General features: G+C 41.9%; 1 protein-coding gene across 1 annotated transcript; it reads left to right on the forward strand.

Annotated features, from left to right (window-relative positions):
• The first annotated feature begins 19,081 nt into the window (after positions 1–19,081).
• On the forward strand, positions 19,082–97,182 carry LOC126199716 (protein rogdi). Its single transcript, XM_049936647.1, has 7 exons — positions 19,082–19,130; positions 19,214–19,285; positions 19,481–19,609; positions 59,797–59,954; positions 74,927–75,047; positions 75,927–76,136; positions 94,768–97,182. Exons 1-7 carry the CDS (start codon positions 19,095–19,097, stop codon positions 94,831–94,833), a joined length of 792 nt encoding a protein of 263 aa, XP_049792604.1. The 5' UTR covers positions 19,082–19,094; the 3' UTR covers positions 94,834–97,182.
• The last annotated feature ends 46,997 nt before the right edge of the window (positions 97,183–144,179 follow it).

Genomic DNA, 144,179 nt, shown 5'->3' on the forward strand with positions numbered 1-144,179 from the left:
TCCATCTTTAATGCTGGAATCCAATATGCTGTTGGCCCACCCTTAGTCTTGATGAAAGTTTCCAATCTCGCAGGCATACGTTCAGTCAGGTGCTGGAAAGTTTCTTGAGGAATTGCAGCTCATTCTTCACGGAATGCTGCACTGAGGAGAGGTATCGATGTCAGTCGTTGATGCCTGGCACCAAGTCGACTCTCCAAAACATCCCAAAGGTGTCCTATAGGATTCAGGTCAGGACTCTGTGCAGGCCAGTCCATTACAGGGATGTTATTGTCGTGTAACCATTCCGCCACAGGCCGTACATTATGAACAGGTTCTCGATCGAGTTAAAAGATGCAATCGCCATCCCCGAATCGCTCTTCAACAGTGGGAAGCAAGAAGGTGCTTAAAACATCAATGTAGGTCTATGCTGTGACAGTGCCACGCAAAACAACAAGGGGCTCAAGCCCCCTCCATTAAAAACACGACCACACCATACACCATCGCCTCCGAATTTTACTGTTGGCACTACGCATGCTGGCAGATGACGTTAACTAGGTATTCGCCATACCCACATCCTGCCATCGGATCTCCACATTGTGCACCATGATTCGTGACACAACACGTTTTTCCACTGTTCAATCGTCCAATGTTTACTCTCCTTACACCAAGCGAGGCGTCGTTTGGCATTTACTGGCATGATGTGTGGCTTATGAGCAGCCGCTCGACCATGAAATCCAAGTTTTCTCACCTCCCGCCTAACTATCATAGTACTTGCAGTGGATCCTAATACAGTTTGTAATTCCTGTGTGTTGGTCTGGATAGATGTCTGTCTCTTCAACTGTCGGTGGTCTCTGTCACTCAACAGACGAAGTCGGCCTGTACGCTTTTGTGCTATACGCGTCCCTTCACGTTTCCACTTCACTATCACATCGGAAACAGTGGTCCTAGAGATGTTTAGGAATGTGGAAATCTCGTGTACAGACGTATGACACAAGTGGCACCCAATCACCTGACCACATTCGAAGTCCGTGAGTTCCGCAGGACGCCCCATTCTGCTCTCCCACAATGTCTAGTGACTACTGAGGTCGCTGATATGGAGTACCTGGCACTAGGAGGCAGCCCAATGCACCTAATATGAAAAACACATGTTTTTGAGGCTTGTCCGGATACTTTCGATCATATAATGTATTTTGGCAAAATGGTTGTCAGTGTGTAATTGCAGTTTGTCTGTAAGTTGTTTATCCATAGTGTTAACTTTGCCTTCAATTACAGTAATGCGTGTTTTTATTGAGTCATGAACTGAAGGATACGGTTTCACTTGAATGGCTACAGCTTCGCATGAAGCGTTTAAATTTTTGACTTCAGTTTGAATACCTTTTACGTCTTTTGCGGTTTTTTCCTGCTGTAAGTTCAATTCGGAAAATTTTGAGTCAAGTTTGGACACTTGGCTGCTCAGTCTCGTGTTAATCTCGTCTACTCTTTCACACAAAATATCATTACAACTTTTTAGTGTACATAATTCAGCCTTAATCTAGTCATGTAGCGCTTTTAAAATTCTCGTGTTCGTCAATATCTTGTTTGTTTTCGGTCATCTGATTACGTATTGATAACATATGCGCGTCGGTGTCTTCCTTGTTTTTAGTCATTTGCTTGATAATAGCGTCAAACATACTGGCAATATTTGCCAACTGAAACTGCTCTGCCCCCGCCACGTCGTTTGGCACGACGTCACGGCCAAGAATGGGCTCTGAGCTGGATTTAGCTATTTGACTAATGGTCGGCCTATTTATGAAATTTCCGTCACTACGCATGTTAACTGCTGATTGATCATTGCTACTGTAGTCAGCTCTAGAGTCATTGTCACTGGTTTGTTCAGTGTCCAAGTTGGATTCGGTTTGTGTCTGTTGTCTGTCGTGATCCATTTTTTCTATTGTTTACGTGTTACCACCAAGCTTCCCGTAATATATATTGCAAGAAAATTTTTAAACACGTTTGAGAATGAATTCATGAACTTGTCATTTTGCGTTGCACGTGACACAATTCGGCCATTTTCCGGAATGGTATGACAGTATTGCAGTAAGAAACTGTATGATAAAAATAATTTGGAATACGTGATCTGGCACAAAAATGACTGCTACGGTTATGGAAAACTTTGACAAAGCTAGAAAGCAAGCTACAATTACTGAAAGTACTTGAACTAGCGTGCTAATGTAAAAATGCGATGTCTTACCTTGGATCCAAGTATTCAGTGTGGATTCCAGCTTTCATCAACAATTTCAATGGTTCGTCTTTTTGTTTGGTCTTTACAAATATTCAGTGGCAATGGGTCGTCAGATATGATCCCATTATCAATGCAACAAAGAAAAACAATGTAGCAAATACAATAAAAGGTCCAGACACGAAGTCGCCAGTTTGATTTTTCGTGGCTTTTTCTGTCTGGTTTAAGTATATCAAAGAACAAACAAAAGTATGTGATCAGTTTATACAAACTTTGCGAGCTTGACAATGGCTTTTTGCATAAGGTCCGTTCATTGTAAATTGGACTGTGAGTGATTTTTCTTTATCAAATGTCTGTGTTTGAATAATTCCAAAGCTTTGGTTCGTACTGGACCTTTGATATAATTTTCAACATGGAACCTTTAGCCTTGCCAAGACGCCGTTTAAATGGAACAATAGCTTGCAACATAAATAAACACAGGATCAAATAATATCACTGAATTTACAAAATATTATTCTAAATTAAATAACATAGACACTTACATTAATTCTGTTGCTATATATACACTCCTGGAAATTGAAATAAGAACACCGTGAATTCATTGTCCCAGGAAGGGGAAACTTTATTGACACATTCCTGGGGTCAGATACATCACATGATCACACTGACAGAACCACAGGCACATAGACACAGGCAACAGAGCATGCACAATGTCAGCACTAGTACAGTGTATATTCACCTTTCGCAGCAATGCAGGCTGCTATTCTCCCATGGAGACGATCGTAGAGATGCTGGATGTAGTCCTGTGGAACGGCTTGCCATGCCATTTCCACCTGGCGCCTCAGTTGGACCAGCGTTCGTGCTGGACGTGCAGACCGCGTGAGACGACGCTTCATCCAGTCCCAAACATGCTCAATGGGGGACAGATCCGGAGATCTTGCTGGCCAGGGTAGTTGACTTATACCTTCTAGAGCACGTTGGGTGGCACGGGATACATGCGGACGTGCATTGTCCTGTTGGAACAGCAAGTTCCCTTGCCGGTCTAGGAATGGTAAAACGATGGGTTCGATGACGATTTGGATGTACCGTGCACTATTCAGTGTCCCCTCGACGATCACCAGTGGTGTACGGCCAGTGTAGGAGATCGCTCCCCACACCATGATGCCGGGTGTTGGCCCTGTGTGCCTCGGTCGTATGCAGTCCTGATTGTGGCGCTCACCTGCACGGCGCCAAACACGCATACGACCATCATTGGCACCAAGGCAGAAGCGACTCTCATCGCTGAAGACGACACGTCTCCATTCGTCCCTCCATTCACGCCTGTCGCGACACCACTGGAGGCGGGCTGCACGATGTTGGGGCGTGAGCGGAAGACGGCCTAACGGTGTGCGGGACCGTAGCCCAGCTTCATGGAGACGGTTGCGAATGGTCCTCGCCGATACCCCAGGAGCAACAGTGTCCCTAATTTACTGGGAAGTGGCGGTGCGGTCCCCTACGGCACTGCGTAGGATCCTACGGTCTTGGCGTGCATCCGTGCGTCGCTGCGGTCCGGTCCCAGGTCGACGGGCACGTGCACCTTCCGCCGACCACTGGCGACAACATCGATGTACTGTGGAGACCTCACGCCCCACGTGTTGAGCAATTCGGCGGTACGTCCACTCGGCCTCCCGCATGCCCACTATACGCCCTCGTTCAAAGTCCGTCAACTGCACATACGGTTCACGTCCACGCTGTCGCGGCATGCTACCAGTCTTAAAGACTGCGATGGAGCTCCGTATGCCACGGCAAACTGGCTGACACTGACGGCGGCGGTGCACAAATGCTGCGCAGCTAGCGCCATTCGACGGCCAACACCGCGGTTCCTGGTGTGTCCGCTGTGCCGTGCGTGTGATCATTGCTTGTACAGCCCTCTCGCAGTGTCCGGAGCAAGTATGGTGGGTCTGACACACCGGTGTCAATGTGTTCTTTTTTCCATTTCCAGGAGTATATATATATATATATATATATATATATATATATATATATATATATATATATATATAATGGGGGTGTGGCAAATAATTATCTGCAGCGATGGTTGATATCTGTCCTATCAGGACAGCTTCCAGACGAAAGAAGGTGCTGTCTTCTCGGCAAGACAACTAAACTGCATAGTTATTCTAATGATTCAGCAGTTCCATGCTACAATCGATGTAACCACTTATACTAATTAATATCTTATGTAATTCTTAATTTAGATTCTGAACTTATATCTACGTAACTGTCTTTTGCTAGAGGTAAGAAATTTAATAAGACTGGTTTTTGTCAGTGCAGGGAGGCAACCTACACCAACACATGAATACTTGATTTTGAAAACAATGGAGCAACCTACACAGACACACAACTAGAATCTTACAATTACACTCAGTTCAAAGTGTGTCTTAGTAAAACTACAATTCCCTTTCACCTGCAGACTATAACAGGCATCCTTATACCTCTCCATCTTACAATATCTTTCTTCCCATTCCAATAGCCTTACAGCTAACATTCTCAATCCCATCTTCTCAATCAGGTTATTTTATATAATATCAATGATTCTAAACTAGGTCAACCATGTGGTCACAATTCTATTTCCAACATGTCTTTCAAAAGCAATTCTATCCATTTTTATGCTGACATCTCTGCTGTCTAGTACATGTCGCTCACATCTGAAGGTACCGTCTTCTTGGCAAGACTGCTAAACTACATAATTATTCCAATGTTTCAGCAGTTGATGTGAGGCATCATCATCTGCTATCATACATATCTGTCATAAACCACATAAAAACCACTGCCGCCCTCTTTGCAAATCAGGAAAAAATCGTGATCATACTGACATCTATGAATGAAGTGTTATGTTTCTCACTTTCAAAACATATTAATGCTATATCATCAGTTATTAAATTATTCAGCTGATAGGAATTTCTAGTACCACTACTACTCCACCCTAAGGAGAAGTGTCATAGCAGACTGTCTCAGTCCAGGAGAGATGAAAACCATCCATAACTTGGCCACTGAACACATTTATGTGAGCTTTTCTGAAAAAAATTACATAAATGGTTCTGCATTTGATATAACGATTGTTTAATGTAAACCACTGAAAAATTCTTTAAATTGAATTTTATGTATGCTGGGCCTGTATATAATATCAGGAACAGACATTTCCTTTATTTGCCTTCTTCAAGACTCACCCTGCTCTCTGATAGCTACAGGTATCTAAGTATATAATTTTTGAAGAAGTTGCAAATCTAGATCATTGACTGCTATTAAATAAATATAAGAGAGAATTAGAAATCTAACTTGAATGCAAAAAATTCTATTCAACTGAAGAATTATTTGACACTGATAATTTTAAAATATGTCTTAGAAAAGTGATAAAATTCCTATTTATTTGTTATGCAAGAATGTTTCTTTTAGTGTTTATCTATATAGTTACTGCATATATTTAAGTGTTATTGAATGAAATATTACTACACTGAATAGTTTGATGTAGGTCTGTTGTGTGGAAAATACTGAAATGTCAATAAATATCACAGGCCAGTGGTGTGGTAAGCATTGAAAGGTCGATAAATATTTTATTGTAATACACCCCTTGCTAACCTCTCCAGCAGCTTGTCAGCTTATTTGTCATGTATGTGAATATTGTTACCATCTGAAGCAGAAAGTAACTGGTGACCTAAATTTTCTAGGCAGTGTATGCTGCACATTTAGTTTTCTACATATATATTGTAAAACTCGAATTTTAAGTTTTTCCTGCATGCTGATAATAGCTCAGTAATTTATAAGCATACAACGCTCTATACCAAAATGTCTACAAGTCGCTGCACTTGCTCCACTGTTTAAAATTGTAGCATCCTTCATTTGACACAATATGTTAGATTTTTTCATGTTTCATTTTGAAAATAACCATAATCCCATCTGAAATCCATGGTGCACCTTTTTATTGGAACCATGATCAATTCCTTAAAGCTGTTTCCCTTATATATAGGTGTCTCAATACATTTTACTCTTACTGTGTACAAAAGGTGTTCCATTAACAACAAAACTTTTGAGTGCACAAAACACACAAATTTAGTGATGAAATTAAATAATTTTTGTATTACTACAGTGTAGGCTGCCTGTGTTGTGTATAAAATATGATATTATTCGATATCATCCATCTCCACATCTTTGCAGACATACTCTTATTCTTTTGATGAAATTTTCCATTGCTTCTCGGCATACTTATATCTTTAGCTGAGGAAATTACATGCTGAACCTCTGCCTTGAGGTCTAAAAGAGATTGGGTTTTATTGGCGTACAGAGCAGATTTCAAATTCCACACAGGAAGATATCACATCGTATGAAATCACAAAATCTGGGTGGCCAAAACGCAAAATCTGGATAGCCAGTTCTCATCACCATTGTGAGAAATCTCCTGGCCAGAGAACATCTCTTGTTACAAGTCCTTTGTTCAATCTTTTGTGACAGGTTGGGCCATCTTGTTGAAACTAGACCTCTCCAGCGTTCACACGATCCAGGTGACAGATACTCTATTAACATTTTGTGGCAGCTTTCGCCATTCACATTCAATGCATTTCCAGCGCCATCTTTGAAGGAACAAAGCCCAATCACAGTCTAACATAACAGTCGCGACACTCACTGCTGTAAAAGTTGTTACCGTTTGACAGATGGAGCGACACTTGCTCTCCAAGCGGCGAGTAAGATGAACGTCAGACGTGTCGTAACCATGTTTGTTTTGCATCCATTTCCTACGTAATTTACGAAATATTTGAGTTATTTTCTTTCCTCTACGGGTTTGTGTAATATCAGAAGGCATATATGTTTCTAAAAATGATTCTAAAATAAGTGTAAGTATGGACAATAACCGTGAATCGAGTGGCAAGTTACAACACATTCGTGAAGAAACTCTTGTGGCATTGGATAGAACTGCAGTTTACCACGTTGATACCAACAGAAAATAAACACACAGATCCACGCGTAAGAAGCACAGACATGTACTTCTACATGCAAAAGCGATCGACAGCTCATCTATCGTTCTGTAGGCCTACTGTGTTTGTCATTGTTGTCGCCTGTTGCCACAAGTACGACCTTCATCTTTATATTATTCTAAGTGGGACAAGCAACTGCCAAATAGTGGGAGAAATATGTTGAAAACATTATAATGAGCTGATTACATTACATTTCACGCAAAACCTAATATTTGAATAATTTTGAAACAATCTGTCAGTGAACAAGGTGCTAACAAAATAATGTCATTACACGAAGGAAGCAAGGAAAATTAAGTGACTAACAACAGAAGTGAATGAAATACATACGAAACGCTTTTGTAAGACACGAATACCTCCACTTAATCTAACCACTTCATCGTCAAAGCATGTCTGTGTTGACGATTCACACGAATTTAGCACTGACTCCTTCTGTGTCATAGGACTGTTTTACAGCTTTAGATTGACTGTCGAATCTTTGTGGCAGTTTCTTCTTCATCGTCAGTTGAGGTGACTTATTTGGGTTGTCAAACAGTGTGGGTACTGCATTCTACACGAGTTTATTTTTGTCTGCGTTCATGAACTGGTTTTGTTCGAAATGTAGCGAACAAAACCTAATATTATTCAGGTAAACTGGGTCTTTTTTCATAAGGTCTTCTCGTCTGCTACTAACTAACCATTTTCTGCTCCTAAAACGAAACATTAATCATTAATACACATGTAGTTTGCAAGTGAATCCTGACGATATAGTTTAGTAACATGATGGTATATACCTCTCAGGATCCTTAGGAAACGTAAAAAAAGACAGCTGTGGTGTCGTCTTCCTGTTGTTGCTGCAATTTATTGCGCTATAAACGCTCCAGCTTGTAAAAACCATTGTAGAAATCAAAATAAACTATTCGCTTTCACGATCGCACTAAACTCACAGTTTTAAGTTACTGGCCGCTTGGGGCGCTGCTGGTGCGGTAGGCAACAAAATCGAGGCGAAGTGTCGTGACTGTTATGTTAGACTGTGGCCCAATCACGCCCTCAGCCCACACATCACACCACACAGACACTCGTGTATGTGATAGCTTCTCCATAGTTACTTCTGGGTTTCTGTGCCTCAAATCCTGCAATTTTATTTCTTCACGAAGCCCTTCAAGGAAAAGTATGCAACCATCAGTGGACATTATTTTCTTGATGGAACTGTTGTCCCCTCATTTTCTTTTGGGTTTCATAGGCCCTAGCGTGCAGATCTTTCAGGAACGTTGTTTGCTTGTTCTGGGAATATTCAGTTATTGTTATTGTGAATGAGCTTACAGTAATATTATGACCCAGGATGGTGATGTCTCCCACAGAACAACAACACCTAATAAGAATATGCCCTGAGTGTTATCGAACCAGTTTTCTAGAATATATCAGTCAGCCTCATCACAGTCGGCTAATGCAGTGCATTATGTTAAGCAGTCATTCTACAGAATTTGTGAACAGCCCATGCACAACATTCATCACATTTGTGATAAATTAATTTGGAGTATAACAACATGCGATTCTGTCGCAAAACACTCTCATTACTATAAAAAAAAGAGGGAGAGAGAGAGAGAGATATGGTACAACGTTCAATGCTCACAAACGTACCAAAACAGAAAAGAAGAAATGACAGGCATTTCAAAAGATGTGTCCTTTATCAAACACACTTTAGGGCCAATTCACACTGGCCATCATGGCATCATCTCATCTGATTGTATTCATACTGTCCATTATGTCACGCCAATTCCTTTAGCAGATGACCAAATGGTGAAAGTGAGGTTATGAAGAACCATACATGTGCAGTACAAAAACAGTTCAAATGGCTCTGAGCACTATGGGAATTAACATCTGAGGTCATCAGTCCCCTAGAACTTAGAACTACTTAAACCTAACTAACCTAAGAACATCACACACATCCATGCCTGAGGCATGATTCGAACCTGAGATCGTAGCTGTCGCGCGGTTCCAGACTGAAGCGTCTAGAACCGCTCGGCCACAACGGCCGGCGCAGTACAAAACGTTGGAGTATAGTACTGAAGCTGGGAACTGACAATGATAAGATTATTAATGGCCAAAGTAAACATAACATATATTCTTGATCAGTTTTGTGTGGTAAAATGCTGAGAAGTGAAAGAACATTTAAAAGAATCGACATTTATTTGCTAGCGAAAATACGTACAACAAACGCACTAAATAATATTTATAAAGGAATGAATTGGGACTGTTTACCTTATGCATGAGGTATGTGTTTCTTACATAACTAATAAGGTCATAAACAACTGTTTTTTTCTTCTTCATAAAAAGTGATTTTGTCACTTAAATTTTATGTAATGAAATTTGTTTCGTGAACTTGTGTTCTTATTTACATATAATGCATGTGTCCACTCTGTTCTGTTATTGTAGAACCTAAATATTTTTCGCTTTCAGATAGCTGACATCGCTTTTGGAATAACACACAATGCAAAAAATGTCCAAGTTGTCATGGGGCATTTGCAAACTGCCTGAAAATAAAGCATAATAAGAAAATAAATATTAAGAAGACACAAAATCACAAAATCGACTACTATAACGCTGATGAGGGTGATGAATGTAGGCTAACTTCCGATGTTAGCAGAGGATAACATCGTCAGACATGCTTCCCAAGAAACCTTGACGTCACGTGACGGTCCATTGAAGGCTTGTGTGGCCACCACCTAAAGAGAAGACCATGGCGCTTTCAGTGTGACAGAGCAGGCCAAGCTCGGTGAGTCTCTGCACTGACAGACTCGAAGCACAAGCCCTGCAATCTTTCTCACGCAATTCTACAGAATCAAGTCGTTAAAAAAAGTATTTCTACGTTACTTGTAGCTTCATATGTCAGCTTCATGGTGAAGTGCTCATTATTTCATTAATGGTCGTAATTATTATAACATTTCACAAATAAGTAAAACATTCGAAAACTTTGTGATGAGAAATAGGAGTAGCTATGAATTTGCTGTTTATGAAATTTAGCTAAGATTTTGAATTTTTTGTAACTTGGGTGGGGATCAATATCTACCAATTGTCTTGAGAAAATGGATTTTGTGTAGTACGTTGACATCTGATCGCATGCACGCAGGAATAAAATATTCGCAACATCCCTCATATCTCGTAAACCGTTAAAAATATCGAACCGTGAGTTTGGTAAATGACAGCAGCAAAGTGAAGAGTATTTTGCCATATGGTTAAGATACGGAACTTTATCGATGGCGATGTAACAGAAGCCATAGTTTTTTATTTATTTTTTTCAAGCCAGTAACGTATTTTATAAGCATCATCGGCAGCTAGTGGAAAGAGAATTTTCTAGTATGAAAAACACGAAATTTATTCCCTTGTGTTATTGTAAAAGTGGATTCACACTTGGTAGAACGTCACTGTCACGTCCATCACATCAAAAGGTTCTGCTGTGTACTTCAGATGGTGGGATTCACACTGCTATCAACAGAACATCATCACATGTCAATTCATATCAGTGTCACATCAAAGTTTCTTGGGTAGAATGTTTCGATGGGCCATTGACAGAGTCATGTTATATTTCCTCATTGTTGCTGGCAAGTAGCACCTCCATATTTGTTTTGTTTAGTTCAGCAAAATGGCCCATGTAGACAAACCTTAGGTAATCCATCAGCATCTGCCGTTAGGATACTGGACGCCTAAATCTTGAATTTCTCTTCGTAATTTTTATTTTTTCTTGCTTAACAGGTAAAAAAAATGTTTTTTAGAAATTCTCAGATATTTAGAGTATGATGACTCCTCCTCTTCCAGCTTCTTGTAAAGAGTGTGGAACTCTCCTTCACAGTCTGGGTTTTTCAACATTTCTTTTCCAACATAGATGCTTTCTGTTCGCTGTTCCTATTGCTCATCGTCAGATACAACAGCAATCATTGCAAGCTGCTTTAAACTAAATTTCGGAATTTTATGATGATCTATCATGAACTATGAAATAGCACTTCTAGTGGGTATTTTATAAACCAGCTATAACATCACGACGTTCTTTCGGTGTCGACGTACCGTGTAGTGTAAATGCTCAGGAATTCCTCTGACTGTCGACGCTCAAAACGGTGACGGTTACGTGATTGGGGCGTTCAGACATGTGTGAATCCAGCTTAAATCGACACAATGTAACATACCAGAGGAGTTTTTTTCTACTTTTCAGTCGTATTTGATCTGTGAAAAACTACAGCAAAAAGCTTACTATCTTTCCATTCCTACCCCTGTACAGAGCGAGGGAGTGAATCTTGTTACTACAAATATCTCTTAATTCGTCAGTGAAAGTGACTTTGACGAACAGTTAGCAAGGTTCTGCAAGTCGTGAGTTTGATCATAGCTTCAGAGTTACGAAAGAATTTCATTGGGTCAGTTCTAGTCTGCACCAAAAATGCAGAATTGTTCTATTAGAATTAGCAAATTTGATCCCTGTTTATCTGTGGCTGACAAGGTTGCGAAAACATAATAGTCATTAATTTATTAGCTGCTTGAGAAAATTCATTATGGTAAAAACATTATAAATATATATAATTTATCTTTAATACATCAAAAGATAATGAAGAAGGATATGCTCACCACTTCACCCTAAATGGGTTAGGGGCGAAAAGATAGTACACTGCTGCAAATTAATTTCACATATGTCAGATGAAGAACAGGAAGAAAATCTTTTGGAAGTTTCAGTCCCAACTGTTCACTGTAAATATGATGGCTTACACATTTCCGCCAAAAATACAACAGAGTTGGCGATTTACTTTTGTCTGGAATATTAACCTGTTCTCATTTGAAGAAGCATCGTCAGTCATAGAAAGAGTTACATTTCTTGTGCTGACAGGTTTAATTTCCCTTCTTTTGCGAAAATACAATATAATTTGAACAAACTCACCTTGCAGTAGATATTGAGACAGAATTCTGGGACAGAATGTGTTATTAAACATGCAGTTAGTGACTCAAGAGTCAATAGCTTACAGAAAATCTCATTCTGTAATTTTACAGTGAAACAAGATAAGAAATCTCGTGTTTTTCATACTAGCAAATTCTCTTTCCACTAGCTGTCGATGATCTTAAAAAATGAACTGTTTATATATATATATATATATATATATATATATATATATATATATATATATATATATATATATATATATATATCTGTACATATGTCCCATCTACTGCTTCAAGGCAGTGAGCGAAATTCCAGCGATCACTTGACAGTTGTGCCACACACTTCCATTCAGTGACAGTTGTAGGCATGTGAAAAGAAAAGTTACAACAAGCATTTTTCAGTGTTGCTGGGTAATAATGAGTATTTATGGGGTAAATTGATAAGATTTTGAAGTTTACTCTGATGTTATATATATATATAAGATTTTGAAGTTTACTCTGATGTTATATATATATAACATCAGAGTAAACTTCAAAATCTTATCAATTTACCCCATAAATACTCATTATTACCCAGCAACACTGAAAAATGCTTGTTGTAACTTTTCTTTTCACATGCCTACAACTGTCACTGAATGGAAGTGTGTGGCACAACTGTCAAGTGATCGCTGGAATTTCGCTCACTGCCTTGAAGCAGTAGATGGGACATATGTACAGATTGTGAAAGCAGCTCATTCTGGATCACATTATTACAACTACAAAGACATTTCCAGTATAATGTTGCTGGCAGCTGTAAATAATAATTATGAATTCATTATGGTCGATATTTGGATAAATCGCCATATATCTGATAGAGGAATACTAGGATTTGAACAGCTGCTGGCTGAAAACTGAATGAACATTCCAAAAGAAGAAGCAGTCTCCAACTATACAACTAAACTGTCTTATGTTTTTGTTTGGAATAATACATTTACTATACCCAAGAATCTAATGAAGCCTTAGTCTCGAAAGTACCTGAACAGTTGTCAGTGAGTATTCAATTATCGTTGCAGCAGAGTATAATGCATTTCAGAAAATGCATTTGGGATTTTGGCCTCAAGTTATAGTGTTTTTCAAAAACCTTTCTTCATTTCCTCAAATAAATGCAAGAAAATTGTCCTGGCTTGAGGAGTTCAAAAACATAATATGGATACATGGCAAGATGATCAGTGAACATGGAGCTTGGAGAGACAGGTGACAACTTGCAGGGTCATGGAGAAACGAATGTTCTGCGTTTCTTGCCTTACAAAACACAAGCAGAAATTATACACAACAAGCGAAACAAGTCTGACAAGCTTTCTGTGAATATTTCAATGGGCTAGGGGCTCTTTCATGGCAGCCCTGATTAGTGAAACATAACAATAACTAATTAAAAATTAAATATGAGAACTGTATATTTTATTGTGTATATGCACTGTTTTTATGTATGTTTTACCGCAACTACTGTTACAAAGTAAATAAGACAATTACGCTTATATCACCTTATGTTTGTACAGTGAAAACTATTGCAAGAGAAATAAATATGTGATGACTGGACATTACTGTATCTATTCTTGCAAACTAAATAAAATAATTATGCTTACATGGCCTTATGTGAGTGCAGTGACAACCAGAGGCAGCACATTCTTAAAGGCCAGAGTGGCCCAGCAGCTCCACCTGAAATGTTGTCATATAATATTACTCAGTGTATTTTTTCAGTATATCAGACAGTTTGCATATGGCACGATTTTGGTCTAGATCAACTACTATTAGGTAATTATCCCAATTTCCATTAGTTTATTAGAGAGACATGGTGTTTTCTGAGATGCCAGTAGCTGGACCAGGCTGTGCCACTGTCCCAGTTGTACCCCTCCTCTAAGTCTATCCATCCTCAGTGACGAAACTGTATATCTTTCCCTACCTCACACACCCAATGTGGAACGCCAGTGTCAGGTGGCCTGTACTCCCTTCACACACCCAGATCCAGAAACTGCGACCACAGTGATGGGACAAAGCTGTTTTGGATTCTCCACCTTGTCCCTTGCCATAGCGTGGCTTGGGGCCACTACGGGAAGAACCAGTGGACGAACCAACTCATGCATACCTCCCCTTTCCTCACACCCCAGCCAAACCTGCTGTCTCTCTCTTCTCCTTGCACATCTGCACAATGTTTGAGGCCAGCTGGCTTGGGCCCATAGCTGGCGCCATGCTGAGGTGATTCTGCATCCCTGGCAGAAATGACAAAGCTGACCCCCCTCCCCTTGGGAAAACTACCTTTCTGCAATTTTTCTACACAGATAAAGGAAATTTTGTACTTCGTGAGACATATTAAATAAAAACGAAGCATTCTTGAAAAATTACTTAAATGAGCTATATAGACTAAAAATATTGCTCACAACAAATTAAATGTGTCATTGTAGTAAATAATTACAAAAAATAAAAATAAAGCAAACTCTACATCTTATTATGTTTGGCAGCTATTGTACATTGGGTTTATCATGATATATGACAAATAACAGATTTTACTTGCTCCTATTAAATCATCAACAGCGTTTGATTCACCAATAAGAAATAAAAGAAAAAGTGCTGTAATTAAGTTTTGAGAACACATTTCTTGACAAGAATGGTGTCCTTCTCATAATTTTATTATCCATTTCGTTGCTTTCAGGCAGTAAACTCATTGATAATGTCACTTAAGTCAAATTTAGCAGCTATGTCGTATTCTGTCGGCAAGATAGCTGAATTTGACAATCTGCTTCATGTATATTCGCCCTTGAGCTGTTTTTTATCTTTAATTTGCTGAAACTGTGTTGGAATTGTCAAAAATATCCTCAGATCTATTTTTGTGTTTCAATAATTATCTTGTAAGCCATACTAAAAAAAAAAGGTGTCCAAATGGGAATCTGTGTCAGTGCTCTTCACCAGCTTTTCTTCTGGAATTTGAAAGCTTTGCTGTATCGATATTCCTGTTATATTTGGCACCAAAATCTGTTTCATATTTTTCAAAATAATACACACAGCTCAAATTTAATGCTTTCCTGACAGGAAATTAAGTGATATGAAAAGGCGTTTTTTGTGTTAAACCTGTTTCCCATTTGACTTATAGATATATCAAATATTTTGATGCAGTTTGAGTTAAATAGTTCTCAGTTGCCAGAAATCGGCAAAAATGCGAAGTCTTTGTTTAAATAGCATATTATTTGCTTCAAGACCCTGGACAACCTTTGAGATTCCACAATACTGTAGCAAAGTAGCAGCAAAGCCTCCATTACTGGACGTCAGCTAGCTGTGCAGAGTCAGAAACTGTATGAACGCAGCGAATCCAGTGCACTATTGACACGTAATCCAAGTGTCGCATGTTCAGTAGCAGTCGTTTCTTAATGACGCTACTTGCACGAAATGAAATTTTGACAACAGCATGCCTTTTCATTCTTATGTCTTCTTGCAGGTAGAAGATAGGAATACTTGGGGCAGGAGAACTCATATGCCTCTTCCAGTCAATTCTTAAATCGTCTTTCTCGTTTTTTTTTATGCAGTGTCTTTTTTCCACTGTGTACAAACTCTAGGGATTGGTGGATGAGAGGATATGGAACAAAAAAATGACAAACGAACTTATGTCCTGAAACGCGCAGTTTCCATGCTAGAGACTGTTTACTCAACCATACTTTGTTACAGAGGTTGCAGTCTAATACGCACTTTACCATGCACCCACAGTTACAATAAGCATGATTTTCTCCTAGAGTGTGGTACTGTTCCTCATCCATCATGCTCTAGCGGCCTTTCCTGCCATAATAATTGGTATGCTGTGTCCAATTCACTTCTCTTGCCGACTCACCTTGTAGTGGATGTGATACAGGGTTGTACACAATGGTTTCATATTCGAGCTTGCCAACATGGTGTTTACTTATGGAAAGCCAAATGGCAACGAGAAGCGGGCAGCAAGCTTTTACCAGGAGACCCATCCCCGCCAACAACAACCACAGCATTCAGTGTTTGCAATAGTGTTTCACCGTTTGTCTGAGACAGGGTCGTTTCAGGAAGCAGGCTATTCTGAAGGACGTACCCGAAATATCGAGACACCACACTTGGAGGAAAATGTGATTAACACTGTGGGATGCGACTGCCATGTCAGTAACCAGGCAGTTGGCCTGCCAGTATAGGGTAAGCCAGACGGCTGTATGGCAAATTCTCCATGGCAATTGTTACTACCTTTATCACTTAAAACGTGCGCAAGACTTACTAGCAACACACTTTCCACATCCAGAGCTGTTTTGTCACTGGTTTCTTCACCAGACAGCCACGATTCAGGGATTTATGTCATCCATCCTATTCACAGATGAGACCACCTTTATGTCGAGTGGTATCTTCAACTCTCATAACAGTGATCTGTGACACAGTACGCAGACCCCCCACAGTATGATGACAGTGAATCATCAGCATTGGTGCAACTGGAATGTGAGGGCCAGGATAATTGGTGACCGTATTTTGGGACCAGTCTTCCTTCCACGTCACCTAACAGACCGGAACTATTGGCGTTTCTTGCAGGTGACTTTGCCTCCTCTGTTGGAAGAAGTACCATCATTGATGATTCGAAGGGTTATGTAGCTGCTTCATGATGGTGGTCCAGCTCATTTCGCCATTAACATCCGGACGCATCTGAATGATGTCTTCCTGGTTGATGGATCGGACGAGGGGGTCCAGTTGCATGGCCTATTGTTCACCAGATCTCAACCCATGCAATTTCCCCTCATGAGGGCATCCCAAAAGAATCGTGTATGCAGACCTCATCCAGATGTGGAGACACTGGAGCAGTGTATTCATGCTGCCTTTGATATTGTTTGGATACAGTCTGGCCGATATGAGTATGTGTGACAGAACATGCCACACACATGCATTGAGCCACATGGAAACCATTTTCAACATGTACTGTAACAGTGGCTACATGGTACAGTGCGTGTTATACTGCAGTCTCTGTAACAGTGTAAGACTGAATAAATGGTCTCTGGCATGGAAATCGTGCATTTCCAGACGGAAGTTTATTAGACCTTTGTTGTTCTGTATCGTCTCATCGATCAATCCCAACAGTTTGTATGCAATGGAAAAAATCACCTTCTACATATTTTTGACCTGATCAGTTTTTGCGACATTGGCAGGTGCCAGTCTCGCCATGCCCCCTGCCTGTAGCCCAAATTTTTACTCGCATCGTCTTACGAAACTGCCTATAGTCACTGTACGTGTCTTACTGCGTTTCTCGCCTCCCCCTCTTTCAATCCTTTTGCCATTCGTTAATGCAAAACGTCGTGAACAGTGAGCCACCTCTCACTATAGTGAATTTAAAATGAATGAAGCAGATTGTTTGTTGGAAACGCCCTTTAATTTATTAAATATCGAAGAGAAGCTAGAAATCAAGCGGTTAGGTGCACATCAACCAACTATAATACTGCACACACAAAAAATTGTTGAGTTTACTTCTGTATGTACTTTATTACTAGCTACAGTTTTTCGTGGATTAGGCCTACATCTGTAAATGTATAACCATCACACTTACTGTTTTTCTAGCGTCTTTAAGCATTGTAGTATAAATGATTATATAACAACTGGGAAAAATGCCACTGTAAAGTATATTGGCGTTTTTGTGTGGACCGCACCAACAAAAATTGAGCACCAAGCGCCACTGATGACAGCTGTTACAAGAAAAATAAACATATACTGGAAGAAAAATAAACATGTCCTGTATGTCACCTGGGCATACCACTTTATCTCATTTGTCAATTCTGAGAACTGATACAAGAGAAATAAACATTTCTGCTTGTCGTCAAGATGCGAAGTTCTTCACTTTCCTCTGCAACTGTTGACAACAAGGAAGCAGGCGTTTCCGGATCTATAAGAAACTTCGTTTCTTAGAAGTACCATATAGTGCTTTTGTACTATGTAGAGTTCGTATACATTGTCAAGTCCACTCCCTGATTTTCTTTCTTTGATTTCTTTCCGTTCTTTCCTATAATTTGTACATAGCGGATTAAATATTTTTTCATATCTTCTTTCGTCGCCGAAAGGTATCTTCCTTGATACACTTTCACGAGAGAATTGAAGTGATCTATAAATCTGAAAAGACTAAAATATGTTATTGTAGAGAAGAGGTAGGTAGATAGATAGTGCTATTATGCATTTCTGCAACAAATAAGTCAAGGTTCTGAAACGAACAGACGAGCAAAAAAAAAAAAAAAAAAAAAAAGCACTATGGAACTTAAAATCTGAGGTCATCAGTCCCCTAGACTTAGAACTACGTAAATCTAACTAACCTAAGGACATCACACATATCCATGCCCGAGGCAGGATTCGAACCTGCGACCGTAGCAGCAGCGTGGTTCCGGACTGAAGCGCCTAGAACCGCTCGGCTACATAGGCCGGCCAAGTGAGCAGTTGCAGTGCTATTTCTCTGCGTTAAACACTTTTGTCGAATGTTTCTGCAGCTAAAATTGATTAAGTACTACATGTGTAATGAAATTACTCACCCGAATGCTCTTCTACACATGACTCCTTTCAGATGTCTTTCCTGTAGTATTCATGCTATTTTTCGTCGCTGCATCACCATTTATCACGCCCGCAAAACACGAAATCTCAATTGGAACTGCCGTGTACCACCCTTACATGGTACAATATATTGCGTAATGTATTGATCAACCGTGATTATTTTCGTAGCTCGGCAGCTTCTTTCAGTATATTGCGGTAACCATCAATAGTGCTCTAAGACGTTCAATATTATTGGTATTGCGCAATAAATACTGAGTGTCTGTAGGACACTTTAGGAAAAGTTTTGCTTTGTTTAAGACAGTAATGTTGGCGAAAACGGGTAAAGAACATATGTATGCAATACATAACACAATGAGAGAAGTTACCCTAAATTTGAAATTACCGCTTCGTCTGTGTAAACTTTGCAGAGATGTTAGTGTCAATATACCTTACTGCTAAAAATGGCAGATTGCGAAAAGGAAGAAGCGCAGAATTTGGTGTGTTTCTGATTAATTCACGTTTCATGTTTATGGCAGAGGAGCAGAGAGGAAAAACATTACAATTTTATTATTCTTTTCAGCAACTGGAGTTCGAATGGGTTCTCCGAAAAGAAGTACATGCTGTTGTCAGTCAGCTACATGCAATCCTCGTCGTAAGTTCGGTTTTAATAAGTCACAAAATATTATTTGTTTACAACAGTCACACAATAGTGGTATCAGTAAAAGTCTTGATTAGGCTGTCTACCAGGCTGAGATCGACGAAATATGAATCGTCTTTGTTCTGTTGTGGCTGTCAAATCGTGCAACTATTGCAGGGGCATGAAGGATGAAGGAAAACTTTCTTTCAGGAGTGTGGTCGGAGATTTCCTGCCTGTAGCAATGATGCATCACACAGACAAGAAAAATTTATGCTGTCAGCACTGCCAGAGCAGCCAAAATGCGTCATCACATTGGCAGGGGATAGCATCACTCATGCGGTTAGTGTATGACCTAGATCATTAGAACAAAGAAAAAAATATATGTGTTACCATGTTTTGAAGAACTTTACGTAACTTTTAGCACCGTCCTATATGTGTTGTTTTCTCTGTGGTAATCACTGCTTCTGCATTGATGGAATATCTAATGTGTTCCCCAAAATATTCCCCAATGTGCCTCCTTGCCTCAGTTTTGAATTCAGGCACAGATCAAGTTGTGGCAGTATTGTAATGCTCTCATACATAACTTTAGCTGATACTTTTTGCTCATAATTTTCTGTTCACATTTCTTGTTACATTTGGTTTCTTTAATGTGTTTGTCTTGCAGTAATCTTTTACAATAGACTAATTTCTTATGTTGTCATGGAGTTAGCAACACAAAAGCCTCTGCTGAACTCATAGTTACTCCCAGTGAAATTAAATCTGTTGTGTTATTTGACTTATTTCATTTTACTACAGTTAGTAAATTGTCTGAGTATGAAAACTATAACTGTTTGAAGCTTATGTTTAATTTCCAGCAGTAGCTTCATTTATTTTGAATTCATGTAATATAAAGCAGATTACCCTTCCAAAGAAAGAGCTTTTATTTATTTATTTATTTATCCATCCATTTACAGTGATATAGGACTTATCATCACAATACAGTGAAAATAAACAGCACCAATATACATACACTCAGGATATATAAGTTTGTTTATGATGATAGGACAGGCGGTTGGCCATGGCATTTGCCTGAATGATTCCTGAAAAACTAAATCAGGATGGCTGAAAAGAGCATATTCCATCCTCTAGTTAGTGTAGTAACAGCTGCATTGCCTCCTTCGGTTGGTTCCACTGTACACTGTTCTGTTGATCATACACAGTTTGCCCAATGGTGTTTTCAGGAACACAAATCTGCAAGTGTCTTTGTCCCTCCTTCATTTTGTCTGGAAAACTGAGTCATTATCCCATACCCCCACCCCTCTCCCACCGATCAATGAGATGATGTGCTCAGGACAATGATGAGACATTACTATCATGCGCTATAGATCGTTGCACATTTGCTTATAAAAGCATTATGTTGTCATTATGTATTTTGTAATGTGACATGGTATTGTAGTTGTCCTGTTTCATTATCATCATGTACTGAGGCCTCTAAGTAATCTTTATTTGAGTAATATGCATTTATTTTAATAAGCCTTTTGATTTACGTAAACAATTTATTGTGCAGTTTTATTCCCTGAAGAAGATTCTGCTTCAAATTTTTTTGTTAGTTCTCCCCTTGGTAAATGCAAGGCCAAACTTGCTTTTATTCCACAATTATATGTATTCTTATTTGTGAAATACTTAGTAATCTTTTCCCTGATAGGCACAATAGATCGATAGATGTACTTAATTGGTTCAGTAAGGATATCCAGTTTTTATACAGTTCTTTGCAGCGAGCCTGACTACTGCTTCTTGTTATTATAATGCCCCGTTTCCGAAGTTTAAAAACTGTGTCCATGTTGTTGTTGTTGTCGTCTTCGTCTTCTGTTGAGAGACTGGTTTGATGCAGGTCTCCATGCTGCTCTATCCTGTGCAAGCTTCTTCATCTCCAAGTACATACTGCAACATTCATCCTTCTGAATCTGTTTAGTGTATTCATCTCTTGGTCTCCCTCTATGATTTTTATCCTCCATGTTGCTCTCCAATACTAAACTGGTGATCCCTTGATGCCTCAGAACATGTCCTACCAACCGAACCCTTCTTCTAGTCAAGTTGTGGCAAAAAATATCTCCCCCCCCCCCCCCCCCCCCAATTCTATTCAGTACCTCCGCATTACTTATGTGATCTGCCCATCTAATTTTCAGCATTCTTCTGTAGCACCACATTTCGAAACCTTCTATTCTCTTCTTGTCTAAACTATTTATCGTCCATGTTTCACATCCATACATGGCTACACTCCATACAAATACTATCAGAAACGACTTTCTGATGCTTAAATCTATACTCTGTGTTAACAAATTTCTCTTCTTCAGAAATGCTTTCCTTGCTATTGCAGTCTACATTTTGTATCCTCTCTACTTTGACCATCAGCAGTTATTTTGCTCCTCGAACAGCAAAACTTATCTACTACTATAAGTATCTCATTTCCCAATCTAATCCCCTCAGCATCACCCGATTCAATTCGACTCCATTCCACCATCCTCGTTTTGCTATTGTGGATGTTCATCTTATATCCTCCTTTCAAGACAATGTCCATCCTGTTCAACTGCTCTTCCAGGTCCTTTGCTGTCTCTGACAGAATTACATTGTCATCGGCAAATCTCAAAGTTTTTATTTCTTCTCCATGGATTTTAATACCTACTCCGAATTTTTCTATTGTTTCCTTTACTGCTTGCTCAATATACAGATTGAATAACATTGGGATAGGCTACAGCCCTGTCTCACTCCCTTCCCAACCACTGCTCTGTACAAATTGTAAATAGCATTTCCCTCTCTGTATTTGACCCCTGCTACCTTCAGAATTTGAGAGTATTCCAGTCAATATTGTCAAAAGCTTTCTCTAAGTCTACAGATGCTAGAAATGTAGCTTTGCCTTTCCTTCATCTATCTTCTAAGATACGCCGAAGGGTCAGTATTGCCTCAGGTGTTCCAACATTTCTATGGAATCCAAACTGATCTTTCCCAAGGTCAGCTTCTACCAGTTTTTCCAAGCGTCTGTAAAGAATTTGTGTTAGTATTTTGCAGCCATGACTTATTAAACTGATAGTTTGGTAATTTTCACATCTGTCAACACCTGCTTTCTTAGGGATTGGAGCCCCCCTGCGGGTTCGGGGGTTAGAATAGGCCCGCGGTATTCCTGCCTGTCGCAAGAGGCGACTAAAAGGAGTCTCAAATGTTTTGGCCTTATGTGATGGTCCCCTCTTGGGTTTGACCTCCATCTTTCTAAATTATTCCGAAGAGTGAGCCAATTGGGGAAGGACGCCTTACATGGTGCACTGTATCCGTCGTGCATTGAGACCTTTAGCCGGCTTTTTCGTCGTTGCAATGGTGTCCCGCTCGTTTTCCATCTCTTGGGCGAGGATACGTCCCTGGGTGCGATTACCACGCTGCACTCTGCAGTGTTGCTTTTAACTGCGACGACAACCTTGGACATTTTTGCACCTAAGATCCAGCACGGTAGCCAGTCCGTTGTGGTGGGGCCGCCATGTACCCTGTTGGTTGTAGCCCCCTGACAACACAGGGATCGCTCTACTGATGCCTGCGCCGTTAACTCCCCACGTATGCCAAGGAGTAGATGCCCATCTCCCTGGGGCATCAGGACTCCCGGCAATGGCCATCCTGCCAGGTGGCTATTGCTGTGGCTGAGTGGCGCCCGTGGGGAGGGCCCTTGGTTGGAGTAGGTGGCATCAGGGCGGATGACCCGCAATGAAGCGTGGTACATCATCTCTCGCTGGCGGCCAGCCGCCAGTAGTCTCTAAGCGTTCTCGGGCTCACTTTAACGCTCAGAAGTACGATCCGAAAACGTTCCCCTCCCTGGCCTCACCGTGGGAGGAACGTAAGTCTCAGGATGGCAGTAGCAGTTATTCGCCCCGATTCTTAGTTTGTAAGAGAGCTGATGGGGAGTATTTTCTCTCCACAAAGCCTCAGTTCTTCGTCGAGCATTTAGAGGACAAGTTTGGGGAGGTGGAGGGCTTGTCCAAAATGCGCTCTGGATCAGTCCTGATACAAACGGCATCCTCTGCCCAGTCACGACGGTTACTTGCTTGTGACAAGTTGGGGGATGTTGCTGTTACGATCACACCGCATAAGAGTTTAAATATTGTCCAGGGAGTTATTTACCATAAGGACCTTCTTTTGCAGTTTGATGACGAGCTGCGTGCCAACTTAGAGCGCAGAGGTGTACATTTCGTCCGGCGTGTTCATCGGGGTCCGAAGGAAAATCAGATAGCTACCGGTGCCTTCATCTTGGCCTTCGAAGGTGATACATTACCAGAGAAGGTTAAGGTGATGGTCTACCGATGTGACGTCAAACCCTATATCCCTCCCCCCGATGCGGTGCTTTAAGTGCTGGAAGTTCGGTCACATGTCTTCTCGCTGTACTTCTAGCCTCACATGTCGAGATTGTGGACGCCCATCTCATCTCGATACTCCATGTGCTCCGCCTCCCGTCTGTGTCAACTGTGGAGAGCCTCATTCCCCTTGCTCGCCGGACTGCAGTATCTTACAGAAAGAACGCAAAATCATGGAATATAAGACCCTGGACCGACTGACCTACACTGAGGCTAAGCGGAAATTTGAACGGCTACATCCCGTGCGCATGATGTCATCTTATGCCTCCACTGTCACTCCTGCTCCAGCTCCTTCAGCTGCAAGACATACAGTCAGCTCTCAGAGTCAGAGGACCTCACCTGCCCCCTTGACGATGGGGGCCCCTTCTCTCGCTGTTGCTCCCACACCATCTACCTCGGGAGCAGCACCCACTAAACCACTGGGGACACCAGTCCCCACTTCTAAGCTGGAGAAGCGTATGTCTTCTTCGGCTTCTCTCGCTCGGAAGGGATCCCTTGGGTCTCTCGCTTCCCAGTTTCCTAGCAGTGGCACAGCAGACACCAACCAGTGGCTGAAGAAGCCACAGGTCGCTGGTCGACGGGCTTCGCGATCCTCTTCGGTCCCAGAGACTGACTCCAATAAGCCCTCTCAACAACGGCAACCAAAGGAACAGCGAGAGAAAAAGACTTTGAAGACCCGTAAGACAAAGACACCTGCGGTGGCACCTACTCCACTGCTCCCTAAAAGCTCTGCGTCTGAGGTTGAGGTGGAGATCCTTGCGTCCGCTGCGTACCTTGATCTCGCCGGTCCCTCAGACGCAATGGATAGCACTTGCACAGGTGCTCCATCGGAGGCAGCAGGTGACCCAGCGGCGTAACCTGCCTTCCCAGTCCCGTCACACCTTTCTCCGCCATGGACAATACCATCCTCCAGTGGAACTGCAGCGGTTTCTTCCACCATCTAGCTGAGCTCCGACAACTTATCAGCCTTCACCCTTTCTTCTGCATTGCTCTTCAGGAAACTTGGTTTCCAGCAATGCGAACCCCCGCCCTCCGTGGCTATCGGGGTTATTATAAGAACCGAGCAGCTTATGAAAGGGTGTCTGGTGGCGTCTGCCTCTATGTCCTTCACGCTCTGCACAGCGAGTCTGTCCCTCTCCAAACACCTTTAGAGGCTGTCGCTGTTTGGGTGTGGACGCCACAGGCTGTTACCGTCTGCAGTCTTTACCTTCCAACGGATGGTGCTGTCGGGCAGTATGTCCTGGCTGCTCTGATAGCCCAATTGCCGCCACCTTTCTTGCTACTGGGCGACTTCAATGCCCATAACCCTCTGTGGGGTGGGTCAGTGGCGACAGGTCGAGGTGCCACCATTGAGCATTTATTAGCACAGCTCGATCTTTCGCTTTTAAATGATGGTTCCTCCACACACTTTAGCGTGGCGCATGGCACGTACTCCGCCATTGACCTTTCCATCTGCAGCCCTAGCCTCTTACCGTCTGTCCAATGGCGAGTGCATGACGACCTGTGTGGTAGTGACCACTTTCCGATCTTTCTGTCACTGCCACAGCGTCAGTCTTCTCTGCGCCCTTGCAGGTGGGCTATGAATAAGGCTGACTGGGACTTGTTTTCCTCCACTGTCGCTATCGAGCGTCTCTCTAGTGATGACATTGATGCGGTGGTTCAATCGGTCACCACGGGCATCGTTATTGCCGCTGACTCTGCCATTCCTCGTTATTCTGGGTCCCCTCGGTGGCGTACTGTGCCTTGGTGGTCGCCTGAGATCGCTGCAGCGATTGAAGATCGCCGGCGGGCACTCCAGCGTCAGAAGCGACATCCCTGCGTTGAACACCTCATCACCTTCAAACGGCTGCGTGCGCGGGCCCGCTGCCTTATCCGCCAAAGCAAGCAGGAGTGCTGGGAGCGGTATGTGTCCACCATTGGCCTCCATGTCACTCCATCGCAGGTCTGGCCCAAGATTCATCGTGTCTACAGCTATCGGACCCCTGTCAGCGTCCCTGCGCTCTCACTGAATGGAGCAGTTTGTACTGACTCTGGCGTCATTGCAAATTGCTTGGCAGAGCATTTTGCTATGAGTTCCGCTTCTGCGAATTACCCCCTGGCTTTCCGCTCCATTAAAGAGCGGATGGAACGTCGGAGCCTTTCGTTTCGCACCCACCATCCAGAATCTTACAATGTTCCATTCAGTGAGTGGGAATTTCGCAGTGCCCTAGCCGCTTGCCCTGATACCGCTCCTGGGCCAGATGGCATCCACTGTCAGCTGCTGAAACACCTTTCAGTGGACTGCCAGTGACGGCTCCTCGACCTTTACAACCGCATTTGGGTCGAGGGTGAGTTTCCGTCGCAATGGCGGGAAAGTATTGTTATCCCCATTCTGAAACCTGGGAAGAACCCTTTGGAGGTGGACAGCTACTGTCCCATTAGCCTCACGAACGTTCTTTGCAAGTTGCTTGAACGGATGGTGAGCCGGCGGTTGACCTGGGTTCTGGAGTCACGGGGCCTTCTGGCTCCATCTCAGGGTGGGTTCCGTAAAGGCCACTCCGCCGCCGACAATCTGGTGAGCCTGGAGTCGGCCATCCATAAAGCCTTTGCCCGCCGTCAGCACCTGGTCGCTGTCTTTTTCGAGATGCAGAAGGCGTACGATACGACATGGCGCCATCACATCCTTTCTACGCTTCATGGATGGGGTCTTTGGGACCCTCTGCCGATCTTTATCCGCAATTTTCTGTCGTATTGTACCTTCCGCGTGCAAGTCGCAGTCCAGGAGAACGGTGTGCCCCAGGGATCTGTTTTAAGTGTCTGCCTGTTTTTAATAGCCATTAACGGGCTCGCTGCGGCCGTCAGAAATTCTGTCTCCGCTTCCCTGTATGCTGACGACTTCTGCCTTTACTACAGCTCTACTGGCGTTGCAGCTGCTGAACGTCAGCTACAGGGCGCTATCCGCAAGGCGCAGTCTTGGGCTGTAGCGCATGGCTTTCAGTTTTCGGCTGCCAAGACCCATGTTATGCATTTCTGCCGGCGCCGAACAGTCCATCCTGAGCCGCAGCTTTATCTTGCCGACGAACTCCTTGCTGTGGTGGAGACCCACAGGTTTTTGGGGGTCGTTTTTGATGCTCGGTCGACTTGGCTGCCTCATATTCGGCAGCTTAAACAGGCGTGTTGGAGGCATCTAAATGCTCTGAGATGCTTGAGCCACACCAACTGGGGCGCCGACCCATCTACCCTGTTACGGCTCTACCAGGCATTAATCCAGTCCCGTCTGGATTATGGGAGCCTGGCTTATGGCTCAGCATCCCCATCTGCATTACGGGTGTTGGACCCAATTCTCCACAGCGGGATACGCCTTGCCACTGGTGCCTTCCGTACCAGCCCTGTGGACAGCATCCTAGTGGAGGCGGGTGTCCCTCCACTGCGGTTCCGACGCCAACAATTACTGGCTGCTTATGCTGCCTATGTTTTTAGCTTGCCCGGGCATCCAAATTACCGTGTCCTGTTCCCGCAGTCAGTCGTCCATCTGCCAGAACGTCAGCCCCGGTCGGGTTGTCCGATCGCTGTACGCGTCAAGAAACTTCTCTCCGGGCTTGGGTTTTTCCCTATTCCACCTCCTTTCTGGGCACCTCTGCGTACACCCCCGTGGTGTGTTCCTCGCCCTTGCCTTCGGCTTGACTTGGCACAGGGCTCAAAGGACTCAGTCCCTCCAGAGGCCTCCCGCCGTCACTTTTATTCCATCCTGGCCACGTATCAGGGCTCTGGTATTGTTTACACTGATGGCTCGATGGTTGCTGGTCGAGTCGGTTATGCGCTCACTCTAGGGGACCATTCCGAACAATGTTCCTTGCCGGCTGGCTGTAGCGTTTACACTGCTGTGCTCGTCGCCATCTTTCGAGCCCTAGAGTATATCCGCTCCTGCTCAGGTGAGTCCTTCGTTATCTGTAGCGATTCCCTGAGCAGTTTACGAGCGCTCGACCAGTGTTTTCCTCGTTCCCGTCTGGTGGTGGGTATCCATGAGTCCCTGCAAACTCTTGCGCGTTGCGGCCGCTCTGCGGTCTTCGTGTGGACCCCAGGCCATGTTGGGAGCCCCGGCAATGAGAATGTTGACCGGCTGGCGAAAGAGGCGACTAGTACACCATCTCTGGACATTGGCCTCCCGGAGACAGATTTGCGAGCATTCCTACGCCGCAAAATTCTGGACCTTTGGGACACTGAATGGTGCGCCCTGCCTTCACGCAACAAACTTCGGGCCATCAAGGGGGCTACCGGTGTGTGGCGCTCCTCCTTGCGGGTCTCTAACAAGGAGTCTGTTGTCCTCTGCCGGCTGCGCATTGGGCACACATGGATGACGCACGGCCACCTATTGCGACGTGAGGACCCACCTATATGTCGCTGCGGCTCCGTTTTGACAGCGTTCCACATTTTATTGGACTGTCCACTTTTAGCTGTGCTCAGGCAGTCGTTCGCACTGCCTGACACGCTCCCTGCCCTTTTAACAGATGACTCGGCTATGGCTGACTTAGTTTTACGTTTTATTCGGGCAGGGGGTTTTTATCATTTAATATGAGTGTTTATGTTTTATTTTATTGTTTTGTGTTGATTCTGGCCTTCGCCTACGGTTTTCAACTGCGTTTTTAATGTGTTCTCGGTGGTTGGCTTTTCCTTTTTTTTGTTCCTGTGGTCGGCCTACCACCGTCACACTCTGTGTGATTTTATTTCATTTTGTCTGATCTCTGTCGGAGTCTTTCTTGTCCCGTGTCGTCTGACGTCTTCCCTGTTGTTCGTTTTTATTCTCTTTGGGCGGCTTTTAATTTTTTTTTTTTTTTTTTTTTTTTTTTTTTTTTTTTTTTTTTGTTGGAAAAAGGGACCGATGACCGTCGTAGTCTGGTCCCTTTAATCCCCCAAACCAACCAACCAACCTTCAACCTTTGGGATTGGAAATATTATATTCTTCTTGAAGTCTGAGGGTATTTTGCCTGTCTCATACATCTTGCTCACCAGATGGTAGTTTTGTCATGGCTGGTCTCCCAAGGTCATGCGTAGTTCTAATGGAATGTTATCTGTTCCCACGGCCTTGTTTCGACTTAGGTCTTTCAGTGCTCTGTCAAACTCTTCATGCAGTATCATATCTCCCATTTCATCTTCATCTACATCCTCTTCCATTTCCGTAATATTGTCCTCAAGAACATCGCCCTTGTATAGACCCTCTATATACTTGTTCCACCTTTCTGCTTTCCCTTCTTTGCTTAGAAATGGTTTCCATCTGTTGTTGTTGTTGTTGTTGTTGTGGTCTTCAGTCCTGAGACTGGTTTGATGCAGCTCTCCATGCTACTCTATCCTGTGCAAGCTTCTTCATCTCCCAGTACCTACTGCAACCTACATCCTTCTGAATCTGCTTAGTGTATTCATCTCTTGGTCTCCCCCTACGATTTTTACCCTCCCCGCTGTCCTCCAATACTAAATTGGTGATCCCTTGATGCCTCAGAACATATTCTACCAACCGATCCCTTCTTCTGGTCAAGTTGTGCCACAAACTCCTCTTCTCCCCAATCCTATTCAGTACCTCCTCATTAGTAATGTGATCTACCCATCTAATCTTCAGCATTCTTCTGTAGCACCACATTTCGAAAGCTTCTATTCTCTTCTTGTCCAAACTATTTACCGTCCATGTTTCACTTCCATACATGGCTACACTCCATACAAATACTTTCAGAAATGACTTCCTGACACTTAAATCTATACTCGATGTTAACAAATTTCTCTTCTTCAGAAACGCTTTCCTTGCCATTGCCGGTCTACATTTTATATCCTCTCTACTTCGACCATCATCAGTTATTTTGCTCTCCAAATAGCAAAACTCCTTTACTACTTTAAGTGTCTCATTTCCTAATCTAATACCCTCAACATCACCCGACTTAATTCGACTACATTCCATTATCCTCGTTTTGCTTTTGTTGATGTTCATCTTACATCCTCCCTTCAAGACACCATCCATTCCGTTCAACTGCTCTTCCAAGTCCTTTGCTGTCTCTGACAGAATTACAATGTCATCAGCAAACCTCAAAGTTTTTATTTCTTCTCCATGGATTTTAATACCTACTCCGAATTTTTCTTTTGTTTCCTTTACTGCTTGCTCAGTATACAGATTGAATAACATCGGGGAGAGGCTACAACCCTGTCTTACTCCCTTCCCAACCACTGCTTCCCTTTCATGTCCCTCGACTCTTATAACTGCCATCTGGTTTCTGTACAAATTGTAAATAGCCTTTCGCTCCCTGTATTTTACCCCTGCCACCATTAGAATTTGAAAGTGAGTATTCCAGTTAACATTGTCAAAAGCTTTTTCTAAGTCTACAAATGCTAGAAACATAGGTTTGCCTTTCCTTAATCTTTCTTCTAAGATAAGTCGTAAGGTCAGTATTGCCTCACGTGTTCCAGTATTTCTACGGAATCCAAACTGATCTTCCCCGAGGTCGGCTTCTACTAGTTTTTCCATTCGTCTGTAAAGAATTCGCATTAGTATTTTGCAGCCGTGGCTTATTAAACTGATAGTTCGGTAATTTTCACATCTGTCAACACCTGCTTTCTTTGGGATTGGAATTATTATATTCTTCTTGAAGTCTGAGGGTATTTCACCTGTTTCAAACATCTTGCTCACCAGATGGTAGAGTTTTGTCAGGACTGGCTCTCCCAAGGCTGCCAGTAGTTCCAATGGAATGTTGTCTACTCCGGGGGCCTTGTTTCGATTCAGGTCTTTCAGTGCTCTGTCAAACTCTTCACACAGTATCGTATCTCCCATTTCATCTTCATCTACATCCTCTTCCATTTCCATAATATTGTCCTCAAGTACATCGCCCTTGTATAGACCCTCTATATACTCCTTCCACCTTTCTGCTTTCCCTTCTTTGCTTAGAACTGGGTTTCCATCTGAGCGCTTGATGTTCATACAAGTGGTTCTCTTATCTCCAAAGGTCTCTTTAATTTTCCTGTAGGCAGTATCTATCTTACCCCTAGTAAGATAAGCATCTACATCCTTACGTTTGTCCTCTAGCCATCCCTGCTTAGCCATTTTGCACTTCCTGTCGATCTCATTTTTGAGACGTTTGTATTCCTTTTTGCCTGCTTCATTTACTGCATTTTAATATTTTCTCCTTTCATCAATTAAATTCAATATTTCTTCTGTTGCCCAAGGATATCTACTAGCCCTTGTCTTCTTACCTACTTGATCATCTGCTGCCGTCACTATTTCATCTCTCAAGGCTACCCATTCTTCTTCTATTGTATTTCTTTCCCCCATTGTTGTCAATTGTTCCCTAATGCTAGAATAAGATTTTCACTCTGCAGCAGAGTGTGTGCTGATATGAAACTTCCTGGCAGATTAAAACTGTATGCTGGACCAAGACTGCTCTACCACTTGCCCACGAAAGGCAAAGGTCCCGAGTTAGAGATTCGGTTCGGCACAGTTTTAATCTGCCAGGAAGTTCCCTAATGCTCTCTCTGAAACTCTCTACAGCCTCTGGTTTGTTCACTTTATCCAGATCCCATCTCCTTGAATCCCCACTTTTTTGCAGTTTCTTCAGTTTTAATCTACAGTTCATAACCACAAGTCTTGAGCCAAGTGTTAGCTATGATTAAGTTATGCTCTGTACAAAATTCTACCAGGCAGCTTCCTCTTTCATTCCATATCCCCATTCCATATTCACCTACTACTTTTCCTTCTCTTCCTTTTCCTACTATAGAATTCCCATCATCCATGACTATTAAATTTTTGTCTCCCTTCACTACTATCTGAATAATTTCTTTTATCTCATCATACATTTCATCAATCTCTTCGTCACCTGCGGAGCTAGTTAGTGTGTAAACTTGTAGTTCTGTGGTAGGCATGGGCTTCGTGTCTATCTTGGCTAAAATAATGCTTTCACGATGCTGTTCGTAGTAGCTTAGCCACACTCCTATTTCTTTATTCATTATTAAACCTACTCCTGCATTACCCCTATTTGATTTTGTGGTTATAATTATTCACCGGACCGGAAGTCTTGTTCCTCCTGCCACCGAACTTCACTAATTCCCATTATATCGAACTGTAACCTATCCATTTCTCTTTTTAAATTTTCTGACCTACCTGTCCAATTAAGGGATCTGACACTCCGTGCTCCAGTACGTAGAACACCAGGTTTCTATCTCCTGATAACAACATACTCCTGAGTAGTCTCCGTCTGGCTTACCTTAGGAGGAAAAAGGACAGGTATACACTCGCGCGCTGTTGTTAAGGCTTCACCGTGATGTACTGATACAGAATGTAAGAACAGGTTTACCTTTATCAGCCACTAATTTTTTATTTCCATTACTCATTTTCAAGGTTTAAACTTCCATCATCAGGTGGATTAATATGGCATGTATGTGTTGTTACGGTTTTTGGAAACCTGTGGCAATGCCTAGTAGAGAAAACACAAAAAGCTGTTTGGTAAATGACCCAGAGTTTTGTGCAGGTCTTTCATTGAAAAGATAAATGAAAAATGAATATGAAAGTAAAAATACAAGTACGCCCATGGTTACAAGTTCCTTTTCCTGTCATGTTACAGCACATATACCAAGACACTTTTTTAATATTGAAGGCAGCAAAGATGGCATCTTAAGTCTAATAAGCACGAAGAACATACGGCAGTACTGACTACTTTGAAGCAAGCCCCAAATATTGTAGAGATTATGGTTGCATATAGAAACAGGAATATAAGTGTATGTATCTCCTGTGGGCACAGATTCTTTCCTTTCAAATGTACATAACTTAATAATTCATGCACATTTAAGTAATCAGGATGACATGCCAGAAACAATAAGTATAATAATTATGTAGCCAACAGGGCTATATATAACAATTTAATTATTACACTGAAGAGCCAAAGGAACTGGTATAGGCATGTGCATTCAAATAAAGAGATATGTAAACACGCAGAGTACGGCTCTGCATTCAGCAATGCCTGTGTAAGACAACAAGTGTCTGGCGCAGTTGCTAGGTCGGTTACTGCTGCTACAATGGCAGTTACCAATATTTAAGTGAGTTTGAATGTGGTGTTATAATGGGCACTCTAGCAGTGGGACACAGCATCTCCGAGGTAGCGATGAAGTGGGAATTTTCCTGTATGACCATTCCATGAGTGTACCACGAATGTCGGGAATCTGGTAAAACATCAAATCTCTGATATCGCTGCGGCCAGAAAGATCCTGCAAGAACAGAACCAATGACAACTGAAGAGAATCGTTCAACATGACAGGAGTTCAACCTTTACACAAATTGCTGCAGATTTCAATGCTGGGCCATCAGCAAGTGTCAGCTTGCGAATCATTCAATGAAACATCGATATGGGCTTTCGGAGTTGAAGGCCCACTCATGTACCCTTGGTGACTGTATGACACATAGCTTTATCCCTCGTCTGGGCCCGTCAACACCGACATTGGACTATTGATGACTGAAAACATGATATCTACTCTGGCGAGTCTTGTTTCAAATTATATCGAGCAGATCAACATTTAGGGGTATGGAGACAACCTCATGAATCCATGGACCCTGCATATCAGCAGGGGACTGTTCAAGCTGGTGGAGGCTCTGTAATGGTGTGGGGCATGTGCAGTTGGAGTGATTTGGGATCCCTATATGTCTAGATATGACTCTTACAGGTGATACATATGTAAGCATCCTGCCTGATCACCTACATCCATTTGAAAATTCTTGAGCATATCTGGGGTGCCATGCAACATGCTGTTCAGAATAGATCTCCACTCCCTCATACTCTTATGAATTTATGGACAGCCCTGCAGAATTCATGGTGTCAGTTCCATCCAGCACTACTTCAGACATTAGTTGAGCCAATGCCACGTCATGTTGCAGTACTTTTGCTTGCTCACGGGGGCCCTACACGATATTAAGCAGGTGTACCAGTTTATTTGGCTCTTCAGCGTATGTTTCTTTGATTTTGAATGTGTGTTTGTGTATGCACACACACACCAATTTAGTAACATGAGCTCTTGCTAAAAACAAAGATGATACCGTAGTAAATATTATTTTTGCCATTTAGAATGAAAGCAGATTGTTTTCTTTGCTGTTTGGACTGTGGCTGTTTCTATGTAGGTCAGACAGGTGGATTATTTGAGATCAGATTCAAGGAACACATGGCAGCATTAAGAAACAAAAAATACATGTCAGCAGTAGCTGCCCGTGTGCATGAAACTAAACACCATGTTATTAATTGCAAATATCTGCATTCTTCATATCCAACATAAAGCCAGAAAAATTAGATAGCATTGAAACACTCCAAACATACAAACGCCAAAGTAAACAGCCTGGGTCCATCCTAAATGACTCCAACGTGGCTCTTGTCCCATGGTGGTTGTGTACACAACTATTAGTGCAGTTTTATTAACCTTCTGTGGTTTGTACCACATTGTGGTATACATACTCACTGGGTGCAGTAAAGGTGCTCAGTTCCTTAAATAGCTCTTTGTAATGAGCCCGGTTGCTACTTCAAGTTTTTCTTATGGTCTTTTTCTGCAGTTTCAAAGTCATATCTATGTTTTGTGCCTTTGATCCCCAAAGAGTATCCTATAGCTAATAATTGAGTGTATGTAGGCATAATATGTCATCACAAGACACTGGCTATTATAGACTGATGCTAACACCATAACAGCATAGCATGCTGATGGCGCTCTTTTTGCCAATGTCATTGTTTGTTCACTCCACATTAGCTGACAATAAATGTTCATCCCTAAAAACTGTGTGTTTGCAACAAAATTTACATATTTATCGTGTATGCAAATGTGACGAAGTTGTTTCTCCTCCATATGCTAAAGTGTATACTATTTTGTTTCCTTTATGGTCAGCATTAATTTATTACATACTGCCCAATTGCAAACATCTTTGAGTTTATTTCCCCCCTAGTACGAACTCAGGTATTTAATCAGTGACTTGATGCTGTTATCATTAGCAAATAGATTTTTTTCCTCCATTTCATACACGGTCTGCAATTTAATTGATATATATTGAGAATAGAATTGGACTCAATACATTACCATGAGGAACATCTACAATTATAAGTGTCATTCAAAAAGAAACGAGCCAGAGTCTGGAATGCGAAAATTGGTGACAGGAGAGTAATATCATGGCGTGTGTAACGGTCATCTGACTATACAGAGCTAGCAGCAGCACGCATCAATCGTTCAACACTGCCAGTCGCATTGCAAACAGTGACATGAAGGCATCAGAGGAAGAGCAAAGAATGTTGTTCGTTTCCTGACAGCAGAAGGAGTAGGAGGAACAGACCTTCATTGGTGAATGTCACAAGTATATGGCTAACACTGCAAGTCCCTTGCCAGGGTCAAGGCATGGCACAAGTGCTTCAGGGAAGGACGGGTGTCGTTAGCTGATGATGCATGGTCTGGAGCACCACACTGCATTACTGATGACATTATTCAGCTGGTGACTGCACTCATTACCCAGGACCACCAACTGACAGTGAAAGCCATAGCCGCCATGGTCGGATTTAGCGTCGGAAGTGTTCACACCATCATGAAGGGATGAGTGCATATGCGCAAAGTGTGTGCCCAATGGGTGCCCCGCAGTCTTCAACCACACCAGGAAGCATGTCGAATGGCCCAATGTCTTGCTAATCTGCAGCGCTATGCTCGGGAAGGGTATGCGTTCCTGGCACAAGTGGTGGCTGGAGAAGTCATGGTGTCATCACTTCGAACCAGAATCAATGACAAAGTCTCCAGTGGAAGTATCCATGGTCACCACCACCAAAAAAATCCAAGACCATCTACACGAGTGCAGGAAACGTTATGCTGACATTCTTCTTTGACTAATATGGCCCCCTTCTGATTCAGTTTCTGCAGCACGGGAGAGCAGAAATGCTCAGCATTACTCGCAAACCTTGACCACCCTTCGCCAAGTGATCAAATCAAAACGACCAGGCAATTTCACTTGTTGGGTCATTCTGCTCCATGACAATGCGAAGTCTCATATGGCCAACATAGTCATAGTACTCCTGCAGAAATTCAAATGGGAGGTTCTCGGTCCATATACTCAGGACCCCTCTCCCTGTAATTATGCCATTTTTGGTCCCCTTAAAAAGGCTCTGAGGGGCAAACGATTCACCTCGGATGATGACGTCCAGCTGTACATGCAGAACTGGTTAACATTGCAGCCCCGGGAATTTTATGAGACAACCATTCACCGCCTTTTGTCACAGTAGGACAAGTGTCTCAACAGCCAGGGTCAATACCTCTAACATACAGGTATTGGTTTCTGTGATTATGCCTCTGGCTCATTTCTTTTTGAACACCCCTTATGTATGTTTGTGGTCTGATAGTTGTTTGATAAAACAGAAACATCCAATTCCACCTGTCTGCTTTGACCTATGACGTCATCAATATGGTGGAAATGGTCATTCACATTGTCTCCAATATGGTGCCCATAATGTCACTACTATACATGGCGACAAACGTGAAAATGCATATAAATAAGACAATAACATCTCCCTTCAAAAATATAATCAAACTAACGGGACAACTGCGGGAAATGGGGATTTTTAGGGTGGGGACAAGCTAAATATAAAAATAAAAAACATACTACAATCACAAAAAACACAAAATGACAACAACAAAAAAATTACTACATTCTGCCACACCAACAAAATACACAAGTGTTAGACACTTCCCTTGACGTATATAGCTCAACCACAACTGCCGATACCACAAAAACTAAAACTACAAAAATTGGAATCAGGCACTTCCCTTGACCTATATAGGTCAGCCACAGCTAATCTATCAAAAACCAACACCTACAGGTACAATAATTAGAATCTGACATTTCCCTTGACCTATATAGGTCAGCCACAGCTGACGATACCAAAACACCAACACCTACAACTATGAAAAATAAAACCAGAAATCAAACCTCCCTACAGAAATTAAAAAATGAACAATACACCATAAATACACAAAACATCACAAGTCGAGCCCAATAGAATGAAAAAAACTAAACCCAATCCCTCATGTCACCCCCCCCCCCAATACAAAAAATTGTCAACAAATAAAAACCACAAAAAAACTCAATCACGCCTTACAAATAAGCAACAACTGGAACAAAAAAAGGTTCTCTACAACATAATTGTAGAACAATCCCCATCCACAACCCACCCATCTAAATCCACAACAATTACCTACAAGCCGCCCCTCCCCCCACCCGCACATACCAAACCCCCTCAGCTAATCGCCCTCAGCCTGTACATCCTACCCACAGGCCCCAGAAAAACAAGAAAAATACAATAATCCCCAGGGATGCTCTTCTGCCAGCAATACTCATCCAAATGAGATTGCAGGTTAGAAAAGCGCCTCTTCCCCCTCCCTATGACTGATTTAACTGGCCCCCAAAACCGCTCTATTGTATTACTACACGCCCCAGTTTCATAATTTTTAAACTCTAAACTGTGGTTCACAGCTAAATGATCAAAACCTGTCTTCCCCAAAGCCATGTAAGATGAAAAAGCATCTGAAACTACAGTACTCCCTTCTTCAATATACTCTTCAATTAACCACACCAATTCCCTTAGTAAGGCCCTCCAAAACTCTGAAAACACAATCAGCATATCCACCCTCCCACACCCACAAACCAATTGAAGACTTGTCCCTCCCATATTTCCTCTTCCCAAACTGCAACTTGTCTATCTCAACCACAAATCCCATCCCACCCAACTTACCCCTATACTTCACATACTCAGAGAACATACTTCCCTACAAAAAGAAAACCATTCTAACACCATTCTCTCTCTCACTCCAGTCTCATGCACACAAAAACTAATCAAGGACCTATAACAGATATAGTATGCCTTCAAAACAATCTCTCTCATGGCCAGCCTAGATTTGTCAAACCAGGTACTGCATCTAATAGAACGGCAAACATTATCCCGCCAACACCGCCACGGACCCATCCCTGGTCTGAGACGCTGAAACTGTGACCAACCTCATATTCTTGGGGCAGATACTGCACTTCACAATATTAGCAATTAGTCCAAATACCTGGAGGAATTTAATCAGGGACAACATGTCCTCCCCCATCTCCAACCCCAACACAATACTATTGTACTTGGTTGTCATATCCATACCTAACAAGAAAAGTCACACAATAAATTAAATGTCTCACCACACCACAAACAGCAAACCAATAACACCTAAAGGAAACATGAACACACAAACCAAAAGAAAGAAAAAAAATGATTAATTGATAACTCACTGAAAAAAATTCCAGTCCTTACGTCATGAACACTGCTAACAACTTCACTCTTCCAACACGTAAGCTCAAATAAACCCAATACAGTGCGCGTGCCCACAAGGGGGCGCGCGTGCGTGCCCACCCACACACACACACACACACACACACACACACACACACACACACACACACACACACACACACAGGGCACTGACAAACACAACAAGATGATATCTTGACATCTCCAAACACAACCAGCTCATAAACTAAACTTGGCACTGTAGTGATGTCACACACCACAACACCCTTACGTCGCGGGTCAAAGAAGACGGGTGGAATCGGACACATTCATTGACCCGATGTGCGAACTATCTCTACACTTTGCATCCTATTTTCCAAGTACGACTGAAACACTTCATTTGCTGTTCCTTTTACACCTAGTGCTTCTAGCTTGTTGTGGAATATTTTATGGTTTGCAGTGTCGAAAGCCTGGGACAAGTGTAAGAAAATGCCTGTAACTCAAGTCATCTGTATCAGGAGCTTCAAGTACAACTTTTGTGAACACTGTAATGGCCAATATGGTATTTCTCCCATTCAAAAACCAAACTGTGCTTCATTAAAAAGGTTGTATATACTCATGCAAAGTATTAGTTCATCTCTCTCTCTCTCTCTCTCTCTCTCTCTCTCTCTCTCTACCATTAATGATTCAATTATTGTTCAGTATGAAGTCAGTAGTGAAACTAGCCTGTAGTTTTCCATGTGTTCTGGATTATCTTTCGCTAGTAAGGGCACCACTCAGGCATGCTTTAGGTAATCTAGCAAAATATCTGAACTGAAGGATTCATTTATTATGCTTGTTAAAGGGTCTAATATACTATGTATGCATGCCTTGAGAATGAAGACCGAAACCTCACCTATGCCTGCTGACTTCTTATTTTTTAGTTCTATTATCTTCCTAAGTTCAGGCTCTGTTGTGGGAAACATCATTATGCTTGCTGTGTTAAGTCATTGTGGGTGTTACATGTGTTGTAGGTAGATTTTACTGCAGCTTCTCCACAGTGCCAACGAAACAGTCACCTACAAAATTTACTACTTCCAGAGGAGTTTCTATGAGTCTATCCCCATCTTTGATTTGTTTGATGATATACTTGTTTGTGTTTTCCAGTTTCTTGTTTTATAACATTCCACATTCATCATCATCATCAGTTAACTGCTATGTTAGCAGGTCCTTCGCCTCTCCATTTTCTGCCGTCCGTTGCTTCCTTCTTAAGGCTGCTGTATGTTGTACCGTCCATCATGTCATCCAGTATCTGGAATCCCTTTCTTCCTCACTTCCTTTCCCCTTCTACATAACCTTCTAAAACTGTTTTTATCAGTCCATCATTCTTTCTTAATATATGCCTAATCCAATTTCTTTTTCTTCTCTTTATTACATTTAGTAACTGTCTTTTCTCACCCACTCTTCCCAGTACCTCTTCATTTTTTTACTCTGTCCATCCAACTTATTCTTTCCATCCTCTGCCATGTCCAGATCTCAAAAGCCTCCAGCCTTTCACCGTCTTTCTTCCTCATAGTCCATGTTTCAGTGCCATATAAAACAACACTCCATACAAGAAATTTTATGAGTCTCTTCCTGAGTTCTCTGTCCAGACTGCTGCAGAAAATCATCCTTTTCTTATAAAACGCCTCTTTTGCCATTGCTATCCTTGTTTTAAGTTTTAATTTCTGTTGTGCACTTCCAGGGAGGCTGTGAGGGACACACGTGTATTCAGGGGATTCTTTGATGACACTGATCATTATTTAATCTGCAGTGAAATTGGGATTGTGAGGCCAAAAGTGCAGGAAGTCAGGTCCATATGTAGGAGGATAAGAGTGGAGAAACTTCAGGATAAGGGAATCAGGCACAAGTACATAACAGCGATCTCAGAAAGGTACCAGTTAGTTGAATGTAGTCAATTACAGTCATTGGAAAAGGAATGGACAAGGTATAGGGACACAGTACTAGAAGTGGCTAAAGAATGTCTTGGAACAGTAGTGTGTAAAAGTAGGATGAAGCAAACAGCTTGGTGGAATGACACAGTCAAGGCAGCCTGTAAAAGGAAAAAGAAAGCGTATCAAAAATGGCTACATACTAGAACTCAGGTAGACAGAGAAAGTTATGTTAAAAACAAAGCCAAACAGATAATTGCAGCATCCAAGAAGAAATCTTGGGAAGACTTTGGAAACAGGTTGGAGACTATGGGCCAAGCTGCTGGAAAACCATTCTGGAGTGTAATTAGCAGTCTTCGAAAGGGAGGTAAGAAGGAAATGACAAGTATTTTGGACAGGTCAGGAAAACTGCTGGTGAGTCCTGTGGATGCCTTGGGCAGATGGAGGGAATATTTTGAAGAGTTGCTCAATGTAGGTGAAAATACGATCAGTAATGTTTCAGATTTCGAGGTAGAATGGGATAGGAATGATGATGGAAATAGGATCACATTTGAGGAAGTGGAGAAAATGGTCAATAGATTGCAGTGCAATAAAGCAGCTGGGGTGGATGAAATTAAGTCGGAACTCATCAAATACAGTGGAATGTCAGGTCTTAAATGGCTACACAGGATAATTGAAATGGCCTGGGAGTCGAGACAGGTTCCATCAGACTGGACAAAAGCAGTAATCACACCAATCTTTAAACATGGAAACAGAAAAGATTGTAACAACTACAGAGGTATCTCTTTAATCAGCATTGTGGGTAAAATCTTCTCAGGTATTGTTGAAAGGAAAGTGCGATTATTAGTTGAGGACCAATTGGATGAAAATCAGTGTGGGTTTAGGCCTCTTAGAGGTTGTCAGGACCAGATCTTTAGCTTACGGCAAATAATGGAGAAGTGTTATGAGTGGAACAGGGAATTGTATCTATGCTTTATAGCTCTAGAAAAGGCATATGACCGGGTTCCTAGGAGGAAGTTATTGTCTGTTCTACGAGATTATGGAATAGGAGGCAAACTGTTGCAAGCAATTAAAGGTCTTTACATGGGTAGTCAGGCAGCAGTTAGAGTTGACGGTAAATTTAGTTCATGGTTCAGAGTAGTTTCAGGGGTAAGACAAGGCTGCAACCTGTCTCCACTGTTGTTCATATTATTTATGGATCTTATGTTGAAAACAATAGACTGGCTGGGTGAGATTAAGATATGTGAACACAAAATAAGCAGTCTTGCATATGCGGATGACTTAGTTGTGATGGCAGATTCGATTGAAAGTTTGCAAAGTAATATTTCAGAGCTAGATCAGAAATGTAAGGACTATGGTATGAAGATTAGCATCTCCAAAATGAAAGTAATGTCAGTGGGAAAGAAATATAAACGGATTGAGTGCCAAATAGGAGGAACAAAGTTAGAACAGGTGGACGGTTTCAAGTACTTAGGATGCATATTCTCACAGGATGGCAACATAGTGAAAGAACTGGAAGCGAGGTGTAGCAAAGCTAATGCAGTGAGCACTCAGCTACGATCTACTCTCTTCTGCAAGAAGGAAGTCAGTACCAAGACTAAGTTATCTGTGCACCATTCAATCTTTCGACCAACTTTGTTGTATGGGAGCGAAAGCTGGGTGGATTCAGGTTACCTTATCAACAAGGTTGAGGTTATGGATATGAAGGTAGCTAGGATGATTGCAGGCACTAGTAGATGGGAACAATGGCAGGAGGGTGTCCACAATGAGGAAATCAAAGAAAAACTGGGAATGAACTCTATAGATGTAGCAGTCAGGATGAACAGGCTTAGATGGTGGGGTCATGTTACACGCATGGGAGAAGCAAGGTTACCCAAGAGACTCATGGGTTCAGCAGTAGAGCGTAGGAGGAGTTGGGGCAGATCAAGGAGAAGGTACCTGGATTCGGTTAAGAATGATTTTGAAGTAATAGGTTTAACATCAGAAGAGGCGCCAAGGTTAGCACTGAATAGGGGATCATGCAGGAATTTTATAAGGGGGCTATGCTCCAGACTGAACGCTGAAAGGCATAATCAGTCTTAAATGATGATGGTGATGGTGGTGGTGGTGATGGTGATGATGATGACGACGACGACGACTTCCAGTCGATGTCTATCCTGCTTCCAATATACTTAAAATTTTGCACCTGTTCTAGTATTTCTCCATTCAGCATACTTTTTATTTCCTTATTTCCTCCTAGTGCCAATACTTTTGTTTTATTGGTGTTAATTTTCATTCCATATTTTTTTTCCGTTAGTTTCAATGGTGTCCACCAAATCCTGTAATTCTTTTTCCCCTGTGGCAAGAAGGACCATGTCATCAGCAGACCTCAAACACCCTACTCTTCTTCCTCCAATTTCTACGCATTTGTCATTTAATGAGCATTGGTCAGTCATATTTTCCAAGTAGAGGCTGAAAAGAGTAGGTGATAGCATCCTTGTCTTACTCCTTTTCCTAGTCCGATCCAGTTTGTACTTTCTCCTCTCACTTTAATTGAAACTTTTTGATTAAGATATAATGAGTTTACAAGTCATCTGGTTTTCCAGTTCACTCTCTTTTCCCTCATTATAGTCGCCAGCTTGTCCCAAACCACATTGTCAAATGCCTTTTCTGTATCGATGAAGCACATATATAGGTCTCTTCCTTTTTCAATAAAACTTTCTCCCACGATTCGTAGGAGCCCTATTGCATCTCTGGTGCCCATATCCCATCTAAAGCCAAACTGCTCCTTGCCAAGATTCTCCTCCATTACTTTTTTGAAGTCTTTTATTAATTACTCGTAACATCACTTTGGCTGCATGTGAAATGAGGCTGATTGTCCTGTGCTCGCTGCATTTCTTGGTTTCTTGTTTTTTTCGGTAATGGAATCATTACTGTTGTCAGAAAGTCCTCAGGCCATTCACCACTGTCACATATTTTATTACATAATCTCAATATTTCTCTTATTCCGTCTTGGTTCAAGCATTTTAATGTTTCTCCCAGAATCGTATCTGTACCTACCGCTTTGCCATTTTTCATTGCAGCTATGGCAGACTTTACTTCTTCCATTATGATGGTTGGTTGTTTCTCATCATCACTTACACTGTTGTGTGATTAAAGTTCCAGAGTTTCTGGTTTGCTATTTGTGTCATATAACTCTTTTAGATATTCTTCCCATCTCTGGAGGACATAGTCATGATCTTTGTACACTACCTCTTTGTCTTTACTCAAAATTTCCATAGTAGCACTTGCTGCTCTGTTTTATTCCCATGTCATAGTCTTTACTCTGTTGTATATTAAGTTGTATCTTCCCTTCCTGTCCGGTTCTTCAATTTCATCACATTCCTCTTTTAGCCATTTTTTCCTAGCCTGCTCTGTTTCTCAACGCAGTTTATTACTGAACCTTCGATATATTTTTCTTGCATCTTCAGTGCTCTTGTTTTTCAATTTTCTTCTCTCCTCCATCTTGGAAATAATTTCTTGTGTGACCCATGGTTTGTTTGACCTTTTCCCTTTTAGATATCCTGTATTTTGCTGTCCTGCTTTAATGATTCCTTCTTTCAGCATATTCCAGTACTCGTTGGCATTATCAGGTGGTTCTTTGTCTCATAATGTGTTTAGAAACTCCCAAGACAGCATTTCTGTAATTTGTTCTTTGTTGGATCTTATCTTCTCTAGATCCCACTTCTTCACCATGGTCGCCTTCTTCAGTTTTTTCATTCTTATTTCTATTTCTGCCATAAGTAAGTTGCCCCCCTGCGGGTTCGGGGGTAAGAATAGGCCCACTATTCCTGCCTGTCGTAAGAGGCGACTAAAAGGAGTCTCAAACTTTTCGGCCTTCTGTGATGGTCCCCTGTTGGGTTTGACCTCCATCTCTCAGAATTTTCCGAAGAGCGGGCCGATTGGGGAAGGGCGCCTTACTTGGTGCATTGTGTCCAACTTGCGATCAGATCTTTCAACAGCTTATTCGCTGTTGAATTGCAGTCCTGCCCGCTCTCCATCTCTTGGGCATGACTACATTCCTGCTTGCAGATTACACCTTGCACTGTGCAGTGCCTCTTTCTGCACTGACGGTGACCATGGACCACATGTTACCTAACATCCAGCGCGGTAGCCAGTCCGTTGTGGTGGGGCCGCCATGTACCCTGTTGGTTGTAGCCCCCTGACAACACAGGGATCGCTCTACTGATGCCTGCGCCGTTAACTCCCCACGTATGCCAAGGAGTAGATGCCCATCTCCCTGGGGTATCGGGACTCCCGGCAACGGCCATCCTGCCAGGTGGCCTTTGCTGTGGCTGGGTGGCGCCCGTGGGGAGGGCCCTTGGTCGGAGTAGGTGGCATCAGGGCGGATGACCCGCAATGAAGCGTGGTACATCGTCTCTCGCTGGTGGCCAGCCGCCAGCAGTCTCTAAGCGTTCTCAGGCTCACTTTAACGCTCAGAAGTACGATCCGAAAACGTTCCCCTACCTGGCCTCACCGTGGAAGGAACGTAAGTCTCAGGATGGCAGTAGCAGTTATTCGCCCCGATTCTTAGTTTGTACGAGAGATGATGGGGAGTCTTTTCTCTCCACAAAGCCTCAGTTCTTCGTCGAGCATTTAGAGGACAAGTTTGGGGAGGTGGAGGGCTTGTCCAAAATGCGCTCTGGATCGGTCCTGATACAAACGGCATCCTCTGCCCAGTCACGACGGTTACTTGCTTGTGACAAGTTGGGGGATGTTGCTGTTACGATCACACCGCATAAGAGTTTAAATATGGTCCAGGGAGTTATTTACCATAAGGACCTTCTTTTGCAGTTTGATGACGAGCTGCGTGCCAACTTAGAGCGCAGAGGTGTACATTTCGTCCGGTGCGTTCATCGGGGCCCGAAGGAAAATCAGATAGCTACCGGTACCTTCATCTTGGCCTTCGAGGGTGATACGTTACCGGAAAAGGTCAAGGTGATGGTCTACCGATGTGACTTCAGGCCCTATATTCCTCCCCCGATGTGGTGCTTCAAGTGCTGGAAGCTCGGCCATATGTCTTCCCGCTGCACTTCCAGCCTCACATGTCGAGATTGCAGACGCCCATCTCATCCCGATACTCCATGTGCCCCGCCTCCCATCTGTGTCAACTGCGGGGAGCACCATTCACCTTGCTCGCCAGACTGCAGAATCTTCCAGAAAGAACGCAAAATCATGGAATATAAGACCCTGGACCGACTGACTTATACTGAGGCCAAAAGGAAATACGACCGATTACATCCCTTGAGAATGACATCTTCCTACGCCGCTGCTACAACACCTGTGCTCCCCCCATCAGTTTCGCGACTTCCGGCCGGATCAATGAGTGGTACAACTCCTCCTGCCCCCTTGCCAGTGGGGGGCTCTACCCACCGGGTTGCTCCTGCGCCACCTACCTCAGGAGAAACACCATCCCCCCCATCAGGGACGTCCGTCCCTGCTTCTAAGCCGGAGAAGTGTCCAACTTCTTCGGCTTCTCACGCTCGCAAGGGGTCCCTTGGGTCCTTCCCTTCCCAGGTTTCCACCAGTGGGAAGGCTGACGACCGACAGTGGCGTAAGTGCCCACAATCAGCTGGTCGAAGGGCTTCACGATCCTCCTCAGTCCCGGAGACTGAATCGGTGAAGCCCTCCCAGCCATTTAAACCCAAGGAGCAGCGTGAGAAATTCAAGAAGAAGAGCTCTAAGCCCAAGGAATTCGCGGTGGCAGCCACCCCACTGCAACCTTCCAGCTCTGCGTCTGAGGACGAGGTGGAGATTCTGGTGACCGCTGAGGACCTCGATCTCGCCGGTCCCTCAGACACCATGGATAGCACTAGCACAGGTGCTCAATCAGAGGCAGCAGGTGACCCAGCGGCGTAGTCTGCCTTCCCAGTCCCGTCACGCCTTTCTCAGCCATGGACAACTCCATCCTCCAGTGGAACTGCAGCGGTTTCTTCCACCATCTAGCTGAGCTCCACCAACTTATCAGCCTTCATCCTTTCCTCTGCATTGCTCTGCAGGAAACTTGGTTTCCAGCAATGCGAACCCCCGCCCTCCGTGGCTATCGGGGTTATTATAAGAACCGAGCAGCTTATGAAAGGGTGTCTGGTGGCGTCTGCATCTATGTCCTTAACTCTCTTCACAGCAGAGTCTGTCCCTCTGCAAACAGCTTTAGAGGCTGTCGCTGTTAGGGTGTGGATGCCGCAGGCTATTACCGTCTGCAGTCTTTACCTTCCACCGGATGGTGATGTCGCGCTGCATGTCCTGGCTGCACTGATAGCCCAATTGCCACCACCTTTCTTGTTACTGGGCGACTTCAACGCCCATAACCCTCTGTGGGGTGGGTCGGTGGCAACAGGTCGAGGCGCCACCATTGAGCATTTATTGGCACAGCTTGATCTTTCACTTCTAAATGATGGTTCCTTCATGCACTTCAGCGTGGCGCATGGCACATACTCCGCCATCGACCTTTCGATCTGTAGCCCTCGCCTCTTACCGTCTGTCCAATGGAGTGTGCATGACGACTTTTGTGGCAGTGACCACTTCCCAATCCTTCTGTCACTGCCACCATGTCACTCTTCTGGGCGCCCCTGCAGATGGGCTATGAATATGGCTGACTGGGACTTGTTTTCCTCCACTGCCGCTATTGAGCCTCTCTCTAGTGATGACATTGCTGCGGTGGTTCAATCGGTCACCACCGGCATCGTTACTGCCGCCGAATCTGCCATTCCCCGTTCTTCTGGGTCCCCTCAGCGGAGGCCTGTGCCTTGGTGGTCGCCTGAGATCGCTGAAGCGATTAAAGATCGCCAGCGGGCGCTCCAGCGTCACAAGCGACATCCCTCCATAGACCACCTTATCGCCTTCAAACGGCTGCGTGCGTGGGCCCGCCTCCTTATCCGCCAAGGCAAGAAGGAGTGCTGGGAGCGGTATGTGTCCACCATTGGCCTCCATGTCACTCCATCGCAGGTCTGGCCCAAGATTCATCGTGTCTACAGCTATCGGACCCCTGTCAGCATCCCTGCGCTCTCACTGAATGGAATAGTTTGTACTGACTCCGACGTCATTGCAAACCGCTTAGCAGAGCATTTTGCTATGAGTTCCGCTTCTGCGAATTACCCCCAGGCATTCCGCTCCATTAAAGAGCGGATGGAACGTTGGAGCCTTTCTTTTCGCACCCACACTTCTGAATCCTACAATGCTCCACTCAGTGAGTGGGAATTTCACAGTGCCCTTGCCGCTTGCCCTGATACCACTCCCGGGCCAGATCGCATCCACTGTCCGATGCTGACACACCTTTCAGTGGACTGCAAGCGACGCCTCCTCGACCTTTACATCCGTCTCTGGGTCGAGAGTGAGTTTCCGTCGCAATGGTGTGAAAGCATTGTCATCCCCGTTTTGAAACCGGGCAAGAGCCCTTTGGAGGTGGACAGCTACCACCCCATTAGGCTCACCAACGTTCTTTGCGAGCTTCTCGAACGGATGGTGAGCCGGCGCTTGAATTGGGTACTGGAGTCTCGGGACCTTCTGGCTCTGCCTCAGGGTGGGTTCCGTAAAGGCCGCTCCGCCACCAATCATCTGGTGAGCCTGGAGTCGGCCATCCGTACTGCCTTTGCCCGCCGTCAGCACCTGGTCACTGTCTTCTTCGACATGCGGAAGGCGTACGATACGACATGGCGTCATCACATCCTTTCTACGCTTCATGGATGGGGTCTTCGGGGCCCCTCTGCCGATCTTTATCCGCAATTTTCTGTCGTATCGTACCTTCCGCGTGCAAGTCGCGGCCTCATATAGTTCCTCCCACGTCTAGGAGACCAGTGTGCCACGGGGTTCTGTTTTAAGTGTCTGCCTGTTTTTAATAGCCATTAACGGGCTCGCTGCGGCCGTGGGAAATTCTGTCTCCGCTTCCCTGTATGCTGACGACTTCTGCCTTTACTACAGCTCTACTGGCATTGCAGCTGTTGAACGTCAGCTACAGGGCACTATCCGCAAGGTGCAGTCTTGGGCTGTAGCTCATGGGTTCCAGTTTTCGGCAGCCAAGACCTGCGTTATGCATTTCTGCCGGCGCCGAACGGTCCATCCTGAGCCGCGGCTTGCCCTTGACAACGAACTTCTTGCTGTGGTGGAGACCCACAGGTTTTTGGGTGTAGTTTTTGATGCCCGGCTGACTTGGCTGCCTCATATCCGGCAGCTTAAACAGGTGTGTTGGCGGCATCTCAACGCTCTGAGATGCTTGAGCCACACCCGCTGGGGCGCCGACCGATCTACCCTGTTACGGCTCTACCAGGCGTTAATCCAGTCCCGTCTGGATTATGGGAGCCTGGCTTATGGTTCAGCTTCCCCATCTGCGTTGCGGGTGCTGGACCCAATTCTCCACAGCGGGATACGCCTTGCCACTGGTGCTTTCCGCACCAGCCCTGTGGACAGCATACTAGTGGAGGCAGGTGTCCCTCCACTGTGGTTACGACGCCGACAATTACTGGCTGCTTATGCTGCCCATGTTTTTAGCTTGCCCGGGCATCCAAATTACCGTGTCCTGTTCCCGCAGTCAGTCGTCCATGTGCCAGAATGTCGGCCCCGGTCGGGTTGTCCGATCGCCGTACGCGTCAAAGAGCTCCTCTCTGGGCTTGGGTTTTTCCCTGTTCCACCTCCTTTCCGGGCACCTCTGCGCACACCCCCATGGTGTGTTCCTCGCCCTTGCCTTCGGCTCGAATTGGCACAGAGCCCGAAGGACTCAGTTCCTCCAGAGGCCTTCCGCCGCCGCTTTTATTCCATCCTGGCCATGTATCAGGGCTCTGGCATTGTTTACACTGACGGTTCGATGGTTGCTGGTCGTGTCGGGTATGCGCTAACTGTAGGGGACCATTCCGAACAACGTTCCTTGCCGGATGGCTGCAGCGTTTACACTGCTGAGCTGGTTGCCATCTTTCGTGTCCTAGAGTATATCCGCTCCTGCTCAGGTGAGTCCTTCGTTATCTGTAGCGATTCCCTGAGCGGTTTGCGAGCTCTCGACCAGTGTTTCCCTCGTTCTCGTCTGGTGATGGCTATCCATGAGTACCTGCATACTCTTGCCCGTTGCGGCCGCTCTGTGGTCTTCGTGTGGACCCCAGGCCATGTTGGGATACCTGGCAATGAGACTGTTGACCGTCTGGCGAAAGAGGCCACTAGTAAACCATCTCTGGAGATTGGCCTCCCGGAGACTGATTTGCGGGCAGTCTTACGCCGCGCAGTTCTTTCGGTTTGGGACGCTGAATGGCGCAATCTGCCCACGCCCAACAAACTTCGCCCTATCAAGGCGACGACGACTGTGTGGTGGTCGTCCATGCAGGTCTCCCGCGAGGAGTCTGTTGTCCTCTGCCGGCTGCACATTGGGCACACTCGGCTGACGCACGGCCACTTATTGCGCCGTGAGGACGCACCTCTATGTCGCTGTGGCTCCGTTTTATCTGTGGTCCATATTTTATTGGAGTGTCCGCTTTTAGCTGTGCTCAGGCAGTCGTTCGCAGTGCCTGACGCGCTCTCTGCCCTTTTAACAGATGACTCTGCTACGGCTGACTTAGTTTTACGTTTTATTCGGGCAGGTGGTTTTTATCATTTAATCTAAGTGTTTCTGTTTTATCTTATTGTTTTGTGTTGATTCTGGCCTTTGGCCAGCGGTTTTCAACTGATTTTTTAATGTGTTTTAAGTGGTTGGCTTTTCCTTTTTTATTTCTATGGTTGGCCAACCACCGTCACACTCTGTGTGATTTTAGTTCGTTTTGTCTGGTCTTTGTCTCAGTTTCTCTTGTTCTTTGTCGTCTGTGCTCTATTCTGTTAATCGTTTTTATTCTCTGTGGGTGTTTTTAGTACTTGGAAAAAGGGACCGATGACCGTAGCAGTCTGGTCCCTTTACTCCCACAAACCAACCAACCAACCAACCATAAGTAAGTTGTGGTCACTATTAATATCTGCACCTGGTAATGTGTGCACCTTCGTGATTCCATTCCTGTATCTTTCTTCTACCAGTATAAAATCGATTTGGTTTCTGTATTTATCCCCTGGTGATTTCCAAGTGTAGAGCCTACTCTTGTGGTTCTTGAACCATGTGTTTGCCACTATCAGCTGCCTTTCCCTGCAGAAGTCAATCAGCCATTCACCTCTATCATTTCTCTTTCGAAGACGATGACTGCCTACTATGTTTCCCTCTTTCCCGTTTCCCACAATGGCATTCCAGTCTCCCATTACTATTTTGCAGCATTTTTTATTTTCGTCCATTATTCTCTCTATTACATTGTACGTTTCCTCTACAATGTGGTCATCATGTTCTGAAGTTGGCATATACACCTGGACAATCAGTAAATCTTTTTGTGCTCCTTTCAGCCTTACACCAATAACCTGGTCATTTGCATAGTCTACATATTCCACACATTTAGCCAATTCCTTTGTCATAGTCATTCCTACTCCATTCATTCCTTTTACTTCTCCTCCTGAGTAGTACAACACATATTCATCTGACTGCAACTCTCCATGTCCATTCCATCTTACCCCTGCAACTCCTACGAGGTCCATATGATTCTTTTCCATCTTTCTTGTAAGGTTTTCTAGTTTCCCTGCTTGAAGCAGAGTTCTAATATTCCAGGTACCAATTCTTCTTTTGATTTTTTGCCCCCTTTCAAGTTGTCTTGTCTCCCCCCCCCCCTCCCCCTCCGCCCCGGAGATCCGAATGGGGGACTATTTTATCTCCGGACACTGATTTAACATGAGAAGAAGCCATTTTTGTGCATAAAATGGAGACTGCATTATGCAGGGAAGATAATCTGCGGTAGTATTCCGTTGCTTTCCGCAGTTCTGGAGGCCGCCCCTAACACGGGATACAGACGCCTTTTGCAGCCGCCTGCTCCGGGTCAGACACTGCATGAGACATATAGGTTGGAAAATGAAAGACCCTAGCTCTTGAAACCTAATAGCGTCAGGGCCGGAAAAGAACAAGAGCAGGCCGAGGGTGGCCAATAGGAAAGATAAAAGTGAGGAGCCTGGCATAAGTAAGTGGAAGCAATGCCAGGCCTCAGCTCGGGGCCCCGTGGTCGCCAGCCACGTAATCACTTGGTGTGACTCCCTGAGGATAACATTCCACATTACTTTACTTTTTTTTCTGCATTATATTTTATTTAGTCATTGAATGCACCGGCGGTAGTACTCTAGGAACTGCGGATTAGTGTAGTGATTTTGCAAAGATCCATATCCCCTATCAGCTTTAGAGTATTTATATCTGTTTATATTATTAGGAGTATATCTTATCTTCTTGTATCATAGTCCGTGTGTTGCATCGACCATTGCTTAGATATAACGTGTAATATTAACAACTGACAGCTCTGTGATAACCAAAGACCGGAAGTTTAGGCAATGCAAATAATTAAAATAGATAGGCAAAAGTCATTATAAATAGCTAAAATAGACAATAAAAGGCAGTAAAGCAAAACTTTACATTATGCCCCTTTATTGACTAGATTGCACTATTCAGGCAGTGACACAATCAGCATATTTATGTTAACATCATTTTAAACTATGTTCTTATAGTAATTTTAAAGTTTTAAACAAAACACTGATTGTACTGTACTAGATGGATCTGCGCGAATCACCCTCCCCTCGCCTGTTGGAGGTTCGAGTCCTCCCTCCGGCATGGGTGTGTGTTTTGTCCTTAGCGTAAGTAGTGTGTAAGCCTAGGGGGACCAGTGACCTCAGCAGTTTGGTCCCATAGAACTTCACTAAGTTGGCCCTTTGGGTACAGATTTGGCTGCATACTTTTCCAAAAACAGTTCTGCCATAGTTTCCACAAAAGGGTTCCTTTAGGTAAATTGAATACAGATTGCGAATTTTGACTCAATATTGTCAATGCAAGCAGATAAATCTTCCCAGTGGTCTCAGAAAGTGTGTTTCTGTGTTTTCTACACATATGTTGATAAATGAAATATTTATTTTCATAGTTCACTGACTGCTCACCTATTTTGCACGGAAGTATTTTACAGGCAGCAGAAAATACATCAGATGTGAAATTATTAATGTAACTTTGCAATTTACTGTGTAATGAAAGCTGAATTTCGGCATTTATTAGCTGCCTTGTATAGTATTATTGCAAGGAAAACTGAATGGAAGAGAAATTTAGAACAATAAGGAAAGCATTTTGGCTTGGGTACTCATTGTTACTTTTGGTGGGGGTACAATGTGCCAAGAAGCCAAGTAAACACAGCTGTTAATTAAAACCCTTACCTATTGCTCTCTCTTTTTATTGACACACCCACTGTTGTTTTTTAACAGTAAAGGAATAAATAATAATCAAAAAGACAACAAAAGGCTTTTATTTTAGCAATTGGGTATTTATACAAACAAGTCAACATAAAACTGTGATGGTTTGATCACAAAAATGTTAATTGTAGAGATTCACATTCAAATTAAAGCTAGATTTAACACATTTAATAAGGCATTTTGCCAGAGTTACAGTTTATTGGTTTCTGTTGATAATGAAATAGAGTAACATTTAATTCCTTTCATCCACTAGCTCTCAATTTGGATCCACATACACGCCAATCTTGTAACATTATAAACAGAGGGGGGGTTGTTATATTGCCATTTGAAGTGTATGTCCGAAATAGTGTGTGTGCTGTTATTTGTAAAACATGGACGGCTGCCTCTTTCAAAATTGTGCTGATGAACTGTATAGTATTTTTGATGTGGACCTCTTCACCGTTGCAACTGCTCCTTCGCTGGAAACTGGAAGATCTAATAAATTCTCAACTATCTGTACCTAAGTAATAGTAAGCTTTTCCGTTTAATACAATTATGTTGCGTCTTCAGAGATTCCATTTACAATCCACGGGCATACATTCATTTGACATTAACCCTGTATCATTTAATGAATGACAGTTCTGCACAATCACCACAGTAGAATGAGCCTCCTTTTTTTAATTTTTTCTTCCCCTGGTGTAAGCATGATTGTCATGACATGGCCATTTTCTCAATAGCACATCCTGCTTCTCCAAGCTGGGACACCTTAGCATGGAATAACTACCCATCCAGGAAGTATTGGAACATGTAGCAAAACAGCGGTTGTTGTTGTCACTTTGAAATGTATTGTGTCCATCAGGGCCAGTGCATGAGGCATGTTCAGGAAATAAGTGTACTGTAACTGTAATCAACTGTGGTGTTTTGTGTTTTGAGGGTTGGCAGCACTGTGTGGTGGATCTCACGACTAAAGCAAGCATCACAGGAACACTGTAGTATGTTGTAGAGTCCAGTTGCAAGCAGAGATGATTGTAAGAAATCCTACCAGCTGTGAGCCACATGCTGTTTTCTGCTTCCTACTCATGGAAAGAATAACACCTATCGAAATAATTTTGTGAATCAGAAGAGTTTATGGCAGAGGTGTTACAAACAGAATGAGCGTGATTAAGGGATGTAGGGAGTGTGGTGGAGGCAGAACAAATGTTCATGATGAACAGAGGAGTGGAACACATTCCATTTTGACTGATGAGTTGGTGCAAAAAATCAAGGAAACTGTGAAGACCGCAGTTGACAGTTGGTATAATTTCTGTGGTTTTCGCAACTCTCCGGAACTCTTATACAAGACACTCACGGAAATGCTGGGGTGCCAGAAACTGTGCCGATATATGCCCCAAAACAGCTGACAGAGTGGCACAAGAAAAATTTGGTCAGTAGCATCTGCCAGTTTCTTTAGCGACTTGATCTGGAAGATGAGGATTTCTGAGCTCTATTGTGACTGGAGATGAAATGTAACTGGCTCATTATACACCTGAGATGAAACGACAGTCATCACAGTGTGTCACACCAATTCTCAGTCTGTCAAAAAATTCAGAACCACAATTTTAGGCAAAATAATCATGTCCTTATTGTTTTGGGTCCAAAACGGTATAATTTGTGTCAGATTTCTTACTCAAGGGGAGACCACAATCCACAATGGTATTGAGAGACCCTAAAAATGCAAAAGGAGGAGAATGCTGACAAGAGGAATGAGGAATGTACTTGTTGCAAGACAATGCCAGTCCTCGCACAGCCTTAGCCATCAAAGTGATCAAGGATTGATTTGGTTGGGATGTGAAGAACTGTGCCCCCCCCCCCCCCCTCCCTCCCCTATCATCTTTGCACTTCCCTGAAGGCACATATAAGTCGAATTAAATATTCAGCTCATGAGCAGGTGCAGAAAGAGGTTCTGGAGTGGGGGATGAGTTAGCAGGATAGTTCTTCAAGAAGGGTATAAAAAAGCTTGCGCTATGGCTCACCACCTGCATGGAATGGCATGGTGATTATGTGTAAAAATAGTGAACAAGTGTGTCAACAATATCCTGTAATTTTTTTCCATTACAGTTTATCCAAACATATGAAAATCTAGTATACGTACTTTCTGAACAGGCCGTATACATGCACAAACGATACAACTTCCCAACAGTTTACAATTCTAAACAAATTATAACAAATACTTTCACTAAAGTGATCATCATTCATTGGCCAGGTAGATGTTGGGTAACACATCGCTTTACCAAAAGCGATATGTTGATATGGCAACTTAATTATTACAGTTAATGTTTATAGTGTGTCATCCTGGTTACTTAAATCTAAATAAAGTATTAAGTTATGTAAACTTGACAGAAAAGAGTTTGTCATCAGTGGAGATATGTACACTTATGTTTCTGTTCATTTATGCAACCAAAGATGTCCACTATGCTTTGAGACTTGTTCCAAAAGATTGCCTGCTTTACTATGCATTCTTTGCACTTTTAGACAAAATAAAGACAGTATGGGATATAGTGAAGGAGGAGACTGATAGAACCAGACCTGAAGAGGGACAAATAGCATTAAGAGTAAATGATACATTGGTGACAGATGTGTATAGTGCTGCAGAACTTTATAACAAACATTTTATAACTGTTACTGAAAAGAAGGGGTTGTCAGATTCTGTAGATGTCGCTATGGATTACCTCAGACCAGACATTTCAAGTGTCTTCCATAATATGAATTTGACCCTCACTACCACAGCAGAAATAATGTCCATCATAAAACCTTTAAAATCAAAAACATCTAGTGGGTATGATGAAATAACAACAAAGTTAAAGAATGTGATTCTGAGTTAAGTAACATATTAAGCTATCTGTGTAACCAGTCGTTTATCAGTGGAATATTTCCTGAATGGTTGAAATATGCTGAAGTTAAGCCACTGTTTAAGAAGGGAGATAAAGAAATAGCATCAAATTTCTGTCCAATTTCACTTTTGCCAGCATTCTCAAAAATTTTAGAAAAAGTAATGTACAATCGGCTTTATAACCATCTTATCCCAAAAAACATACTGTCAAAATCACAGTTCGGATTTCTAAAGGGTTCTGATATTGAGAAGTCTATCTACACTTACAGTGAAAATGTGCTTAATTCATTAGACAAAAAATTGCAGGCCACTGGTATATTTTGTGATCTGTCAAAGGCATTTGACTGTGTAAATCACAATATCCTTTTAAGTACATTAGAATATTGTGGTGTAACAGGAAATGCTGCAAAATGGTTCAAATCTTATATCTCTGGCAGGAAACAAAGGGTGTTATTAGGAAAGAGACATGTATTAAGCTATCAGGCATCATCTAATTACATGTGAGGTCCCACAAGGTTCCATTTTAGGTCCCTTTTTCTTGTATATATCAATGACGTTTCTTCAGTAACATTTCCAGATGCCAAGTTTGTTTTGTTTGCCGATGATACAAACATTGCAATAAATAGCAAATCAAGTGTAGTCTTAGAAAGACCGGCTAGTAAAATTTTTGTGGACATTAATCACTGGTTCCTAGCCAATTCTTTGTTACTAAACTTTGAAAAAACACACTACCTGCAGTTCAGAACTTGTAAGGGGTGTCCCACGAGTATGTGCCTGACATACAATGACAAGCAGATAGAAGAAGTGGACAGTGTTAAAGTCTTGGGATTACAGCTTGATAAGAAATTCAACTGGGAGGAGCACACCACAGAACTGCTAGAACTGCTGAAGCTTCTTAACAAATCTCTATTTGCAATGCGAATTGTGCCAGACATGGGGGATATATAAATGAAAAAGCTGGCATACTATGCTTACTTTCATTCCATAATGTGATATGGGATTATTTTTTGCGATAATTCATCAAGCCAAGCTAAAGTTTTCTGGGCACAAAAATGTGGTGTGAACTCAAGAACATCCTGCAGAAGCCTGTTTAGGGAACTAGGGATACTAACTGCTGCTTCCCAATATATTTATTCCTTAATGAAATTTGTCATTAAAATATATCACTTTTTCAAACCAACAGCTCAATTCATAGAATCAATATTAGAATAAGAATAATCTTCACAAGGATTTAAAATAACTTACTCTTGTACAAAAATGTGTGCATTATTCAGAAACACTCATTTTCAGTAACTTGCCAGCAGCCATAAAAAGCTTAACAACCGATGAAATTTGGTTTAAGAGAAACCTAAAGGATTTATTGGTGGCCAACTCCTTCTGCTCCATTGATGAATTTCTCGGTAGAACCAACTATATATATATATATATATATATATATATATATATATATATATATATATATATATATATGGTTATAATAGAGGGAAACATTCCACGTAGGATGGATGGATATGTGTGTGTGTGCGAGTGTATACCCGTCCTTTTTTCCCCCTAAGGTAAGTCTTTCCGCTCCCGGGATTGGAATGACTCCTTACCTTCTCCCTTAAAACCCATATCCTTTCATCTTTCCCTCTCCTTCCCTCTTTCCTGATGAGGCAACAGTTTGTTGCGAAAGCTTTAATTTTGTGTGTATGTTTGTGTTCGTTTGTGTGTCTGTCGACCTGCCAGCACTTTCATTTGGTAAGTCACATCATCTTTGTTTTATATATAGAGGGAAACATTCCACGTGGGAAAAATGTATCTAAAAACAAAGATGATGTGACTTACCAAACAAAAGCGCTGGCACGTCGATAGACACACAAACAAACACAAACATACACACAAAATTCAAGCTTTCGCAACAAACTGTTGCCTCATCAGGAAAGAGGGAAGGAGAGGGAAAGACGAAAGGATGTGGGTTTTAAGGGAGAGGGTAAGGAGTCATTCCAATCCCGGGAGCGGAAAGACTTACCTTAGGGGGAAAAAAGGACGGGTATACACTCGCGCGCACACACACACACATATCCATCCACACATATACAGACACAAGCAGACATATTTAAATACCAGGCAGAAGTGCAGAGGCAAAGATGTTGTTGAATGACAGGTGAGGTATGAGTGGCGGCAACTTGAAATTAGCGGAGATTGAGGCCTGGTGGATAACGGGAAGAGAGGATATATTGAAGAGCAAGTTCCCATCTCCGGAGTTCGGATAGGTTGGTGTTAGTGGGAAGTATCCAGATAACCCGGACGGTGTAACACTGCGCCAAGATGTGCTGGCCGTGCACCAAGGCATGTTTAGCCACAGGGTGATCTTCATTACCAACAAACACTGTCTGCCTGTGTCCATTCATGCGAATGGACAGTTTGTTGCTGGTCATTCCCACATAGAGTGCATCACAGTGCAGGCAGGTCAGTTGGTAGATCACGTGGGTGCTTTCACACGTGGCTCTGCCTTTGATCGTGTACACCTTCCGGGTTACAGGACTGGAGTAGGTGGTGGTGGGAGGGTGCATGGGACAAGTTTTACACCGGGGGCAGTTACAAGGGTAGGAGCCAGAGGGTAGGGAAGGTGGTTTGGGGATTTCATAGGGATGAACTAAGAGGTTACGAAGGTTAGGTGGACGGCGGAAAGACACTCTTGGTGGAGTGGGGAGGATTTCATGAAGGATGGATCTCATTTCAGGGCAGGATTTGAGGAAGTCGTATCCCTGCTGGAGAGCCACATTCAGAATCTGATCCAGTCCCGGAAAGTATCCTGTCACAAGTGGGGCACTTTTGTGGTTCTTCTGTGGGAGGTTCTGGGTTTGAGAGGATGAGGAAGTGGCTCTGGTTATTTGCTTCTGTACCAGGTTGGGAGGGTAGTTGCGGGATGCGAAAGCTGTTGTCAGTTTGTTGGTGTAATGCTTCAGGGATTCCGGACTGGAGCAGATTCGTTTGCCACGAAGACCTAGGCTGTAGGGAAGGGACCGTTTGATGTGGAATGGATGGCAGCTGTCGTAATGGAGGTACTGTTGCTTGTTGGTGGGTTTGATGTGGACGGACGTGTGAAGCTGGCCATTGGACAGGTGGAGGTCAACATCAAGGAAAGTGGCATGGGATTTGGAGTAGGACCAGGTGAATCTGATGGAACCAAAGGAGTTGGGTATTTAAATATGTCTGCTTGTGTCTGTATATGTGTGGATGGATATGTGTGTGTGTGTGTGTGTGTGTGTGTGTGTGTGTGTGTGTGTGTGTGTATACCCGTCCTTTTTTCCCCCCTAAGGTAAGTCTTTCCGCTCCCGGTATTGGAATGACTCCTTACCCTCTCCCTTAAAACCCACATCCTTTCGTCTTTCCCTCTCCTTCCCTCTTTCCTGATGAGGCAACAGTTTGTTGCGAAAGCTTGAATTTTGTGTGTATGTTTGTGTTTGTTTGTGTGTCTATCGACGTGCCAGCGCTTTTGTTTGGTAAGTCACATCATCTTTGTATATATATCTATATATATGTTTATTTATTTCTGCACTGTTTCAGTGCAGTAATGTGTTCATTGTAAATAAGTGTGTGTGTGTGTGTGTGTGTGTGTAAGTACAATCTAACTTTTGCACCATTTCAGTGCAGTAGTGTTTGTAAAATGATTCTTTCATATAGTGTTCATGTGAAAAAAGACGATCATTCCACTTTGGACCTGTGGAAGGTACATTAGCTTATTTGTTTCAGTTGTAACTATTTGTCATGTATTATTGTTTTTCTGACATGTTTTACATCCTGGAGGACCTCCTCACTACAGATCAATTGGAATGAAAGTAAATCTAATCTAATCTAATCTAATCACACCATATTTGTTGCTCCAATGGATGTTTAGTATTTACTAATGAAAGATGTAACAATGGGAAAAATTGTTTGAGACCACTGGTAGTAGTTTTTCTTTCACATTTGTGTTTTCATTTATCCTTGAATTGAAGACCTCCGCAAAATACAGGCTACCCCCATAAATCCATAATAAAAAGCATCTGAAATATGCCATGGAAAGTCAATTGATCACCAACAGTTTAATTCAGAGTTATACAGTAGTGCATGTCACATCAAAAGGCAGAACAGTTTAGAACAGTTTTGTGCATTATACTTTACTAACCATTGGGTTCAATCAGTTTTAGTCTTCTCCAGACAAGTTGCAGCAAAAAGCACTTGACAACGATAAATGCTCTCCTTCCAACTGTGAACCAGTCATGCTTAAGTGACAGTGTAACTTTATTCATTTTTATCCACAGCAAGACTTCATAAGGCTTAGCAACATGCTAGATATTTATTTCCTCTGTGCTGTTGTGCATGAGCAAGCCTCACCCTATCACTCTCGTGCTGCACACAGGTGCCTTTCAACATGTCACCTATTAAAACACTTTTTATTCGTCATTTTAATTTATTTCACTATTCTCAATTAGAAACTCAAATATTTGCCTTTTGCCTTTGATCTGAGTGTTCCTTTTCATTATTTTATTTACGTCTGTGGCTCCACACAATTCCTATTGATGGACTGTCAGTTTTACTTGAGTCAATGAGGAAAGTGATGTACACAAATGGCTAGTGGTGAGTGGGATTTGATTACAGCCTCAACTCCTTTGTCCTTGAAGTTAGTGCTCCACTCGTTAGACAATGTAGACAGATATTAAGAAGGTTTATCTTCTACAGACCAATTCTTTGGCAATAAGAACTATCAAAATTTTCTGAAACTAAAAAAGGTCTGTTTTATGCTGCTTGGAAATACTCATCTTATTTAATATTAATATGTATTTCCCAATACATTTTCCTGTATAATATGTCATTTTTTCATTAGGAAATCAATCTCAGAGTTCAACGACAGCAGGTAGTGACATACCGGACGACAATTCAAGCTGAAAGTCCATGGCGATTGCAGCAGATCCAAGATGCTGGCAACCATCTGCAGCAGGCCATAGTTCATACTGAAGCTATTGATAAGGATTACATGTTCAAGTAAGCAGAACGTAAAAACTTCATAAATTTATTTTTTAAAGTGATTCTTTCTGCCCTTTCAGATCGTATTTTTCACATGGACATTATTTGAAAAAAAAAAAAAATGTATTACATTATTTACTACTTGTTTGGAGAAGCAAATAAGTTGCTTGTGTATGAAATACTTCCAAATTCGTTTCCCTGATGAATAGTGCAGGCATAGTAACATTTAACTGTCAAGTTAGAGTTTGAATGTTCTGATCTTTCAAGTACATATTTCTGGTAGTGATAAATGTCTTACAAATCAAAATGAAAGGAAACCGACTATTGAGAATGATTTATATAATATTCCATCTTACTTGCAGATTATGTATAGATGTCAATGCTGAATCTATTACTGCAGTACACACTAGTTCCATTATAATTAGATGTTATTGCTACAGCAGATCACTGATTCGTTGGAATGATTACTATGACTAAATGTGATCTTGCAATTAAATCGTTGCAGTTTCATGATCTACAGGGCCGCTAGATCAACTATGCTATGCTGTGTATTATGAATAGAAACTTGGCGAGGTGCTCAATCACTGATATGATGTGTGTCATCTTCAGAAGAAAACTCCACAAAAATTACAGCACATATAGAAAATGGACGTACTTGAGTAGATAGAACATCTAACAAAGTTGAAGTGACTTATACAGTCTCAAAGTAAATTTATTCACTTATGAAATTTTTTACTAACTATCATTGTTCAGAGTAACAAGATATTTACATGTACAACACAGAAAGGTGTGACATATGCAGCTATAAAACTTTTGCCAATCAACGCACACAAATAAAATGTCTGCGACATACACAGGATGTATGTGCCTCAGAAAATCAAGGAAAACTCTGGGCATTTTTTCATCTGGAGGAAACTGGGATAAACACGAGAATTTTTTAGAATTCCAGGAATTTTTCATTGTTTTAATTTTCAGTTAAATTTTTATAATTTTGACTAGTAAGAATTGATACTCTAACAAATAATTTTACTTTATCCTGCTACTGCAGAGTAATATTACAGCAATAAAATGTAAACGAGAGAAAAACACCAAAATAAAACTTAAGTTGCAAAGGGAATTCACCATTGTAACATTAAAATGCAGTGCACACATGAGTGTCAGCCAATAGCAAAATGCGTCGAAGGCTTTAGGATGAAGATTATGCAATACTTCATAACAACAAACTGTTTTCGATGAGCACAATGTCATAGCTGTTTACATTAGGTTGGTTTGAGCAGTTGCCAGCGAGCTCATGCACATGCACATGTGCAGTTCAGTTGGATATGAGTAGTGCCTTCTCCCACGTCTGGCTACGTGACATGTGGCTGTTAGCTGTAGAAGCAATAGCAGCAAGTAGTCAGATGCTACATGGAATAAATTTTCTGGCATACCCAAGCTGGCAGATTCATGTATGCCCAGGAGCAGTCTGTGTTGTAGTGGAGTGGGTAGTCTCCATGTGACCCGTGTTTATGTTATTGATTTTGCTGTTTCCTTTTATAGCTCTCATGCCACATGAAAAAAAGCCTAATTTCTGTGGCTGGGAACTATCAAGTGAATTAAAGTATGTGTGCATAATTATGGAAGACTAAAATATGTTCTTAGTTCTGGTTTTAGAAAAATTTATTTTTTTAAGAAATTTGTATTTCTTATTACTAGCTTGTTGCAGTGCTGTATTGATGCAACATCACAGTACTGCAGAGTACAAATTAAAAAAAATATCTATGTTAAAATCACAAAGTAACAAAATATTAGGGTACTTGGAGTTATAGTGTTTAGTTTTGAAATTAATATTATGACAAGGCCTGCTTTCTTATTTTGCATTCCTTATCTGGATAGGATATGATAAAACAATTGCATCAAGTATAACAACTCCATATTTCCCCTCTGAACAACATGCCTCAGTGCCGCACATGGTCACATGATACCCCATTACACATGAAATTCCAAAACAGAAATGCAACAAAAGGAATACAAGCAGAGCAGACACAAAACATGGGCTTTCTACATCATCACAGGAGTGCATGCGTGGTAACACTTGTTTTCTGGCATTCCCTGGCAAATCTTCAAACAAACCTATTTCGAACAGGTCTCAGAAAAATATTGTGAATTGTGGTTTGAAAAGCATTACTTTCAAAGTAAATTTCCTTTTACACAAGATGAATTATGTTACATGTGAGAATGTGCAATTAATTTCTTAAACACAGAGCATTTGACTCTCATTTAAACCTCAAAACTTTGAGGACCACCCACTTAGAAACCCTTGGGTTGCAGAAGATCACACATTTATGTCATTATTCAAAATGTTTCTGGGACATTTGTATGGCATATCTTAAAAGCTAAAAGACCAGTATTATATGTGAAAGCTTAGCTTTTTGTGTCGCTGTACTGTATGTATATTAATTTAAACCATTAACTTTTTGTGTGTTTGCGCTACGAAACAGTGATGTTGCTATAGGCTGACTACATCACATGTCCTATGCTCTGAATGTCTGCTGTCAGCAACTGCCTAGATACTCTGACATTAAGCTATGATTGACTTACAAAAACACGTCACAATATTGATTTCAATGCTTTGGAAACTAATGTACTGTGTTTGGTGGAATTTGAATTTATATTTTGTAATATGAAAATATGCAGCATACATGTTTCTGCATATCAGAGATCTTTCCAAACAGCGTTTTTTTTTCTTTTCTTTTCTTTTCTTTTTCTTTGTATTTGTTTCTTAAAGTGCTCAGAAGTTCTACACCAGTGTATAAAATATAAAACCTTAACCATTCAAAGAACTGATAAGTTTTACAGTTCAGAGGGGAAGTGTACTGTCACTTAACACAGAGAAAGTATATTTTTAGCTGAGAAATCTGCAAAAAATCCAGGAATTCTTTTTCCTTGTCCACATATACATCCTCCATACAGAAAAAGTGATTTCAAATGCAGATTACATATGTTTCTCCTTAACAATTCATTTTATATCATTGAGGGGTTCTGGAATAGATATAGTCATTTTTAGCGGAAAAAGAATGGAAAGGACCAGCATGGAGACATTGATGCTCTCATGATGGGAATGTGGAGTTAATAAATTATTTTATTTTGTGCAGCTGAAAATCTGAGACTGACAAACTCGTACATAAACTGCAATTTAGGGGTGAGCTTATCAGCAACCTGCATATTTTTGTTTTCTAGCTGGCACATTGCATTAGACATGTTGCTGATGAGAGGTGTAAGCTTCACAAGCTTGGAGAAACAAAATATTGAAGCAGCAGGGGGGAAATCAGGGAAAAGGAGAAGAGCCAGAAGTCTTTTTATATCACAGTATATATTAAATTTGCTCAAAAGGAAAATTCACTTTAAAAATTACAAGGAGATAACAGTATGATGCTTTGTCAGTGCATACCTTCAGGAGGCAGAATTTTAAATACTGCAGATAAATATGTATGTAATCACAAAGAAAATGTTCTAACTTTTAAAACTATTAGTCCCTTCTTTGGGTCAGTTAGAGAGGGTGCAGTATTAGTTGGAGGCAACTTTAACCTCCCGAGTATAGACTGGCATGCATATGGATTCATTGCGGGAGGTACAGACAGACATTCATGCAAAATACTTTTGAACACGTTTTCTGGTAGCTGTATTGAACAGCTAACTAAGTAGCCCACACACAATGGAAACATTTTAGGCCTTGTAGCTACGAGAACGCTGGATCTTATCGACGGTGTCAGCATAGGAACGGGGATTAGCAATCATGATGTCATTATAGCAACTATGGTTACGAAAGTTAATAAATCAGTCCAGAAGGCTAGGAGAGTGTTTGTGCTAGATAGAGCAGATAAGCAGTTGTTAGCATCTTACTTAGGCCATTAACTGACATCACTTAGTGCCAGTAAGATGGACATACAGAGCAATTAAGAACATAGTAAGATTGATGTAGAGAGGAATTATGGGCAAAGTTTAAGCAGATTGTAAATTGTGGTCTTGAGATTTATGTGTCTAGTAAGTGGATAAGGGATGGAAAAGACCCTCCATGGTTTAATAACAAAGTTCATAAGATGCTGAGATAGCAGAGGCTGTTGAAGAGAACAAACAAATAATGACAAGCAAAGGTTAGTAGAGCTTCATGTGGCCATGAAAAGGTCTATGCGCAAAGTGTACAACTACTACCACCATCATACCTTAGCAAAAGATCTGGCAGGTAACCCGAGAAAAATCTGGTCATATGTAAAATTGCTAAGCGGGCCTATGGCTTCCATTCAGTCCCTTGTTGATCAATCGGATGTGGCTGTTGAAGATAGCAAAACAAAAGCCAAAGTTTTAAATTTCATGTTCAAGAAATCATTCTCACAGGAGAATCGTACAAACATACCATCATTTGACCACTGGACAGACTCCCATATGGACAACATATTAATAAGCATCCCTGGCATAGAGAAACAGCTGAAAGACTTGAAAGCAAATAAATCATTAGTTCTGAATGGAATCCCAAATCGTATTTACGAAGAGTATTTTATGGCATTGGCCCCTTACTTAGCTTGCATTATTTGTGAATCTTATCACCCAGCACAAAGTTCTAAGTGACTGGAAAAAAGCACAGTTGACTCCTGTACGTAAGAAGGGTAAAAGAATGGATCTACAAAATTACAGACCAATATCCTTAACTTCAGTTTGCTGCAAAATCCGTGAACATATTCTCAGTTTGATAATAATAAACTTTCTTGAGACTGAGAAGCTTATGTCCATGACTCAGCATAGTTTTAGCATGCAAAACTCAGCTTGCTCTTTTCTCATGTGATATACTCTGAACTATGGATGAAGGGCAACAGGCTGGTTCCATATTTCTAAATTTTCTCAAAGCATTTGACGTGGTGCCCTGTTGCAGGCTCTTGATGAAGGTATGTGCATGTGGAGTAAGTTCATAGATATGTGAGTGGCTCGAAGACTTCTTATGTAATAGAACCCAGTATGGTGTCCTCAATGGCGAATGTTCATCAGAGACGAGGGTGTCGTCAGGCGTGCCCCGGATTGCTGCTGTTCTCTGTATACATAAATGATTTGGTGGACAGCGTGTGCAGCAACCTGCATTTGTTTGTTGTTGATGCTGTGGTGTACAGTAAGGTGTCGAAGTTGAGTGACTGTAGGAAGATACAAGACAACTCAGACAAAATTTCTAGTTGGGTTGACGAATGGCAGCTACCTTTAAATGTGGAAAAATGTAAGTTAATGAGAATGTGTAGGAAGAATGATCTTGTAATGTTCGCATACAGTATTCGTAGTGTCCTGCTTGACACAGTGAAGTCATTTAAATATCTGGGCATAATGTTGCAAAGTGATATGAAATGGAACAAACGTATGAAAACTGTGGCAGCGGAAGCGAATGGTCAACTTTGGTTTATTTGGAGAATTTTAGGAAAGTGTGGTTCATATGTAAAGGAGACCACATATCCTATTCTTGAGTACTACACAAGTGTATGGGATCCGTACCAAGTTGGATTGAAGGAAGACATTGAACCTCTTCAGAGGTGGCCTGCTAAATTTGTTACTGGTATGTTTGAACAACATAATGAGGCCAATAGCACAAGTAATTGGTGAAGGAAAGATGAAAGCTATGGTGTTTGCAGATGATCTGATGATTTGGGGGAATGAGGAGGAGGAGGTAAAAGAGCAGTTAGACATATGGGAACAAACAGTACAAGAATATAGGATGAAATTTAATATAAATAAGAGTGAGATGATGATCACAACAAGAACAAAGGAGAGAGGAACAACTGGAATAACAATTGATGGGAAAAAATTGAGGAAAGTGGAGAGTTTAGAGTACATAAGAAGCTTGATACAGGAAGACGGCAAAAACAACAGAGAAATAAATGAGCGGGGAAAAAAGCAGAAGCATATCGGAAGAATGTTAGAAGCCTGATATGGAACAAAGATCTAACACATATCAGTAAAAAGGTTATATATACTATGTCCTGATCCTGACGTATGCATCTGAAACCTGGGTTATGAAAGGAAGAGGGAAAAGCCAAGTGCCAGCTAGTGAGATGAAATTCTTGAGGAACAATATTGGAGTAACAAAGATAGACAGGTTAAGAAATGAGAGGATCAGAGAGTTAATGAAGGTGGAAACATTACGGGAGGAGATAGGGAAATCAAGGCTGAGATGGTATGGGCATGTTAAACAAATGGGGGAGAACATGATACCCAGCAGGATACATGAGAAAAGAGATGAAACTGGAAGGAAAGAGACCAAGAGGAGGACCGAGTGACAGGTGGCTGAAAGGAGTGGAGGAATGCATCCAGAAGAAAGGAAAAGACTGGACCAAGGTGAAGACAGAGAGATGGTGGCAAGTCAGAAGATGATGGAGAGGCTTATGTTCCAAACAGACCCAGCCAGAGGCTGGAAACTGTCCATGATGATGATGATGATGACGATTTAACAACACAACGAGAACTCAAATGAGAATCCCTGAGGGAAGGCAATGTTCTTTTCAAGGAACACTTTTGAGAAAATTTAGAGAAGCTGACTGTCGAACGATTCTACTGCTGCCAACAAACATTGCGCGTAAGGACTGCGAAGATAAGATATGAGAAATTAGGGCTCATCTGGAGGCATATAGTCAGTAATTTTTCCCTTGCTCTATTTGCGAGTGGAACAGGGAAGAGAATGATTATTAGTGATACATGGTACCCTGTGCCACGCCCCATACAGTGGCTTGTGGAGTATCTATGTAGATGTAGATGGGAGCTGTATTTATTGGGGGGTGAGAGGAGAGCAATATCGTGCCATTGAGTTTTGTTTGTTGTCAAGTTTTGTGGTGTATTTATATAGAGGAAAGCTTTGGAGAGGTTGTTGGTAAAGGTGTTGGAAGGGGGAACGTGGTGGAAGAATTGATGTGTTTATCACGGATACCTTGGGAAGGGAGTGTTTAAGACGGCAGGGATAGCAACTGTCAAAGTGGATGCTGTGTATTGTCGAACTTTGCTGAGACTGTCTAAGGGATCACATTATTGACAGCCTCTTATTAGCAGAAGATTTACGTATTCTGAGCATGGAAACATTGCAGCACTGACATATGATCATTCTCCATCCATCGTTATTTCATCGTGCTCACCATCCCTTGTGCACATTGTTCAGTGTGAAGTGCTCGATGATCTACATTACAGTGACCACTTATTGATCTGGATACCTCTACCAGAGAGCTATCTCCAAAAGACGAGGTTTCAGAATGATGAACTGGATGCTGTAAAGCCAGCTTGCTGTGATGAGAATGCCGAAATATGACAGTTGTATGGGTGTCCATGAGGAGGATTTAAAGCAGATGTACAAGGGACCTATTTACTGCTGTACGATGTATTGTCTAGATCAGCAAAGCAGACTTGTCCAGTGTATGATAGAGCATTTAACATGCCTAAGCATTACCACAAGCCACGGTCCAGCTTTCTATCAGTATTGAGCTCTTACAAAGAGAATTTGTTTTCACTTTGATTCTACCAATAATGTTTACAGCTGTCGTTTATCAAGTAGGAATCAACATTGTCCGTTTGCACTTTGTATATTACCCGGTCATGACAGCATTCATTGCAGTATCTGGCATTACCTTAAAGAAACATTGAAAGAATACTCAGCCAATATTGTTGATGAATAATGCAACCAGTCACGAATATATTCAAAATGCTTTTTTCCAATACCATGACTGATTTTGGGCTACCATGATCATCTTCAGATGGCTAACATTTCCAATTAAACTGACGTTTTGGACAGCAGCATGTCTTCTGCTCATACAGTGTGCAAGAACATTTAAATATTTAGAGCCACTTTATATGTAGTTTCAGTAATAAAAACATGATAATGCCACTGCATTTATTTAGATATAAGGTGAAACAGTTGTATACATTTTCGTATGTTCCAGTGGATGATGATTTGTTTTGTTTTGTTTTGGTTTGTCAGGTTTTCCAGGTTCAGGTATAAGCTGCACTGCGAACAGTGCACACAAAGTAAATAAATAACAATGGCACTTTTCATAATATTCTTAATGACAGTGTTGAGCTTCACACGTGTACTTTATACTCTATGCTTTTGTTTACAACGTAAAGAGTATCTTTTAAGCAAAGATATGAAGATAAAATTCAGTTCCTATTGAATATAAATGTAAATTAAGCAAAGTACATATATGGGATGTGCAACATATTAGCAACAGAAAAATGCTTGAACTCTAAGAATGATTTTATTATTACAGGACTATATGTCAGGTTGTTTTCAGTAAGTGTTTTTTAACAACTAGCAGCAGATATTTTAATGAGATATTATAAAGCCATCAGATTGCATAATGCTAGGAAACCTAGAAATGGTTCCTAATTGTTAAATGTGTCTCCTCCCTCTCTCTGTCCATCTCTTCCTCCCCAATCTCTCTGTTTATCTCCCTCCCCCCCCCCCCTCTGTGATTCTCCTTCCTCCTTTCTCCACCCATCTCATCCTTCCCCCTCTCCCATCCCTGTCCCTCTTTTTCTCTGACTACTTTGAGCCTAGTTTATTGGTATAGCAAACAAAACCTTGATTGGGAGTTGAAGTTACTTAGAATGAATGGGGGAATTGGTTGGGATCATTGGTATACGGGGTGCGAGAGAGACCTCTCCAATTGCTGGATCTGTGAGGATAGTATCTTCAGTGACAGTACTTCGCATGGTTTCAATCTGCGAATGCATGGGATTACAATGTTTTGTATGTTTTAGATTCCACAGTAGTATTCTAATCATAAGCTGATAAGTCATAAATACAGCTTTCCTGTTTTCTGTTAAAACTGACTGCAAGGAATAAAACGAAAAAGCACATTGTTGTGTTTGCATTTTTTGTTTAAAATTTGTATTTAAGGAGGAAGCATATGTTCAAATTGACTACAAGAAATAAAACTAAACCACACATTTTTCACAGCACATTTTCTTTCTCACAGTCAGCTACAATGGAAAACCTGTTATTGTTGTTTTAAAAAAATGTATGAGCTTTGTCCATCTATGTGAATATTTACTAGTGTGTTGTGCAAAAATTTCACGCAAATTAATCAGTAACTTTTTCAGATTTTTGTTAACACCATTTGTCTAATATAGCTTAAATATAGTAGTATGTTACATTTATTAAAAAAATATGCAATCTGCTGCTGACTAAATTTTATTAGTGTGTCATGTGAAAATTTGAAATAAATCGGTCAAGTGCTTGTTGAGCCTCAACTTGCTTTTTATAGTACCAGGTGTACAACTTTGCTTCCACCATTTGCTGATAGGTGGCGACCACGGTAAGAAGCGATTGAAAGAAACAGAACGCAGATGTCAGGCAGTTAGCTGGGTCCTTGGTCAACATAACCTCATTCAAACATTAGTCAATTTTTGTCTGCATCATAAATTTGTACTTGATTGAAAATGTCAGTTTACGAGCCTAATTCTCGTCGTTTGCGGGAGGTGTTACTGTTTTGTTTCAGTATGAAGAAAACAGCAGCTAAGTCTCATTAAATGCTCTCACGTATATGTGGTAAGGACACTATTAGGGAAAGAATGTGTCGTGAATGGTTTCAACGCTTCAAGAATGGTGAATTTAATGTCATAGACCGGCATAGTGGTGGAAGAGAGAATGTATTCGAAGATGTAGAATTGGAGACATTGCTGAGTGAAGACTCATGACAAACTCAAGAAGAATTGGCACGATTAGTGTGAATGACACAGCAAGCCATTTCAAAATGTCTCAAGGCTATGGGCATGATTCAGAAAGAAGGAACTTGGGTCCCATGTGAGCTGAAACCAAGAGACATTGAACGGTGTTTGTGAACAGCTGCTTCAGAGGCAAAAACGGGTGGGATTTCTGCATCACATTGTGACCGGGGACAAAAAATGGGTTCATTACGCTAACTCTAAATGCAAAAAAAAAAAATCATGGGCATATCCTGGCCATGCTTCCACGTCAACGGCCAACGAATATTCACGGCTCCAAGATCGTGCTCTGCATTTGGTGGGACCAGCTCAGTATTGTGTACTATGGGGTGTTAAAACAAAGTGAAACAATCGCAGGTGCTTGTCATCGAACGCAGTTAATGTGTTTGAGCAGAGCATTAAAAGACAAACGGACGCAATACAGTGAGAGGCACGATAAAGTGGTTTTGCAGCATGACAATGCTCGACCCTACGTTGCAAAAGAGACCAAAACGCTCTTGGAAACATTAAAATTGGAAGTCCTACACCACCTGCCATATTCTCCAGACATTGCTCCCTCTGACTATCACCTGTTTAGATCAATGGTGCATGGCCTGGCTTACTAACACTTCCGATATGAAGTAGTCACAAATTGGATCGATTCGTGGATCGCTTCAAAACAACAATAATTTTTTTGACGCAGGGTTTGTACACTGCCTGAAAGATGGGAGAAAGTAGTGGCCAGCAATGGAAAATACTTTGAATGATACATGTGTAACCAATTTGTTTCATTAAAGCCTCAAATGTTGGGGAAAAAACAGCGGAAGCAAAGTTGTACACCTTGTAGTGTAGGTAAATTAGACATACATGTACACAGATTTATATGTACAGAACTTTTGATGGTTGTTAACAGTTTATAAGTTACTCGATAGCAGTACAGAATTAAAAAAATGAAGTTTGGGATTAAGGATACACATTTGCCCAACATTAGAGTTATGTAACTTTATACTGCAATCATTAACAGGTTTATTTGGAATATAAATATATACAAATTACATTGTGTTAAGTTTTTGGAAGTGTTAAAAATTAGACTTTTGTTAAGATATGGTGAGTGTTGACTTTGGTGCCTGTACCTCTTCATCTATAGGAGTTGTTAGGATGTTACATAGCGCAGGTGTTCTTCTATTGCAGTGTGGGAATTCTTGTATAGATTTGTCTGTTGGATGTCCATGTTGTGTTTTTGTGTGCACAGCCCAAGAAAATGATGTCAAAATTGTGTGTTAGCCAGCTCCAGTTGCTCGTTTAGAATGTATTCAGGTGAACTGAAGGTGTGAAATATATTTCTGGTTCTTCTATGATGTCCATGTTATTGCATTTGTTAGTGCTGCATAGTATGTACATATTAACTTCAATGTTAGGAACAGTGTCCCTGTGTTGAACCATATTGCAGATTTATTCTAACTTACCAGGCTAAAAGGCATCCATGTGTTCAAGGTATCTTACATGAAAGCTTCTGCAGGTCTGGTCAGAATAAAAGCTTAAGCAATTGTCACAATCTTGTAAATTCCTGATTTTTCAAGGCCTGGGCTGGTAGTTTTGGTGCTATGGATCATGTTGATGTTGCACCATGTTATTTATGTGGAAGTTTACTTGAACATGTGTCCTTTTGAAAAGATTTGCTACTTGGCATGATATTATACCTAGGAATGGAATGTGTGCAAATATATATATTTTTTCTGGTGGTTGTGAATTTATTGCAGGTAATTTTCTATTTTAATTTTATTGTATAGGTGGTGAATTATTTGTGGATTACAGCCATTATTTTCCACTTCAGTTTGGATAATATTGATTTACTTCTCCTTTGAAGATGAAGTAAGGGAAATTTTATGTACAAAGCTTAACATGGATCTGAAATAACCCTTTTGTGTTGTGTGGGGTGGCATGAATTACAACAGTTTGGAAAGGATAGATAACTCACCACTTAGAGGAGATACTGAGTTGCAGACAGGCACAGTAGTGAAAATGGCTACTAAAATTTAAGGTTTTAGGCAATGTCCTTCTCCTGAAATAGAAACACACACACACACACACACACACACACACACACACACACACACACACCATTGTGTGGGCACTGGAGCCTAGGCCCTAGTGCCCAGAGACAGTGGCTCTGTGTGTGTGTGTGTGTGTGTGTGTGTGTGTGTGTGTGTGTGTGTGTGTGTGTGTTTTCCGGCACCTGGAGACAGTGGCCGTAAGTATGTGAGTTGTGTGTGGCATGAAAAATTAATTGTAATTACATTCGTGGTGGTGGTAGGGGTATGGGTATGGGTAGGGGTAGGGGTAGGTGGGGGGAGGGAGGGGAGGTTGCTTTCTATGATTTGACAAGCATAGTTTTCATACATTTTTATTCTGGTATCAAAATCAACATCTTCCAATATTTTTAATTTTATTTTGAAACAGCGATACCCCAGCTTCTGGAGAAAAGCTGAATTAATTCCTCTCATAAAAATAAGGAAGTTGTCCTCACCAGCTGTATATGGAAGACATTTAGTACAAGGACAACTACCACATCTGGATGTTAGAATCAAGGTTACTGTTTAGTGTGGGCTTAAGAGATTTCACTCTATCTTTGATAACCTGGGTCTGCTGGACGCACCTATACAGCACACTTTTCTGTGCAAGCACTTTTTAATTGTTATCTTCTTGTACCTAGAGAAGAGCTATGGTATTACATTAGATGCAACAAAATATGCTCAACCACCTTTCATGTATGTGGCTTTTAAGGATGACTTCAAAAATTTTAAAATCTGGTGATTCATTGGCGTTCCTGGAGCCTCAGATTCAATTCTGACAAACTTTGTTGTCTTTGTCTACACATGGATGCAATAAAACTACTTTTCTGTATCCCTGACACCTTTTCATAGGTACCTTCTGTACCGCATGTTCCATATTTCATTTGAGAGGAGATTTCTATTAATTCTGGTTGATCAGTGTGTATAGAACCATGCTTCATAACAAAACCTTATTTGTATGGTGATGGGCACATCTAAAATTTCAGTAGTGTTGTGTTTGATGTTCATGTGTACTAATATTTATAAATGTGCATAATTGGAGTGTACCAATACTGTATTCATTATATACATATTTTATTTAAATACTCTTGACTTTGGTTTATAGAATTCTCACCTTGATGATCAGCTTGCATTGAGTGGCAGCTATGACAGTGTTCTTAAAGGATTATATGAGACTATGCCTTTTGAGTCAAGTTTTGAGAATTACATGAAGAGAAACAGCTGTAATGTCTTAAGCCATCATTTTATTCTTATATAATCATCAAATTTTATGATGTAGTTGGGAGTTCTCACCACTCCTTGTAATTCTTATTGTAAATATTTTGTCTTTGTTGAATTTATTGTAAGAGAGTGAAAGTTTGAAAGCTCTTGAGCAAAAATTGAGTGATTCTGTAAAATTCATTGTTATTCACTAATGTCATCATTACTGGTATCCTTGGAGGTATAAACATTGGCAATAAATCCATTTCCTCTTTCCCCATCATCCTCAGTGTTGTTCACTAACTTTTAGAGTATTTTAGATACAGCACTTCTTGAGTGGTTTTACAATCATTGGTGCTTCGATGCTTTTTGAGGCAACTGAAAGCCAGTGAGCAGTAATACGGAGTGCAGCACACTTAGTTTTTTGTGTTGTAGTCAGTTCACAGTTTGCTTCACAAAACCATTTTTCGTACTGTTCTTGAACATAACCTTTGAAACGTTTATTTATACTTACATCTGCTGGCTATAACACAGAAGTCATTCCTTCAGGAATAATGACATGGTACTGTCTAGGCCGTTGATCTTCTTTTTTTCATTGTAACTGAGATGACCATGAATTGCGTAAAGACAAAACATTAGCGGTAGTTTTGATAGCCTATTAGGACAGAATTTAGAGATGTTTTGGAGTCAGTCAAGCATTAAAGTTCGTATCCAGACCTTTTGTAGGTTTTGAACAATGGCGTCATAAGGGAAGAGCTTTGCATTTTTAGGGATCTCAGGGCTCTTTTTTTGCTTGAAGATTAAGACGGGGGAAAACTTGCACCCATCTGTTGTGATTGTCATCATTACAGGTATGCACTGTTTTTCATTCCCTGATATTTTGATGGTAACTTCTTTTGCTGCTCCCTTCTTGTCAGTTGTGTAATTAAGTGGCATATCAAATCAAACTATTTGGCTCATTGAAAAGTTGTTCTATTTCTGAATTGTGATGACAATGATGCAATTCATGAAGTTTTTTCTTAAAATCCTGTGAAAGTTTCTGGCATATTGTTGTCTGATTTTATAGAAATAAACCCACCTGTTTCATAAAGCAATCAACCCATCCACAGCTAGCTTTAATCTCTTGCCTCAGAATATTAAGAACTGCAGCCACCTCTTTTGCTTTGTTTCGTTTGGTGTCGCTAATCACAGATTGCCCATTCTTCCTCCTTTCAGGGATGAATTCCAAAACTTTTACTTCAACAGGATATCTTCTTTTGCGAGGGCCAGTGAATTTCTGTCTACTATGGATAGTTACAAATAATGCAAATATCTGTTTCTCCATAAGCGAACATTACTGTTAATTACTTTGAACTCTTGTCCTGCCCTCCTGTTACCATATTTTTCAGCACAAGGAATTATTTTACATTTGGAAAGAAGAATCATACAATATTCTTTCCTACGTTCCTTCCATTTCGCAATTACCTTATGCAAACACACTACATAGTTGTAGGTAAAAAATAATGTAACGAAGTTGAGAACTACAGCAGTGCATTGTGACATAAGGAACACTACCTAAATTTCAGTAATATTGCCAATGAATGACAGATTCAAGTTTATACTTGAATGTAATGCGCCAAGGAATCGTATGTGTGCTGCAATTTTGAATATTGCATATTGTAAAAAAGTCCACGTTAGATTTGTGTAAACACAGTGTCAAATTCAACTTTGTCACTCACACCTAAAAATAAATAAATAAATAAAAAGAGGCTATCATAAATAGGTTTTCAAGACCAAGAATGATTCAGAGCTACTGGGTCACTGTGTTAATAAATTGCAGTTGAAAGCATTAAATAATTAAGTTAATACATTTGGTGTTTTCTTTAAATCTGTAACTGCCATTCATGGTTGAGATGTTTACTCGGAAACCTCTTTCCTTAAACCAAACTGCAACATATCTTCCCCTACCAATCAGTTATGGTTTCTCCCACTAGTATGTAGTTTAACATGTCTGTAATAGCCATTTGAAATGCTCAACAGGTCATCAGAAGAAGTACTTTATATATTGGGCAACATACTGGGAGCCTTGCAACGTGCCCGTACCAGTCTCATAGTGCCTCGTAAGAAGACTATTGATGACCTCATGAGAAGCAGGAATATGGTAAGTCTGAAGTGTGTGCATGCCAAAGTGTAGTATCTATCCTAAGCCATGAACATTGCAGCAAACCATCTGCTGCAGAGTGAAAGACTCATTGTGCAGACAGCCCTATCCATTACACTGTGCTGTCACATGCTTTCACCCAAATATTCTAACAGGAATGTAGGAAAGCTTTTGTGGAGTTTGGAAGATGGGAGTTGTGTACTGGTTTATCAGACCATGAAGTGCCCTATGTGACACAAGTGTTGCCTGCAAAATTCAAATACAGAGCTTTTGTTCACCTGTGACACACATTTTTAATCAGCGAAGAAGTTTCATTGCAAAAAAAAAGGGAGGGTGAGGGTATTGGAGTGCCATTCCCTACAGTATCCGTCAACCGAAGGGTGCTAGTCCAACTAGAAATACAGAAATACCTGGAGCTTGCAGAACAGGAGAGAGAGATACTAATACATAAAAGCTTTCAGCTTTCAGCTGAGCTGTGATTAATTTGCTGTATCAAGAAGATTACTGTGTGTGGAAAGAAGTGTAATAGATTCAAAGTTCTTATTTTCAGGACACAACTTTTAAATTGATGAGCAACTACTGAGTTGTAATTAAAATAAGCCACATTTCTCAAGAGATAAGTGGGAATGATGATAATAATAATAATAATAATAGTGTAATATTTAAGCAATGCTTTGTAATTCTCTGTACTGATTATTTTGTGCTGTGTATTGGTGGAAATTTCTTGTAACTGTTTAGGACCTACACATCTTGCTTTCCAAATTTTCTAACTGGGAAGTTCTCTCCATCTGAAATTTTATATTAGTGCTAGGTGGTTTATTTATGTGTTAGTGTCATTTTCTATCAACGGCTAATAATAATGCCACATCCATATTTCAGAAATCTTTGGTGCCCAACCTTCCTGAAGATCTTGCAATCAGTTTCTATGTGCAGAGCCACAAACTGGTGTTTGCTGTATATCAGCTGACAAATGTGCAAGGCACAATGAAGTTTGACACCCATCAGGCAGAGTGCTCAATTCCATGGCTAAATGAAGCTCTAGTACTTCTCACCGTGGCACTACAACTCTGCCAGCAACTCAAGGACAAGGTCTGTATTTTCATGACAGTGTTTGAGTGACTTGTCTGGAATTTGGATCATAATGTGTGTGTGGTGTATATGAGGATGGGGAGCACTTAATGGTGAAATCATTTTGTGAGTTGTTAGTTAGGAAAGGACTATCAGTTTGTGTTAGTGAAACAGTTTCATTGATATTCCTTTATCTGATTGACAAAGTGTTGTATACAAGGATGCCTCATTCTATATTTTTCTTCTTCCTCCTATTGCTCAAGAATTTTTTATTCAAAATAAGATCTTTATGAGGTACACATTAAATTGTACATTTTATGTAATTTTTCTTGGCAAAGCATTGTAGTTTTACTCCGATGGACTGTGGGAAATAGTACAGGAAATAGATCAAAGAGTTGTGACACTTACTACTTTTCACTAAAACAGAAAAGTTAGGCAGTACAATGAGAAAGTAAATTTAATTTCATTAAAAATAAAATCTCTCGTTATTTGAACACACAGTGGTTTTCAAGGTACAGAGGTCAAGCTGTTGTATCCCATCAGTGCATTATTCTGATAATAGAACTGGCTCACCCACCCAGTTATCAGAGAGGTGCAACAGAGATAAAATACAGAAAGATGGAGTGTTCCATTGCAGTTATGTACGCCGTCAGTCACTTTGAGCAATACAGACGGCATTAGTCCCAGCTATTGGTGGAACATTTGCCACCATGAATAATGTGGTTAACACCTAAGCCTCCACCGTAAAGTGAAGACACAGAAATTCAAGTTGCTGAAGAATCATCAAGTCCACTCCCAGTAACGTAAAACTTCTTAAATGGAAAGCAGTTGACATAAATTCCAAGACACTTTGTCTAAGTTAATGAAGAGTTTCAAGGGACAGAAACAATATTCATCTACAACACAACTGCAGCAACGTGCACATACTGCATATCAGCCCATAGCAAGTAAAATGCAATGCCAGAAATAGATATGACCAGTATGACATAGCCCATTATGTTACTTTGGTAGAAAGTGAAGGCTTTTACCTTAACATGGTAGAGATTCTGCATATACATCTACTCTACACTCTACAAAGCACTGTGAAGTGCATGGAAAAGGGATCATCCCATTGTACCAGTTATTAGTTTTTTTTCTTGTTCCATTCATATATGGAGCACACGAAGAATTACGCGATTTGTTGACAGTTGTAGTATATTCGTAGAGTTGTGATTTAAAGCTGGGTGTTACAACTTTGTAAGTAGGCTTTCTTGAGATAGTTAAAGTCTGTCTTCAAGATTATACAGTTCAGTTTCTTCAGCGTTCCTGTGACACTCTCCCAGTGATCAAACAATCCTGTGACCATTTGTGCTGTTCTTCCCTGTATGCATTCAATATCCCCCATTTGCCCTATTGGTACAGGTCTCTCATACTTGCACAGCATCCTAGGTTGAGTTCCATGAATGATTTGTAAGCAATCTACTTGTAGACTGACAGCATTACACCAGTGCTCTACCAATAAACCATAGTCTACCACGTGCTTTACCCATGACTGAGTGTATCTGATCATTCCATTTCAGTCTCTACGGACTGGTACACCGTGGTATTTGTCTAAGTTGGCCAATTCTAGCTGTGATTCATTGGTATTATAGTCTTAGGGTACTAAGTTTTATCGTTTTGTGAAGTGCATGATTTTACATTTCTGGACATTTAAAGCAAGTTGTCAATCTTTGCAGCACTTTGTAATCTTATCAAGATCTGACAGAATATTTATACAGCTTCTTTCAGACAGTATATCATTGTAGGCAACTGCATCATCTGCAAAAAACTAGGTTACTATTAATATTGTCCACAAGATCATTAATATGCAACATGATCAACAAGGGCCCCAGAACATTTCCCTGGGGCACAGCCAAAAAGATTTCATCTGTTTATGACTCCATCCTAGATAACTTGCTGCATCCTCCCTACCAAACAATCCTCAATCCAGGCAACAGTGTAGGAAAAGAGATTGCTACTTACCGTAGAGAACACACATCAAGTTGCAGACACACACAATTAAGACACTCACATACAGCTTCCAGCTATAGCCTTCATCAGTAAAACACACACACACACGCCTGCCAACCCCAATGTCTTGGACTGGAATTCAATCTCAAATTTTGCTTGATAACCCTTACGATTGAATGTTTGATTATAAGTGTAGTTGTGATACTGAGTCAAATTCTTTTCAGAAACTGAGAGGTCCTGCATATCTTCGACTGCTCTGATGCACAGTTTCCTGTATGTTATGAGAAAAGGGAGTTGGATTTCACAAGTTTGATGTTTTTGGAACCCTTGTTCATTGGCATGGAAGAGGTCATTCTGTTTAAGATGCCTCATTATGTTTGAGGCCAGAATATATTCTAAGATTCTACAACAAATTGATGTCAAGGATATTGTATGGTAGTTTCATGGATAACTTCTACTACCCTTCCTGTAAGTGGGTGTGACATTTGCTTTCTTCTAATTACTGAGCACAATTTTTTGTATGAGGGATCTACGAGAGATTAGAGTTAATAGAGGGGCAAATTCAGTATAGAATCTGATCCTGATTCAGACAGACCCTGGAGCTTTGTTCAATTTTAGTGATTTCAACTGTTTCTCAGTGTCACTGAGAACAGTTATTTCTCTCATCTTTTCAGTGGTTCAAGGATTAAACTGGGGCTGTTGTCCTGGATCTTCCTTTGTAAAGCAATATTTGAAAGTTGAGTTCAGTTCTTCTGCTTTTGCTTTGCTACCCTCAATTTCAGTTCCTGTTCATCTGAGAGCGACTGGATGCCAACTTTGGTGCCACTAATACAGTATACATACAAGCAAAATTTGTTTGGATTTTGTGAAAGATGATTTGACAATATTGTGCTGCGGTAGTATTTGAAGGCTTCATGCATTGCTATCTTGACAGCCAAATGTGTTTCATTTAGCATCGGCCTATACCTATAGCCCTTTGCTTTGTTTTACACTATTTTGCAGTACTATCTTTTTCTTTAAAAGTTTCAGGGACTGTATACCATTGACAATACTTCCTATTATGAACTGTTCTACTTGGTACATATGTATCCATTGCTTGGTCAACTATTCTTTTAAATTTGATCCGTAGTTCCTTGATGTGCTCCTGTCATGTGCTAAAAGTTTCAAGTTCCTCATTGAGATATGACACTTCTGCTTTTTTGTCTAGTTTATTGAACATGTATATCTTTCTACTTGTTTAATTGTACTTTGTATTTTGGTAATCATCGCTGTCACAAATCCCTCACGCTCACAGATATCAGTTTTGATGTGGACGCCCCTAGAGAGGTCAGGTCTGTTTGTTGCTGTTATATTTAACATGTTCCCATCATGATTGGGGGTTCTAAACTAACTGTTCTAAGTACTGTTCAGAGAAGACATTTAGTACAGTTTCACAGGGTGTCTTATCATGCCCATCACTAACAAAACTGTAATTTTCCAAATTAATTGCTGGATGATTAAACCCTTCACTAATGATTACAATATAATTGGTGAACTTACAAGTGAACTGAGATTTTCTCTAAAGTTTTCAGTTACATCAGGAGAAAAGTCTGAGGAGAGATAGAAGAATCCAATTATCATTTTGTGCTCAGCCCTGATGCTGGGTCTTGCCCAAACAGCCTCATATGCAGCTTCAATTTCTATCTCAGTGAATTTGAGTTTCATGTGTGCTGTGACAAATATGGCCGAATTTCCCATTAGCCAGCCCTTTTTTATATCCTTAATTTTTCCCCAAAAATCTCACTGCTACCAACTTCAGGTTTTAACCAGTTTTCAATGCCTATTATTATGGGAGCTTGCTGCTTTTCAAGAGTGCTTAAAACTCTGAACTGTGCTTTGAATGCTTCAAAAGTTAACTACTAGGGTTTTAATGCTCTCGCCTGTGGAGACATTCTTCTTGGATATAATACTTCTGGGTCTCCAAATGCCATCGTTATCTGGGATGGATGGAGAATAGCCTAATCTAAAAAACCTTTGTGTGCACCTCACCCACAGTCCACTACCTGGGTAGCACCGTCTCATGTGTAGTGCACAAATGACCCATTTAGGGGGATCCTACAGTTCTCAAGCCTATGTTGCAAGTCCAGGAAGTCACAGCCTAGCTTGTCACAGAACTTTCAAAGTATCTGGTTTAGTCTCTCCAATCCACTCAGAACCAGGAGGCCATGATCAGTTCTAGGAACAATGCTGCAGATTGTGAGCTTCATTGAAACTGTGTGCAAGACTGGCCTTCTCAACCTTCTCTGCCACTCAACGGAATGATCAGATATGACCTCGGAGCCAAGATGACATGTATAATTTGTTCCAACATGCCCCACAATCTTTAGTTGGTTGCACCATTTTCCCCTCATTGGTTGCTGGAATACCCTCTTTAACATATTGAAAGAGGCCACCAGGCATATGCACTGAGCGAACCCAGCATTCGTTTCTGTCCCTTGCTGTCATTTCCCTAACGGATACCATTATATGTCATACATTTGAATTCTCAGTGATTAATAGACCCCTTACTGTTTTGTGTTTGCATCCTTTGGACACAGGAAAATACAGGTTTCCCAACAGGTGAAGACAGTCCCAGTGGCTCAGTTTCAGTGGAAGATAGCATCTTGAAACTGTTTGTTAGGGGACACATTGAATCCTCCCTAGTCTCTGTCTACTCTATGCAGAATGCGTATACTTACCACTGACACGCCACTCCAAGTCAAGTGGATGGGTAATGACAGTTCCCATACTTTCTGCAGAGGAGACAGGATTTGCAGGAGAGGATCATACTTTAGATACTTTTAGTAACTTCGGTACATGATTCTTGGGAGCTCTCTCAACACACCAGTTTGTAGCTGCTGCCAATCATTTGACAGTAGAATGGGATTTTCACTTTGCAGTGGAGTGTGCGCTGATATGAAACTTCCTGGTAGATTAAAACTGTGTGCCGGACCGAGACTCGAACTCAGGACCTTTGCCTTTCGCGGGCAAGTTCTCCACCAACTGAACTACCCAAGCACGACTAATGACTCATCCTCACAGCTTTAATTCTGCCAGTAGAGCACTTGTGCATGAAAGGCAAAGTTCCCGAGTTCAAGTCTCGGTCTGGCACACAGTTTTAATCAGCCAGGAAGTTTCATTTGACAGTAGTTACGATGATTTTCAGCTGGGTGTGAATGTCAACTAACTTATCCCATAGTTGAGAATAGGATTCACAATGGGGCTGCATTGTGGCTGGTGCACCATTTTACAGGACAGTAAACAAATTACTTTAAGCCTGCTCATTATCTCTAATCTGTTGAGCTAAAACTGTGACTAATTCTCTTTAAGAGCTGAAGCAGTTAGTACACACAATGAGATTTCTATTAAGGCAACAGAATCGCCTGTGGCAAAAATTCATGGTTTCCCAACTTTTTGAGGTTATAGTCACTAACAAATTCAAAAACAGTGTTCACTTATGATGAATGTAGACAATATACACTTCTCTGGAAAGGGATAACTAGATGTAACATGATATGTTAGTTATGAAATGTGCTATAGTAACTACATCACAAACTTCAATCCACTGTGAAATAGTTAGTGCACATGATAATGGTAACTTCTGAAAATTGGTAAAAATTTAAGTTTATTCACATTAATATATACTGGAATTTGGTGGGAATTATTCTTTGACAGTTACAGTAAATCACAGACATTAATTTGCTACTAAATGAATTATCCACAAGAGCCGTAACTTGCACAAAATTTTTAAAATATTCTTTGTATACATCTGGAAATTCTCAAAAATGAACCTATTTCTCGTGTAATTGCACAGTGAAATTAGGGAACTATTGTCTCTGAATGAAGATAGACCTACAGTTGTTTAAAATTTCCAAAGGAACACAATTCAAGTTAGGGCTACAGTCGATGGTTGTAGTAAGATTTGACTCCTACATCCCATTTCTCACAAAAGTTTCATCAAAAACTATGTAAGAGAGAGTAAATGTGACTGAAAAATAGTGAATGTAAAATGCTGCATGCAGAAAATAATGGAGAACTACTTTGTCTAACCTCTACATGTTACATTACCTACAAGGAACAGCAGCAGCTAGAGGCTGTCTACATACTTTTTCTCTGCTATCGAGTAGATTTTCAGCTGATCCTTCTGTGCTAAACAACTTTGGTGTGCTCACACCATTAAGCAGTGCCATAGCTAAACTCGTTTTCCCCATCATATTGGTCTGAATGATATAATTGACAATGATAGGCAATGAATATCGACCTGTACCATCCCCAGTGGACCACCTCCTATTCCCCACTGTATCAATTGCAGTGGTGACGACGCAGCCACCTCCCGATATTGTCCCATGTATCTCGAAATGAGGGGACTGTCCAGGAGATCTCGGTGAAGGAAAAAGTGCCTTACTTGGTCACATGCGAGTTGTTTGCTAGTCGGAAACCCTGCGTTCTACCATCCGGCACTTACAGTACTGTTCTTGCTACATCTCGCTCCATGAAGGACATGGCCGCGCAGACATGTGACCTCAAATTCAACACCATAGTTGTAAAATTGCCCAGTGTCATGGTAGCATCTCTGTCTCCTCCACCAGCTGTGCAACAAGCCACCAGACTTTTGCCTCACGGGGCGAAGTCACCTGCTACACCACCACCAGGCCAGAAAGGACAGAAGCAATTCTCCTGTGAAGACTTCTTAAGTCCCTCCAGCCAACAAACATCTGAGTCTTCCTCTGCCAACTAGAAAAGCTCCAAGAAATCAAGCAAAGGCAAATGGTCTTCTCCTTCACTGACTCGGAGATCCTCTTCAATGATGTCGCCATGTGATACCCTTACCTGGGTTACTTCTGTGTCGCAAGTGCACCACCGCCAACCATTTTTCAGCCCTGGACTATGTGAACTGACAGAGGGAGAATGCTGAAGCCTCTCATGGAACAGGATCCTCCAACCTCTGTGCCCTGTACCAGTGAGCCTTCGAGCTGGTACTTGGCAGCCGCTGAGCTGACACCCCTTCATTTTTTCCCTCATCCCCTTTCCTCATCATGATTCTCCTCCAATGGAATGTTCTTGGTCTTAGATCCAACAAGGAGGAATTATGGCTGCTCCTGAAATCACAGCGTCCACTTGTTCTCTGCCTCCAGAAAATAAAATTGTGTACTCATGACTGTTTTGAGCTTTTTGCATTTCTTTTTGGTCCACTTTGATCTCCCCCCCCCCCCCCCCCCCCCCCGCCCCTTCCCCCCAAGAATAGCATTCCATTTCATGGAGGAGTCATGCTGCACATCCGAGTTTGTCAGAAATCTCCCTGACTACCCAGCTTCAAGCTGTTGCATTCTGCATATTCCTTCCTCACTTAACCTTTTCCCTTTGTACTGTTTACATCCCTCGGTCATTCGATGTCATTGGGGCAGATGGCCTCCAGCTTCTTGGGCAGCTACTTCACCTCTTTCTGCTGCTCGGTGACTTAAATGTGCATCATCCCCTTTGGCACTCTCCCAGAACTTGTCAGAGAGGTGCCCTCTTGGCTGACCTTCTCAGTCAACTTAACGTCATCTGCCTTAACACGTGAGCACTCACGTTCCCTTCAGACTCCACGCACATCTATTCCCATTTGGACCTCTGCTTCTGCGCTGCCCATCTTGTCCATTGTCTTGAGTGGTCTGTTCTCTCTGACACATACTCAAGCGACCATTTCCCATCCACTATCCGTTTACCGAGCGAGGTGGCGCAGTGGTTAGACACTGGACTCACATTCGGGAGGACGACGGTTCAATCCCGCGTCCGGCCATCCTGATTTAGGTTTTCCGTGATTTCCCTAAATCGCTCCAGGCAAATGCCGGCCGGGATGGTTCCTTTCAAAGGGCGCGGCTAACTTCCTTCCCCGTCCTTCCCTAATCCGATGAGACCGATGACCTCACTGTCTGGTCTCCTTTCCCAACCAACCAACCAACCACTATCCGTTTGTTGACTCCTACCTCATCTACGTGCACACCCACATGGCAGGTTTCTAAGGCTGACTGGAGGCTTTACTCCTCCCTGGGTACTTTCGATGAACAACATTTCTCCAGTTGTAATGACCAGCTAGAATATATTAAAAACGTTATTCTTACCACCACAGAATGTTCCATTCCTCACAATTTCTGTTTACTGCAGCCTGTGCCGGACCCTTGGTGGACTGAGGTGTGCTGTGACGCGATTCGTCCATGGGGACATGCCCTGCATCGTTATCTATCATCCTACAATGGCAAACTGCATCTTTATAAACAGTTGCATACACAGTGTCATCGCGTTCTTCAGGATAGCAAAACAGCTGGCTGGATTCCATTTACTAGTTCTTTTAACAGTTACACTTCCTCTTCCATCGTGTGGGCCAACCTCCAATGGCTCTCTGGGACCAAGGTCCATCTCCCAGTTTCTGGCCTGTTTATAGCATATGATGTCATAGTGGACCCTGTTGCTATCTCCACCGTTTTGCAGAGATTCTGAGCTCCACCCACTACCACCCTGCCTTCCTCCATTGGAAACTAATGGAGGAGTCTCGGGCAATACGCTTCTCTTCTCAGTATCGTGAGTGCTACAATGTCGCCTTTCTTTGAGGAGCTAGATCATGCTCTCACTTCATCCCAATCCTCCGCCCCAGGGCTGGACGATGTTCACATTCAGATGTTGCAGACCTTTCTCTTTCATAAGTGCAATTGTATCTGGGCAGATGACACTTTTCCCAGACACTGGTGTGAAGGCACTGTCATACCCATACCTAAGCCTGCTAAGGACAAAAACATTCCTTCTAGCTACCTCCACCCCCACCCCTATGGATTTCGAGTGCACCATTCTGCAGTTGACCATCCCATCACTTCATCAACCCATGTCATGAATATCAGACTGTGACCATGTTTTGTGATTTGGAGAAAGCCTATGACACCTGCTGGAGGACTGGTATCCTCTCTAATCCCGACATGTGGGGCTTCTGTGGTTGCATGATTTGTTCCTTCAGAAATTTTTAAAAGACTGAGTTTTTGAGGTATGTGAAGGTTCTGTCCTGTTGGATACCTTTATCCAGGAAAATGGTGTGCCTCAGGTTCTGTCCTGAGTGTTTTCCTCTTTGCTGTTGCCATTAACCCTATTATGGCCTGTCTCCTGCTGGTCATCTCTGGCTCCCTATTCGTTGGCAATTTTGCCATCTATTGCAGTTCTCCACAGACTTGTCTCCACAAGCGGCACCTTCAGCGATGTCTCGATCATATTTACTCAGGGAGCATCGACATTGGCTTTCGTTTTTCCACTGACAAAACCATTTGTATGAATTTCTGGCGGTGCAATTTTTCTCTATCACCGTCTGTACATCTTGGACCTGTTGCTCTTCCGTTTGTTAAACTGTGAAATTCCCGGGGCTCTTGCTCGACAGGAAACTTTCTTGGTCCTTCCAAATGTTTTACTTGGCCACCCACTGTACATGATCTGTCAATGTCCTATGTGTCCGCGCATTCCTTGGGAGCGGAGCCGGCCGAAGTGGCCGTGCGGTTAAAGGCGCTGCAGTCTGGAACCGCAAGACCGCTACGGTCGCAGGTTCGAATCCTGCCTCGGGCATGGATGTTTGTGATGTCCTTGGGTTAGTTAGGTTTAACTAGTTCTAAGTTCTAGGGGACTGATGACCTCAGCAATTGAGTCCCATAGTGGTCAGAGCCATTTGAACCATTTGAACCTTGGGAGCGGATCGGACCACCCTCCTCTGTTTGTACTGGTCCCTTGTCTCTCCAAAACTAGACTATGGGTCTTTCGTTTATGCATCTGCCCATCCATCCCTCTAATGCTGTCTCAGTACTATCCACCACCAAGGCATCCGGTTGGCCACTGGCGCCTTTTACACTAGCCCAGTTGAGAGTCTGTATGCAGAAGCTGCCGAACTATCTCTGTCATACTGCCGTGACTCTCTCCTCAGCAGGTATGCATGCTGTTTGTCTGGCATGTCTGGCTACCCATCCTGTACCACCTCCTTCGATGACTCCTTTGATCACCAGTATGGGGTGCGCCCCTCTTCTCTGTTATCTCCTGGAGTTAACTTTCAGCTATTGCTCTGGTAGCTTAACTTCATGCTACCTGCCCTTCACCACCTTGGCTTTGTATGGCGGGCAGTGTTAGTTCACCTTGGCCTTCATTTACTTCCTAAAGTCACTATTCCAGCCTCGCTCTATCACTGTAAAGTTCTCAACCTCTGTACAGAAATTTGTGATAGTACCCTTGTGTACACTGATGGCTCTCAGACTGACCATGGTGTTGGGTGTGCCTTCGTCATTTGCACCTACGTTTCTCGGTATCGGCTTCCAGAACACTGCTCAGTATTTACAGTGGAGCTCTTCACCCCGTATCAGGCCATGCAGTACATCCGGTGACACTGGCTTTTCATAGAGTCTCTGTGTCCTGTACGCCGTCCATCCCTTAGTGCAATGGGTCCAGGAAAACTATCACTTTCTCACTCTTGATGGTGCCACTGTGATATTTATGTTGGTCTCTGGTCACACTGGTCTGATCTGAAACGAGGTTGCTGACGAAGCTGCCAAGGCTGCAGTCCTCGTTCCTCAGCCTACCAGTGATCTCAGTGTTGCTGTCTGTAAGCAGGTGGTGTCACTTTGGCATCACCACTGGTCTTCCCTTCATGGGAACAACTTCCGGGCAATGAAACCTGTCCCGGTGGCTTGGACGACGTCCTCTCGGCTCTCTCACTGCGAGTAGATCATTTTAGCTAGGTTGCATATTGGGCACTGCCTTTTTAGCTGTTGCCATTTGTTAAGTGATACTCCCACATCACTTGACAGTTCACTATTTGCTGTTGAAATGCCCTTTTTTATTAACCACTTAATGTTCTCATTTGTTTGGCATCAGAGTTATCACTCGTTTCAGTGAACAACGTGCAGGCTGTCGACCACATTTCACTTTTTGTCTGTCGTAGCAATATTGCAAAGGACATCTAATTTTTAGTTCAAGACCTTCGTTTCTGTATGATGTATTTTATGTACCTTTCCTCAAGTCCCTGTTTTTAGCTGTCTTTCCTTTCGTTGATTGTAATTAACATGCAGTCATTTTCAGCTCCTTTTTTGTCTTCATGTTCTACAGTTCTGACATGGGCATGTATGACCATCGTTGTTTTTGCACTCTAAACGAAAACAAACAAACAAACAGTATCGACTTGTGTGTGCTGCTTAGAGCAACACATTTCCAACAGTAGAAAATTCCAGCAGTTTACTAAACAGAAAACATCTGCAGTACTTATGGCATTTGAAAGCATCACATGTAAGGAAATATCATGTAAACTAAATAATAGATTGTGCACTAGTGTAGTACCTGGGTCTTCCAAAGCCCCTGGGAATAGGTAGACGCAACAAAAGTCTCTAGAACTTGTGACAGACTCAGCAACTACCGTATGTGAGCAGCAAACAGAATAATTGGTCAGATGGGAAGAACTTTGGGTGTAGGGCCCAATACAGAATTACATTACAAACAAAACATCAACATCGGTAAAACCTGCTGAGAAAACTCTAGCACCTCACTAAGTGACTGGAAAAAAAAAAAAAAAAAAAAAAAAAAAAAAAAATTGCTCGAGAAAGACGTTTCGCAAATGATTACAACTCAACACACAGAGCAGGTGCTGAGTCGCGTACAGGCACAATGAAAAAAATGCTGAATATTTAAGCCAATAGTCAAAATCAAACAATTGAAAGTGCAGGACGGAATAACAATAATATTATGCAAATGATAAATTGATACTATACAGAGGAGACATAAAACAGCAGACAGGCACAATGGAAAAACTGCTGTACCTTTAAGCTGTTGGCCAAAAGTCCTTCTGAATTAGAAAACACACACACACACACACACACACACACACACACACACACACACACACACACAAAACTTTAGAAATATGCTCGCTGTCTCTGGGTGACGAAACTTGACTGATTGTGTTTGTCATGAACAGAAATTTGGTTGGAGTGGGTAAGGAAGAGGCATAGAGTGAGGAGGGGAGGGATAGAAGGCAAGAGGTGGGGAAAGATGTTAGTGCTACCTTTGGGAGCATGCAGGGACATGGTGGGAACAGGATAGGCTGCTAGGTGCAGCATTGCGAGTCTGTGTCTGGTGGCATGGGGGAGGGGGGGGGGTGTTAAGGGAGAGGAGAGAAGTAAAGAAAGAGAAATGGAAATGGTTTTATGAGTGAATTCGTGGGATAAAAGGTGTGTATGGCACTTGAGTGGGAGCAGGGAAGGGGATAGGTAAGTGGAGGACAGACACTAAAGCATATGTTGTAGGGAGAGTTACCAACTGCAATATTCAGAAAAACTGGTGGTGGTGGAAGGAATCTATATAACACAGGCTGTGAAGCAGTCATTAAAGTGAAGCACACCATGTCAGGTGGCATTTTCAGTAACTAGGTGACAGTTTCTTGGTGACAGTTTGGTGGTGGCCATTCATGTTGACAGACAGCTTGGCACCATAATGGTTGGAGCTTAAATGGTAGACCTAGAGTTATGCTCAACCAAAACCACAGTTCGATAGTTTTGGTACAGTACATAAATGATGTAGTAAATGGTAGTATTACTGATACTATAGGTAGCATTGGTAGGGAAAGAAACATACGAGATGTATGAGAAAAGAAATGAGACTGACAACACTGCAAACAATCTGGCTACACAGCGTTGTTTTCTTCTTCTTCTTCTTCTTCTTCTTCTTCTTCTTCTTCTTGTGTTACGGCCTCTGTAGGACCATGGGTAGCCCGTTCGTGGACTGAATTTTCCTCTTCTTCTCCCTGAATCTCTTCATTCTTTCTCTTCTTCTCTCCCGCTCTTCTTCTGAGATCTTCAGTGTTCTTTTCTCCTTCGGCTCCACTGGTGTCAATCTTTTCCTGTATTCCTCTCTGTCATTGATCTCCAGCATATTGGTCGGTGTATATTTGTTCCTCCAATTTTCCTTTCCTTCGACCTTGATCCCCAATTCCAACCAGTCCTTCCGAAGTTCAACAACCCACTTGGTTCCTGTTTTTCCCCTTATCGTCCCTTTTGTTTCCCACACTCTCTTCGTCATTCTGTCCATACTCATCCTAACTACATGTCCAGCAAACCTCGACCTTTTGAGTCTGATTTCCCCGGATATTGTTCTCATGTTCCAGTACAATTCTTCCCTAGATCTTCGCATCCACATATCTCCACCTCTTTTGGGACCTAGTATTTTTCTCTCTTTTTTCTGTAGTTCTGCCCCATTTCTTCCTAGTGTCATCGTCTCAGCAGCATATAATACTGCATTCCTCACTGTTGCCCTGTAGTGGCTTATCTTTGCCTCTGTGGGTATATTCTTTTTATTGTGTATCTCTCTCATCATACAGAAGACTGAAATTATCTTCTTTATCCTCTCTGTTATTCCCTCCTTGCTCCTGTTCCTTCCTGTTATAAATTCTCCCAGGTATTTAAATTTGTCCACCATTTGCGCAGTGCCTTCCGGTGTTTCCCAGTCTGCAGTGGTATTTAATGTCTTTGTCTTGTTATAGGCGATCCTCAGTCCCACCTTTCTGGCTACCTTACTTAAGTTGTCGAGTTGTGTCTCTGCGTCTTCTTCCGTCTCACTTACTATTGCTATGTCACCTGCAAAGGCTAGGCAGTCCACTTGAGTCCTGTTTTCCCTTTTGTCCCCCTCATGGGTCTTCGTTATTCCCATTTCCTTGTTTATTGCTCTCCACTGCCTGATCACTTCGTCCAGTGCTATATTGAACAACAATGGTAACAATCCATCTCCCTGTTTAACACCAGTCTTGATCTCAATTCTTCTGACAGTGCTCTTCTGAATCTCACCCTTGCTGTTGTGTCTGTCAGAATTTCTTTTATGAGTTCTTGTGTAGTTCCATGTAGTCCTCTGTTCTTCAGTATCCTAACAAGAGTCTGTCTGTCGATGGAGTCATATGCTTTTGTGAAGTCCACGAAGGTTATTACTGTCTTTTTGTTTTTTAAGGCCCTATGTTCTATCAGTTGCTTCAGGATAAATATCTGTTCTATACAACCTCTTCCCTTCCTGAATCCCGCTTGGTAGTCGCCAACTGTACTTTCTACCTGTTATTCTACTCTCTTGAGCAAGAGTTTTGATAGCACCTTGTATCCGACCTCTAGCAGTGATATTCCTCTATAGTTGTTTGCATCTCTCTTGTCCCCCTTCTTATGTATTGGTACTACAATTGCATTCTTCCATCCTTCTGGCAACTTCTTTATTCTCCATAGCTGGTGAATTATGTTAGTCATGTAGTCTATTGCTTTGTTGCCTCCCCACTTTATCATCTCGGCTGCTATACCATCTTCTCCAGCTCCACACAGTCATCAAGTGATTTTTGAGAGGCCTTAAGTGAAGTTGTGTTTTTGTTGTGTGTCACAAAAACGAAACAGTGGAATTTAGAGTAATGTGATGCCATCAAGTTTTGTGTTAAACTTGAGGAATCCATAAGTGTGACCTTAGAAAAGGTGAAACTGGGGTACGGCAAACATTCCTTGTGAAGAGCACAAGTTTTTTGTAAAGCCAAAAACATGTTGAAGATGAACCTAACCCAACCCAGGGAGACCTTCAACTTAAAAAACTGATGAAAGTGTCAAATGTGTGTGTGCACTCTTGTGAGAACAGACTGACGTTTAACAATAAGGATCATGTGTGAGATGTTAAACTTAGCACTACATCAAATTATGACTGAAGTTTTGGACATGCAAAGAGTTGTATCAAAAATAGTGCCAGGAAACCTTACAACAGAGCAGAAGGACAATCAAAGAAATGTGAATATTGAGGATTGCTGCCGACCACGAATGGTTCAGTTGTGTGATCACAAGTGATGAATACTGGATTTTTGGGTACGAGCCTGAGGCAAAATGCCAAAGTGAGGAGTGGCACACTGAGACAACTCCTCCACCGAAAAAGGTTCGAATGAGCAAGGCAAGGGTGAATCGAGTGAGGCCAGACTTTGCAGACTAGTCGATGCTACAATGATGTAGCAACATATCACACAGCCACTTCCGTCATGGAAATTTTGATGTGATTCAAAAGAATGTGACTGAAGTGTTAAAGGCCATTCTAGTTGAAGCCTTTCAGCGCTGCTACCAAGACTGGGAGCAACAACTCCTCTGGTGTGTAGCTGCCGAAGGGAACTACTTTGAAGGGGACAGCATTGTTGTTTGAAAAAAATAAAAACTTTGGTAAATAAAAAATCAGTCTCATTACTTATCTCACATACCTCATCCATGAATGTCTAAGGGAAAAATTGGGAGTCGACTTCTCTTTGTCTTTTGGTTTATTTGGTTGGTTGTTTTGCACATAATTAGAACTGCACATCATTCAGTGTTAGTCCATTGTATATTTTATATCCTTACAGTAATTTTATAAGTAATAAAAATTAGTTGATCACATAACTTTTGCACTTTTGTGCAACTATAGCAATTACTTTTGATGCAAGTACAGTTTACATGTAAAAATATAAAAAATATATGTAATTGTTGTTATTCTGTACCCAATAGAATGTTTTTCATTGCGATCAGAGGCAAGAGTTTCCTGTTATTATTGATAAATCCGTAAGTTGTTTATGAGTAACAGAAAAATATTTTATATAAGTTTGACAAAGTATTGAAATTGTTTGATATTTTTTATTTCATGACTTTTTATTTTACCTTTTTGTTGAGGAAATTGCATTTTCTAATGTTTTATGATAAATCTTTATTGTTTTCTTTATTTTTTCCACAACATCCCTACATTTCACATTACAAATCAACAATTTTCGAGTAAAAGCTGAATTAAACATTGAAAATTACAGTTTTGCTATAAATACTGTTCATTTTTAAGTAACAGACAGGAGGATAACTATAGAAGAAAAATCATCTTTTAAGTGTTCTGCCAATAAAACGCAGTCTTTGGTTCATCTTTCTCTATTTTCTCTTTGTTCTTTCCAATTTAAGTCATTCGTAATTGTAATTTGTAGGTATTTCATTGAGTTTACGGCCTTTTAGAGTTGATTGATTTATCATTTAACTGAAATTTAATAGATTCCTTTTAGCACTCATGTGGATGACCTTACATTTTTCATTATTTGGGCTTAATTACCAATTTTCGCACCATGCAGATATCTTTCCTAAATTGTTTTGGTATTTGTTTTGATTTCTGATGACTTTACTAGACAATGAACAACAGCATCATGTGCACAACCTAAGATGGGTGCTCAGAGTGTCTCCTAAATTGTTTATTTAGATACAGAACACCAGAAATCACTTCCGTTTTACCCTATGACTTTTTGTCAGTTACTTACTATGAACTGTGACCTCTCTGACAGGAAATCGCAATAACTGAGACAATATTCCATGAGCACGCAATTTGATTACAAGCTGCTTGGGAGGCATGGTGTTAAAAGCTTTCTAGAAACCTAGAAATATGGAATCAGTTTGAAATCCCTTGTCAGTAGCACTCAGCACGTCGTGTGAGTAAAGAGGTAGTTGTGTTTCACAATAAAGGTGTTTTCTAAATCCCGCAGTGACTGTGTGTCAATATAGGTAATCCATAATGTTCAAACACAATATATGTTCCAAAATCCTGCTGTATATCGACATTTAGTGGACTACTCCTGTTGCCTTTATTAAATATTGGTGTAATCTGTGCAACTTTTTCAATCTTTGGATATGCGTCTTTCATCAAGTGAGCAGTTGCGTGTGATTGTGGAGCTACTGTGTCAGCATCCTCGGAAAGGAACCTAATAGGTATACAGTCTGAACCAGAAGATTTGCCTTTATTAACCCTTTAACTGCTCTGGACATGTTAATGCGCGTGCCTTTTTACCTGTCCCTGTGTGCTCTGAACGTCTTTTCGTGCGCCACCAGTCCTTCTGCCTGGTAATCTGAACATGTCTATGCATAGATAGGAGGACTAGTGGTGCGAGTAAACACATTCAGAGCACACAGGGACAGGTGCAAAGGTGCGCGCGTTAACATGTCCAGAGCAGTTAAAGGGTTAAGTGATTTAAGTTGCTTCACTGTTCTGAAGATATCTTCTTCCAAGTTACTTATGTTGGCAGCAGTTCTTGGTTTGAATTCTGCTAGGGCTAGGAAAACACAGAATGAAGCAAATGAATTTGCAGTGCCTGAAGAAACTGGCAGTGATAAAATCTTGAGCAGTGAAGACATTGGAAAAATACACATGCCACCACAAATCATTGGCTTCATAATGAAATTCTTGCAGGATACTGGTGCAAATTGCCCTCTAATAAACCTGAATATTTATGAATTTCTGGACTGACCAAAATACTTCAATTGAAATTCAACACTGAAAACATTTATTGGAGCCCAGATTAACTTAAAGGGAAAAATGATGACAGTGGTCAAAGACAGCAGAACCACCAGAAAGCTTCCATTACTCTTTCTAAACTCACAGAAAACAGTCAGTATTCAATAATAATGAGTCACTGATTGCAAAAAATGGTGGATCAAAATTGATTTAAAGAAGCTGATAAAACAATATATGAACTTCATGAATCTCTTTCCCAGCCTGACTTAGGCACCAACAAAATAGTCCTGAAATTGAAGATAATAGTCACGTCAAATTTCCATTTGCTATGATGGATAAAATTAAATCTAATAAATTGGAAGACTGACCAAAGAATCATTCTGGAAGCCAGTGAAGACCAGTCGTTGTTAGACACTGGACTCGCATTCGAGAGGACGACGGTTCAATCCCGCGTCCGCCCATCCTGATTTAGGTTTTCCGTGATTTCCCTAAATCGCTCCAGGCAAATGCCAGGATGGTTCCTTTCAAAGGGCACAGCTGACTTCCTTCCCTAATCCGATGAGACCGATGACCTTGCTGTCTGGTCTCCTTCCCCAAAACAACCAACCAACAACCAGTCATTGGGCTACACAATTGTGGCTGTACCAAAGCCAAATCAGTAAGGATACTCCGCTTTTACTGTTCAATTACCAGAGGCTACAATTTGGCATACCAAATGTCCCTGCAGTATACCAGTGATTTGCTGATCGCTGCCTCATCTAAAGAAACATTACTAAAACGAATTCACCAACTGATGCACTGAAATTGCTGGATCACTGAATCAGTTTTCAAAGAAAAATATGTAATTCAGATGGACCAAGCAAGTTGCAGCAGCATATTTGAAGCTCAAGAAGGAAACTTTGGTACACTTTGACCCCACTCAGAATGTAGAATTCGGCACACGAGTGTGTGTGTGTGTGTGTGTGTGGGGGGGGGGGGGAGATTACACTTTGCCCTTTCTTCTCTGTATTGCATTCAGAAGCACAAGCCTGCTCTATCTGTTTTCCCCCTGTCTAGTTTTTTGTTGCTCATCACATTTCCTTTTGGAACAGAAACACCTTGTAAATTATGGCATTTGTGATGCTTTCTACGTCTGTCTAGACCCTTTCATATTATTGTTATTCCGCCTGAGTAAGTTTTTTATATTCCTAAAGTCTTTAATTTTTCTTTCATTTACTCACCCTTTTATCAAGGTGCATATCAGAACATTTGAAATCTAAGGCATTGTATTTTATTTCTTTTAGGTAAACTATGAAGAAAATAATGTTTGCTGTCACTGCAAACAATTACTGTTATTTATGTTTCTGGCTTAATTAATGCTTCTCTTTTTCAGATTGGTGTATTCTCACAGTATAAGGACTTCACTGTGGGTATGAGAGTGGCATCTCCAGTACCCTAATAAAGTTCTACTATTAGTACTGAAATTGACCTTCCAGCCAAGTGGTATTGCTGCTCAGATGTACCATCCAAGACACTTGAAGTGTCAGGTTGTTAATTTTGTATTGTATGTGCATATATATTTACGTGCGGTATTTAATGTTACCATCAGATTTACAAGATAATGTTTCCTCAGTCATAACAAAAATGACTGATAGTGCTCAAAGTTGTTTACTCCCTAGTAGACATAATAGTTCAAAATCCAAAAGAATAAAATTTCTACAGTTATTGTTCCTGTGTGCGCCTTGAGCTAAAAGGGCATATTTCCACGGCTCCATGTGGAAATGTGCACAAATCTGCATTTTCAACAGAATGATCTGCATGCTCATAATGTGTGTATTATGAAATCAGACTGGAGAATTTTAGAATTTTTATTTTTGCGTGTTAATGTATGCAAGTTTTATTACTTTTAGATCTATATACTTTTAAGGAATTTTATTTGTTTAAATAACAACTGAGTACCTATGCGATGATTTTGTTTCACACTGGTTTTCTGTACAAGCCTAAAACAGTAACTAAGGCCACTAGTAATTTCTTGTACATTATATCAGTTTCCTGGCTGCTTTATCTTAGGTACAGAAATTCTGTTATGCTAAGAACACAAATCTTTTTGTTTGATTTGTTGCTAACGTAAATACTTACTGGATTCAATTCAAAATTAATGTACAGAGGACTGTAATGATTTGTGTGACTCCAGGTTAGTGGATTTAATAACTTTTATATCATCTTCATGTGCCTCTATAATGAAATGGGAACCAAATGTTCTCCAAATTTCGTCGTATAAGACCTTATGTGTCACATGTAGTCAATTTTTCGTATCTGGACTCACAGTTTCATCCTAAGTAAACTTTTACAGTGAATCCGGGAAATAAAAAAAGGTGATGGAATATCCCTTGTCTAGTAGCTGTTATGTTTGTGGTGTATTATACCAATTATATTTGTCTGATATACTAGTGGTAAATTTCTAAGGTTCATTTTAATCCCATTATTGAAGCTGTTTTTGTGCTTAGTGTAGCCAAGTTGCGGAGATTGTTTGTGTGTGTTTGTGTTTGTGTTTGTGTGTGTGTGTGTGTGTAATAAAAGTTGAAAATCCAGAATGAGATTTTCACTCTGCAGCAGAGTGTGCGCTGTTATGAGACGAGGTACTGGCAGAAGTAAAGCTGTGAGGATGGGGCGTGAGTCGTGCTTGGGTAGCTCAGTCGGTAGAGCACTTGCCCGCGAAAGGCAAAGGTCCCGAGTTTGAGTCTCGGTCCGGCACACAGTTTTAATCTGCCAGGAAGTTTCAAAGTTGAAAATATTAGCATTCCATGCATAATATGTGCAGTGTAGTTGCTTTTGGTTTTTGTGCATTATTTATTGAGAAAACAACAATAAAGGGCATGTTGTTCACTTTCCCAGAGATTGGAAAATACATTTTCTATTTGAGTTCAGTGAAGTATGACTGCCTAAAGATTGACTGAAATTCTCGACAGTAAAGATGATGAAAAATGTAATTTTTTCCAACTTGTACCTTTTTAAATGCATCACTTGCGTTATGGTTATTTTCTGTAACTACAATAATACACAACTCAATATAACTATTCTACAGCCCTGGCACTGATACCACAGAGCTGAAATATTTTCTCTGTGCTATCTCTTGCAATAGCCATGCAGGAATTGATCTAACATGAACTGTTTCTCTATGAGCATGACATTTGGGAGTGTATTGTTGTGCCTTCACCTTCTGACCATGTGGATGTACTGTACGATCAAGTGTGTCATATTGTTATGCAACAAGATACTTAATAATTTTACTGTTTGGAATTATATTTGAGTTTTGATGTTGTACTGTATTAAGACACGCAATTCTGTAATGCATTATTGTTTATGACATGTATGTTCTCAAAAGTCTTTTTCTTAATAACAAGAGATGAATACCAAATGGTCATGCTGCATGCTGGAGTCATAATATTGTGACTCAGTAATGCTTCAGTTATTGAAATATTTGTCATGCTAGTTGAATTTCATGTGTACATGTACAGTTATCTTGGCACAACATTTTTCAATGCTTTAGTAACCTTGATTTAGAAAAACCTCAGAACACATTCCAGGAGATTAGTCATTGAAGCACTGCGTTTTCTGTTTTCTTTCTGTTTTTCCATATTCAAGAGTGCGGATGAGCAATCGTATCTGGTGAGTGAGTGTTATTCAGGTGTACACCTACTGCATGTCTGCAGATACTTATAGTTTCACTGATAAAAAAAAGTCCCACACCTGTTTCCTTCATTTATTAAATTACATAAAATAAGAAATACAATTATACATTTGGTAATATCTAATATATTCATACAGGGGTGTGCTTTTCCTTAATCACTGATTATAATGTCAGTGCAACAATAAGTCCTTGCATTCCCTTCAATCTACACCACTGAAATTGAACTTCATTAATAAAGTATTGAAATGAGTTTACCTGATTGGTGTGGACAGGAAAAGGCGTATCCAATTGTCAGTTCTCCTTTGAATTCATGCTTAGAATATTCTGTTGGTAGGCTTTCGTACTAATGAGGTTTTTGAGCAAAATTAATTGGTACTGCACATAAATGACTATGGCAATCATGATGCTAGATATTAAACTGTTTTGTAACATCACTGTTATTTGTTGACAGAGATGACTATTATTTGATTTTCCATGGGATCTGGTGATGATTGCTTGCTACATTCAAATTTTCCCTTCACCTTAATACTTCGGTAGCAACCTGCAGGCTGAGATCATAATTTTTCTTTGTAATTGTGCATTATGGATAAGGTATTAATACTGCAAGTAGTATCTCCTCACATTCTCAGTGATAAATTACAGGACGATTCAGATGCAAAGTGAATGTACAAAAATACTTCTTTTTGACATGGGCAAGAACTCTGTCCAGAACAGGGTAAGACATTATTTTCCTTGAAAATACTCATCATTCAGATTCCAGAAGAGCATATTTGTGCTGACCACTGTGGCCGAGCAGTTCTAGGTGCTTCAGTCCGGAACCACACGGCTGCTACGGTCGCAGGTTCGAATCCTGCCTCGGGCATGGATGTGTGTGATGTCCTTAGGTTAGTTAGGTTTATGTAGCTCTAAGTCTAGGGGACTGATGTTAAGTCCCACAGTGCTTAGAGCCATTTGAACCATTTTTGAGCATATTTGTTTGTGTTTGCTGTGTGCTTTTTCCACCAACAAAGTGATATCTTACATCACTGACAAGAACTGTTTGTTTGGCATTATGTCCTGTAGGGGAAGAAGATAAACTTACCTGTTACCTGCGCAGACCATGTCTGTACATGTCATTCACCATTTGGCCATCTGTAACCCTGTTTTGGTAATGTTGAATAGCTGTTGTGAAATGTTGTATACAATGTTGTTAAATTAATTTAAATGCAAAACATTTAGCAGTAGCTGGAAGACACATTGTTTTAAACTTGTTCTTTGTATCAGACTTGGTTTCATGATACAGATTTTGCTATCATTACCTGTAGTAATTAAGGATAACCATGTCTTCATTTTTGAGAACGATGGTAAATATTGTGGTTTTCATCTGATGTGATTGTGTATGCTTTAATATAACATTGGCACCTCTTGGTTGGACAATGTAATCTGCTGACTGCATTTTCAGGGTGTATTTCTGTAAGAAAAAAGCGTTCATTGTTTAGGTTTCAATTAAATTAATCAAAGCTTTGAATAGAATATATGTGTATGTTGTATCCTCAGTACGTTGCTGCCTTCAGCAGATGCACAGTTTTTTGTACAGCTAAACATGATGAACCTGTGTGTGCTCAGTATCACGCTCAAATACTTATTTTATTTTTTGAATTTTTGGTCAGAGCTATCTAATTTTTAATTTTTTGTTGTTATATTAACAGCTCCAAGTATTAACGTTGTAACTCCAAATTGTTTATTCAAAAAGATTTCGGGCTTGCAGCTGGTTGTTGTTAGCTTCTATCCGCGATATTTCGACTGGACACCTGCCAGCCATCCTCAGGTGAGCCATCGAAGACTGATGAAGACGCCCTCCGTTTCGTAATATATAGCATGCAGCGAGTATTCCGCGCATGCGTCAAAATCATATGGACAGACGAACCATACTGCCCGCCAGCAGTGCCCTCGCTGGTGGAACTACAAAAATCAATTGTCTTTGGCTTTGTCAATTGCCGCGGCCATCGGAGTACTCTGACGTCTTCGTCTGGAGCAGATCTTAGAGATGACGGGGGTACCACGCATTATCAAGCTGGTAGCCATTGTCATGGTTGATAAGATTGTCTGTCATGCGAATTTCCACTGATTCTTTTATGACAGAGTCCCAAAAGGATGTTGCTGTGGCCAAAATTGTTGTCTTGTCATACTCCATTGAGTGTCCAGTGGAAATGTAATGCTCAGCAATTGCAGACTTTCTAGGTTGCAAAAGGCGAGTACAGCGTTGATGTTCAGTGCAACATTCTTCTACTGTTCACAATGTTTGTCCTATATATGACATGCCACACTGACAAGGTATTTTATAAATTCCCGCCTTCCGCAATACCAGATCGTCTTTCACTGATCCCAGCAAGTCAGAAATCTTCGATGGTGGACGGAAAATTACTTTCACTTCGAAACTGTGGAGGATTCTGGTAATTTTGAAGGAAATGTTGCCAACAAAGGGAAGAAAAGCTAAAGATTTAGTAGACGTGCTCTCTTCTTTCTCCACTCCCTGTTCCTTTGGCTTAATTGCAAGTGTCTTACTAATTAGCCGGGTAGAATATCTATTCTCTTTGAAAACCCTCTTCAGATGGGCAAGCTCTTCAGGCAAACTATCTGCATCTGACACTACATGATCTCTGTGTACAAGTGTTTTAAGTACGCTCATTGTTTGCGATGGGTGATGGCAGATGGACGAATTTAAATACAAATCAGTATGTGTGGGCTTTTGATAAACCGAGTGCCCCAGAGAGCCATCACTCTTTCGTCTTAACTAGCACATCCAAGAAAGGGAGGCAACCATTTTTCTCTAATTCCATGGTAAACCGAATGTTCCCATGAATGGAGTTGAGATGATCTAAAAACTCTATTAATTTTTCTTCTCCATGAGGCCACACTACGAAAGTGTCATCCACGTACCTCCAAGAAACAGTTGGTTTGAGGGCTGCTGATTCAAGTGCTCTCTCCTCAAAATCCTCAATAAAAAGGTTGGCCACCAAGTGAGACAAGGGGCTACCCATGGCGACACCGTCAATTTGTTCAAAATATTCTTGGTTGAACATAAAATATGTTGAGGAGAGAGCATGGCGAAACAAAGCAGTGATTCCCACCTGAAACTTACTGCCAATCAGTGCCAAGGAGTCTGCAAGAGGTAAATTTCACTCCAAATTGTTTATTTTACAGGAAAAGCAAAAGAAGTTTAACGTGAACATATAAATCCAAGTTTATTTCAATTTTTTTGAAACTTAACAGATACAAATGAAGGGATTTAAATGTTCTATTAGTTCTACCTGTTTTCAAAGATGGACTTTGAGGGCTTATGATGCTTTTCTCTGGAAAAATCTAAATCATATTTCTATGATAAGTTGCGCTACATAGTTTTATGACAACAAAAGATGAGAAAGGAATGTATTAAGACGTTATTTTACACTTTCCATTAGTGATCCTCATTCATCAGCACTTGATACAGCACCATCAGTATGTTCTGGTGTACCGGTTTGCGTTTAAACTGGCTTGGATAAAACTGATGATAAGCAGTTGGGATGCGCTTGCCGTTGCGTAAGGACAAGACATTCTTAAACTCCTGTTCTCTGATTGGCAGGAACCTGTGATAAGTCAGTTTGAGGACGTAACAGGGTGGTAGTGGCCTTCCTCTAGATTGCTTCTGGACACACACACTCTTTGCTTCTTCCTGGTAAGTGTACTTGAAGTACACTGTGTATGGTCATCCTTTTAAGACAGGAATTTCCTGGGGCTCTTTACTCCATATACCTTATTTGTATTGGTATGTACATCCACTGTTGCTTCTGCACCACTTTCTTGAAGTCATATTTTAAATCCTGACTCTCTTCATTAGCTGTGTATGGCTTGCTGGTGGCCTTACTCGTTCTATTTAAGGTGACCCACTGATCTAGAACATGGAGAGATTGTTTCTTCTTTCAGTCAGAGCATCCATTGACTCATCTTCATTCTGGGAGTGCCCCTGTTCTAGAAAGTGACATGTGACTGGTATTCCAAATTTAATAGATGCAATGACAAACATAGAAAGTAGCAATTTGTCCCTATTTTGTCCTCTACAGCTGTATGAATAGAATTTAAATGTTTTGTCATCTTTACCAGCTTGCATCTGTAAGAAATGGTATAGGTGCCTGACTATTTTATTTGGACCATGACGGGAAGTGGCCTCCTGCCAAACATAGTGCTGTTGTTCCTTGTTTCTGATGACACATACTCAAAATAGAATACTTCTGTTTGTAGTAATAAAGGCTCAAATCTGAGTACGGTGTAGCCAACACTTTCTGCAGATCGAAGTGTGCAATGATAATGGTATTGTCTGAGAGTGAAGTGAATTTAACAATGTGAGAAAGAGAGAGATTGCTACTTACCGTAAAGATGACATGTTAAGTTGCAAACTGCGCTACTGAGGCACCTACACATTAGCTTTCAGCCACATTTGTCAGAAAAAGAAAACAAGACGTAAGCACATCTCATGCACACATCGGCCATCTATGGCATCTCGTACCTGATAAATTATGTAAATAATCTTGCTTTTTGATAATAAATCCATGGGATGAACATTTGGGAACCAGGAACTACAGCCTCAGCATCACTAGGAAACAATTCCCTCTTATTTACAGTTCACTCTCCTGTAGAAAGAAATGGGCAGCTTCTTCTTCTTATTCTTCTTCTTCTTCATTACGGCCTCTTTAGGACCACGGGTAGCCCCTCCGTGAACTGCATTTTCCTCTTCTTCTCCCAGAACCTCTTCATTCTTTCTCTTCTTCTCTCCCGCTCTTCTTCTGAGATCTTCAGTGCTCTTTTCTCCTTCAGCTCCACTGGTGTCACTCTTCCTCCAATTTTCCTTTCCTTCACCCTTGATCCCCAATTCCAACCAGTCCTTCTAAGTTCAACAACCCACTTGGTTCCTGCCTTTTCCCTTGTCCTCCCTGTTGTTCACCACACTCTCTTTGTCCATATTCATCCTAATTACATGTTCAGCAGACTTTGCCCTTTTGAGTCTGATTTCCTCAAATATTGTTCTCATGTTCCGGTACAATTCTTCCCTAGATCTTCGCATCCACCTCTCTCCACCTCTTTTCGGACCTAGTATTTTTCTCAGTATTTTTCTCTAGTTGTTCTGCCCCATTTCTTCCTAGTGTCATTGTCTCAGCAGCATATAATACTGCATTCCTCACCATTGCCATGTGGTGGCTTATTTTTGCCTCTATGGATATATTCTTTTTATTGTACATTTCTGTCATCACACAGAAGGCTGAAATTATCTTCTTTATCATCTCTGTTATTCCCTCCTTGCTCCTGGTCCTTCCTGTTATAAATTCTCCCAGGTATTTAAATTTGTCCACCATATACGCCTTCCGGTGTTTCCCAGTCTGTAGTGATATTTGATGTCTTTGTCTTGTTATAGGTAATCCTCAGTCCCACCTTTCTGTCTACCTTGCTTAAGTTGTCGACTTGTGTCTTTGCGTCTTCTTCCGTCTCACGTACCGTGCTATGTCGTCTGCAAAGTCTAGGCAGTCCACTTGAGCCCTGTTGTCCTTTTTGTCCCCCACATGGGTCTTTGATATTCCCATTTCCTCGTTTTTTTGCTCTCCACTGCCTGATTACTTCGTCCAGTGCTATATTGAACAACAATGGTGACAATCCATCTCCCTGTTTAACATCAGTCTTGATCTCAAATTCTTCTGACAGTGCTCTTCTGAATCTCACCCTCACTGTTATGTCTGTCAGAATTTCTTTTATGAGTTCTTGTGTAGTTCCATGTAGTCCTTTGTTCTTCAGGACCCTAACAAGAGTCTGTCTGTCGATGGAGTCATATGCCTTTGTGAAGTCCACAAAGGTTATTACTGTCTCTTTGTTTTTTTAAGGCCCTATGTTCTATCAGTTGCTTCAGGATAAATATCTGTTCTATACATCCTCTTCTCGTCATGAATCCCGCTTGGTAGTCGCCAGCTGTACTTTCTATCTGTTCTACTGTTTTGAGCAAGAGTTTAGACAGCACCTTCTATCAGAAGTCTATTAGCGGTACTCCTCTGTAGTTGTTTGCATCTCTTGTCCCCCTTCTTATGTATTGGTACTACAGATGCATTCTTCTGTCCTTCTGGCAACTTCTTTGTCCTCCAAATCTGGTGGATTATGTTGGCCATGTTGTCTATTGCTTTGTTCCTCTGCACATTATCATCTTGGCTGCTATACCATCTTCTCCACCTCCCTTATTATTCTTTAGATCGCATATGGCATGTGCGACTTCATCCCTGGTTGGAGGGTGTGGCTCTCTCTCCCAATTCTAGCTCGTCGTCAGGTGATTCGCAGTTCAGCAGGCCGTGAAAGTAGTCTGCAAAAAATCCTACAGTTCTCCTTCACACTAACTACCAGCTCCCCTTTCTTATCTCTTATAAACAGTTCTCTACTCTTGTATCCAATCAGACTCTTTTTGAATTTCCCAAAAAAGTGTCTGGTGTTGTTTTTCCTGAAGTTGATCTAAATCTTGTCCAGTTCCTGCTTCATCATCTGGTCCATCTTATTGTTTGGGCTGCTTCCTTTCTTGCTCCTAAGAACACTTCCCATTTTTCTGGGTGGTCCTTGCTGCTCCAGTCTCTCCAGGCTTTCCTACGAGTTTCTACCGCTTCCTCACATTCCTTGTTCCACCACCAGTGCTTCCATTTCTTTTCTTCCTTTCCCTATAGTTCAGCCTGTTTCGCCATCTTTTGCTTCATGTTGCCCCATTCACTGAAACCTACCATTCTCCCAGGAAAAACATCAGAACATAAATTGCAATTCTTTTGATTGGTGAAAGAATTCTTACATGACTTACAATATTCCGAAGATTGCTGTTGATGCTTAATTTGTGGTGATAGAAATAAGATTTTTATACAGGAGGAAAATGGTGAACTTTTACCATTTTTCGACTTACGGTGTTAATACTTGGATACGTTGATATGTTGTTGCTTTTGGTATAATTATGATTTTTACATTTAGGATATCTTTGAGATATATCCTGTAGTAATTATGTGGCAGACTGTTCTGTTAGGTGTTGTAGTACACTTAAGAAATGTATTGTAGGCCTGTCTGTTACAGTAGAGGATTCTTGTTTTTAGACCTGTTGTCATTGCATGGTTGGTGCTTATTGCAGATTGAAACAGCCATTATACATTTTTCGTAGTTCAAAATCACAAGGTTTTGCAAGTGATAGTGTTTGCCACTTTTATTTTTTGTACATGTACATTTCCTTCCGTGAAATTTGTTTTATAGTGATATCTATGATTAGTAGATTTACAGTTCTTTTGTATTCTTGAAAAGATGAAATATTATTTTAATATTGTGTAAGCTACTTTTTTATGTCGCATTACTGAAGAAAACTTGGTATAATGTGGAAAAACTGTGAAATTCTATATTCTGTTAGTGTTCTCTACTTTTGTCAAAGGGGAAAGAAACGTCTCTCAGAAATTGCGTGGTATGCCTCTGTAGTCTGTATGGGTTGTAACTGCTCAGTTCTTATAGTGTGTCCTTTTAGACTGAATAACTTGTAAGCTTGTAAGTCCTTCAGTAACTGAAACAAGTGGGGTGGATGAAGGGGTTTGATGTATACAAGGATGGGCTACTTGCTCACTACTTTGTAGTCTGCTTAATGCTTTGTATATTTTTTACTTTTGGTTTTGAAAGATTTTTTAAAAAGGGGATAAAAAAGTTTGGAGCAGTTTTTATTGATGTTGAATAGTTCTTATGATGTAGAGAGAGTTTTATCTCATACGTACCATAAACCTTAGTTGTTCATTTTCAGAATTGAATTGTAGGTCGCTATTTTAAAACAAATTACCAGATATTTTTTGTTCAAGTAGTTGCTCCGTGGTTGCAGTAGAATAGTAAGGTGTGGCAAATAAATCACTTTCACTACAGTGGGTCTCCGATATTTTGAGATTATCCAAAAATGGATCAACACAATGCGTAAACCATGCTCTGTCACTAAAACACTCAGGCTGACAGTACCATCTAGTCTAGCAATTCTAATAACAACAGACGTTGCATACTGTACAATTAGAAATGAAATGGTTTTGAATGGTTGTTTCGGTAATGCACTCTCCCGATGTTACAACACCACTTCAAATGTCATTATGAACTTGTGGTTTTTGGGTAAGTCCTTATAAGTTTATCAGAATTTGTGTAAATATTGTAACAATACGTAAGGCTGTGAATTGAATCATTACATGAAGTGTGAAAAAAAAAGCCAAGAAGGCTGTGAAACTGCTTTATGACTTTATATTTCTAAAAGTAAATACATTGTGATTGCTGTTTTCTTACAAGAAAATTCTCTTACTGACTGGATGTCAAAATGCAATGAAATTCCTCTTCATTTGAAATCTCCTTTCAGTTTTTTTTTTGCTGAGGAGCCGTATTCAGTAATAGAAGGACTAACATAAAGCAGTGTTCCAGTGCAGTCATTTGTAAACAAAAAATCGTAGGCATATTATTTGTGTGTAAAGGTTCATTGTGTGCATGTATGTAGATTCAGTTTTCTGTTGCTGTTGGGAGGAACTGTGAAGTAATTGCTGTTTTCTACCCTCATTTTCTGATCTTTGGATGTACAATTTGCTAAAGAGGATTTTTATATAACTGTGAATTGTGGTCTTGTAGCCAAGTAACATGTCAACTGTTACTTAGTAATTTGATATTACCATTGCTATATCGGTGTTGTATCTCTGTTGATGGTTTTTAGAGTAATAAGAAATCTGTACATCTCAGCACCTTTCTTCATTGTACTTAGTAAACTTTACCAAAATGACAATAATATTCTTTTGTATGTATTCCATGTGGTAAGGCTGTGAAACTGGGTCTACCAATGTCTGCTGTGTCATTAGATGTATTAATATTGGCACTTATGAGAAGATCTTGGAGTTTTGCTTTGTGTTACTGAAACAAGGTGCACAAGAACACAAGCAATAAATTAAATGTTGTTAATGTTATGTGTTTTGTATGAATTCATGTTTAGCCCACCAATTCCTTCAGTTACACAATTTCTTTATCTCGAGGTTTTAATCATTAGAAATTCATAAGTAGTTATTTTTACCAGCAGTTGAAATAAAGATGATAATTTTCCTATATTATTGACAATGCTCGTGCTGTCAAATAGTTATTTTTCACTCTCCAGTTGTCTTTTCTTAAAATAGTTGTGTCCATAAAGCTAGAGGTCTTAAAAACACTGGAAAATAAAGAGGAGGTATGGTGTACTGAGATGCTCAGGTGACACTGGACTTGTGATACAGTTATATAGGTACAAGATATGTGTCAGAGTCATCCTTACTCTGTTGATCTGACTGGCTTCACTCTGCTGGATACAATAGAATGTCAGGACAGGTAGTGATCCTCCACACATGACCATACAGCCTGCACAGAGGCTCCCCAGATAGTGCAGCATGGGCCTCATTGTTACGATATTCCATTTCTTCTTGATGTTTATAATCATCATGCAAGTAAATAGTAGAATTTCACCAGCAAAGCATTAAGTAGAAGCATAAAGTTGAAGATTCAGGAGGGAATAATGACAATATTATGAAAAGTACTGATTGCTATTCACTATACAGAGTTGAGTTTGTGTGTGTGTGTGTGTGTGTGTGTGTGTGTGTGTGTGTGTTTTTTTAAAAGAAGGCCTTTTGGCCAAAAGCTCACATTTGGCAGTCTTTTTGCTGTGTCTATCTACAGCTCAACATATCTATGTGGTGAGTAGCAATCGATCCTTCCTATAAAACATTAAGTGGATCAGATATGCTCTGTTAACACACATTCCTCCCCCAGAGGGCTCGCTGCTCTTTGGCGGGTCCGAGCTCGGCTACCATGGGGTCCCAGCCTTTGCAGCATCTTTTCCCTTCTAAGCTGCATGTCTATCCTCTTGCTGTTTTTTTTGTGTGTGTCAATATCAGAATACTCTCCACTGTTTTTGTTCCTTTTTTCTTTCTTCGTTCACCACCTCCTACCCTTCTTCTGCTTTGGCGTTTGAGGTTCCTAATTTTCTTCTTCCTCCATGTATGCTCGTGAAGGCCGACCCATGCCTCTGATGTGTAACAGGTGACTGGGTAACATGTAGTTCCTAGTCCCAGTCAACAGATAGGGTTTGCACCTACCGGTGGTATAGCCCAGGCCCGGGGAGGGCTGATTGCCTATTGATCCCTCCGTCAAGTGTTCAGGAGGTGTGAATAATCACCTAAGGTGGATTGCGCCCCCTCCCGAAGGAGGCCCCCAGTTGGAAGAAGTGTGCCATTGGAGATGCTGGCAATCATGGGTATTTTCTCACAATGAGGCAATCATCTTCACAGTCAATAGCTACGGAATGTAAATGGAATAAGGCTAATGATTCAAAGACCCTCCCAGCTGCACCACGGATCCTCGTGGTTTTACACACTGAAGACGGTCTGTCATTGACTAAGCTAAATTCATTTATTATTCAGAAAGGTGTTGTTGAAGTTGCTAGTCCTGCGAAATCCTGCTCTCGTTTACACAATGACACAGTGCTTTTGGAGACTACTGCTGATTCATAAGCACAACAATTGCTTGCAGCTTCGTTCCTCTATGGCTATCCTGTTCATGTTGAGGCCCATCAAATGCTGAATTCTTCATATGGTGTTATTTGCACTAGGCTGCTCAATGGTTTGACTGAGGCAGAAATCCAAATATACCTCTCTGATTAGGGTATCATGGGTGCCCATCGGGTGATGAAGAAGGTAGACGCATCCTTAGTGCCCACACTCACTCTTTTTCTCACATTTGATAGAGTGGTACTTCCGTCCAAGATCAAAGTAGGCTTCGAAGTTAACATAGTCCAACCCTACATTCTGAACCCGATGCCCTGCTACCAGTGCCATCATTTAAACCACACTTGAATGTCTTGTCGACACCTGGCCAAATGAGTAAACTGTGGTAGGGATGTGCCTGAGGGCGATTGTCCGCCTCCTCCTACCCGCTTTATCAACTGCATTGGTGACCATGCCACCGCCTCTTGAGATTGTCACATGTATCTCGATGAGTGCGACATCCAAGAGATCTGGGTAAAGGAAAAATTGCCTTACCTGGTCACTTGCAAGTTGTTTGCTACTCGGAAACCTTGCGTTCTCCCATCCAGCACTTATTTTTACATTACTGTTATTGCTACATTTTGCTCCTTGAAGGACATGGCCATGCAGACATGTGACCTCAAACACAGCACTGCCGTTGTGAAATTGCCCAGGTCATGGTAGCATTGCTGTCTCCAACTGTGCAACAAGCCACCATACATTCGATCCTGGGGCAATTTCGCTACACAACCAGCAGGCCAGAAAGGACAGAAGGAATACTCCCGCGAAAACTTCCTGCGTCCCTCCAGCCATCAAACATCTGAATCTTCCTCTGCCAACCAGAGAGGCTCCAAGAAGTCAAACAAAGGCAATTGGTCTTCTCCTTTGCTGACTTAGAGATCTTCTTTGACGGTGTTGCCTCACCTGCCTGACCTCCATGTCGCTGGTGAGCATCACCAACCATTTTTCTACCTTGGACTCCACAGATCAAAACAGGGAGGATGCAAATACCTCTGTAGATCTAATGGAACAGGATCCTCCAGCCTCTGTGCCTTATAGCAGAGAGTCTGTGAAGGACGACACTTGGCAACGGCTGAGGTGATAACCCGTATATTTTTCTGTTGTTTCCTTTCCTCGTTAAGACTCTCCTCCAATGGAACGATTGTTGCCTTCGTTCCAACAAAGAGGATTTATGGCTGCTCTTAGAATAACAGTGTCTGCTTCTTTTCTGCCTCGAGGAAACAAAATTATGTCCTCATGGCCACTTTGAGCTCTCGTATTTCTTCCTGGTCCGTTTTGACCTTCTGCCCTGAGGATGGCATTCCATGTCGTGGGGGAGTCGTGCTGCTCGTAAGTGATTACATTTATAGTCAACCCATCTCCCTGACTACTTATCTTCAAGCTGTTGCATTTTACCTTTTCCTTCCTCACTTGACCTTTTCCCTTCGTACTGTTTACATCCCTCTGCGATTTGATGTCACTAGGGCAGACTTCCTCCAGCTCATCAGGCAGCTACCTCACCTCTTTCTGCTGCTTGGTGACTTTCAATGCACACCATCCCCATTGGGGTTCTCTCAGAATCTGTCGGAGAGTTGCCCTCTTGGCTGACCTCCTAAATCAACTTAACCTCCTCTGCCGTAACGTAAGTGCACCCATGTTCCTTTCAAGCTCCACGGATACATATTCTCATCTGGCTCTATCCTTCTGCACTGCCTAGCCTGCCCATCGTCTCGAGTGGTCCATTCTGTCTGACACATACTCAAGCGACCAATTTCCCGTGTGCTATCCATTTACTGACTTGTACCCAACCTGAGTGCACACCCAAATGTCAGCTTTCTAATGCCAAGTGGAGGCTTTACTCCTCTCTGGCGACCTTTTGACAAAAAACATTTCCCCAGTTGTGATGATGACCATGTAGAATATCTTACAACCATTATCCTTACCGCTGCAGAACATTCCATTCCTCGCACTTCCTTTTTTCCACACTGTGTTAAAGTCTGTAGGTCGACTGAGGCAAGCTGTGATGCAATATGTGTGCAGGCACATGCGCTTTGTGTTTTTAACTGTCATCTTACGATGGAAAACTACATTCATTATAAACAGTTGCACGCACAGTGTTGTCGCATTCTTCCAGATAGCAAACAAGCTAGCTGGATTTCATTCACTCATTCCTTTAACAGTTTCACTCCCTCCAGTGTCATGTGAGCCAACCTCAGTTGGCTCTCTGGGACCACGATCCATTTCCCAATTTCTGGCCTGACATTAGCAGACAATGTCATAGTGGACCCTACTGCTATCTCGAACACCTTGGGCCGCCATTTTGCGGACATTTTGAGCTCCTCCCACTATCACCCTGCCTTCCTCCTTCGGAAACTAGCGGAGACTCCATGGGCGTTTCCCTTCTCATCTCCAAATTGTGAGTGCTACAATGCTGCCTTTCTATGAGGGAGCTAGATCACACTCTCACTTCATCCCAATCCTCCGCTCTGGGGCCAGATGATGTTCACATTCAGATGTTGCAGCACCTTTCTCTTGCGAGCAAGTGCTTTCTGTTTCATATGTACAACCGCATCTGGATGGAGGGTACTTTTTCCAGAGGCTGGTGTGAAGCCATTGTCATACCCATACCTAAGCATGGTAAAGACAAAAACCTTCCTTTTAGCTAACCCCCATTTCTCTCACCAGCTGTATTTGGAAGGTGATGAAATGTATGATTTATGCCCAGCTGGTGTGGTGGGCAAGTCTTGCAATTTACTGACCACAGCACAGTGTGGCTTTCGAACACGATGTTCTACAATTGACCATCTCGTCACTTTGTCCACCCATGTCATGAATGGTTTTCTGCTGAAATCCCAGACTGTGGTAGTATTTTTCGATTTTGAGAAAGCCTACGACACCTGCTGCAGGACTGGTATCCTCCAAACTCTCTACACATGGGGCTTCCAAGGCTGCATGCCCCATTTTCTTCAGGTATTTTTAAAAGACCGAGATTTCAAGGTCATGTGGGTTCTGCCTTGTCAGACACCTTTATTCATGAAAATGGTGTGCCTCAGGGTTCCATCGTGAGTGTTGCCCTCTTTGCTATCGCCATTAACCCTATAATGGCCTGTCTCCCACTGGGCATCTCCAGCTCTCTTTTCGTTGATGATTTCGCCATCCATTGCAGTTTTCCAAGGACTTGTCTAGTTGAGTGGTGTCTTCAGCAATGTCTCGATCATCTTTACTCATGGAGCATCGACAATGGATTTTGTTTTTCCACTGACAAAACAGTTTATATGAATTTCTGACAGTGCAGTTGGTTTCATCCACCGCGTTTACATTATGGGCTTGTTGCTCTTCCATTCATTGAAACATGTCCGATAGGAAACTTTCTTGGTCCTCCCATGTGTCTTAACTGGCAGCCCACTGGCCCACTTTATGCGGTCCCTCAGTGTCCTATCTGTCGCCACTGGTACTTACTGGGGAGCAGATTGAACCACCCTCCTCTGCTTGTACCGGTCCCTCGTCTGTTGGAAACTAGACTATGGGTGTTTCATTTCTGGATCTGCACGTGTGTCCCTCTTACGCCATCTCAATACTATCCACCATTGTGGCATCCATTTGGCCACTGGCACCTTTTACACTAGCCTGGTTGAGTGTGCTGACGGACTACCACTGTCCTAATGCCGTGACTTTCTCTGCAGCAGGTATGCATGCCGTTTGTCTGCCGTGTGTGGCCACCCATCCATTGCTTCCTTCCTTTATGACTCATTTGATCGCCAGTATGGGGCTCGTTGCTCTTCTGTGTTATCTCCCGTAGTTCACGTTCAGCTCTTGCTCCGAAAGCTTAAATTCACGCTACCTGCAGCTTTCCCGATGGATGTGAACCCTTCACTACCTTGGTTTCATGTGGCGGCATGTGTTCACCTTCGCCTTCGTTTGCTTCCTATGGACATTACTCCAGCTTTGCTCTATTGGCTTAAGTTTCACAACCTTCACATGGAACTTCGTGATAGTACCTTTGTGTACACTAATGGCTCTTAGACTGACTGTGGTGTCAGGTGTGCCCTTGTCATTGGCGCCAAAGTTTTTTCGGTATCGGCTTCTGGAACACTGCTTGGTATTTACAGTAGTACATCTGGTGACACAGGCTTTTCAATTGTGTCATCTGCTCTGACTCTCTCAGTGCCCTTAAAAGTCTCTGTGCGCTGTACACCATCCCCCCCTTAGTGCAACGGGTCCAGGAAAGCTATCACTTGCTCACTTTTGATGGAGGTATTGTGATTTTTATGTGGGTTCCTGGTCACGTAAGTGTGACAGGAAACGAGGCTGCTGACACTGCTGCCAACACTACAGTCCTTGTACCTCAGCCCCCATTTCTTACATTCCCTCTGATGATCTCTGTGCTGCTGTCTGTCAGCAGCTGGCATCACTTTGGCATTGCCACTGGTCCTCCCTTCATGGGAACAATTCTGGCATATTAAGCCTCTCCCAGCAGATTAGACGACCTCCGCTTGCGGTGAGATCATTTAACTAGGTTTCACATTGAGCAGTGTCTTTTTAGCCATTGCCATTTGTTAAATGGTGCTCCCCCACCACTTTGTGCACATTGCGCTCAACTTTTGATGGTCTGCCATTTCCTGACGGAATGCCCCTTTTTTAACTGCTTAAGTTCCTGTTTGTGTTTGCTGTCTGAATTATCAGCCATTTTAGCGAAACGATGCACGGGCTGTCGACCATGTTTTACTTTTTATCTGTCGTAGCAGTGTGGCGAAGGCCATTTAATTTTTAGTTCTGGACATCCGTTTCTCTGTGGTGTATTGTATAGTCCTTTTGCCACATCCCTCTTTTTAGCTGTCTTCTCTTTCGTTGACTGTGATTGATGTGTAGTCGTTTTTAACTCCTCTCTCTGTCTTCGTGTTCTACAGCTTTGACATGGGTGCGTATGACCCTAGTTGTTTTTGCACCCTAAAATAAAACAACGCACACATTCCTTTTTCTTAATCCCAGTTCAAATGTATGACAACATCCTCTAAGATTACTGAGAATATTTTTTGGTGATACGGAATCTCCGTGTCCAATTACTCTTTCAGTTCTGAAATTTGATGTAGATGTTTATCAGTATACTAATGTAGGTTGAATCAATGCATTGTTTTTCAGAGACTAATTAGTACATATTTTGTTGAAGCTATGTGAAATGAATCATAGGCAAAGTGGTAATTCCTATTCATTGTTCAACTGTAATATTTTGTTTTTGTTTATGGTCCATTGTTTGATATCCGCTTCGATAGCCAGTTTGACTCTTTGCCTGATTAATATCTACGGTTTTTTTTTTCTTCAAATGGCAGTAACTTTAGTGTACATCTTGTACATTACTAATAGGTATATTGTTTTGTGATGATAGATTTGTTTAAGGCCCAAGTTCGGAGGATTAATATTGTGAGGCTTGGTTATCAAATAGTCACACTTGAATGTACCATTTGAAATAGATAATGCAGGTATTAGGTCTGAGGGGAGGAGGAGGGAGGGAGTGAAAAGATGATAATGTGGAGTTGCAAAGTTGGAAATATGGAGGGTTATCCATAACATCCCAATAAAATGAGTCCAAGAGCACATTGATGGCTTAAGGCCGTTTGAGGACAGGTGCTGTTGTGCGCCGGCCGGAGTGGCCGAGCGGTTCTAGGTGCTACAGTCTGGAACCGTGCGACCGCTGTGGTCGCAGGTTCGAATCCTGCCTCGGCCATGGGTGTTTGTAATGTCCTTAGGTTAGTTAGGTTTCAGTAGTTCTAAGTTCTAGGGGACTGATGACCACAGCAGTTAAGTCCCATAGTGCTCAGAGTCATTTGAACCATTTTTGCTGTTGTGCAACAAGTATACTCTTCTCACCACCATTCCCCTCCTTTTGTTTTGAATGCTCATTTTAAACTTTTTAGAGTCTCATTATATCATTGTGCATTGATGGTCTCCTGCTGAGGCAGAAATTTGCAGTGTGGTGCTATGAGAGGAAGCAGGAAATGACCAATGAAAATACTATATTTGGCTCCTGACGCTAATTAGCAGACAGGGCTGAACGTGAAAAAATAATTTCGTGGAGCTGCTTGAAGTTTATGAAATCCGGAGGAGTCAGCTATCAGCCATCGCTGGAGGGGGAGTCTTTCTACATCTAGGCTGGAGGTAATGATTTAAATGTTTAACATCCCTGAAGTCGGGAGTGAGTGGTCTTTCATCATCCACAAAGTTACATTTTCCACGCGGAAGAAGTGTTTGGAGATTCTGATTTCCCACTGTTTGCTGGGGTTTAGTGGGCGGGCACATGCTTGGTAAAAGGTTAACTTAAAGCAGAGTGTGGAGCCACTAGATAGCTGGTGTTGGGATTTGAGAAAATTGACAGACATGGCGAGGTCTAACAGAAACCATAAATTACATGTTTCCATGGCAACATGAAGTGTGGCGTTTTGTGTGACTTTTACCTCCTGACTTTGGATTCTAGTCCTGTTTCGTCTTTGTGGAGATTCGGTAAAAGTTGCTGGGAGGCAGCTGGGTATGATATATGAAGTGTTAACGGAGTAGATTTTTCCAATCCAGCGGCAGGTCTGGGAATCGTTCCGAAAGTAGCAAGATTGCTACAGGGTGTTAATTATTGACCTTAGAGTGGTGGGCCACTTAGCCTTATCTCTTGGATGAAAGTGATGCTGGGGACCAGTTTGCAGACTGATTTGTCAGTTAGCTGTGCAATAAACGTTTCCGAGCAATCTAGACAGTAGTGCGTCGTATAATTTGTCTCGCACGCCCCACATAGCTAACACATCGTTCTACGTGAGCTATCTGATGCGAACGTAGTACGCCGCAGGACTGCGCGAATGTTCGAGAGATCCAGCATGAAGCGGTGCGATGTGGTTACTCTGTCCTATGCGAATTGTGGGCGAAGAACTTAAGCGGATGTGCTGACCACTGTGAAATTCTTATCATCCGATTTTAAGAAAACTATCCAATTAAAAAGTTTGATTCCTTCACATCTTCACTTGCTACAGCAATGAACTTCTTTTCTTTATTCGCCATAGGTACTGTTCCATGCTGGAATTAAGTTAATAATTGCAGGAAATGTTAAGAATTTATAAAAGGTAAATACGCATTGTGTAGACTATTCATTTTAGGTCACATATTGCTTTATATGAAATATAGCTGACATATCGAAATTGTATTTAAAGATGAGAAAATTATGATATCTATATCTTTTCACGAGATATTGATTTTTATGTTTACGGGAAGGTCACACGTGCAATGTGAATCATGTGGTCGTACACCCATTGTATTTCATAAATGATTCAAAATATCGAAACGAGCTTGCCCACAAGGAGGTGTTTCTTTTGTCACGTGGTTAATACTTCAAACGTTTTTATCTACCGAGATATGGAAGCAACAAAAGTTTTTTCGGTGGAATGTTGAACTTTAACAGCATTTAACATCTCGTCGAGGAAGAATTCTGTGGCATTGCGAACCTTAACACACTGAAGACTCAAAGAAATTGGTACACCTGCCTAATATGGTGTAGGGCCCCCACGAGGATGCAGAAGTGCCCCAACACGACGTGGCACGGACTCGACTAATGTCTGAAGTAGTGCTGGAAGGAATTAACACCATGAATCCTGCAAGGCTGTCCATAAATCCATAAGTTGTTGTTGTGGTCTTCAGTCCTGAGACTGGTTTGATGCAGCTCTCCATGCTACTCTATCCTGTGCAAGCTTCTTCATCTCCCAGTAACTACTGCAACCTACATCCTTCTGAATCTGTTTAGTGTATTCATCTCTTGGTCTCCCTCTACGATTTTTACCCTCCACGCTGATGTTCATCTTATATCCTCCTTTCAAGACACTATCCATTCCGTTCAACTGCTCTTCCAAGTCCTTTGCTGTCTCTGACAGAATTACAATGTCATCGGCAAACCTCAAAGTTTTTATTTCTTCTCCATGGATTTTAATACCTACTCTGAATTTTTCTTTCGTTTCCTTCACTGCTTGCTCAATATACAGGTTGAATAACATCGGGGAGTGTCTAACAACCGTGTCTCACTCCCTTCCCAACCACTGCTTCCCTTTCATGTCCCACGACTCTTATAACTGCCATCTGGTTTCTGTACAAATTGTAAATAGCCATTCGCTCCCTGTATTTTACCCCTGCCACCTTCAGAAATTGAAAGAGAGTATTCCAGTCAACATTGTCAAAAGCTTTCTCTAAGTCTACAAATGCTAGAAACGTAGGTTTGCCTTTCCTTAATCTAGCTTCTAGGATAAGTCGTAGGGTCAGTATTGCCTCACGTGTTTCAATATTTCTACGGAATCGAAACTGATCTTCCCCAAAGTCGGCTTCTACTAGTTTTTCCATTCGTCTGTAAAGAATTCGCGTTAGTATTTTGCAGCCGTGACTTATTAAGCTGATAGTTCGGTAATTTTCACAACTGTCAACACATGCTTTCTTTGGGATTGGAATTATTATATTCTTCTTGAAGTCTGAGGGTATTTCGCCTGTCTCATACATCTTGCTCACCAGATGGTAGAGTTTTGTCAGGACTGGCTCTCCCAAGGCTGTCAGTAGTTCTAATGGAATGTTGTCTGGTCCTGGGGCCTTGTTTCGGCTTACGTCTTTCAGTGCTCTGTCAAACTCTTTACGCAGTATCATATCTCCCATTTCATCTTCATCTACATCCTCTTCCATTTCCATAATATTGTCCTCAAGTACATCGTCCTTGTATAGACCCTCTGTATACTCCTTCCACCTTTCTGCTTTCCCTTCTTTGCTTAGAACTGGGTTTCCATCTGAGCTCTTAATATTCATACAAGTGGTTCTCTTCTCTCCAAAGGTCTCTATAATTTTCCTGTAGGCAGTATCTAACTTACCCCTGGTGAGACAAGCCTCTACATCCTTACATTTATCCTCTAGCCATCCCTGCTTAGCCTTTTTGCACTACCTGTCGATCTCATTTTTGAGACGTTTGTATTCCTTTTTGCCTGCTTCATTTACTGCATTTTTGTATTTTCTCCTTTCATCAATTAAGTTCAATATTTCTTCTGTTACCCAAGGATTTCTAGCAGCCCTCGCCTTTTTACCTATTTTATCCTCTGCTGCCTTCACTACTTCATCCCTCAAAGCTACCCATTCTTCTTCTACTGTATTTCTTTCCCCCATTCCTGTCAATTGTTCCCTTGTGCTCTCCTTGAAATTCTGTACAACCTCTGGTTCTTTCAGTTTATCCAGGTCCCATCTCCTTAAATTCCCACCTTTTTGCAGTTTCTTCAGTTTTAATCTACAGTTCATAACCAATAGATTTTGGTCAGAGTCCACATCTGCCCCTGGAAATGTCTTACAATTTAAAACCTGGTTCCTAAATCTCTGTCTTACCATTATATAATCTATCTGAAACCTGTCAGTATCTCCAGGCTTCTTCCATGTATACAACCTTCTTTTATGATTCTTGAACCAAGTGTTAGCTATGATTGTGCTCTGTGCAAAATTCTACCAGGCGGCTTCCTCTTTCATTTCTTACCCCCCATCCATATTCACCTACTATGTTTCCTTCTCTCCCTTTTCCTACTCTCGAATTCCAGTCACCCATGACTATTAAATTTTCGTCTCCCTTCACTACCTGAATAATTTCTTTTATCTCATCATACATTTCTTCAATTTCTTCGTCATCGGCAGAGCTAGTTGGCATATAAACTTGTACTACTGTAGCCGGCCGAAGTGGCCGTGCGGTTAAAGGCGCTGCAGTCTGGAACCGCAAGACCGCTACGGTCGCAGGTTCGAATCCTGCCTCGGGCATGGATGTTTGTGATGTCCTTAGGTTAGTTAGGTTTAACTAGTTCTAAGTTCTAGGGGACTAATGACCTCAGCAGTTGAGTCCCATAGTGCTCAGAGCCATTTTTTTTGTACTACTGTAGTAGGCATGGGCTTCGTGTCTATCTTGGCCACAATAATGCGTTCAATATGCTGTTTGTAGTAGCTTACCCGCACTCCTACTTTTTTTTTATTCATTATTAAACCTACTCCTGCATTACCCCTATTTGATTTTGTATTTATAACCCTGTATTCGCCTGACCAAAAGTCTTGTTCCTCCTGCCACCGAACTTCACTAATTCCCACTATATCTAACTTTAACCTATCCATTTCCCTTTTTAAATTTTCTAACCTACCTGCCCGATTAAGGGATCTGACATTCCACGCTCCAATCCGTAGAACGCCAGTTTTCTTTCTCCTGATAACGACGTCCTCTTGAGTAGTCCCCGCCCGGAGATCCGAATGGAGGACTATTTTACGTCCGGAATATTTTACCCAAGAGGACGCCGTCATCATTTAATCATACAGTAAAGCTGCATTTCCTCGGGAAAAATTACGGCTGTAGTTTCCCCTTGCTTTCAGCCGTTCGCAGTACCAGCACAGCAAGGCCGTTTTGGTTAATGTTACAAGGCCAGATCAGTCCATCATCCAGACTGTTGCCCCTGCAACTACTGAAAAGGCTGCTGCCCCTCGTCAGGAACCACACATTTGTCTGGCCTCTCAACAGATACCCCTCCGTTGTGGTTGCACCTACGGTACGGCTATCTGTATCGCTGAGGCACGTAAGCCTCCCCACCAACGGCAAGGTCCATGGTTCATGGGGGGGGGGGGAATCCATAAGAGGGGGTGGAAATCTCCTCTTCTGAACAGCACGTTGCAAGGCATACCAGATATGCTCAATTATGTTCATGTCTGGGGAGTCTGGAGGCCAGCGGAAGTGTTTCATCTCAGAAGAGTGTTCCTGGAGCCGCTCTGTAGCAGTTCTGGATGTTTAAGGTGTTTCTTTGCCCTACTGGAATTTCCCACGTCTGTCGGAATGCACAATGGACATGAATGGATACACGTGATCAGACAGGATGCTTACATACGTGTCACCTGTCAGAGTTTTATCTAGACGTATCAGGGGTCCCATATCACACCAACTGCACACGCCCCACACTGGTACAGAGCCTCCACCAGCTTGAACAGTCCCCTGCTGACATGCAGTGTCCATTCGCTCGATACAATTTGAAACGTGTCTCGTCCGACCTGGCAACGTGTTTCCAGTCACCAACAGTCCAAAGTCGATGTTGACGGGCCCAGGTGGGGCGTAAAGATTTATGTCGTGCAGTCATCAAGTGTACACGAGTGATGTTTCGTTGAATGGTTCGCATGCTGACACTTGTTGATGACCCAGCATTGAAATCTGCAGCAGTTCTCTTCAGTCGTCTTTGGTCCCGTTCTTGCAGGATCTTTTTCCGTCCGCAGCGATGTCGGAGATTTGATGTTTTACCGGATTCCTGATATTCGCGGCACACTTGTGAAATGATTGTACGGAAAATCCCCACTTCATTGCTACCTAGGAGATGCTGTGTCCCATCGCTAGTGCGCCGACTATAACACCACGTTCAAACTCACTTAAATCTTGATAACCGACCTAACAACTGTGCCCAACACTTGTCTTATATACGCGTTGCCGACTGCAGCGCCGTATTCTGCCTGTATTTTAATACGCATACCTATCCCAGTTTCTTTGGCGGTTCAGTGCATATCCGGATCGGAGTCGCGCTACGTTGCACAAGCGCTGGAGCATTACCTCAAACGGAAATTTTTTTACCGTCCCATATATATTCGATGATGGTACTCACCCTCTTCATGCCTTCAGTCCGGTACTGTTACAGCACAGCCAGTTTTGATTAATAACAATCATCGGCTCTTGGATTTTTCCGAAACAATTTACTTGGGATTATGTAATACAGCACAGTTATGCGTGACTGACTCCTGTGTGCGTCGAGTAGAGGTGGCGACTAACAGTGCAGCATAAGGCGTTTGTAAGCAAAGATTTGGGATGGTATGACTGTCGTGCAGAAGGGCACACTGGACATCGAAACGTAAATGAAAACATTGTTCATAAAAATAATTGTAGAAAGTTCTTTTGAAAATAAGAACTCTGTGGTCCATGCATAAGAAAATTCACAAGTTTGTCTTCATTCATGTATAAAATATAGTCTTGAGACATCATGTATTAGAGTCTGTATCAACTCAAGGAGAATAATTGGGAGGGAAACACTCTGCATTTGGTTTCTCTAGATCATTTCAGCAGTATGTCAGGATGGTTCACTTCGATAAGGTCTCTGTCACTTCTTTCGCTATCCTCCTTCAGTTAGAACAAGTGGTCCGCCTTCATAAACTCGACGTCGGATAGATGTTAAGCCCTAAACTTCCTTTCGTAATTATCAAGTAATTGCATGCTTACAGAAGGCAGACAACATTTAAAAATAGGGATTCTCGTGCAATGGTACACTTACCACATCAAATGGAAGAAAACTAGGACCTTTCGAGCATTTAGTGTAGATCTAGTCTTTCGCAATCTTCGTTTAAGAACATTCCGCATTACCGGTGGTGCTGATACAGCTCTCTCATAATTTCTAAATCTGTTCCGCTTGCCATGGCCCCAGCCTTCATCTCCCCCTTAGTAATTTCAAAGCTGATACGAAGTTTGATTATAAAAGTTCCCAAGCGCTATGCTGAATCTTTCCTAGCTCTTTCGGCTCATCTCCCGGCTTCTTATCATACGGGACGTAGCCGCGGTACATTTAAGACTATTTCCCAAAGGGCTGCTCGATTAACTGGAAATAATGATCTCACTAAATTATAAAATAATGCGAAGTGTTTCGTTCCTTTCGCGATAGATTTCTGCATGGCCTTGCTTTGTTCACATGTTATTGCGGTTAATGTAACTAGCACTACTGTGTAAACTTAAGCATGTTATTGTATATGTATGGAACCCGTGACTTCTGATTTTAAATGGTAATGAAGGAGAAAAATGTTAGCTGCAAATAGTCATAAACGTTGTTACTGTAACTGATGTAACCGAAGAACTTAAAGTAGTCATATTTATAATGAGAAAATAAAAGATACTTACAAGTGATTTTCTATAACACTGTATTAACCCAATTAATATGTGCCTAATTAAAAAGAACTAATAGTTTACTGCAATGTAATGTACGTAATGTAACCGTTGTAGGCGCACTGTACAAAATCTTTACTTTTTCGGTGTTATTTTTGTAATTGCAGCAAGGGAGCGTACATAAAGAGAATGCTATTATTCTGATATGAAATAAAAATGTATAATAAACTTCGATCATAGGGCGGACTAAAGGCGAAAGTGTTCCAGCATACAACACTCGCCCTTGCATTCAGTATCCGCATTAGTTCTGTCTGGAACAGTTCCCACACACTTGAGTAGTACTCTTAGAATTGGTGTCAAGAGTTTTTTAAAGTAACAATTTCTTTTGTAGATAGATCGAATTTACTAAGTATCCCATCAATGTATAGAAGTCTGCCACCTGCTTCATTTAACCAAAAACCGAAAATTATGCTGACTACGTCCATCAATGTAAAATGGGCCCCTGCGATTGTTCCATTTCATAGTCTTGCATACTGTCACACCCACGTATTTTTATAAGCTCATTCCAGTTGTGACTAGTTTACCTCATAGTCATAGGCTACTACAATTTTTTGTTTTGTGACTTGCACAGTTTCACATTCCTGAACATTTAAATCGAATTGCCAGAGTTTCCATGACGTTGAAATCTTATCAACATCTGACTATACATTTGTTCAACTTTATTCAGAGAGTACTTCATTGTACATAGCCACATCATCAGCAAAAGTCCTTAGGTTATTTTTAATATTGTATGCCAGATAATTAATATTCAACATGAACAGCAAGAGTTCGGACACACTTCCCTGTCACGTCTGAAATTAAGTCTGTATCTACACTCCTGGAAATGGAAAAAAGAACACATTGACACCGGTGTGTCAGACCCACCATACTTGCTCCGGACACTGCGAGAGGGCTGTACAAGCAATGATCACACGCACGGCACAGCGGACACACCAGGAACCGCGGTGTTGGCCGTCGAATGGCGCTAGCTGCGCAGCATTTGTGCACCGTCGCCGTCAGTGTCAGCCAGTTTGCCGTGGCATACGGAGCTCCATCGCAGTCTTTAACACTGGTAGCATGCCGCGACAGCGTGGACGTGAACCGTATGTGCAGTTGACGGACTTTGAGCGAGGGCGTATAGTGGGCATGCGGGAGGCCGGGTGGACGTACCGCCGAATTGCTCAACACGTGGGGCGTGAGGTCTCCACAGTACATCGATGTTGTCGCCAGTGGTCGGCGGAAGGTGCACGTGCCCGTCGACCTGGGACCGGACCGCAGCGACGCACGGATGCACGCCAAGACCGTAGGATCCTACGCAGTGCCGTAGGGGACCGCACCGCCACTTCCCAGCAAATTAGGGACACTGTTGCTCCTGGGGTATCGGCGAGGACCATTCGCAACCGTCTCCATGAAGCTGGGCTACGGTCCCGCACACCGTTAGGCCGTCTTCCGCTCACGCCCCAACATCGTGCAGCCCGCCTCCAGTGGTGTCGCGACAGGCGTGAATGGAGGGACGAATGGAGACGTGTTGTCTTCAGCGATGAGAGTCGCTTCTGCCTTGGTGCCAATGATGGTCGTATGCGTGTTTGGCGCCGTGCAGGTGAGCGCCACAATCAGGACTGCATACGACCGAGGCACACAGGGCCAACACCCGGCATCATGGTGTGGGGAGCGATCTCCTACACTGGCCGTACACCACTGGTGATCGTCGAGGGGACACTGAATAGTGCACGGTACATCCAAACCGTCATCGAACCCATCGTTCTACCATTCCTAGACCGGCAAGGGAACTTGCTGTTCCAACAGGACAATGCACGTCCGCATGTATCCCGTGCCACCCAACGTGCTCTAGAAGGTGTAAGTCAACTACCCTGGCCAGCAAGATCTCCGGATCTGTCCCCCATTGAGCATGTTTGGGACTGGATGAAGCGTCGTCTCACGCGGTCTGCACGTCCAGCACGAACGCTGGTCCAACTGAGGCGCCAGGTGGAAATGGCATGGCAAGCCGTTCCACAGGACTACATCCAGCATCTCTACGATCGTCTCCATGGGAGAATAGCAGCCTGCATTGCTGCGAAAGGTGGATATACACTGTACTAGTGCCGACATTGTGCATGCTCTGTTGCCTGTGTCTATGTGCCTGTGGTTCTGTCAGTGTGATCATGTGATGTATCTGACCCCAGGAATGTGTCAATAAAGTTTCCCCTTCCTGGGACAATGAATTCACGGTGTTCTTATTTCAATTTCCAGGAGTGTATTAATGAGAAATGATCCAGTCACAGAGTTTGCTTGACCACCCTTACGATCGTACTTCCATAATAAACTCTCTCGAAACAGATTGTTGTGCTATTCTATGACATTCTCACGCTGAATATACAAGCGCATACCAAAGATGTGGCATTTTTTTTTTGTATCTTTTCTATCTCCCGGTTTGATTATCGCATGACAGTTTCTTATCATTCCTCTAATTTATCTTAATTTGACATATCCCTTCTCCATGGTTTAATTCATGTGGCTGTTGCACATTAAATAGGATAGGAAGTCCTAGATAACTGGATGTTATGACTGATTCCAGCGATTGTTCGCCAATTATGTAATTGTGCTGCAACTGCAAAAATTCGTTACCAGAAAGAATCTTCTACTCTGTTGCTGAGTGTACTCTCTAATGAAAGGTCCTGACTGATTGACAATGTATTTTTCACCTGTGTTCGAACTCGAACCCCCACTTTTCTCTCCTATCGCCTCAGCCTGACTTAAAACTTCAATCTGCCAGAATACTCATTCTGGAAACAACCGAAAGTGTGCTACGAGGGTCGTTCCGAGAGTAACGATTGGCTCAAGTGGCTCTAAGCACTATGGGACTGAACATCTGAGGTCATCAGTCCCCTAGACTTAGAACTACTTAAACCTAACTAACGACATCACACACATCCATGCCCGTGGTAGGATTCGAACCTGCGACCGCAGCAGCAGCGCGGTTCCGTACTGAAGCGCCTAGAATTGCTCGGCCACAGCGGCCGGCAAAGTAACGCCTTCTATTTTTATTCATGGAAACTATAGGGGATACATAAATCACAGCAGCACAGCTAAATAGAGCAATATTTCGGCTACAGGCTGTCATTTTCCCACATAGTCATTACCATTCTTTATGCACTTTAGCATCGATGAACCAGAGCCTGCATGCCGCGCTTGTGAAAATCAGCACCAGCTGATTCTAATCACTTCCTTACAACTTTAACAACGGCATCCAGGTCTTGAAAATACTCGCCATGTAGTCCATCTTCCAGAGGCCCAATGAGACGGAAGTCTGAAGGCGCTAAATCGGGACTATACGGTGGATGTAGTAAGACAGTCCACCCGAATTTTGCAATGAGTTGCGTGGTTGCAAAACTGATGTGGCGTCTGGCGTTATCATGTTACAGGTGGAAGTTGGTCTTCTTCTCTGGCTTTACCCTGAAATTTCATGCTTTCAGCGTAATCAGTGTCGTCTTGTATCATCCTAGACTGGAAGTTTCTCCAGGCTCCAGGAAATTCAAAAGTACCACGCCCAGACCATCCCAGAAGACTGTGCAAGTCACTTTGCCTGCAGACGGCTGTGTCTTGAATTTCTTCTTTGATGGAGAACTCGCATGTCGCTCTTTCATGGACTGTCTTTTGTATTCCGGCTCGTAGTGGTTAAACCACCACTCATTTCTTGTGAAGAGGATATTCAGAAAATTGTCACTGTCAGCTTCTTATTATCCCAGTAGGTCCTGACAAATTCGATGAGTTTTTTTGTTTTTCTTTAAGGGACCTATCTCGCACAGACTTTGCGATAACCAAGCTGTTCCAACATCGTTTCCAAGGTACTGCACCCGGCATTCAGCTTTGCACACAATTCTCTGGTCGCTATCCGCGGATCACCATGGATGAGTTTATCAAGACACTCTTCATTGCGAGGGATGACACCTGTGTAGGGTCGACTGGGCCGTGGCTTGTCATCACACCCTTTTCACCACTTTGAAAATGGCGTACCTATCGCCTCACATTGATCACGTCTATTGCATACAACTTTAGCAAGCGTCGATGGATTTCAATCGGCGCAATTTCTTCAGCAGTGAGGAGTTCAATCACACGTCGCTGTTTTATACGCGCGTCCATATCAGACTCAGTTTTGGAACTATCTTCTGTTGGCGCCAACCACCGCAGAACAACGGAACCACCTGCAAATGAAAGAGGAAGGGTCAAGCAATAGCACTACACCAACGACATCCGGCGCGAACATTCAAAGTCACTATAAACAATAGGAGGCATTACTTTCGGAACTACCCTCGCAATAAGCGATACTGTGCAATACGTTTTCTGTCATGGCCACTAGTGCAGCAAGGCAGACCGGAGTGTTTGGAGATAACGGGAGCTCAACGGCGAGGCTATCAGCCCCATAAGGCATACTGGAGAACCCTTGTAGAGTTTGAACAGTCACGCGAGGCACTAGCACAGTGAAGATATGTGTCAGGCTGCGAAACGAGCGTGGATAAATAATTAATGCTAAAATCATTGACCGCAAATGCCAAATGTTCGTATTTCGCTGCTGGTCCGGCTACAGCATTAAAGTCCGTCAGTAACTTTCAACATTTCGTCAAATGCATGGCAGTCCGGAACCGCGCTGCTGCTACGGTCGCAGGTTCGAATCCTGCCTCGGGCCTTAGGTTAGTTAGGTTTAAGTAGTTCTAAGTCTAGGGTACTGATGACCTCAGATGTTAAGTCCCATAGTATTTAGAGCCATTTGAACCACTGAATCAAGTGCGTGGTTTTAGTGCTTTGCGTCGGATAAAAGCAACTACTTAAAAGTTTTCTCAAGGATAGAGGAAAAGAGCCATTAAGAGTGCTGCCAGATCTTAGAGTATTCGTCATCGATGTCATCATCAGTTTCATAATCATCGTAATAAACATTTAGACACTGTCACTTGCGCCACATTTCTTCGTTAATCTCAATGCTCCATGCTTCTTAAACTCTAATTGGTATGCTGGAGTTGGCTGGCTCGGCTGACGTCTTCTGTTTGTAACACGTATTGATACAATCGTGTTGTCATTCACTGCAAAAGTCTGCAGTTCGTGTTAATTTGTGTTGTTTCTGATGCAGTGTCATACAGTACATCCTTGAACACTACTTGGGACTTTAGTGTCTGTCATCGGGCTTCCTAATGTTGTTCGCGGTTTCTCCTATCCAAATTATACTACCATAAAAAAGTGTAAAAATACTGAACTTGCTGAAACCAGTCGTCCGCTCTGACTCGTGTCACCTTCAAAAGAATGGACCTAAACCACTCACCGAAATCCAATGCATATAAAACACCCACCATAATAAGAATTACTGATATTTTACTGACGTCACATTCGTTTGTTTCACCATTTCACAACCAGACTGACACCTTGAACCCTACTCTAGACCTCAGGCAACACTACAGATCAGTTTGTGATAGTTAAGATTTCGTATTCACATTTGCAGGTGTCGTTAACTCACAACCCAGTTATTACCTTCCACCTTCACCTTCCTCTTGGGCTACGCAATATTTATCCTATGCCTTGAGATACACTACAGACAGAGCAGTACTGCAACGCGATATACAGATTTGCGCAGAATAAGAGAGATTCTGCCTACAGGAAAATTAAAGAGACCTTTGGAGAAAAGATAACCACTTGTATGAATATTAAGAGCTCAGATGGAAATCCAGTTCGAAGCAAAGAAGAGAAAGCAGAAAGGTGGAAGGAGTATATAGAGAGTCTATACAAGGGCGATGTACTTGAGGACAATATTATGGAAATGGAGGAGGATGTAGATGAAGATGAAATGGGAGATATGATACTGCGTGAAGAATTTGACAGAGTACTGAAAGACCTGAGTCGAAACAAGGCGCCCAGGACTAGACAACATTATATTAGAACTACTGACAGCCTTGGGAGAGCCAGTCCTGGCAAAACTCTACCATCTGGTGAGCAAGATGTATGGGCCAGGCGAAATACCCTCAGACTTCAAGAAGAATATAATAATTCCAATCCCAAAGAAAGCATGTGTTAACAGTTGTGAAAATTACCGAACTATCTGCTTAATAAGTCACGGCTGCAAAATACTAACGCTAATTCTTTACAGACGAATGGAAAAACTGGTAGAAGCCAACCTTGGGGAAGATCAGTTTCGATTCCGTAGAAATATTGGAACACGCGAGGCAATACTGACCCTACGACTTATCCTAGAAGATAGATTAAGGAAAGGCAAACCTAAGTTTCGAGCATTTGTAGACTTAGAGAAAGCTTTTGACAATGTTGACTGGAATACTCTCTTTCAAATTCTGAAGGTGACAGGGGTAAAATACAGGGAGCGAATGGCTATTTACAATTTGTACAGAAACCAGATGGCAGTTATGAGTCGAGGGACATGAAAGGGAAGCAGTGGTTGGGAAGGGAGTGAGACAGGGTTGTAGACTCTCCCCGATGTTATTCAATCTGTATATTGAGCAAGCAGTAAAGGAAACAAAAAAAAATTCAGAGTAGGTATTAAAATCCATGGAGAAGAAATAAAAACTTTGAGGTTCGCCGATGACATTGTAATTCTGTCAGAGACAGCAAAGGACTTGGAAGAGTAGTTGAACGGAACGGACAGTGTCTTGAAAGGAGGATATAAGATGAACATAAACAAAAGCAAAACAAGGATAATGGAATGTAGTCTAATGAAGTCGGGTGATGCTGAGGGAATTAGATTAGGAAATGAGACACTTAAAGTAGTAAAGGAGTTTTGCTATTTGGGGAGCAAAATAACTGATGGTCGAAGTAGAGAGGATATAAAATGTAGACTGGCAATGGCAAGGAAAGCGTTTCTGAAGAAGAGAAATTTGTTAACATCGAGTATAGATTTAAGTGTCAGGATGTCGTTTCTGAAAGTATTTGTATGGAGTGTAGACATTTATGGAAGTGAAACATGGACGATAAATAGTTTGGACAAGAAGAGAATAGAAGCTTTCGAAATGTGGTGCTACAGAAGAATGCTGAGGATTAGATGGGTATATCACATAACTAATGACGAATTATTGAATAGAATTGGGGAGAAGAGAAGTTTGTGGCACAACTTGACTAGAAGAAGGGATCGGTTGGTAGGACATGTTCTGAGACATCAAGGGATCACCAATTTAGTTTTGGAGGGCAGCATGGAGAAATCGTAGAGGGAGACCAAGAGATGAATACACTAAGCAGGTTCAGAAGGATGTAGGTTGCAGTAGGTACTGGGAGATGAAGAAGCTTGCACAGGATAGAGTAGCATGGAGAGCTGCATCGAGCCAGTCTCATGACTGAAGACCACAACAACAACAGAGGTATGAAGAAAATATTTTGATTTTTTTATTTGTTCAATCAGGACGAACTTACGTTATTCAGAGATAGTCTTTGAGATCAATTTTGCAAAACCAATTACTCTAGGTTTCATGACAAAGTTCATTATTCCGGCAGTTTATACTTTTCAAAATTCTTGCAGTCAGATTGATAACTTTTACAGTATGGAACACTCCCCTTTTCACTACGACAATTAATTACTATTACAGTGCAGATTTGCTTTCACATTACGACAGTTCATTTATTATTACAGCTCAGAGCTTACAGTCGGAAACACAGTACTTCAGATATAATTTAATTTATTTAGATAACTTTTAATATCCACAGGGAAGAAATGGTCCGGTTGTGCAACGACCGCTTTGGAGGGCTGGGGAGTCATTCTCCCTGTGGTAAGGATGGCATTCTCTCCTGGCCGCCTGCTTAGCTGAGTGGTAAAGAGCTTGCCTACCATGCAGCTGGCCAGGGTTCGATTCTCTGCCGGGTTGGCGCAAATCTTCTCGAGATACATTTAAAGTTTTCTCAATGTTTTCTTTCCATTGTTTAAGTTCTTCGCCTAGTTGTTATCTGGCTTCTCGCAAATCTTATTTTCTAATTTTTGTTATAAAACTCAGATTGTGATTGTAGCTTCTATGATAGATCTTGTTATGGGTTCACTTCCTTCTCGAAATACATTTAAAGTTCTCTCAATGTTTTCTTTCCATTGTTCAAGTTCTTCGCCTAGTTGTTCTCTGGCTTCTCGCAAATCTTATTTTCTAATTTTTGTTATAAAACCTGCCGGGTTGGTCATTTTCTCTGCGCGTGGCCTGCGTGTTGTATTGTCCTTATCATCACCGACTCGCAAGTCGCCCATTGTGGCGTCACCTGAAGTAAGACTTGCACCCGGCGGCCGAACTTCCCCAGACGGGACCTCCCGGCCACAAATGTTACACGTTCATTTGATTTCGTTTCTGTTCTCCAACTTCGGCGTTTGATGCGCTGACAGGGACTACAATAATGTGTCGGAGGTCAAGGTGTCCCACATCCGAATGAGTGAAATCGGGCTGGTACCCAAGTCGCGCCTGAGTTATACGGTTCCACGATTCGTAACTATCACGAAGACTGCCCGATATTTCCTCTACACTTAGTAATATAAGACCAATTTATTATATATTATGGGCATACATTGACAGATGAGCATGTGTAAAATCAGTGTAACGTTGGGGATTTCCGACACATCTGAGAGAAAGATGAATTGCTTTTCTAATTATTGTATATATCTTTCCTTTCAGTGCTGATGGTCTGACCGGCCGAATTAATACAGCTGAAGGTTGAAAATGCAGTTCTTTAAGGTAAAGTTTTAAGCTGGGATCCTCCACATGCAGGCAACTCTGATTTGATGTTAAGTATACAATGAGGGTGGCCTTTTAACCGTTTACAAAATAATAAAAGAAGAACCTTTTTTGTTAGAAACCGCATGATTTTTAAAATATTCGCCCTTGAAATTTATGCACTTTGCATGTGTTCGAACCACTTCTGTAATATTTTTTTAACTCTAACGTTCTTCTTCTGTTGCTTGTTACGGTACCTATCTCTTGGATAGTATACCTACATGTCTTCTTACAGAGTATTTACAATTCAGAGTCTTTATCGGAAACCTTTCTCCACCCATATGGTCTACATCTTCCTACCAATTTCTCCTATTTTCCTTTATTTTCTCGTTTAAATTATATATTCCTGAATCATCTCTTATATCTTCATTTTTTTTCGATCTTTCCTCGTACATCCTTCCACTCCGCTTAGAAATCTCTGTTTTTGTACCTGTATTCTATTCTCTTGGTGTCTTATTGCTGCCCACGCTTCACTTTCATAAGTAGGGGGTTGATACCTGTATTGTTTTATAAAATTTCAGCTGGGTAAATTTATTTAATTTTTGATCTATGACATGGTTATATTCGTAAGTGATGTCGCACGCTAGATATTTAAAATGTTTTATTTGCTCCAAGATTTTATTATTCACCACTTTTTGTTGTCTGCCCTGAAATGCTATCACCTTCGTTTTATCTACCACCAATGTTAGGTTGTAGTTTGAGGATATCTACTGCATCTTATAGACTCCCATTTGAACGTCACCTTCATTCTCTGTAATGAGAGTTAAGTCATTTGCATATAAAATTACATTTAGCCTAGTGTTAAGATCTAAAAAACATTTATGATCCACATTTTCCATTTGCTGATAACTTCGAGTATGTATATACTGAAGAGTGTTGGAGAAACACAACATCCTTGTCGTATACCTTTGTTTGTGTTTGGCTTTGTTGTTATATTTCCCACAAATGTAACAATTCCAGTGTATGTGTGTAGACTGTTAATAGCAGTTACGAGGTGACATGGATAACCTCGTTCAGCCATGATATTCCGTAGCATTTATCTATTCACATCTACCGAATTTATCGAATTCTTTCTAAAGATCTGCAAGAGTGAGATTAATTTCCCTACTGAACTCATTTTCTCTATAAACTGTTTTAGTGTAAACACGTTGTCAGTTGTTGATCGTCCTTTTCTAAAACCTGATTGTTCTTCAGATATTAACTTTTCCATGATATTTTTAAGTCTTGGATTCAGAATTTTGGAATATAAATTGTTGGCTGAATCCTGGCGCCTTCTATATCGATAGCTACTACATTTATTTTTATCGTTCTTTGTAAAGTTAGCTATTATATTGGTTCTCAGCCAGTCTTTTGGTACCTTCTTACTTCTCCAAGGTTGATTAAATGCATGAAGAAGTCTTAGATGCAGGAATAACCCTCTATTTCCACTGTTGCATATTAATACCATCTAAATCAGTAGCTTTCGTACCTTTTTGTAGCTTTTAGACCTTCCATCATTTCTCTCGTGTCAGTATCGTCCAGGCCTTTTGTGTCATATAATTCAGATAATGTCTCAATTACAGTATAATCATACCACAATTTTTTATAATGAGCTATCCACTCGTTTTCTCCAGTATTATTAACACGTATACGATAATTGTCTTGTCTGATGAGTGATTTCATCACTTTATAAGCGATAGTTTGTCTGACATGTAAATTATGCTCTATATTCCTAATAACGCGTTTCCATGATCCTGCTTGCGCTTTGCGAGTCATGCATTTCACACTATTTCTCTTCCCTTTATATTCATTGTACTTTTCATTAGTGGGATTATCTATGCAGGTGTTGAGAGTTGGGTGTTTTTCTTTAATACTTTTTTCCATCTCTGGCGTCCAAATCCTTACTCCTCTACGTTTCCTGTATTTCCTTTTCTACCCGAGAACCTCATTAGCTATGTTCGATACGACTGTCTTTACGTTGTTCCATTCTTCTTCCAAGTCTTCTACCGTTTCTAAATTCGATGATGTTTTTGTCTTACGATTTTGATAGAAATCTTTTATGCTGCTGTCTTCTAAAATGTGAACTTTAAGAACTTGTTCTTCCTTTTGATCCTTAATTGTTTTCTTCGGTCTTCTCTATTTTACATACATATCAATTATTGTCAACAATAAGAAGTGATGTGCTCCAATGTCCATTCCTCGATAAACTCTGGTATCTCTAATCTGTCCGGGAAATCCTTCATTTATTATTATATAATCTATAATAGATCTGTATCCTCTTGCTGACCAGGTAAATTTGTGTATACCCTTCTTCCTAAAGAAAATATTGGTAGTTTGTAAATGGTTAAAGGTAACAAAATGTCTGAGGATGTTTCCGTTTTCGTTACATACGTTACCTCCAAATGTACCTATTATTTTTGGAACTGGTACATTTCCAGTTCTAGGATTGATATCTCCCACAAGAAAATCTTATTTTTATTGTATCTGTTTAATATCAGTTGTAACTGTTTGCAAAAGGCCTTGGACTCGTCACTTTTTCTTTCCTCTGCGCCGTAAGTTGCTATTAATCGTAGGAGTTCTCTCGGATCTATGATTCCTACTAGTTTAATCTGTTCATTTACATAATCATAGTCCAGTATTTCATCTTCTCATTTTCTATGAATCTAGACCGTAACACTTTTACTTTCTCTTTGTTCCTGCTTTAACCCGCTGTGTAGTTGTCTACATATTTAGTTCTAGATTTTTTCTTCTTTGTTTTTGTAATCGTTGCAAAATCTATTTCTTTTTCTTTCAAATGATTAGCTAAATCGACTTCCTTAAGAGCAATTCCCCTAACGTTCCTGGTGGCAACTTTCCAAGCTCCATTAAACCATTTTCTCTTGTTCCTATTTCTTTCCCATGTCATATCTCGGTAATCAGTCGTGTTTCCAACGGTGGACTGGGTAGTCCAAGTACGTTTACTGAGACACTGAATAGGTAAGACTGATGATGAGGCTGCCAGCTCTAAGCTTACCAGCCACAGCTCGTAACTCACGAAAGTGAGCATGTTACAGCATTTCCTCTGTACTCGATGTTATGATTACAGCGCCAATACTCAGCCGTCAGAACCTCGCCTGCTTGGTAGGATATACCACTGACAGGTGAGGTTGACAGTTGGGGGAGGGAGGCCGTATATTCGCGTCATCATCCCCTTAGTACCCCCATTGCCATTATGAAGTATGTAGCATCGTTTTCGGTTGTTTATCCTGATTTCATCGCTGACTTGTGATGAACAAATTGTGGTACGTCACACAACACAACTTGTTCTTCGATCCTCTAAAGCAGTGGTCGCGCTATGGATACTGAAACACGCGATAATTTTTTGTTGAATTGCTTCGCGAACGAACCAGATTTTGTTGTTTCGGTTCGTCAGGGAACACCCAAACGACTGATTTCTGCTTAGTTTGCGGCTCGTTGGAATACGTGCAAATTTCGTCTGCTGTTACGGTGTTCTAAATGGCTCTCATATTTTCTGAGTTTAATTTTTCGAGTCTTTCCTTGCACCAAATGGTACAGGCCTGTTTCCTAACTTTGTTCAAATGCTGCAAAATCTATCAGGCCAGTGTTCTTTTTATCAGCTAAATATTCATGAAAAACTGACTTTAGTGCCGACTTGGATGCGTCTATTGACGCTTTTATCTCGCAGTGTGTTACAAACCGATGCTCTTCTACCTTGTCACGCCGCAGAATCCATGTTTTTGGAACAACACCCGATTCTGATCAAACGGCGTTAAATTCAATGCTGAAGGAAGCAAGACCACAACGAAATTCTGCGAACCAATTTTAATCAATCTTTCATCGAGGTGTTTGATTGATAGTTGTTGAACAAAGCGCTTCCAGGCATTGTTGATGGTTTATGTAATTACGAAAATCGTAGAAAATCATCCAGAGGACTCCCCGTGAAATTTGCGTTTTACCACTACACTGTTTCTTCAAACGCTCACTGTAAACGAGTTAAACGGACAATTTCTACATAGCCATTTTTATCAATAAGAAACGACATACTTTGGAACGGCGCTGATGCCACAGTTCAAGAGCGCCAACTAGCGGTCCTTTGTTTAAACAGAAAAGGCTACCCCAGTAGCCTTCTAAAATCGTAATTATTTACGGTATAATTCAATTGTTTCACAGTCATATTACCTCCAGAATGTTCTTCACCATCTTCTCGACCCCGCTGCGTCCTCTAGGTGTATATTGTATCCGATATTTTTTGTAGCAGTTCTACAGTCACTTCTTGCAATAACAAACAATAACTAAAAAGCTGGTTTGTCCTAAAATAACCTGGCTGATGTCAAATAGGTCAGGGCGTAAAGCTCTTGAGAAATACATCCGCGATCCCCCAAGTCCCTTCCAGATCCCGCTGTAAATCCTACCTGCATGCCCTTGTCAAGTATCCTGGCGATGCCTTCTTGCAGGGATGTAACAGACAAGGGAGAACAAAGTGCCAGACTCTAGAACCCTAAAGGGGGTCTCGAAAGAAAGAAATAAAAAGCCTCATAGATAGCCTGGTCCCGGAGATTGGGAATTCTGCGGTAAGTCGGCGTCCCGTCTAGGTTTTATGTTGCACTGTTAATCCATTGTCTTATGTTGAACTGTTCTAGATCAAAGCAAAATTCGTGCATTGCGTTTTCTAGCGCATTGAAAAATGTTCAAATATGTGTGAATTCCTAAGGGACCAGACTGCCGAGATCATCGGTCCCTGGACTTACACTTATGCTAAGTACAACACAAACACCCATGCCTGAGGAAGGACTCGAACCTCCGGCAAGGGGAGGGGGAGGGGGCGCAATCCGTGACATGGCGCCTCAAACCGCGCGGCCACTCCGTACGGCTAGCGCATTGACTTCACATATTTTTGCTTGTTGTTACACTCCCTGCAATTTTTTCAGTTTTTTCCATCTTATGATTCCTAACAATATATTGTCGCTACTAATTTGAATAATATTTAATTTCTTATCAAACCATTGCATTTGTCGCATAAAGCAGTTTCTTAGTTTGTGACCTAGGTCGAAAGAAAGCCAAAGCTACATTACCGTCAGTCAGTCAACCAAAAGAGCTATTTATGAACACCGCCTACTCGTGGACATTACATGAAATATGAACGTACCCGCATCGTGCTGCAGATGTCAGCCTTCTGGACCAAAGCAGTGAAGTAGGCGACGGAAGTAGGCTTCCAAAAAACGTTTGACTCAGTACAGTACCAGCGCTTACTAACGAAAATACTGTCATATGGGGCTTCAAAAGAGATAGTTTATGGTTTGTTGCTGGGAAGAACGCAACATTTACCTTGGAAGGAGAGTCATCGACAGATGTAGAAATAAATTTAGGCGTGGCTCAGGGACTTCTGTTGGGACTCCTGCTGTTCGTGTTGTATATGAATGACCTTGCAGCAAATATTAACAGAGACCTCAGGCGATGCAGTTGTCCATAATAAAGTGAAGTCTGAAGAAGATTTCACAAACATTCACTAAGATATTGATAGGATTTCAAAGAGGTGAAAAGACTGAAAACTTGCCTGAAATGTACAGAATTATGAAACTGTACAATTCCTAAACCATGGAAACCCTTTGACTAGAGTTTCAGTGAGACATAACTGAAATCAGTCAACTCATACAAATACTTGGGTTTGACAATTCGTAGAGATATAACATAGAATGGTTGCATGATATCTGTCGCAGGTATAGCTTCATTTCATTGGTAGAGTACTGAGGAAATACATTCAGTTTAATAAGGAGAATTTTTACAAAAAATCTCGTGTGACCCAACTTAGAATGATGCTGAAGCGCGTGAGACCCATACCAGATAGGACTAACGGTGGACATTGAATGTATACAAACAAGTGCAGTACTAACCGTCACGTGTTTGTTCGACCCATGGTGGAACGTCACTAAAATGCTGAAAAATCACAACTGATAGATGTGGTTACAGTGTCGTACAGTTCAATCAATTTAAGTGAAGGGGAGATTCGGTGCTCGGTTTCTTTATATTTCATTTGGATGTCCGATACAGAGAAAGCATCCTGATCGCCATTTTAATTTCCGGAAAACAATTGGTGTTGTAACAAGGCGGCGAGCTGATTGCCTAGTCTACTGTTCCAGACGGCTAGCGAGCGAGGTCTATGCTCGACACACCTGAGAAAGACAGCTACGGATGCTGTCGAAATATCACGAAAAATTTCAGTTAGGCTGCAAATTCTGGAACATGGAAACTGGTTGCTTAGTTTATGTATGTTAGAAGATGTGTGTTTTTATTTCATTTTCAGAAACGAATCCATTTTGATTGTTACGGAGAAAAGGTAGGAGGTTAGAATTTTACGACTTTCGTCATCGACCTGTAAGGAAGTATTTCTTACATCCATGTTGTGAGGTTCCCCTATCTCCCGCATTGCCGTAATACACTTTTGCGACTGCACGATTTTAAATGAATGGCGCCACAAGTTAGGTCTCGCTGTAATAATGTAACTGTCACCCACGGTTTGTCTACGCCAGCGCGCTGGCGTGGTAGGTCGTAGCCGCAATGTGCGCTCGCGAGTTGTGTATTACATGTTCGTTTGTCGCTTTTATAGAGCTAAAGTTAAATGTTCAAACGCTGTGACATGAATTAATAATTATTTCTTTGAAGTTTAATGTCATGTAGGGACTATGTTTTCCTTATGTTCACTGCAGCTGACAAATAACTAGCAGGGAGCATCATTTGATAATTTACGTCTGGACCCGAGAGGAATAGTTAATTAATCCCTCGCAAGTGACTCCTGGAATAGCCATAAACAGCACTGTAACGTCTCAACATGACTCCAGTGTCGTGAGCGTTTTTCGCTGTGCACAAAGCTGACGGACAGGAGAATCGGACAAGTTGGGATGTGGCCAGTCACAAGGGCACTTGATTTGGTCATTGAGCAGTGTAATACACTGGCACTCAAAACTTAAAGAACGAAAGTAACTTCTGCATGATGTATCACTGCTAAGTAACGTAGCTCGATGAAACTTGGACCATACGTAGAAAGAACTACTACATTACAGTAAAGAAGGTTGTTCTTGTTGTTGTGGTCTTCAGTCCTGAGACTGGTTTGATGCAGCTCTCCATGCTACTCTATCCTGTGCAAGTTTCTTCATCTCCCAGTATCTACTGCAACTTACATCCTTCTGAATCTGCTTAGTGTATTCATCTCTTGGTCTCCCTCTACGATTTTTACCCTCCACGCAGCCCTCCAACACTAAATTGGTGATCCCTTGATGCCTCAGAACGAGTCCTACCAATCGATCCCTTCTTGCCGGCCTGAGTGGCCGAGCGGTTCTAGGCGCTACAGTCTGGACCCGCAAGACCACTACGGTCGCAGGTTCGAATCCTGCCTCGGGCATGGACATGTGTGATGTCCTTAGGTTAGTTAGGTTTAAGTAGTTCTAAGTTCTAGGGGACTGACGACCTCAGCAGTTAAGTCCCATAGTGCGCACAGCCATTTGAACCATTAGATCCCTTCTTCTAGTCAAGTTGTGCCACAAACTCCTGTTCTCCCCAATTCTATTCAATACCTCCTCATTAGTTATGTGATCTATCCATCTAATCTTCAGCATTCTTCTGTAGAACCACATTTCGAAAGCTTCTATTCTCTTCTTGTCCTAACTATCTATCGTCCATATTTCACTTCCATACATGGCTACACTCCATACAAATACTTTCGGAAACCACTTCCTTACACTTAAAATCTATAATCGATGTTGTCCGCAGCTCGTGGTCGTGCGGTAGCGTTCTGGCTTCCCACGCCCGGGTTCCCGGGTTCGATTCCCGGCGGGGTCAGGGATTTTCTCTGCCTCGTGACGACTGGGTATTGTGTGGTGTCCTTAGGTTAGTTAGGTTTAAGTAGTTCTAAGTTCTAGGGGACTGATGACCATAGATGTTAAGTCCCATAGTGCTCAGAGCCATTTTATAATCGATGGGAACAAATTTCTCTTCTTCAGAAACGCTTTCCTTGCCATTGCCGGACTACATTTTATATCCTCTCTACTTCGACCATCATCAGTTATTTTGCCCCCCAAATAGCAAAACTCCTTTACTACTTTAAGTGTCTCATTTCTTAATCTACTTCCCCCAGCATCACCCGACTTAATCGACTACATTCCATTATCCTCGTTTTGCTTTTGTTGATGTTCGTGTTATATCCTTCTTTCAAGACACTGTCCATTCCGTTCAAGTGCTTTTCCAGGTCATTTGCTGTCTCTGACAGAATTACAATGTCATCGGCGAACCTCAAAGTTTTTATTTCTTCTCCATGGATTTTAAAACCAACTCCGAATTTTTCTTTTGTTTCCTTTACTGCTTGCTCAATATACAGATTGAATAACATCGGGGATAGGCTACAACCCTGTCTCACTCCCTTCCCAACCACTGCTTCCCTTTCATGTCCCTCGACTCATAACTGTCATCTGGTTTCTGTACAAATTGTAAATAGCCTTTCGCTCCCTGTAATTTACCGCTGCCACCTTGAGAATTTGAAAGAGAGTATTCCAGTCAACATTGTCAAAAGTTTTCTCTAAGTCTACAAATGCTAGAAACGTAGGCTTGCCTTTCCTTAATCTATCTTATACGACAAGTCGTAGGGTCAGTATTGCCTTGCGTGTCCCAATATTTCTACGAAGTCCAAACTGATCTCCTCGAGGTCGGCTTCTACCAGTTTTTCCATTCGTCTGTAATGAATTCGCGTTAGTATTTTGCAGCCGTGACTTATTAAACTGATAGTTCGGTAATTTTCACATCTGTCAACACCTGCTTTCTTTGTGATTGGAATTATTATATTCTTCTTGAAGAAGGTAACTGAAAGAAATACACAATGAGACGAACATAAATTACTTTTGTTCAAAGACAAAAATAACACTGTAGTCATTGAGATTTATGATGGTTCCCCGGATATGACAAAAGACTGGACATGGTTCTTAATAGGGAGCGTGATCACCAAGGACGGCAGTGCAATGTCTTGCAGGGTGCTCTCATTCTGACCACGAGGCAGGTAAAGAGTTCTTGTGGTAAGGCATACCATTCATCCACCAGAGCCGTTGACAACCAATGCATGATCGATCGTGCATGCGGACTTGCTGAAGTACGCCTTCCCGACCCTTCTCACACGTATTCTATGGGATTTAAATCGGAGGAACAAGCAGGCCAGTCCGTTGGTGGAATGTCCTCTCGTGCCAAGAACTCCTCCACCTGCGCTGCCCTATGCGATCGCACATTTTCATCCATAGAAGTGACTCCAGGGCTGAATGCATCCCTGGAAAGACGCACATAGCACACTAACATAATGAAATTGATCGCTAAGTGTATAGTGTTTAAAGATTTGGAGATCAGTTCGCCCATTCAACACCATAACACCTGGACCACCAAAACGATTATGTTTGATAATGCACCTGGGTGCCGTTCACATCCAGAATCACTAATCAGACTGAATTTTCTCTCATCCGGGCAGAGCACGTGATACCATTCCTCTCTGGTCCAGTCCCTTTGCTCTGGGCACCATCGCAAACGTTGCTTCCGATGAGCATGTATCAACTGAACACAAAGCTACGCCACGATTAAGTACAGGCGTGGATTTGAAGAATTCCTGTAAATCACGCGCAGCTATGGTTGGCAGGTAACAGTAAAGCCGTCGGCACCCGGTCCGTGCTGTTGAACGTCAACGTTGAGCGTGCCGAGTTCAGCATGCTGTTGAACGCTCAGGAACGAATCGACTTGTGCACACGGTACGTGGGCCCCGACGTGGTATACGCGATCGCAACGCACTCCAGCGGAACTTGTGGGATGTTTCTAGTTCATAAATCACACTGTTTACTAAACGGGCGCGCGTAAAATTCCCACGTCAGCTCTATTGAAACGCACGTTTCCTCCATTGTCCATATCCTTGTCACGTTGTTCTTTATGTAATATACACACATAAAAACTTCAATATCGATGTACATGTTTAAGGCAAAAAGGAAAGTACAATTTCCAATTAATAAGGACACAGGCTTATAAAAGATCCATTACAAACAGTGCGACACAAATTTGCGAAGTTCTCCACAAAAGATAAACACTATTTTATCTTTCCCACATTTTAGTAAAACGCTAACGTCATTCTTACTGGATCACTGTTCCTCCCCATTAGTAGAATCTTTACAACATGTGAATTACGAAACTGAAAAGAAAAAGGAACAAAACGTCTTTATACAAGTAGCGCAAGCTGTCCTGTAGATTAAGACAATGGAAAAACTCACTCCTCAAAAAAAGGTGAACTTATATTTACATAACATCAAATATTTTAGACTATACTTACGTTACACTAATTATAAAGCATCAGAACCTATTAAATACGCGAATGTTAGGAAAAAAATATTTATATTCTGCAAAACGCGAACAGTCATCATATCACGCATGCGGTCGTGAATCATTAACGCTGCTCACTACGTTAAAGTAACAACAATTCAAGCATGGACAATTCTAACGTGTCACCACTTGCTAACTGCTTTAATCGTAGCTCTGTTACTAACAGAAATTTAATAATGACAAATTGTACCAAGAACAACGTGTTTTTAGTGTGTCGCTACCTTCAAATGATGTACTCTCATAATGCGCAAGTTATAATAATTCTTTTGCGACGAATATGATGTTTCGCGTTATTACAACGAATCAAACAGTTAACAATGGGTTTGAAAGTGATTCTCAGTTTGCTGGTGCTCAGAAACGACATATATACATATAGTTATGAAGTGAATGCCAATATGGCGCCTCACAGCTCTGTGCTAAAGGGAGATGGCATGCATGTGACGTAGGGGGCGTTATGCCACCTGATTGGTCAACGCTCAGACGCACGCTCAGAATATCCCACACGCTAGATATTGCTCTGCACGTTCGGAAAGACTCCCGAAAGTGCTATTCCACGCCATGACGTCAAAAACTCGGCACGCTCAACGCTCGACGTTCGGATGTACGGTCCGTGTGCCGACGGCTTTACGCTTACTTCACACCTACCCGGCAGCCGACAAGCCGGCATTCTTGCCGGGCCGACACAAGAGCCGCGTCTCTTCACACTCACCCGACAGCAGCACGGCGTGCCGTGCCGCGCCGTCCTTCTGCCAGCAGTTGCTTTCAGACGAAAAACGGAGCCCGACCAGTTATTAGCGTGGCTTGTCTTCGATAGACGTTTGAAGAGAAAAATAAGGAGGAGGTTGCATTGGGTTCATCCACTCAATGTGAGAAGAGACGAAGTGGGTGCATTCTTTCTTTGTTCTTTTTGAGGAATTAAGGGGAGTTGAAGGTAAATTTTTAATTATTTTCGGATAAGTTTACGAACTTTTGACGATCTACGTGATCGAATGAAGAGTTCCATTCAGCGCCGCAACACGTCCTTCCGAGAATGTATCCAGCCTAAACAAATGTTGGCAATTACAATCAGGTTAGTGGGATAAACAACAGTCAAATTTTAAAAAAGTTTATTATTCTGAAGGATGTACATTTTTGTAATCATATTAAAAAATTGAAACATAGCTTACAAATTGAACGACCCAGCACCTGAATTTTCAGAGGTTTGTGATGGCGTAGAGGATCTGGAACACGTCCCTGAAAATTGCTCCACTGCTTGTTGATAATACTGTGTGTCGATTGTGGATCGTTGCCTACTGACTTCTGCATTTGTAATTGGTTGTACCTCATAAAGGGGTAAACCTGTGTATTCACGTGATGTACTAGGATGAGCGGCAGTATTATTTTTGTCCCACGACTTTTTACGCTGTTTAATTTCAGAAACAATCTGCATAACTGTTAATTGAAACTCTGCTACCTCATCGTCGTCAATTGTTTCCAGCGTTTGAATTATCCCGCTGAAAAAAGACATATAGCGATTGGATTTTCTGTGCAGTGCATTGATCAGCTCTACCTTTAGAGGGTCAATCTTCCTCTTCTTGTTACTGCGTGATTTCGGTATGTCAGAATTACGCACTTCCTCCGTGAATGTCTTATTACAATCAGCTTCTGGATCCTGAGTATCGTCAGTGAAGGAAAAAGTGTCATCAGAAACTGGTCTTTCCGTGGTCGCATTTTCAGTCAGCGAGAAACTGTCGGCAGTCGGACGTTCTTCTGTTGTTTTCTTCAAAAATTGAAGCTGTTGGATGTATATGTACGTTCTGGGTAGTTGCCTCTCACTCGCAGATTTTAGAGATGACTTATACAATCTCTCGCTTCTTTGGAAAGAATCGCGAATATTCGCCCACTCCTTCATAACCAATTTGCCTGAAACAAAAATGCTAGCTGTAGACGTACATCACACTACATCGGATAGCAGGAGCAGATAATATTGATATTTTGCAAACGATTCTGCGAGGCAGGTTACGAAACCGCTCGCAGGCTAGAAGGCACGGCCCGGCGGGCGCTGCATGCGAAGTAATCAGGGCAGCACGGGGCACCAATGAGCTTTGAAGAATACATACGTTGCAGTTACAATAGCGCCTAGTGACCGGTGTGTAGGGACCGTAGCGAGCTGAGGAGAGCTGACTTAGTAATTTCTAAAGAGCACTCCACTTGTTCCCTTCAGAGAAGCTACATCAGAGGCGTATGGAAAAGATGTATAAATAAGCGAGCCCGGAGGCTCAAATCGAGCAGTCGTGTCGCCACTTTGTCCGCGTCCAGAACCAGAGAGAATGCCGATTGTTTAAGTTGCAGGCCAACCACGACGACCTTTTGCTGATGGATCTCGGCAGCCAACCGGCCCGCTGAAGCTACCTCCAACCTCCGCTGCATGGACGCATCATATTGTGGCGGGGCGTGTCGCACCCTGGAGCTACAGCGGCGCGAGGACCGAGAGGGCTGCTAGCCTCCACTCTTTGAGTGGCATCGTCAGGCGGACTGCAAGCTGCCGTCCGCAGGGGCGGGGCCGGGGGGCGAACTCGCTGCCTCTCGGGCGCAGAGCAGTCTGCGGGCACTGGTCGGACGGCCGGAGCTGCTAAGGTTCACGCCGGCCGAGCGGTTCTAGGCGCTTCAGTGCGGAACCACGCGGCTACTACGGTCGCAGGTTCGAATCCTGCCTCGGGCATGGATGTGTGTGATGTCCTTAGGTTAGTTAGGTTTAAGTAGTTCTAAGTTCTAGGGGACTGATGACCTCAGATGTTAAGTCCCATAGTGTTTAGAGCCATTTTGTTAGGGTTCACTGCAACGACGGCGGTCGGCTGCTTCCCTTCGGCGCACTACATGGAGTCCATGAGTCGCGTATGAGGGAGCAGTGGACCGTGTTCCGGGCTATTGGGGGCAGCTGACGCACGCGGCGGCCGCTTAGCTGTGGCGCGAGTAGCACCGCTACGTCCGCAAGGCTGGACAACCGGACACCGAGGCTACAGATTCTGGCACTTCGCGTTGGCGATGGCCCACGCACGCTGCGCGGCGCCGAGTTCAGCAGAAGGCCTGCTGTGTACCCTCGATGTAATAAAGTCGATGACACACTTGCCTGTGTTTCTCTGCACGCTTCGGTCATTCTGACATATTACAACCCCTGAACCCGAGGGTTGTGACAACAACATATTGTGCATCCGAGGACAAAGAGACTACCCCAAGGCAGTCGCTGTGTTACTATGGAGCGCGAGGAGTCCTGCTAAATGTGGTTGCTACTGCACGTGCTGTTTGACGTGGGTCCCTTCTCCCAGCTGCATAGTGTAGCGGCCGTCAGCTCCTCCAGTTGACTGTGGTCGACCACCTCCTCACCGTTGGCCTGTGATACAGAAATCTCGTCATGCACGTGAAACAATGCTGTGATCAATACCAGACTCCGGGGTCACAGTCGTCACATTTTGTCCTTTTTCCAGCTCCCCGATGATTCTTCCCCGTGTGAAGTCATCGAAATGTTGTCTTCGGGCCATGTTGTATTGATGAAATATGGTAGAAAACCCAAGGAGTTTCTGGTCGTATGTAAAGTTCACCAGTGGCAAAAACAGTCAATACCGTCACTGCGCGATAGAGATGGAAATGTTACCAATGATAGTGCGACTAAAGCGGAGTTACTAAATACAGTTTTCCGTAATTCCTTCACGAAAGAAGACGAAGTAAATATTCCAGAATTCGAAACCAGAACAGCTTTATTCCCATAAAGTAATGAGTGCTGTCGACGAGGTATCTCAGATCGATTCCATATTCCTAGATTTCCAGATGGCTTTAGATACCGTTCCTCACAAGCGACTATTAATCACATTGCGTGCATATGGAATATCGTCTCAGTTGTGTGACTGGATTCGTGACTTCCTTTCAGACAGGTCACAGTTCGTAGTGATAGACTGTAAATCATCGAGTAGAACAGAAGTGATATGTGGCGTTCCGCAAGGTAGTGTCATAGCCCCTCTGCTGTTCCTGGTTTATATAAATGATCTAGGTGATAATCTGAGCAGCTCCCTTAGATTGTTTGCAGATGACGCTGTAATTTACCGTCTAGTAAAATTATCAGACGATCAGTTCCAATTACAATATGATCTAGAGAGAATTTCTGTATGGTGCGAAAAGTGGCAATTATCACTAAACAAAGAAAAGGGCGAGGTCATCCACATGGTTACTAAAAGAAATCCGATAAAGTTTGGGTATACGATAAATCGTACGAATCTAACGGCTGTCAATTCGACTAAATACCTAGGAATTACAATTACGAGCAACTTAAATTGGAAAGACCACATAGATAATACTGTGGGGAAGGCGAAACAAAGACTGCGCTTTGTTGGCAGAACACTTAGAAGCTGCGATAAACCCACTAAAGAGACAGCCTACATTACACTTGCCCGTCCTCTGCTGGAATATTGCTGCCCAGTATGGGATCCTTACCACGTAGGATTGACGGAGGACATCGAAAAAGTGCAA

The sequence above is a fragment of the Schistocerca nitens genome, chromosome 1, assembly GCF_023898315.1.
Source record: "Schistocerca nitens isolate TAMUIC-IGC-003100 chromosome 1, iqSchNite1.1, whole genome shotgun sequence".
NCBI lineage: Eukaryota > Metazoa > Arthropoda > Insecta > Orthoptera > Acrididae > Schistocerca > Schistocerca nitens.

What these genes read in the sequence shown, in the direction of transcription:
- LOC126199716 (XM_049936647.1), top strand. Translation starts at nt 19,095, where the DNA reads ATGGCAGATTGCGAAAAGGAAGAAGCGCAGAATTTG. An exon ending in AGCTACATGCAATCCTCGTC is followed by an intron (nt 19,286 to 19,480) that starts GTAAGTTCGGTT and finishes ACTTTCTTTCAG; the next exon opens with GAGTGTGGTCGGAGATTTCC. An exon ending in GATAAGGATTACATGTTCAA is followed by an intron (nt 59,955 to 74,926) that starts GTAAGCAGAACG and finishes AATGCTCAACAG; the next exon opens with GTCATCAGAAGAAGTACTTT.